The sequence below is a fragment of the Capricornis sumatraensis genome, chromosome 22 (genome assembly GCF_032405125.1).
Source record: "Capricornis sumatraensis isolate serow.1 chromosome 22, serow.2, whole genome shotgun sequence".
NCBI classification, from domain to species: Eukaryota; Metazoa; Chordata; class Mammalia; order Artiodactyla; family Bovidae; genus Capricornis; species Capricornis sumatraensis.
In genome coordinates, this window is record NC_091090.1 from 44,421,045 (window position 1) to 44,565,223 (window position 144,179).

The 144,179-nt window shown below is 43.2% G+C and overlaps 1 non-coding gene across 1 annotated transcript; it reads right to left on the reverse strand.

Moving 5' to 3' along the window:
- Positions 1 to 89,878: 89,878 nt before the first annotated feature.
- TRNAC-GCA (transfer RNA cysteine (anticodon GCA)) lies at positions 89,879 to 89,950 on the reverse strand. The gene has a single exon. It is a non-coding gene; the product is annotated as a tRNA-Cys (tRNA).
- Between the last annotated feature and the right edge of the window lie 54,229 nt (positions 89,951 to 144,179).

Here is a 144,179-nt window from a genome sequence, read left to right on the forward strand (position 1 = left end):
CATTTAGGCTGTGCTCGGGAAAACTGGTGAGCTGCAGTGCGACGGTGGAGCTGGAGAAATCACTTATTAGTGGAAGAGGGTAGAGTTGGTTAAAAATAGTTTTAGATGTCCAGGGAGCCAGAATTTGGGTGGGAGCTTGACAGTTGCCACATGTCAGCTCTTTAGAAGTTGCCTTCAAAGATGTGTTGCAGAACAGAGATTAACTTTCCTATGGCAAGTTAGCTCGAGGAGAAATTTCTAGACAGAACTGTGATTTGTATTAACCTGAAGACAACCCTTACTAACAATTAGATTCTGTTTTGTGGGAACCTCAGCCAGAATTAGAATCTGCCTGACACAATATACAGTTCATTATTTTAAAATAAAATATGATCTGAATTACTCAACATTGTATTTTGAAATAAGTGAAGTTTCTAAATGGATTAAAAGCCTAAATGTAAGACCGGATACTATAAAACTCTTAAAGGAAAACATATGCAGAACACTCTTTGACATAAACTGCAGTAATATCTTTTTGGACCCACCTCCTAAAGTAATGAAAATAAAAATAAACAAATGGGGCCTAATTAAACTTAAAGCTTTTGCACAAAAAAGGAAGCCATAAACAAAATGAAAAGAACTCACAGAATGGGAGAAAATATTCACAAACAATACAACTAACAAGGGATTAATCTTCAAAATATACAAACAACCCATGAAGTTCAATATCAAAGAAAACAAACAAGCAACCCAATCCAAAAAATGGGCAGATGATCTAAACAGATGTTTCTCCAAAGAAGGCAAACAGATAACCGAAAAGTTCGTGGAGAATGCTCAACACTGTTAACTATTATAGAACAGCAAATCAAAACTACAACGAGGTATCACCTCACACCAGTAAGAATGATTATCATCAAAAAGCCTATAAATAATAAATACTGGGGAGGGTGTGGAGAAAAGGGAACCTTCCGATGCTGTTGATGGGAATGTAAACTGGTGCAGCTACTATGGAGAACAGTATGGAGGTTTCCTTAAAATCTAAAAATAGAGCTACCATGTGATCCAGCAATCCCACTCCTGGGTACATATCTGGAAAAAACCATAATTCAAACAGGTACATGCACCCCAGTGTTCAGTGTAGCACTATTTACAAGACATGAAAGCAACCTAAATGTCCTCCAGCAAAGGAATGGATAAAGATGTGGTACATACATACAACGGAATATTACTCAACCATAAAAAAACAAAATAATGTTGTTTGCAACAACATGTGTGGACCTGCAGATTATCATACTACGTGAAGTCAGAGAAAAACAAATATCATATGGTATCACTTATATGTGGAATCTAAAAGAATGACACAAATGAACATATTTGCAAAACAGAAACAGACTCACAGACTTAGAAAACAAATTTAAGGCTGCCAAAGGGAAAAGGTTAGGGGGAGGGATAAATTAGGAGGTTGGGATTAAGATACACACCACTATAAATAAAACAGATAATTAACAAGGACTTGCTATACAGCACAGGGAACTCTACTCAATATTCTGTAATAATCTGTATGGGAAAAGGATACATGTAAATGTACATCTGAAACTAACCCAACATTGTAAATCAACTATGAATATTTGTGTTAGTTGCTTAGTCATGTCCGCCTCTTTGAGATTCCACGGACTACAGCCCACCAGGCTCTTCTGTCCATGGAATTCTCCAGGCAAGAATACTGTAGAGGGTTGCCATTGCCTTCTCCAGGAGAACTTCTCAGCCCAGGGATCGAACCTGGGTCTCCTGCATTGCAGGCAGATTGTTTACCCTCTGAGCTGCCAGGGAAGACCTATGCTACGGCTAAGCTGCTTCAGTCGTGTCCGATTCTGTGCGACCCCATAGATGGCAGCCCACCAGGCTCCCCCATCCCTGGGATTCTCCAGGCAAAAACACTGGAGTGGGTTGCCATTTCCTTCTCCAATGCGTGAAAGTGAAAAGTGAAAGTGAAGTTGCTCAGTCGTGTCCGACCCTCAGTGACCCCATGGACTGCAGCCTTCCAGGCTCCTCCATCCATGGGATTTTCTGGGCAAGAGTACTGGACCTATACTATAATATAAAATAAAAAATTTTTAAAAAATACATGAAGTTTAAGCCAGTAATATACACTAACACAGTTTTCAATTTTTACTGTAATTAGTACATTGAAGGCAAATAGTGCTGCTAAGGAGTGTTTTGCTGTCTTGATAAATTAAGTAGCCCATCTAAATCCTTATTCATATTTAATTTGGCTAAGCAATCTGTTTCCTCATAGATGGTACCAAGGTAAAGTTCAGCTCAGTTCTTGTGTGCCTTAGCAGGATTTAAATTACTGAGATTTTACTGTGGAGACTGAATCAGCATGCTGGGTTGAAATTTCTGTTGTGAACATCTAATTATCCCAGTTACAAGGATATTGCCTTTAGAATGTTAAATAACATTCACTTCATGGTTTCTTTGACTTTTGTTCAGCAAAAGATTCAAAATCGACTTCATTATATTGGGGATTTGAAGTTATATTTTAAACAATTCATGATTGACAATTTGCCCACGGGCACCTCTTTTATCTTAAAGTTAGACGTTTCCCTGAGGCCACACAAAAGGGTGAAGTGGTGTAAATAGTATTTCATCACTGTATGTGTCTCTTTTCTTTCTTTTTTTCTCTCCCTTTCCTTTCTCCCTCCCTCCTCCCCGCTTTTCTTTCTTTCTTGCCACTTGGCCTTCCAGAATAGGAATTGTAGCTTTTTTGGATACATTCTATAAATGCTGCTTTATAGAACATCTAGCCTAGATACCAGAATTGGGGTGGTAATTGCCAGTTTGGGTCATCTGGTTCAGATCTTAATTATACTTTGATCAGAGCAGATTTCCTAAATAAAGATTCTCTAAATAAAGTCACAGAAATTCTTGAATTGTTTATAATGCAAGACCCACCATATAGCACACAGGATAGACACAGAGCGGCCCTGGTCCTTATGAACCACCCTTCACCATCAACAAGGTGAAAGCCTTTCCCAGGCGTGGCTGAGAAGAACACCTCAGTCCAGGTTCCGATCTTGGTCCTCTCCCCTTGGGTACTCTTCCACAATCCATCCTGGCTCAATTAATTGTACTGTTTGATTCACAAGAAACTGTTCTCTTGGTTATCTGAATAATATCTGTAAGAATTTTTCTGTCTGTCTTTACGCCTCAAAGTGAAACTTTAAGAAAATGGGATATTTCGCTAACTGGGTGCTATCAGATAAATTCATGCAAATACTTGGGAATTGCAACCCCCAACCATGTAAAAACGTTTTAGCAATTGCAGATTGTATAGTATTTCCTCACTGCTGTGGAGGAGTACTGCTGGTAGATAGTTCTAGACTTCTCTTGTCTTTTACTGGGATGGACCTAACTTTAGCAGAGGCTCTGCCTTTAAGGCCAATACTTTGGCCACCTGGAGGGAAGAACCAATTCATTGGAAAAGACCCTGATGAAAGATTGAAGGCAGGAAGAGAAGGGGGCAACAGAGGATGAGATGGTTGGATGGCATCACTGACTCAAAGTGATGAGTTTGAGGACAGGGAAGCCTGGCAGACTACAGTCCATGGGGTCAGAACGAGTTGGACACAACTGAGCAACTGAACAACTGCCTTTAAGCATGCCCCTTCCCCTCATTAATTGGGAAACACCACCTAGAATATTTTCCCCTAGATATCCATTTAGGATATCTCTTTTAGCTCCTTCAAGTCTGTTCGAATCCTGTCTTTTCACTGGAACTTTCCACTTAATGCTGCAACCCTCCCTATCTCCCCTGGCCTGTTTATCCTGCTGGTTTTTCTTAGATCCATAGCTCTTCCCTCCTTCTAACCTACTCTGTGTGCACATGGGCTCACTCAGTTATGTCCAACTCTTTGAGACCCCATGGACTGTAGCCCCCTAGATGCCTCTGTCCCTGGGATTTTTCCTAGCAAGAATACTGGAGTTGGTGAAGTGAAGTGAAGTGAAGTCACTCAGTCATGTCTGACTCTTGGCAACCCCATGGACTGTAGCATACCAGGGTCCTCCGTCTATGGAATTTTCCAGGCAAGAGTACTGGAATGGGTTGCCATTTCCTTCTCCAGGAGATCTTTCCGACCCAGGGATCAAACCCAGGTCTCCCGCATTGCAGGCAGACACTTTACCGTCTGAGCCACTAGGAAGGGAACAACTGGAGTTGGTAGCTATTCCCTTCTCCAGGGGATCTTCCCCACACAGGTATCGAACCTATGTCTCTGGTGTCTCCTGCATTGGCAGGCGGGTTCTTTACCACTGAACCACCGGAAGCCTCTAACTTACTATAGCATCAGTTATATTCATTGTGCCCATTGTCAAACTATTCCCTTACCCTGAAAAACATAAGCTCTAGGAAGATGACTCTTTTTCTATTTTATTCTCAGGCATAGCTCAAGTGCCCAGGATAGTCTGGGACATAGTAGGTACTCAATAAATATTTTGTTGAATGAATTTAACAAATGAAACATAGCAAATCATAATTGCTAATATTTGTGTGTATTTCCTGGTATTTTGAGTGTTGCACTAAGTCTTTTTTAATGCATTACCTTATTGGATTCTTCCAACTGCTCTGTGATGTTGATATCACTTTTTGCTGTTGTTTAGTCACTCAGTTGTGTCCAACTCATTTGCGACCCCATGGACTGTGGCCAGTCAGGCTCCTCTGTCCATGGAACTTTCCAGTTAAGAATACTAGAGCAGTTTGCCATTTCCTCCTCCAGAGGATCTTTCTGACGGAGGAATCGAGCCTGCATTTCCTGCATTGGCAGGTGGATATATATTTTTTTTACCACTGAGTCACCTGGGAAGCCCTTGGTATCACTTTACCTGTGATAAAATTGAAGTTTAGAGATAGAATCATGTATGAAAAATTACTCAGCCAGTCAACAATAGACCAGGGATTGGGGCCAGACATGTTTATTCTGCATCTGGGTCCTTTATCACTCTTCTATAACAACCTATAGCAGGACCAGCTGTGTAATCTGTGGGGCTCAACGCAAAAGGAAAATTCAGGGTCCCTTGTTCAAAAACTGTTACGATTTCAAGACTGCAGCAGTGGAGCATTGAGCCAAATGTGAGGCCCGGTGTGGCTGCAGACGCTGTATGTTCCTGAAGCTGGCAGGGGTCTAACAGGTGTACACACCCTAGCAGCCAAGGAGGGAGGCACTGCTTTTTTAACCCCTCTGGTAGGTGCCATTCATTCTATTACTGACCCTTTCTAGCCGGGTCCCAGGTAGGGTCCTGTTGCCCAGTGTCATTTGTGCTAATAGAATGAGACCAGGTTTAGTTCAGAAGCAAAGATCTTTGATCTTTATTCTTCCATCAAAGATTGGAGACGTGTGAGCTCAGAGCAAATGCTCTTTCCATAGGCGGTGGGCGGGGCTGTTTTGTTGGGATCTCATTAGCGGGGAGGGGGCTGCAGCTGTGCTGCTCCTGCCCAGGTCAGGGTGCAGGGCGTCTCTGCACACACCCGCTGCCACCATCTTGTACTGAGGTGTCTGTGCAGCGTGTCTGCACACGGCCCGCTGCCACCATCTTGAGTCTCAGTGTCGTGCGCGGCTGTTGAGGTGAGGTTTCCGTTGCTGACAATCGGCACGAGGAACTCAGGTCCGCAGTGCCGGGTGTGGGACCTCTGCCCATGGCACCCTGTGAGCCAGTGAAACTCACTAAGCACAAGGGAAATGAGAAGAAAAAAAAATTTAGATTCTATTACCCAGGTTCTATTTTAATTTCCTAGGAATTGTTAATGGGCTTTGCCATGACAATTCCAGTTTCAAATTTAGAACCGGAAGGAACATCAGAGATTGGTTCACTGCTATTGTTTGACAGGCGAGGAAACTTGAGTCTCACAGAAGTGCTGTTTATAAAGGCAAAAACTTTCCTTATAGGAGACTTGAAAGGTAAAGCTAGTGCCGCAAGCAGCCCACATGGTATTTAAAGAGACCAGAGCAACTGAAAGGAGGCTTAAAGTTTTTTTTTTTACTGTAATCAACAGAGAGTCATTGGTAAGATTTCAATTACTGATATTTGTCAGTGACTTATTAAAAAAAAAACTAAAGAGAATTTGATGGTATCTTTATGATGATGTTGCTCTGGGTTTTCTGAAGGAAAAAAGTGAAGTGCCTCACATTTATAAATATTATTTGTCTGGTGTATTTGTGGGACAAAAAATTGAGCATACAGATTCAGATGGTTGTCCCAGGTTGAAATATCAGCCCCTCCCCCTTCCATATGCTTCCTTACCGGAGTCCTTCTCAGGTTTCAGGGTCTGCTTGAAATTAGACCTCCTCTATCAGACCTTCATTTCAACTCAATTTTCATTAAACTGTACTTTGCCCAAGGCACAATCAACAGATGTGATGCTTAAACTTTTTGGTCTCAGGACCTTAAAAATTATAGAGGAGCCTTAAAAGCCTTCATTGCGGCACCCAGCATCTTCAGCTGGGGCTTGCAGGATCTAGTTCCCTGACCGTTACCTATAGGAGTGTGGGGTCTGCCTGGTTGCTGCTCACAAGCCAATAAACAAGCCAGTTTGGTGGAAAAGAAAGTTTGCTTCATTTCAGATGCCAGCAACTGTCGGGGGAGGGTGCAGACATCTGTCCAAAGGCTGACTTCCCCCCACCAGCACCCTGCCCCTGACAGCCAGTGGGGCAAGAGTTTTTATAGCAGAAGGACAGGGCTACTTGCAGAAACAGCATAGTCAGTGCTGACAGTCATCTGCAAATTGGTCAATGGTGGTTTGACCAGAATCATCTTGGTGGCTTCAGGTACAGTTAATCTTCAGTTCCAGGGTCCATTTTTCCCCGTTTCTTTGAGGCCAGTTCTCGGAATTATAGCAGCTTATGTCATGGTACAGTCATCATGTAGTTAACGACTCCCACCCGAAGAAAGTGAATGTGTTTATTAGTCGCTCAGTTGTGTCTGACTCTTTGCAACCCCATGGACTGTAGCCTGCCAGGCTCCTATATCCATGGGATTCTTCAGGCAAGAATACTGGCGTGGTAGCCATTCCCTTCTCCAGGGGATTTTTCCTGATCCAGGGGTTGATTCTAGGTCTCCCACACTGCAGGCAGATTCACAGATTCTTTACCGTCTGAGCCATCAGGGAATCTTTAGTATCTATAAGACAGCTCACAGTATATGCCTCAGATTATTATCTATAGTTCTTGAGAAGAAACTAAAGAACTATGCTTAATGACTACATTATTATCATTTGGTCTCCTTTGTCTGTTTTCCTTTGTTTTTGTATGTTCTCATTTCTCTGATTAAACTTATTCTTTGACTCAATTTTCCACAAGCAAAGGCAGGCAGAGGACGCGTTGCTGGGGTTGGGGGTAGTGTCACGGACTTGTTTCATGACCAAGGGTTAAACCCAGTGCCCCGTCCCCATTGGAACAGCAGCCCCTGGACCACCAGGGAAGTCCCAAACTTACACATTTTTTCTTTTCTTTATAAAAAATCTCTTGGCTGTGCCGAATGTGGGGTCATAGTTCTTTGACCAGGGATCAATTCCCCCTGCAGTGGAAACACAGATTTAACCACCAGGGAAGTCCCTTATTGTGGTTTTGATTTGCATTTCCCTAGTGACAATGGTGTCGAACATCTTTTCATGTGGAAAGTAGTTTTGACCTTGCAGATTCCTACTGTAGATAGTGTCAGGTCTTAGGGTATCCCTGACCTTTCCCATCACTTCATGGGAAATAGATGGGGAAACAGTGGAAACAGTGTCAGACTTTATTTTTGGGGGCTCCAAAATCACTGCAGACGGTGACTGTAGCCATGAAATTAAAAGACACTTACTCCTTGGAAGAAAAGTTATGACCAACCTAGATAGCATATTCAAAAGCAGAGACATTACTTTGCCGACTAAGGTCTGTCTAGTTGAGGCTATGATTTTTCCAGTGGTCATATAAGTATGTGAGAGTTGGACTGTGAAGAAGGCTGAGCGCCGAAGAATTGATGCTTTTGAACTGTGGTGTTGGAGAAGACTCTTGAGAGTCCCTTGGACTGCAAGGAGATCCAACCAGTCCATTCTGAAGGAGATCAGCCCTGGGATTTCTTTGGAGGGCATGATGCTGAAGCTGAAGATCCAGTACTTTGGCTACCTCATGTGAAGAGTTGACTCATTGGAAAAGACTTTGATGCTGGGAGGGATTGGGGGCAGAAGAAGGGGACGACCGAGGATGAGATGGCTGGATGGCATCATGGACTCGATGGACATGAGTCTGAGTGAACTCTGGGAAATGGTGATGGACAGGGAGGCCTGGCGTGCTGCGATTCATGGGGTTTCAAAGAGTTGGACATGACTGAGCAACTGAACTGGACTGAACTGAACTGAACTGATCTGACCTGACCTTTCCCGAGCTTCCCACAGTGTTTATACAGTAAGTAATGTGATTGTCTTGACCTCTGTTTGGTGCAACACCTTGTATATTCTTGATTAATTACTTGCTTGCCCAAATTTATTCCTTCTTTTCTACAAAGAGAAATGTAAATTTATTTAGGAGGATGATGTACCTCGTTAAAAATCGTCACCTCTTTAGGGGTCTCTTCAGCTAAGAGTGACCATGCGACCCAGGCTTGGTGGTGTAATCAAAGTCTACAGGGAAGGACCTCCAGGAAAGTTTTGGTTTATCTGGTAAGAAGGGTAGTTTCAGTTGGGCTATGCCCTTTCCCTTCTTCTCTTCCATTTTCTTCCAGCTTGGGATGTAGATACATTTCTGTATGTGGAGTATGCATCTTGCAACCCTTGGGATGAGAATCCACGGTAAGGACAGAGGAACAAGAAACCAGAGGGTGCCTGGGCCCTTGATGACTTCCTCAAGTCTCTGCCCTAGTCTGCTGATACTTAGACTTTTGGTTCAGCTTATAAAGCCTGATTTGGTTAAGCCGATATAGTTGGCTTTCGTTACATATGACCCAGAGGGATACTGACATGTTGTAGAAGTGTTAAAAGCCCTGACAGATGAGATTCTAGAACCAAGTCAACTTAAGGAGAGAAAAGGAGACAGAGAAGAAAAGAAGCTGGGTGTGTCACAGACCCTACAGCATGGGGAAACATCTCTAGATAAACTCAGAGCAGAGGCTAAGCTGCCTTTCACACGTCTCGTTTACTGCCTGCTCAATGGGACCCCACTCCGGTACTCTTGCCTGGAAAATCCCATGGGTGGAGGAGCCTGGGAGGCTGCAGTCCATGGGGTCGTGAAGAGTTGGACATGACTGAGCGACTTCACTTTCACTTTTCACTTTCATGCATTGGAGAAGGAAATGGCAGCCCACTCCAGTGTTCTTGCCTGGAGAATCCCAGGGATGACGGAGCCTGGTGGGCTGCCGTCTATGGGGTTGCACAGAGTCAGACACAACTGAAATGGCTTAGCAGCAGTAGCAGCAGCCTGATCATGCAGCCTCCGCCTGTGCCAATGGGCAGCTCTTAGGTGCCCATTAACTATGAGGGACTTCCCTCGTTTGATTCCTGAGTTGGGAAGATCTGCTGGAGAAGGGAAAGGCTACCCACTCCAGTATTCTTGGGCTTCCCTTGTGGCTCAGCTGGTAAAGAATCTGCCTGCAATGCAGGAGACCTGGGTTCAATCCCTGAGTCTGGAAGATCACCTGGAGAAGGAAATGGCAACCCACTCCAGTACTCTTGCTTGGAAAATTCCATCAACAGAGGAGTATGGTGGGCTACAGTCCATGGGGTCGCAAAGAGTCAGACACGACTGAGTGACTTCAGTTCATTTCTTCTCTTAGAAGTTTGGGACATGGTGCTTGGATAGTCAGGCTTCCTTGGGTAATTGTTTTAAACATCATGAATTTGAAGCTAATTGACAAAACACAGTCCCCAAAGGACTAAGCATCTGTCCTGGCAGAATGTGGCTGCCCTAGCAGTGAGAAATGACCTTGACTGTCCTTAAAGGGTAAAGGCAGAATATTGGAAATAAAATCTTTTCAATACATTTTTGAATGATGAGGTTCTCAAAATATCTAACTTCTTTAAATTTCTTGATTTATTGTGTAATAAGACAAATAGGAAATAGAAGGAATATACTTTCATGAAAAACCTAATCATATAAATACTTAGGTCCATGTAGCAAACTTGGGCTGCTTTGTTCATTAATTCTGTGCTGTGGATGAATGTTGCCATGTATTTGGTTTCTTTTCAGGTCATTTAAGCTTATTGATTCTTCCTTCTTTAGTGTAGAACTCAGCTCTCTAAGGACTGGTTAGAAAAACATTTCCCACTCACACAGTGCCATTTAAAAATGATTATGCTCAGTGTCTTCAGCTTAAAGTTTCCCTTCTTGGCTTCCATATGCTAGCAGTTTGTACACCTCTCTTTTATGCTTAATTTTTTTCGGGCCCATTCCAAGATCTTCAGCCCTTTTGGTAACATTCCTTCTGCCTTCTCTTGGTGGCAAAACAGCAAGAGAGACAAGGGCTACACCAGATGAGCTGCAGAGAGGTTTTTTTCAGCAACTGAAAGTTTCTGGGGGACATATATTCAACTGTAAGTAATCATGTGTTGTCTTTTGGCTCAAAAGTAAAATGCTAAGTTACGCATTAGTTGTTGCATAAATTTGCATATTGATCTATACAATCCTGACAACTTTAATAGCATCACAGATTAGCAGAGACAGATGCTCACACACACACACATACAGGCTGACATTCAGAGACTCCCACCCAGAGACAAACCAAGCTTGGGAATGAGCTGGGGATGGTTCCATGAGATCAAGGAGGATTGGGAGGGCTCTAAAGGAAAAACAGAGGGCCTGGGAGGACAGAACTTGCACACTGGTTCTCCCTCCTTGGCCAGCAGATCACTATAAGTTACCAGTCCTAGTTTCCAACTCTCTTGACCTTTAGACTTGGCCCTGAGTGGAGTGTGGAGAGGGTAGGAGAGATGGTTTATAAAGGCTTGACGTGAATCAGAAGGCCCAGAAGTAGTCTGAGATCCCAAGGAGCATTTGAACTTGTAAGAGGTGGGCTCTTACAGATGTTTCTCAGTTTGCTTTTGTTTTTTTATCTAAGGCCTTGAGTGGGATATCCAAAGACAGGACCAAACCTTAGCTGCTTGGACATCTAGAGCCCTTTGCCACTTCACCAATGATCAGGCCTTGAATTAAGATTCCACACTGCATTAATTTGTAAACAGAAGCACTGACCTATTAATTTTCTATGGAAAATGTATGTCATGAAGATCTAGGTGTTTGCCACTGAACAGTCTATTCTCTCCTAGGAACCCAGACACCTGAAAAAACTCATTAAACATTAGGACAAAGGGCAAAGAATTCCTTAAGGAATATCTTCCATGTGCTTCAGGAGGCTGCATCGTGCTACCTCCACAATAATTATATACTTGCCAAGTGGCCTCTGTTCAGTGATGGAAATATATTTTCAAATTCTTAGTCTCAGCTTCTCATGGTTAGTTATTCCAATCATCTCTTTGTGTGTGTGTGTTTATATTGGTCATTGCAAAATCAACAACTTTCAATTGCAATGCACATCTTTTATTTCATAAATATTTAGTGAGCTCTCAATACAGGCTAGATGCTACCAAAGAGGTTAGGTACTGCGGTGGAGACAAAGTAAGACAAGGGCCAGGCCCTGAACAAGCTCACAATGACAAAAGGAGGATTACACATGACTGTGCCCCAGGAGGGAAGGGGGATTACTTTAGAGAAATATTCAGAAAGTGCTACAAGGATTCAAGGATGAGCCATTAAATCTGTTTGCTGAGATGGAGGGAGGCTAGTTCATTGATGAGGTGGCATTTAAGCTCGCACATGAAGATTGGGTATGATGTTCACAAGCAGACATTCAGATGGGGTGGGAGGGAGTAGGGGAGAGAGAAGAGGAAGGGCAGCTGAGATGCAGCCCAGGCGGAACACGGGAGGCGGTGCAGGGCACACCCAGCGTTTTGCTCAGATGAGCGCCTCATCCTTAGGCTTGCTGTACAGTGGGGAAATCTGCTGGGGGCCACAAGCTGCACAGCCTTAGGGCCTGGAGCTTCATTCTGTGGGCACAGGGCACACCCAGCTGTTTGCACAATAGAGGCCTGTGATCCATGGTTCTGACGGTTACTCTGGTCTCAGTGTACACAAAGGACCAGAGAGAAAGTTGAGGGTGAAGAGGTCAATGTGGAGGTTTACTGCAGGATTTCAGATCAGAAATAATGAGGTCCTGCCCCAACAGGAAAGCAGCAGTGGAAATAAAAAAGGTGGAGGCAATGCAAGAGGTATTGTGAAGATAAAACCTGTAAGTCTTGGTAATGACCTGGATGCAGTAGTTAGAAGGATGAATCCAAGATGACTAATAGGAGCTAACATTTATTGAAAGCTGTGATAAGCCCTTTACATGGGTTAACTTTTTGATCCTTCTAATAGTAGATACTATTAGTATCCCCATTTAACAGATAAGAAAATTGAGGCATTTCTGGAGATTACATGTCATCTCCAGAATTCTAACCCATGTCTCACCAGCAGTCATTCATCCTGCCTTCTGTGGTGCTCTGCTCCTTCCTACCCCACGTGTGTGTGTGCTATGTGGCTTCAGTCGTGTTCGACTCTGTACATTGGCAGGCAGGTTCTTTACCACTAGCACCACCTGGGAAGCCCCCCTACCCCACACCTTTCACCATGTATTTCCCAGCTGGATGGTTCTCCTCTGCCCATTCAATAAACACATGCCAATTGAACCCTCTTGTCCCGACTCCCAGAAGCAAAGGGAAAGTAACCACAGTCCCTGGAAACAAGTTTGTTTTTGTCACTGAAACAAAATAGGTAGTGGTTTTAAAAAGCAACACAAAACTCTGCCATTGTATTCAACTAAAAAAATTTCATAGCAGCAGTTGGTATCATGATTAAGGTTTCCATTTTATTTATGACTTTGTTATGGTAAAACAAAACAAAATAAGTCCTGCCTGAATTATCTTCCATGTGTCGGTAGAAAGGGATTTTTCATATCAGTATTCTTCCTGCAACGTGGATAGTTTTTTAATCAATCTGATCTTAATTCAGTGGCTTTGGTCTCTTGGACTTTGGGCTCAGTTCAAACTGTTCTATGATAATTAAAGATCATCTTCCTTTCTCTAGAATGGCTTATGGGCTCTCTCTAGCTCTATTCAGTTCTCAGGATTAGACTTTTGCTTCAACTGTTCTTTCTGTTTTCTTTTTCATGCTGAAACTACAGCACTGAAAATTCTTGATTAGAATTCAGGTACTCTGAGGGTAATCATAGTGTCACGTTCTTAAACACATGGTATGCCAGCAGCTTTCAGAGTGACAAAATGCAGGTTTATTGTGTAATTGTGTAATTTGTGTAGTTTGTCCTCTATAAGTAAGGAACTAATTTTGCCAAAAAACAAAATGCTGGCCTTGTTTTTGAAAATTAAAGAGTCTTTATGACTTGCAGGAAGCCTATTTCATTGCCCTAATAATTGCAATAGTCACTGTAGTTATCAGTTAACCACTTCTGTATATTACAAACAAGAGCAGAAATTGAAGAACCAGCTAAACCATGTGAGTGCATGTGTGCACACGTGTGTGAGCATGCTTATGCATATATCTAAGATATCATGTGTGTATGTGTATAAATCTGTATGTGCTATGCTTAGTTGCTCAGTCGTGTCTGACTCTTTGTGATCCCATGGATTATAGCCCACCAGGCTCCTCTGTCCATAGGATTCTCCAGGCGAGAATACTGGAGTGGGTTGCCATGCCCTCCTCTAGGGGATCTTCCCAACACAGGGATTAAACCCAGGTCTCCCTCATTGTGGACAGATTCTCTACCATCTGAGCCACCAGGGAAGCCCAAGAATACTGGAATAGGTAGCCTATTCCTTCTCCAGGGAATCTTCCCAACCCAGGAATCAAACCAGGGTCTCCTGCATTGCAGGTGGATTCCTAACCAGATGAGCTGCCAGGGAAGCCCATAAATCTGTGTAATTCTTTATAAATCTGAGCTCCAAGTACCTATATTGTGATAGTGGTAAATGCCTCCTGCTACTGTGTGGTGAGTTATTTGGAAGCTATTTTGCTGAGAAACAAAAGCCTTCATGATATTACGAGGTATCAGTGTGGAAAGGGCTCAGCTCTTCTAAAGGTGGTCTTTTTATTTTACCCCATATCACTGTAAACCAGAGTTCCTGTCATTTGCTTACCACCTGGAATTCTTTTTTAATAAGAAGCCAATCTGAAAGGGCTAATTATTTAAACAAAACAGGGTTTGTGTTGGATGTTTTCTTTCAACCCAAACATCTTGCTCTTTTTTCATCCAGAGGATAGTTTCAGTGTCGATTAGGTTCTTACTATTTTTTTTTTCCCACTTATTTGACATAGAAATAAAATGTTGATAGTTTTTGAGGATGAGACACCAAGGGCAGGGAACTAGTTGCATGCTCAGTTGCTCAGGCATATCTGACTCTTTGTGACCCCATGGACTGTGGCCGCCAGTTTCCTCTATCCATAGGATTCTCCAGGCAGGAGTACTGGAAAGGGCTGCCATTTCCTCCTCCAGGGGATCTTCCCCATGCAAGGATCAAACCCTCATCTCCTGTGTTAGCAGGCACATTCTTTGCTACTGTGCCATCTGGGAAGCCAGGGAACCAGTTATTTAGTTAGTGCCAATAATAAGCAGTATATATGGCTTCTTAATGGATTCATCTTGCCTAAATCCTGCCTAAATAGATTCATTTAGGCTCTAGTATATAATTTTCTTCTATAGCCAGTGGCTCTGGAGCTTCATGTTGATCATAATCGCCTGGAAATTAAAAGAAAAGTGTAATGCCCAGAGAGTCAGACTTAATGGGTGTGAGGGGGCCTAGTGCATCCATATTGCTTAAAAGCTCACCAGATAATTCTGATGATTGAAATATTGAAAACCACAATTCCAGACCCTAGATTACTGGTTTCAAAATCACATTAGATCACCTTGAGAAATTTTTAAAAAATGCTGATGCTGAGGCCCCATTTTGAGACCAAAAATATCAGACTATCTGGGATGGGGCTATAACATGTCGGGTATTTATTAGAAGTTCTTCAGGTGATTAGATTGTATTGGCAAGATTGAAAACTGTTCGTCTACACTGGATTATGCCTGTCTTCATGATGTAGATTTTACTAAAGCATCAGGAAGAAAGTGCTATAAAGCCTTCTGTTGCATGCTGTACAGTGTAGCTTCTAGAATGTTCCTTTATATTTAACCTCTTTGCTTTACTCCAAAGTTCTTTTGGCTAAAGATTCATCTCTCTCTTCTTTCTTTCTCCCTCTCCCGGAAGTACTTTTCCCTTAGTAGCATTTCAAGCCACTTTCTCCCATAGCCATGCCTTTTTTTTCCTCTACACTGCTTCTCAAATCAAACTAAAGAAAACATCTTTTATTCCTCACTCATACATCAGGAGCCTCAAGTTATCCTCCCCAAATTAGGATTAAATTATTTATGTATTACATTTCAGAAAGCTATAAGGCTAGAAGGAAAATGGAACCCTTACACCAGGAGAGATAACTTGTTGATAATGCTAAAAATACCGGGGATGGAAGAGGATCCCTCATCCATGAAAACCCATCAGGAAAAAGCACAGGAGGGCGGGACTGACTGTCTAAAAGATGCCTTTTGCATTCACTCTTTCCTTTCTGTTTTCACTGTCATCCTCAGATCAGGCCCTCTTAATGCTTCCTTCAACAATTCTTAGTATCTTTTTAGCTAGATTCCTATTCCTACATACCTTTGGGCCCTATTCCTGTCATTGTGTTCAGTTCGGTTCAGTTCATTTCAGTCACTCAGTCGTGTCCGACTCTTTGTGACCTCATGAATCGCAGCACGCCAGGCCTCCCTGTCCATCGCCAACTCCTGGAGTTCACCCAGACTCATGTCCATCGAGTCAGTGATGCCATCCAGCCATCTCATCCTCTGTCATCCCCTTCTCCTCCTGCCCCCAATCCCTCCCAGCATCAGAGTCTTTTCCAATGAGTCAACTCTTTGCATCAGGTGGCCAAAGTACTGGAGTTTCAGCTTTAGCATCATTCCTTCCAAAGAAATCCCAGGGCTGATCTCCTTCAGAATGGACTGGTTGGATCTCCTTGCAGTCCAAGGGACTCTCAAGAGTCTTCTCCAACACCACAGTTCAAAAGCATCAATTCTTTGGCGCTCAGCCTTCTTCACAGTCCAACTCTCACATCCATACATGACTACTGGAAAAACCATAGCCTTGACTAGATGAACCTTAGTCGGAAAAGTAATGTCTCTGCTTTTGAATATACTATCTAGGTTGGTCATAACTTTTCTTCCAAGGAGTAAGCATCTTTTAATTTCATGGCTGCAATCACCATCTGCAGTGATTTTGGAGCCCCCAAAAATAAAGTCTGACACTGTTTCCATTGTTTCCCCATCTATTTCCCATGAAGTGATGGGACTGGATGCCATGATCTTAGTTTTCTGAATGTTGAGCTTTAAGCCAACTTTTTCCCTCTCCTCTTTCACTCTCATCAAGAGGCTTTTTAGCTCCTCTTCACTTTCTGCCATAAGGGTGGTGTCATCTGCGTATCTGAGGTTATTGATATTTCTCCTGGCAATCTTGATTCCAACTTGTGTTTCTTCCAGTCCAGCGTTTCTCATGATGTACTCTGCATAGAAGTTAAATAAGCAGGGTGACAGTATACAGCCTTGTTGTACTCCTTTTCCTATTTGGAACCAGTCTGTTGTTCCATGTCCAGTTCTAACTGTTGCCTCCTGACCTGCATACAAGTTTCTCAAGAGGCAGGTCAGGTGGTCTGGTATTCCCATCTCTTGAAGAATTTTCCACAGTTTATTGTGATCCACACAGTCAAAGGCTTTGGCATAGTCAATAAAGCAGAAATAGATGTTTTTCTGGAACTCTCTTGCTGTTTTGATGATCCAGAGGATGTTGGCAATTTGATCTCTGGTTCCTCTGCCTTTTCTAAAACCAGCTTGAACATCAGGGAGTTCACGGTTCACGTATTGCTGAAGCCTGGCTTGGAGAATTCTGAGCATTACTTTACTAGCATGTGAGATGAGTGCAGTTGTGTGGTAGTTTGAGCATTCTTTGGCATTGCCTTTCTTTGAGATTGGAATGAAAACTGACCTTTTCCAGTCCTGTGGCCACTGCTGAGTTTTCCAAATTTGCGTTGAATAAGTACGAATCCAGTGGGTTTTCCAGGTGCAATTAAACTTTAATAGTAATTCTTAAATATTTGTGGTCATTAATCTCTTTGAGGATTTGAAAACTGCAATCTCTCTTCTCGAATGCATATTCATATAATTTTGCATAGACTTGCAGAGACTCTTGGAACCTCCAGTATCCCATGGCCCATTGATGGACCTGTGATCCATGGACTCCACACTAAGGATCTCTGCAATAAAGGTCAGTTAGGTTAACTGATTTGAAATGAACTTTGTGTTCAAAAACTTGTATGAAAAAATTCACAGAAAAGGAAAGGTGGGTGATATCAATATCACATTGTGATAAAAATGTGATATACTGTCTGTGACTGTCTATACTTTAGTTCATGTTGCTGCTGCTGCTGCTGCGTCGCTTCAGTCGTGTCCGACTCTGTGAGACCCCATGGATGGCAGCCCACCAGGCTCCCCCGTCCCTGGGATTCTCCAGGCAAGAACACTGGAGTGGGTTGCCATTTCCTTCTCCAATGCATGAAAGTGAAAAGTGAAAGTGAAGTCGCTCAGTCGTGTCTGACTCTTAGTGAACCCATGGACTGCAGCCCACCAGGCTCCTCCATCCATGGGATTTTCCAGGCAAGAGTACTGGAGTGGGGTGCCATTGCCTTCTCTGACTTTAGTTCATAAATGTCTGCAAATGTTAAAAACTCAAAGTGGTTGACATAGTTATTTGAGCTATCTATATTTGGATTGATAGATTTTCCACTTTCTTCTTGATTGTCATAATGATAATTTGACAATGTTATTGTCATATAATGAACAATAATGACTGATCTAAAATTTGACATTGCAATTCACTTACCAGTTTACAAAGCACACACACATACATATTCCATTTGATTTACATAAGAAAAATGAGCATCAAAGAAATTAAATGACTTTACTAGAGGTGACACAGTGAGGAGGTGGTTGAACAGGGGCTGGAACTCTGGAATCCTGGCACCTAGACCAGTGCTGATCATTCTCATCCTGTTGTTTAGTATGTTCTCGCTTCACAGTGTCTGAAGTTTATTCTTTATGATGCAGACTTTCACCACTATTATTCATTCATTTATCCATTCAATAACCTTTATATGAGTGACTTGCACAGGCCAAGGAGTGTACCTCATGGCAGATATCAGTGTAAGGAACTAAGTTAAAGTGTGATAATAAGATGCCACAGGGCTTTAAGGCAGGCCTGATCACATCCAGTAAAGAGTCTCAGGGAAAACTTTATGGAGGTGGTGACATTTGGTCTTAGATGCAAATAGTGGAGAGATATTGACAAATAAATCGAGGAGGAATGCAGCAGTCCAGACAATGGGGAAACCATGGGAAAGGCTCAGAGGCGGCAATCCCAGGGGAGGAGATCACATCTGTTGCGACAGAGGTGGTCTTTGGAAACCCTGGGCAATAAGGTAGGAGACTAGACTAGATCCTGCAGGTCATACTGAGCAGTGTGCCCTCACTTCAAGGGCACTGGGGGCTGCAGAGGATCAGAACAGAAAGAAATATTTCCTGCCTTTGCTGTAAGACTTGTTTGGTGATAGTCTAAAATATGGTTTAAGTTGAGGAAGATTCTTTTTTTATAGCCTTGTTTTATATTCATTCATTATCTCATTTACATTTTCATTCTTAAGGATGGAATCTGAATGTTAACATTTAGTCCAGAGTATAAAAAAACTGGAGCCTGAGCCCGTTTACAAAGTCCATTGACAGGCTTCAGGAGAAAGCCTTGAAGAATCTTCTAAAATCTTAATGAATTTAGATTTGAATAATGAATAATGAATCTTCTAAAATCATATGTAATATGTTGTATATTTGTGTATAGATTCCTCTTTTTTTTTCCGGACTGAGACGTTTCATATCTACCAGCTTCTCAAAAGGATCTGTGATCCCCAAAAGGACCACTTAATGGAAGTAGAAGAGCAATATTGAATTTGTCCAACATAAAAATAGCACAGAGGCCTGAAGGTGCATGAGTTATTCACTGAAACAGACTGTATTGCTAGTCCTACTGAAAAAAAATTTTTTTTTCATCAAAAGGATCAGAAAGCAAGGGAGAGATCTAAATATAGTAATTCCTTCATTTGACAGACATTAAAACCAGGGACCCTACTGGATAGCATGTTCCTCAGTACACCGAGATAGTCCTGGAGCTAAGGAAACCCCTTACAGAAATATTTAAGCCATATCTTTTCTTGTATTGACATCATCAATACATCATATCGGTAAAACTTTGTAATTGGTTCATTCCTTGTTAAAATGGCCATCACTCCACTAGCCTTATCTCTCTCTGCTCATAGCTAGATGATTGTTGAATGACTATTTAAAAGCTTATTTCCTTTAGAAATAAGCATGCCTATCCAGCCTGTTTCCAGGTGATACAAATCTCTGTTCTGTAATTGGCATATCCAGTTTTGGGACATGTAAAGTCTTACATTTTGTATTCAAAAACTGAAAACATAATTTCTTCAGGGCTACCTTCAATAGAAAGTGCTAATTATTGTCAAGCAGAGCCTGTTGCCTTGTCTAAGAGATTTAACAAGAAACCAACCTAATTTTACCAAGAAACATCTAGGGCACCAGGGGCTACTAAGTATTATCATAAAAATCCACTACCAGAACTCTCAGTGACATATGGGTGCTGATTCCAGTTTTTTAAAAATATATTTTAGGGTTAATGAGAAAAATATCTTCCCACTCCCTCCTTTTTCTCCCCACTACACTGGCCTTCCTTGTAATAAACAACATGCATTGGCAAGGTTGCAAGCAGGAGGGAGGAGAAAGAACTGCCACCTGGGACCAGCACAAAGCTAACTAGTACTCAGGAGGATTTAACCCCAGGCCAACCTCATTAACACCTGATTGTAACTGACAGCTGCCCTCGCAAGAGGAAAGGAGTAAAAAATACCATTGTGGTCAGACTGTGGCTAATAGTAAACCAATTTCACTGGAGCTAAGTAATGATATGGCACTGGGAGAGAAAAATCGTTGGTTTAAGAGGTGGTAGCAGAATTTTTTTCTTGAAGGAGAAACATCTCTGTATTTAAAATCCACTGATGGTCCGTTCTAGCTTGGATGGGGTGGGAGGCAGTGGCAGGGCTGGGAGAGTGTTGCCCTCCAAGTGTGGTTGGGATGAGTTTGGCTGAGATAAAGCAACAGCTCCAGTGCTTTTGCAGGAATGATGCCCATGAAGTGGAAGTCTCAGAGGGTGAACAGCGAGGAGAGGGAAGAAAGCTCAAACAAAGTCGGGTCCACATGGAGGGAGGTGGGGAGGGGGTTGACCAAAGGGTTTTTAGAATAAAGCTACTCAATATTTAGTTTTAAGAAATCAGTTGTATAATCACCTTGCTCACTGTTCTTACTCATGTCCCTCAGTTGATTACCTAATTGCTTTTTATACATAGTGTTTTGCGGAATTCACGTGGGCATAAACAATAAAAGTGTCAGTCAGTCACGTCCAGCTCTTCGTGACCTCATGTACTGTAGCCCAAAGGCTCCTCTGTCTTTGGAATTCTCCGGGCGAGAATACGGGAGTGAGTTGCCATTCTCTTCAACAGGGGATCTTCCTGACCCAGGGATGGAACCCAGGTCTCCTGCACTGCAGGCAGGTTCTTTACCGTCTGAGCCACCGTATTCATATATGAATAAATAGTCATATATTTATTCTCATATTTTCTCCTTCCCTACATTGAAGCAGATAGCAGCCTTTGCAGTGATTGGACTCAGAGATTTGGGGACAGCAGATGATTGTAAGGCCTCCCTGGTGGCTCAGACAGTAAAGAATCTTCCTGCAATGCAAAGTCAGTGGGTCTTCCTATCTTTAGGTGAGCTAAAGCCGTTAGAAATGAGTGAGAGAGAAGACCAGAGGCCAGCCGTGGACTCACAGTTATAGAGGACCTGGGCCCAGCTGGCAGCAGGACCACAGCGGGCATGTAGAAAAATACACAGTAGATTTGGGAGTGAGTAGATAAGAGCATGATGGTTTCAAGGTGACAGAATTTGTCCAGATTAATCAGGCAGGTGCTATTGCAGGCCTTAAACCCCGGAAAAAGATCTGGGCTGGAGACTGAGGCGCATGACCATATTCACTGTTTCTCAGTTGTGACCCAAGAGCCATCTGTGTACAATTGTACCTCCCTTCCCCAAGTCCTCTGGGATTGGGACCTCAAATCCCATTTTAACCCTGCTTCTCAAATAATTATCAAGAACACTGAAGTTTGATCATCACGGGGTGGTGGTTTAGTCACTCAGGCATGTTCTTCGCGACCCCATGGACTGTAGCCTGCCAGGCTCCGGTGACTATGGGATTTCCAAGGCAAGAATACCAGAGTGGGTTGCCATTTCCTTCTCCAGAGGATCTTCCCAACCCAGGAATCGAACCTGGGTTTCCTGCAATGCAGGTGGATTCTTTACCAACTGAGCTACGAAATGATCACATAGTAAGATGCTAATTGATGCAATCAGATAAGGCAGTAGAATTCCGAGAAGATGGCCAAAGGAAAGGGCTAAAAAGAAACCAAGTAGGAAAATGAATGAAGTTTTCCATTCAGTTGGCAATAAGCTTGTCTCTGAGGACCTGCGTAAATGCTGTTCAAGTAAGGTGAATATGGGAGCTATCAAGTTTATGTGGATTACTTACAGGCAGGCGTGTGTGTGTGTGTGTGTGTGTGTGTGTGTGTGTGTGTGTGCATGTGCGTGTATTAGCCAGGCCATCCTGCTGAGTTGAGATACCTGGTTTCTAAGTCCCAAGGGTCATGTAATCATCAGCAAGCTATTGCTTGTCTGCCCCTTTCTGACTCTTTAAACCAACCTACAATACTTCTTTAAGCCATCACTGAAGCCTCAGAAAAGCACCAGCTGATCTTTGCATTCTCTCCCTGCCTTCTGACCCCTCAAGGCGCCAGTATAGTTTTGACCCTTGGCTTTGCCCTCTCACAGTCCTTTGGGACACGTTTTCCTTTGGTACCTTTGACTTTATACCTTGAATAGTGATAAACTCCTGAGTGTGTCATGGGGACCTTCTCTTATCTGACCTTTGGTTGTAAGCAATCAGCCTCTCCTCTTTGCAGATCTCTTCATCCGGAAAATGATGGCTTTCAAGTAGATTTCCACAAAATTAAGCATCTTGCTGGAGAGTTTGTTTTCAAATGAAGCATGTTTCTCCTAGATATTAGGAGTTCATCTATGTTTTCATTTAAAAACATTGGAAGGATTTATTGCTGCAATCAAACATGAAATCAGGCTAAATGTCCAGAATTTAACTTTTACTTCCAGAATTCTGAGATCAAGCCCACACTAAGGATTTTGGAAACACATTTTTCTCCCCCAATCCTGGGCTTAGTTCTTAAAGTCCTCTTTTTTTATACTATGTTAGAAAACAAATTCTAGGGTTGTAGAATAATGACACTAGATTGTTTTAGACTTGTTTGGAACGTATTTAGACAAAACACATTCATTAGCTATTCCATTTTCTTGTATAATATTTTTATAAAGTAATGCTAACTTTTAAAATGACAGAATCCAATTTTGGAAAAATAAAAGAAAAAATATTGTCATTTGTAGTTCTAATTCACTTTTAGCAGTTTGATATGCTTCCTTTCAGTATATGAGTGTGTACACATATGTGTGCACGTGTGTGCATATACATACACACCCACCCACTAGTTGAAAATGCATATATGCTCTTGTATAACCCCCTTTTCACTCAGTGTAACAGTCAGCACATCCTCTCACCATTCAGTATTCTTTGCAAACACAATTTTTATTGACTACAAAGGTTTGTGTTTGGTGGTCTTTGTGGGATGATATGTGTCCTCTTACACTTACACATCAAGGCTGTATATTGTCACCCTGCTTATTTAACTCATATGCAGAGTACATCATGAGAAACGCTGGGCTGAAGGAAGCACAAGCTGGAATCAAGATTCCCGAGAGAAATGGCAATAACCTCAGATATGCAGATGACACCACCCTTATGGCAGAAAGTGAAGAGGAACTAAAAAGCTTCTTGATGAAAGTGAAAGAGGAGAGTGAAAAAGTTGGCTTAAAGCTCAACATTCAGAAAATGAAGATCATGGCATCTGGTCCCATCACTTCATGGGAATTAGTTGGGGAAACAGTGGATACAGTGTCAGACTTTATTTTTGGGGGCTCCAAAATCACTGCAGATGGTGATTGCAGCCATGAAATTAAAAGCCTCTTACTCCTTGGAAGAAAAGTTATGACCAACCTAGATAGCATATTAAAAACCAGAGACATTACTTGGCCAACAAAGGTCCGTCTAGTCAAGGCTATGGTTTTTCCAGTGGTCATGTATGGATGTGAGAGTTGGACTGTGAAGAAGGCTGAGTGCCGAAGAATTGATGCTTTTGAACTGTGGTGTTGGAGAAGACTCTTGAGAGTCCCTTGGACTGCAAGGAGATCCAACCAGTCCATTCTAAAGGAGATCAGTCCTGGGTGTTCCTTGGAAGGACTGATGCTAAAGCTGAAACTCCGGTACTTTGGCCACCTCATGCAAAGAGTTGACTCATTGGAAAAGACTCTGATGCTGGGAGGGATTGGGGGCAGGAGGAGAAGGGGACAACAGAGGATGAGATGGCTGCATGGCATCACCAACCTGATGGATGTGAGTCTGAGTGAACTCCGGGAGTTGGTGATGGACAGGGAGGCCTGGTGTGCTGCGATTCATGGGGTCACAAAGAGTCGGACATGACTGAGCGACTGAACTGAACTGAACACTTATTTTTGAGGAGATTGAAAGGCCATTTTTACAAAAGGACATGTTTCCTACACCTTCAGACTCAAAAGTTTCTTTGTATACTCCATGTACAATCCTAATCCATTCATTTATCTTATTCATGAGCATAAGCTCAGGTTTTTCTCCAGATTCACAGAAAACATTCTTTCCTCTCGTAAGCTTCTCACCTATTAGACTTGGCATCCATTCCAACCTCTTCTTGTTATCGCAGGACATAGAAAACTAAACATGACATTTCCCAGATTCGCTTGCGGCTAGTGTTCTAGATAGGAAACTGGCTCTGACAGTGAGCCTGGGGTGAAGGTGGGAGGTCCTGCTGTTGGAATGGGATTCCTGAATGTAGTGAGGTTGGCTAGATCCCAGAGCAACAGAGGCCAAGTTAACCACAAGAGCCTAGCTGGCTGTGGTCATAGGAAGCAGAGCCAGGGAGGTGATCAAAATGGTCTTCCCTTCAGAGATCTTTGGTAGTAGATAACAGGTCATTTATCTCTAGTATTGAAATATATGGGCAACTTTCTAAGGCCTGATTTGTATACTTGATGAAACTTTAGGTAGGCCTGGTGACTGTTCATCAGAGGATGCTCAAATCCCCAGCAAAGTTTTCCCTATCTGAGCCACTTCACATTCTCTAAACCCCTAACTGTAGGAAAGACTGCATTCCTTTAAAAAGGCTCCCACATGGGAATTCCCTGGTTATCCAGTGGTTGGGGCTCCACACTTCCATTGCCTGGGCCTGGGTTAGATCCCTGGTTGGGGAACTAAGATCCCACAGGCTGCACAGCATGACTGAAAATAAGAATTCTGCCATGACCTACCAAGGTGCTTGTGCAACAGGGAAAGTGGGATACCAGATTTGAAAGTAATTTTAGGTATTGTCTTTGAGTAGAGTCCCATGAGTGTGAGCTCATTACTTTTCTTCTTGCAGTAAGAGGAGTTTCTTGGCTGGAAGCAATGTTGTAGGGCACCACAAGCATCTCAGTGTACAGAGTTTCTTGGAGACCCTGGCAACAGGCCCACTACTGGTCAGACTGCGAGATGTGAGATTTTAGTGACATAAGAGAGTTTTCATTAGCCATCCTGAGTTTATTTTTCTAATTCCTGAATGCTTAATCTGGCAATTGAAAACAATTCCACATTTATTCTTTGACTTCTGGGATGAGGGCTACTAGGGAAAGAAGGGCTACGTGGGAGCCCCACTCCAAAGCAATACCACATCCTAGGAGTTACAGAATTAATGACCCTATCAAGGACCTGGAAAATAAGTGGAAATTGATTGCAATGATTTCCCTATTTAGCTTCCTCTACTATTTGGCCTGAGCAGATGTGCTGGAGGTCAAGGAGGAGAGCTGGATTTTAGGAAACTTAACTGGTAGTGGCTCTAACTGCAGTTGCTGTTACAGATGTGATCTGTTTTTATGGAGCAAATCTACTTAATCCCTGGAGCTTCATATGTAGATGTCAATCTGGCAAACACTTTTTTCCCAACCAATAAGCAGACACCACTCAACACAGTTTGCTTTAATCCAGCAGCTATATACCCTTATAACATCCTGTTGGCTGCCTTAATCTAATATGTAGAGATCTTGATAACTTCATCATCCCATAGGACACTCTGTTCCACTATACTGATTAGACCATGCTGATGGAGCCAAAAGAACCACATACCCCAAATATCTTGACAAAACACATATGTGCCAGAGAATGAGTGATAAATCTCATGAAAATTCAGAGACCTCAGTGAATATCAGTGAAGATTCTGGGGATTTGTGAGACATTCAAGATATCTCCTTCAAGGTGAAAAATAATCTACAGCATGTTACATTCTCTGACATTAAGAAAGAGGCACAATGTTCCAACCTCTTGCCAAGTAACCCTTCAAGTTTCTGGTCTTGAGTGTGACTCAAAGTCAGAGAGGTTCTGTAACTGGTACTGGTTCAAATTGAAATTCAAGCAGCTCTTCTACCTGGGCATCATGGCCTAATGGTCCAAAGGTGCTCTTGCTTCTGAACAGGGAACTCATTTTACTGCAGAAGATAGGCAATAAGCACATACATGTGGGGTTCACTGATTTTACTGTGAACCTTTTCACCCAGGAAAAGCTGACCTTAAAAATGGTAGGGTGGCCTTTAGAAGATCCAGTTATGGTGGAAGCTGCAAACCAACACTTTCACACTTTGGAGGGCTGTCTCCCAAGATGTTCCATATACTTTGAAAGAGCAATTAATATTTGGTGCTGTCCACTCATAACCAGACTTCATGAGTGCAGAACCAAGGCAAGGAAGTAGGAGAGTTCTCCCTCACTAAAGGATCTTTGGAGGATCTATGTTTAATTGAAGGATCATTGCTTTACAATATTGTGCTGGTTTCTGCCATACATCAACATGAATCAGCCATAGGTATACATATGTCCCCTCCCTCTTGAACCTCCCTCCCATCTCCCACCCCATCCCAGCCCTCTAGGTTGTTACAGAGCCATGGTTTGCGTTCCCTGAGTCATACAGCAAATTCCCACTGGCCATCTATTTTACATATGGTAGTGTATATGTTTCCATGCTGCTGCTGCTGCTAAGTTGCTTCAGTCGTGTCCGACTCTGTGCGACCCCAGAGACTGCAACCCACCAGGCTCCCCCGCCCCTGGGATTCTCCAGGCAAGAACACTGGAGTGGGTTGCCATTTCCTTCTCCAATGCATGAAAGTGAAAAGTGAAAGTGAAGTCGCTCAGTTGCGTCCGACTCTTAGTGACCCCATGGACTGTAGCCCACCAGGCTCCTCCATCCATGGGATTTTCCAGGCAAGAGTACTCTCTCCATTTATCCCACACTCCCCATCCTCCTGCCATACATAAAGATAAATTAAAAATGGATTAAAAACCTAAATGTAAGACCAGAATCTGTATAACTCCTAGAGGAAAACATAGGCAGAACGCTGTATGACATAAATCACAGCAAGATCCTCTATGACCCACCTCCTAGAATAAAGGAAATAAAAACACAGAGACAACATTTTCTTTTATTTCCCATAATTTTTCAGACACCATCAGTGCCCTCACATCCCCTTGGCCTGCTGTGGAGGTTGCTGGCAATAACCACAACCACAGTGCCGGAAATTAATGACCCAGGAGCTCTGAATAAATAACTTGGCCTCCTCACTCGTGAGTGGGATAATTCCGAGATATGTTCCACAGTTCCTCCACTGGCTTGCAGTGGGATTTGGGTTTTATGTCAAACCTGAGAAATCTTTTTTCACTTTGCATATATTTAAAACATACTCTTGTGTTTTGTTCACATGCTATTACTGTTTCATTTCACTTTTACATCTTTGATAGGTGTGAAATTTTTATAGCATAAGATGTTGGAGAAATATAATAAAATTTTCAGATGACTATCCAGTTATCACAGCACCATTTATTAAGTAATCCATCACTTCCTCACTGATCTGAATCACTACCTTTATCATAGTCTAAATTCCTGTGTGGATTCTGGCCTGTTTCTGTGCTTTCTGGTCTGTCTGATTTGTCTATCAATTCATGTGATAGTACTTTTAAAAATTATTGTAACTTTTAAATGTGTTGCAATGTCTGTAAAGACAAATGACTTTCCAGTTCTCTCACTTTTCAAAATGTTCTTGGCTATTGTTATTTATTAGTTTTCCATATTTTTTTTTTTTGAGTCATTTTGATTGGTTGCCTCCCAAAAATCTAGTAGGTGTTCTCTTTGGGTGTCAATTAACTCAGTAAGATTCTTTTTCTTTTCTTTTGTGTTCTATTTGGATATAACTTACATATACTAAGTCCATTCCTTTTGGAAAGGATTCATTCATGAGAATGAAATAAGACAACTAGGTTCTTTGGTTCCTAATTTTGCCAAATATCTCTCTGCCATAATTTTCATATTTTTGGTAAATAATAAAGGTCCAAGAAACTTAGAAATGTCTGGAGCCAGAAGATCACATATTAGAACAGAAGAAGTTAGTAGCTGTGTCAGTTTCCAGGTGGTTAGCCTTTCCCTCTTGTTGTTTAGTCATTTAGTCATGACCAACTCTTTGTGACCCCATGGACTGTAGCCCACCAAGCTTCTCTTTCCATGGGATTTTTCCAGGCAAGAATACTGGAGTGGGTTGCCATTTCCTTCTCCAGGGGATCTTCCCAACTCAGGGGTAAAACCTGTGTCTCCTGCATTATCAGGTGGGTTCTTTACCACTAAGCCATGCGGGAAGCCCCTCTTATCCTTAGTATTCCCATTTATTAAATGGGGATAATAGTAATAACTTCTTAGAGTTATTATAAAGTTAAATGAGATAAAGTCAATTAAATTAGCACAGGGCCTCTGGGGAAATAGCTTTCATGGCTCCAGTTCTTTATTTCTTCACATATTCAGATTCTTTCCTCTGAGTGCCCTCCCTCCTGCTCTGCACCTGGATCCAGCCACACAACTTACTTTGGCCAATAGGATATTAGCAGCATGATGAAAGCAGAGGCTTGTAAAGCACCTGGACATTGGGACTTGCTCCTGACACACAGGAGGTGCTTAAAAGTTGTTTACATAGTAGCCCTTTGGTTATCAAAGTTTATTTTTATTTAAATCACCAAGGTAGGTTTCCATCTATCTTCTCTTCCCTGGCTTTATAGCTTACCCTTTAAAGTGCCTGTCAAATGTAATGTGCTTATTTAGCAATTTAACATATTTCAAGTTGCTTCTATACTGTATCTTGTCCTTTTAATGGCATAGGATTTTAGTTATATTTAGTATACAGGTTGTTTGCATTTCATTTGGGCTTCTGGTGGGGGGTGTAGAAGAGAAACAAGGCACAGAGCCCTCCCCTCAATAACACAAATTCCAAGGATAAGAACAAATTTAATGATATGTGGTATATAGAGAGGTGTTGAGAGGAAACTGGGGATTCAAGGAGTTGGAGTCAAGTAGGTTAAGTCTGTGATATTTTAAGCATGCTGTTAAGACTTTCCTATGGAAAAAAATAGGATAGAAAAAATAAGTAATAATCTATTTGCTTCACTTCTAAAGTGGCCTCACAGATGGTGTTTGGGCTGTGAAATGAATATTGTACCTTGACCTCTGTATTTGCCTCTTGGGCAAACAGTTTCATGGTTTCTTACATTGTGATGCAGTGAGTGAAGTCAGAGATGAGTCACAGAGTTTTTGTCGTGTGTCTTGAAATAATGGGTTGGGTGGAGCAGTAGTGTAACATCTGCTCTCACTTTGCTCTCTCTGATCCATTTAGAACTCTCTCAGTTCAGTTCAGTCAGTTCAGTCGCTCAGTCGTGTCCAACTCCTTGCGACCCCATGAATCGCAGCACGCCAGGCCTCCCTGTCCATCACCAACTCCCAGAGTTTATGCAAACTCATGTCCATCGAGTCGGCGATGCCATCCAGCCATCTCATCCTCTGTCATCCCCTTCTCCTCCTGCCCCAAACCCTCCCAGCATCTAGAAGTTCTCAATTTTGTTTTTTCACCTGAGCCGAAGAAAAGGCCACCCAATTGTCAAAGTTTACCCAGCTTACAGAATGAATGGAGCTGACCCTGAATACAGGCCCGCAGTTTTGTTGGCATTGAGAGTGAAAATCAGGCCCTGACTCCTCCAGCAGCTGCTGATTAACAGCTGGTGCTGGTTTCTGGTTTGACTTTTAACTGGGAAGCCTGAATTACAACTCCCTGATGAATGCATTCTCAGGGCTCTCTGCCAACTATTATTTCTGAACAGAGCATGTTCATAAGCAAAAGCAAAACCGTCGTGCCAGGAGCAACACCAACTGACCTGGTGGCCGTTTGAAGAAACAGGGGAGGAAGAATCCCGCTTTCCGCCAGGCTTCCACGTTGCCCCTTGTTTCCTGACACACATGTGCTGGTCTTTCTCATTTACCTCCATCACAGCCTGTACAGTTCAACTTTATGTTCTGGAAAAAAATAAAGAAGGTCTGTGTTTCTGGCCTAATGTACAGAGAGAGAGGCAGCTCCAGGCTGAGATAATTTAAGGATTGACTAAAAGGTCTGGATTCTTGACCAGAGCCTGCATTTCATAGATTCAAGAAGTCTTAGTTCTGGAAGGAACCTTAAAAGAATCTCTTCTGGATATTTTCAAATGATTTTTTGCTCAGAAATCAGGCCAAATCTTAGGTGAATAAACAAATAATTAAAACAAAGAGAAACAGAATTGCTTTAGTTGAAAAGCAGAGTGGTGACCTGTAGATGAGTGCGGAGAAGACCCACGGAGCAGCGGCAAGCAGAGTTAGAAAACAACAAACGGGGCCCAGATTTTGTTTTCCAGAGAAAGACAGAGCTGAATGACTGGTCTGCAAAGAGATAACATATTTCCCCACCAGCTGAAGGTTGGGCACCCCCGTTAAACCTTTTAACCGAAACCGAAGTGGTGTAAAGTAAGGTTACCTTAGGACATGTCTTGCTAGCAGATGCCAAAAGTAAAAGGAGATAAAGCACAGATGCCCACACACACAGTTCAAAGCTCTTGTGGCTTGATGCTGAGATGCTGAGCCTGGAGAAGGAGCTTGGCGGGTGTTGTTCCTGCTTGGGAGGTGGAGGGTGGGGTGCATACTACCTCTGTAACAGCTGCTGCAAAACCAAAGCTGAAAGTATTTTCCCTTTTCACCTCTTTGCCTGAAAGTGAAAATCCTCTTTGGATTTCTTTCCTTTAGCAAAAACAGGTGCTAATGTAGGCCTTTTGTAAAAGTAAAGTGGTGTATAGTGAACTTTGAAAAGTGGAGGATACCTGTAGCGAGGAGGGCGTGATAGAACAGTAACAAGAACTTGAATATTCTGACTTTCAGTGCAGTGCTCTTTCAAGAATTCTAAAGAATCAGTGGGAAATTTGGTGCCCAGTGTTATCAAAACAAGCACTACCAATGGGAGCATGTAAAAAGATAATAATGTGAATTCTGGAATGTAACAGCACTATAGTGGGATCTGAGTCATTTGGCACACTATTTTATAAGAAAATTCTAGAACTTTCCTTTGGTGTATTAATAATATAAGTAAAATTTGAAATACAACTTAGAAATTAATTTTTTTAAAAAATCCCTTGCCCCAATCCCAAGTTCCTCACTGGGGATCACTGCCAACAGATGGATCACCCAGGCATTTTTTTTTTAGTGAACGCACAGCCACATTTATACCCACATATATGACTATGGTGTTTGTTGTTATTTACATAGAAATAGTGTATATATTGCTCTGGAACTTGAGAAAATAAAGCAGGTAACATCCTTCCAGGTGAGCACACTCTCAACTTGTTTTTCAGCTGCTTTGCATGTGCGGTGTGACGGTTGTTGTTTAGTTGCTCAGTCATGTCTCTTTGCTATCCATGAACTGTAACCCACCACCTCTTCTGTCCGTGGAATTTCCCAGGCAAGAATACTGGAGAGAGTCACCATTTCCTTCCCCAGGGGATCTTCCCGACCCGGGGATGGAACTCATGTCTCCGGCTTGGCAGGAAGGTTCTTTACCACTGAACCATTTGGGAAGCCCTGTGGTGTGGCTGTACCCTAATGCATTTATCCATGCTTCTGCTGGTGAACATTGAGATTGTTTCTAAGACTTCATCATTAGAAAGCTACAATTAAGATTTTTTTAATGTAACAGGCTTTCCACTTTTGTACATTTTTGTGCCAGACAGATCCTTGGGAGAACTGCTATGTCAAAAAGACACTTAAATTTTTGAAAAATGTTGCCAAATAACTCTACAGAGAACTGAGGCCAGTTGACTCTCCCAATTTATACTGACAACTGGCAGTACCCTTTGCCAGCAATAACACTAAATATTAATCTTATTAACCTTGCCAATCTGTTAAAGAGGACATCCGCACATCTCTGATTTGTGAGGTTAAGCTTCCTCTGTGCTTATTTGTCATTTGTGCTTTTCTCTGAGGGTTTTTTTTTCCCCCATACAAATTAGGTTGTTTGCTATTTGCTATTCAGTGCCAGGAGCTTCTCATGCAGTCTTAATACTGACCCTTTGATTATGTATGTTGCAAGTATTTTCTCCAGGTCTGCTGTTTGTCACATAATTGCGTTGAGGCAGTCTCTTGTCATATAGAGGTTTTAAAATATGAAGTCAAGGGTGCCAGTCTTTTCCTTTATAGGGAAGCTCACATTTCTAATAGTCTTCCAATATAAATGATTCGTCCCCTAGTCACTCCTAGAATAACTGCAGCAGTGATACACTTTTCATCGGAAATAAATCATTCTAAATTTAAAATGCAAATTTAAACTTGCTGCTGATGTCTTTGACTAACAAAATCAGTCTTTACAGGAGAAAATAAAATTCTTCTCTTAAATTATATACAGATCAGAGAAATCTCTAGAAGGCTCAGATAAATGGTGAGTATTTCAAATTGGAAACTGTGACATGATTGGAAATCTCATGTTAAAAAGCCCAAGCAGACAGTTAGAAAAATTTCTGCCTCTTAACAGGATGTTCATGTCTCTCAGTACCTATTGTTTTTGTCAGCTCAAGTCTTGCTCCTAGAATTCAAGATATTATAGGTGATTGCTGACATATAAATGATTGTTAAGACTTAATAAGCAATTAACACCTTTGGATGAGCTATCAGTCATTTGAGGAAGTAGGACTCAGGAAGATTAAATTTTGTTATATGTGATAAGGCTGGTACAGGTTTTATCTTTGCTGCTATGGAAAAATTGAAGTCTTCATGGGCTTTCCTATGCCCTGAAAGCCAGCATTGACTCTAAAGATTCAGGGCACACAAAGGAGATGTATGTTTGTATGGAGGAGGAAGGGGGTAGTAGGTGGTGGGGGAAAGAGAAGGGAATAGAGATGAAGACTGAGAAAAAGTCTTGAGAAATTATTTTGCACTTGTAGATGATGTTGCATGGTTACTTTTTTATTTCCCTGCTGCACCGTGAGGGTCAGTATCCCGTCTCTAGTGACACGTGATAAGTATTCAGAGATTATTTGCTGCTTATTTTCACATAAAATTTCCTTCTGTATTCCTTGTACTACCAGTAATAGTGGTGAACTTGGTTCTCTGTGGGTGGAACAATAATACTCACTAGGGTGATCAACATTAACAATTATCTTTGAATTTGAGCATTACTGTGCTCGGGTAGTATCCAAAGGTTTGGCCTAAAAATGGAATTGGAAGGAAGGTTTGCTATTTGTGCTTGGACCCCAGTGCCCTTTTGAAAACTTAATTCAGAGATTTTGAGAACAGTGAAGGCTTTCTCCCCGTGGAGCTTATCAGTTATGACAGGGATCAGCAGGGACTCTCTCTCCATCTTGTTGCCTCAAGATAGATGGAAATGAAGACTGTATCAGGACTAAAAGTGTTGTCTAAAATCAGGTGAAATAAAGAGGCAGACAAATAAGTAGCATGCTGTCACCTTTCCTTTGCAGTGTATCCTAGAAGGATGCAAGGATGCATACATAAAGATACAAATATATATAATTAGCACGCCGGGGCATTTAGAGTCTTTATGTAAAAAGGATCCAGAAAGCTGAAAAGGGATTCAGTAGGAAATAATAGCTCAATGCTAAGCTGAAATTGATGTGGCAACTCCAGCGAGGTCATAATATTTCAGAGTATTTACTCGGGAGCCAGACCCCCTCTTGCCAGCTTTGACTGTGGCCATGTGTTGGTATCACTTTTTGCTGTTATTTAGTCACTCAGTCGTGTCTGACTCATTGCAACCACGGACTGTAGTCTACCAGGCTCCTCCGTCCGTGAAATTTTCCAGGCAAGAATACTGGAGTGGATTGCCATTTCCTTCTGATTATAGGTGTGTGCTTTAGAGCCAAAAATGTCTTGAGTGTCAAAGAATCCCTTCTCTCCAGTAGAGCTCCCAGTGAAGAAACAGTCTTGGTCCCTAACTTGCAGCTCTGAAGTAGACACCTCAAAAGTCAGATGTCAGGGACTTCCCTGGCAGTCTAGTGGTTAAGACTCCAAGTTTCCAATTCAGTAGTTGTAGGTTTGATCCCTTGTCTGGGGAACTAAGATCCCACATGCCGCACAAGGCCAAAAACAAAGGTCAGGTGTCTACAGGACACAGGAGAAGACAAACTGATGACTGGTGCTCAGATGGTTTTGCTTTGAGCCCCCTCGTTGCACAGGGCACTGCTGTGGTGTGACTGTGCCCCATACTATTAGCTGTGCTGTGCTGTACTCAGTTGTGTCTGACTCTTTGCGACCCCGTGGATTGTAGCCTGTCAGGCTCCTCTGTCCATGGGATTTTCCGGGCAAGACTACTGGAGTGGTTGCCTCTTCCTACTCCAAGGGATCTTCCCAACCCAGGGATAGAACTCACATCTCTTGCCACATCAATCTCACACTGGCAGGCAAATTTTTTACCACTGCACCACCTGGGTTGCACCCTCTCCACACTATTAGCGCTAAGTATAAGAAAAACATTCCCTGATTTGCAGTCATTCAGGTCTGCCATCATGACTTAAATATCCCAGAGAAGCAAGAATAAGGGGCAATAACCACAATCCAAAATTTAACACCTTTTATCTAACAGTAATAAACTCCTTGGTATATACAACTTTCAGAAAAATCATAATTATAAAACAATTTAGAATGCAGAGAGACCTATAGAAGATTTTCTTGTATTACAAAAATACTCATTACAGAATTCCTTTAAGTAGCAAGTTATTCCAGCATATCAAAAAAGTATTAACTTACCCAAATTTATTATTATAGCTTTTGTTAATATTCTTGAGCTTATGTGAAACTTTTCTTCATTTTTATTACTAAAGAATAACTCAAATTTCAGATATTTTAATCTAGAATAAATAATGGCAATGTTCATATATAGTATATATTTACAGTGTTTTATAGCCTCCTTTCCATGCCTGTGGACCAATTTCCAAATAAATATGTGACATAAAGACAAGGCTTCTGGTTACCTCTGACCCAGCCCATTTGTGCTCTCTGCATGACTGACAGATTCATTGCCAAGTATCTGCAGCCCCTCGCAGACATGTCAGGAGAGGTGGCTGTGATCACCTAATTAGAGTAGGATCAAGGAGGGGAAGCCCATGCTGGTCACCCAGGAGTCCTGTGATCAGCTATTATCAAAGTCCCCAGGCTTTCTCTTCTGATGAAAATGTCAACCTCAGGAAGAAGTGTCTGCTATAGCTTCTCAAAACACAGAGGACAGAGAAATTTACAGGAAGGCTTTTAAAAAATTTAAACAAGGATGATCCATTGTGAGCATCACTAAGGATCTTGCATGGGTCTGTGAACTTTTATATCTGTTCCTCTTCACTTCTCTCACCTCTGTACTCCCAGAGGTCATCCCAATCGGTTCTACTACCACTCCCACCACCTCTCCCCTATCAAAAGTGTGAACAGACTTCAGAAAACAGTTGCATCGATTTCAGAGTATGCCTACCTTTTCTTTTCCTACTAGCCTTCCTCAATAGATACTATTAAACTCATTTCTATTCTTCCTTATCTAAACCATTCTCCATTGGTACATGCAGTCAGATAAACCTCATATTGGCAAATAAATGGCTCACATTATGTTGGAGGATGCATCACCAAACAGCAGCATCCTATTTTCCTGGGAAGGAAAGTGTTCCGGACATACCACAGCAGGTGAGAAGAGGCAGGAAGTCTGACTACTTGACAAACAATTTGATGAGAAAATTTGTCTTGAAGTGTCTCTTTGGAACTAAGTAAGAAAAGAGGTATCCAAGATTTGAAAGAAATTTATTAAATTTTATTGTATCTGATCATATATGTTCAATATTTTCCCAAGCAGAGCTCATCTGAGGCTTTATAGTTTACAGTATGAAAAGTAGACATCATACGTGTTGGATGGCCATTTCATTTTATTGTTTATTGCGTTCATGTCATTCACCTATTCATTCATTCAAAGAATGTTCTAGCCATGGATCAGGTTTGTTATAGCAACAATACAGAGCAAAAGCAGCAGGAGAAAGGTTTGCATCGTTGGTGTCTGGAAAGCTCAGGTACAAGCTTTTGTGTCATTTCCCTTCTGGGGCTACATTGGCATACTCCCTCATACATTGGCAGTGAAACACAGCGACACATGTGTGGTAGCCCAAGGTCAAGGTCAAGGCACTGGTCAATTAGGTGTCTGGTGAGAATTTCCTGGTTTCAGAAACAACCATCTTCTTTCTGTGTCCTCACATGGCAGAGGGGCAAGAGAGCTCTCTTGGGTCTCCTTTTTAAGGACACTAATCCAGATCATTAGGGCTCAACCACATGACCTAATCACCTCCCAAAGGCTCTACTCTTTATTACCATTCCATTAGTGGTTGGGATTTCAGCATATGGATTTGTGGTAGGTGACACAAACATTCAGCCCATAGCCCTGATTCAAGTGTCTGACCATTAGTATTAAAAAATTCTCTCCAAGTGACTATAACATGCAGTTAGAGCTAAGAACCATTGTACAGGGACGGAGGGGCCATTGGCAGTTTTTTTGCAGTGGAGAAACAGGTTAGAACTGATGCTCCAGGGAGCTGATGCCCAGGAGCCTGGGTGGCCTGGAAGGAGGAGTCTGTTGGGAGTCTCTCTCAATAGTACAGTCATGAGGATGTGATGAAGGTCTACACTGACATCTGTGTTCAATTTGACCCTAAACTGTGGTGAAGAACACAACTCTCTGCGTTTAGGGTATGTCCTGCACCCTGCTTCCTGAACAGTGACCTGCTCCCTAACCTAAATAGCACAGAAAACCAGGAGTGGGGAAACAACAAGCCTTGAAAATGATCCTTTCTCTACTTAGCAATGCTGATACTATTTTTAGCAACTACTAGTGCTCATTTGGGAAGAATAACTCCACCAATGCCCTGAACTTTTCCAGTACAGATCCAACCTAATCATTAGTTTCCTCCCTCGAAATTTACTCTCAGCCCGAGTGCACAAAAGAAAAATTCCAAGCATACAAGGTCCTTAAAAAAAACTGGCCCTCCAACTCCTGCATTCTCTCTGGCCTCATCTTGGCACACTGCCCTCACCTCCAATCCACACTCCCCTGAAATCCACACTCCAAGTGAAATAACTAATATTCTCCTTTGGGTTTATTTTTTGCCTGCCTGATTTCTATTCATTGTTTATGTCTCTGTTTAGCTATCATTTCTTTCGGGCAGTCTTCTCTGATTCCTTAAAATTTGATCAAGTAACCCTCCAATATTATCTTGTGCTTTTGTAACACTTGGCACATGAACTTTTCTGGGTTGACATGAGCTCGTGTCTCCTATGAGGGCAGGGTGTCTTTTCCATATTGTATCTTTGGTCCCTAGCCTAGTGCCTGGCTAATGGTGTGCTGTGCTTAGTTGCTCAGTCATGTCTGACTCTTTGCAACTCCATAGACTGTAGCCCACCAGGCTCTGTCCTTGGGGATTTTCCAGGCAAGAATACTGGTTGCCATGCCCTCCTCCAGGGGATCTTCCCAACCCAGGGATCAAAGCCAGGTCTCTCACATTGCAGGCAGATTCTTTACCATCTGAGCCACCAGAGAAGCCTGGCTACTGGTAGAAAATGATAAATATTTGTAGAATAAATCAATACAATATACTCTTACTAGTTTTGTTACAACATTCCTATGTACTCTGTAGGGATCACTATCTGAATTTAGGAAAATGATACCTAAGTGGCACTATACAAATTCATCTCAAAAGTGTTCTTCATTCCAGTGGAAATGGATTGTAGAAATGGTGAAATTGTTGCTTACCAGTGAAATTACTGTTCTCCAAAATAAATGGGTTGGCTCAATATTGGGGAGACGTTTTTCTCTTTCATGATTAAGGCCTGTGGTGGTCATCATGAGAGATGTAAGCACTATAGAGTTCCTCATTTAAAAATTCAAGAGCAAAAGAACATTAAGCAAAATTTCATTATTTTTGCGATAGCAATAGCCTAGAAATCTTGAGGGGGCAAAAAGTCACACACAGTAACATGAAAAGGCAATCTGCTGGGTTTTTTAAAGAAATGACAGAAAAATAATAGTGATGAAAAATGACCACACTATTTCAAATCCTTGGAGAATGACTTTTATCATTCATTATAACTGCTATGCGGCTTGTGCTCATACTTTTTAAACCTAACTAAAATATTTAGCTTTCCAAGGAGAAAGATTCTCTCATTTTCTTCCCTGTACTATACGTTTTCTTCCCTTACTATACCAGAAGGGTATGTGTCAACTGAAAACTGGATTAAAATGAAACATCAAACAGTGAGTTATACTTGCATATAACACTGTGGTCATTTACTAAACCATGGACATTATTTTGGAATTTAAAAATTCCTGTTATGAAATGTCATTCTTCCCATGCAGAGGGAGTACATTTTGATATGGAAAAATAAAATAATACCTTTTTTATTTATAGGAAAATGCAAAGATTTCTAATAAAATGAACTAAAAACTGATATGCAGTATTTAAGATGATTTATATAGACTTTCAGAGAAGGCAATGACACCCCACTCCAATACTCTTGCCTGGAAAATCCCATGGACGGAGGAGCCTGGTGGGCTGCAGTCCATGCAGTCGTAAAGAGTCAGACACGACTTCACTTTCACTTTTCACTTTCATGCATTGGAGAAGGAAATGGCAACCCACTCCAGTGTTCTTGCCAGGAGAATCCCAGGGACAGGGGAGCCTGGTGGGCTGCCGTCTATGGGGTCGCAGAGATTCGGACACGACTGAAGCGACTTAGCAGCAGCAGCCAGCAGCATATAGACTTTTATTATAGCGCACACATTTTCAGATAAAGTTATTGCTAATACTACATTTTCTTGACTCTTTCAGAATGTAAATAATATTAGACCATATACTTAATAATCACTAAATTATGCATTCAACTAATAGAAATGGGAATCAATTTCTAAAATGTTTCAACAATGTGACTTGATTGTGAGTCCTTTCCTTAAATAAAATATTTTTTTTTTTTGTAACTTCATGAGCTAATAGTTTTAAAGGACACCTAGTCAAGATCAAGATATCTGACCCATTAGACCAGAATACTTGCATCCCATGCAGGATTCATATGTCACGTGAGGACCCGCACATGAACCATCTCTGTGGTTGCATGGTTTCAGTTACACCGGACAGAACTTCTGCACCTCTCTTTGGTGGGTGGTGTAAACATTCCCATCTGATCATACTGTCCTCCAAGTCATCTATGTTTTCACACATGGCTGGATTTCCTTCTGTTCTTAAGGCTGAGCAGTATTCCATTGTATGTACATACCACATTTTCTTTATCCAGTCATAAAACTAGAATTTATTAATACATTTACCTATTCTTTTAAAGCTTTATATAAATGGAAACCTTCATTGTGCTTTATTTTGTGTCTGGCTTTTGGATTGTTTTGTTTCTTAATTTTATATTTGTTAATTATATATTTGTTTCTTAATAATATATTTTGGATGAGTTAGTTGTCAGTCATATGTATTTCAAATACTTTTCTCACTCTATAGCTTGGTTTTCACTCTGTTAATAGTCACTTTAGGAAAGCACACATTCTAATTTTAAAGTATTAAAATTTACTTGTATTGTTTTATGTCTCATTTTAAAAATTGGAGGAATGTTGATTTGACTTTGTAATACACAATTTAAAAAGAATTCCATGGACAGAGGAGCATGGCGGGCTACAGTCCATGGGGTCGCAAAGAGTCGGACACAACTGAGTGACTAACACACATGTACACACACGATATATATTTACAATAATTGTCTTTCAATCCTTCAACAAAATACACCCCTCTGCTTATCTATATCTTTAATATCTCCCAATAACATTTTATAGTTTTTGAGTAGAAGTCTTGCACATCTTTTGAGTCTAAGGCATCAGAATATGAGAGCATTTGACACCTGGATAGGCATCTATAACACTTTGGAAGCAGTTAACATAATTATCAGTAAAGATAATTTTCCTAATTTATTCTTAGTTTTAAAATAAACTAACAATTAAAAATAGTAAACTTAAATCTTAAAAATATTATTCAAACTCTATGAAATATTTCACGCATGAGGTAAAACTTTTCATCGCCAAACAAAATTACACATTGCAGTCTGCACTGTTTCATTGTTTTTTTAATTTTGAACACAGTTTAAAAACTCTGAAAGGTTACACGAAATAGCAGATTCAAAGCAACTCAAGTTCTATTTCTTTGTCTTTACTATCACGGGGCTCTCATATTCTTTATTTGGAATCTACTGTTTAAATCAAGAAGTGGGTGGTTTCCTAAGGGTAGGAAACACTATGCCCAAAGAGAGCTCAAAAGATTCTGAGAAGGAACGGACTTATTCCCAAAATGAAATACGTCTAGCTGAATATTCATGTAGAGTTCTTATCTTTTTCTCATTCAGTTGTAGAAATTCTGTTTATATGCTGAATATATCACAGATCTTCTACTTTTTCAGTTGCCTTTAACTCTTTTAATTGTATCTTTCAAAGGACATATGCTCCTATTTTTGATGAAGCCCAACTTAGTCCCCTTTTTACAGTTATACTATTGGCATTTAGTTTAAGAAATCTCTGTATCTAGCATCTTCTAAAATTTTTATTGTACTTTTACCTTCAGTTTCGTTCAGTTGCTCAGTCATGTCTGACTCTTTGTGACCCCATGGACTGCAGCATGCCAGGCCTCCCTGTCCATCACCAACTCCTGGAGCTTGCCCAAATCCATGTTCATCGAGTCAGTGATGCCATCCAACCATCATCCTCTGTCGTCCCCTTCTCCTCCTGCTTTCAATCTTTCCTAGCTTCAGGGTCTTTTCTAATGAGTCAGTTCTTTGCATCAGGTGGCCAAAGTGTTGGAGTTTCAGCTTCAGCTGAAAAAACAAAAAAACAAAACCACCTTTTACTTTAGTTAACAATCTATTTGGAATGGGTTTTTGTTTGCAACATGAGATAGAGGTCACATTTTTTTTCTGTGTGGACCTCAACTGACCCAGCATTATTTATTGAAAAGATCATCGTTTTTCCTCTCTTTTGTGGGGTCAGCATGGTAAAAAATCAAGTGACCATATACACATGAACTGTTCCAGGACTCTCTTCTGTTCCATTGGGTTGTCTACCATTGTAACAACTCCACACCGTCTCTCATCATTTTACATTAATTTTTTATGTCTGGTAGAGCCAGTTCTTCCACTTTGTACGTCTTTAGGCTTTCCTTGACTGTGGCCCTCAGCATTCATGAATGATAGTTGCTCTGTCATGCCTGACTCTTTGCAACCCCATAGACTGTAGCCTGCCAGGCTCCTCTGTCCATGGAATTTTCCAGGCAAGATTACTGGAGTGGGTTGCCATTTCCTTCTCCATCAACATTCATAAATAAACTTTAGAATCAGTGGGTTAGTTTTTTCTTTTTTAATAAAAACAAAAGGAAATGAAACAAGCCTTATAAGGCTTTTGATTGGAATTGTTTTGAATCTTTTTTCTTTTCATGAATTTTCTTTTATGAAGAGAACAAGTGAATTTTACCCCTGGGTTTGGGAAGAAAGACATTTATTTTATTTTTCTAAAATCCTGAGAGCTGTACAGCAATGATAAATAGTAATCCAGTGATCTCTTATTTTAAATATTTATTTTTTAAGCAAAACAGTTTATTCACACAGATAATATCTCAGGTTTAAAAGGTTTCTGGTAAACTTCTTAAGTGAATTGTTTTCCTAAAACAAATAAGAGGCTTTATTATCTAAGCAGCTGGGTATTTCCTATTGCTTTGAATGTGAAGGGAAACCAACCACTCAGGATCTGTTAGAACAAGTCTGATTCCTGGGCAGAGGAAAGAAGATTTGTGTAATAATATGTTTTTAAGTGTATATCCTTGATGAAGATTATAAGACAAATCATATAATTTTATAAGTATTAATTATATTTATTTAAATGTTTTAAAAATAATCTTTATATAATCAATTAAGTGATATAATGACAGTGCATAAGAATTACTAAATTGTCAAGAGAACTGGATGTGATTTTGAGGAGTCATGAAGCTCTACAGGCTTCGGTTTCTGACCTGTAAAATAGGACAGTTGAGATGATCTCTGAGGTTCCTTCTAGAACCAACACCCTATTTTTCTACCTATCTTAAATCTCCCTTCATAGTGCTAAAAACCACAGCCTCATTATTATATTATGGGTATAGTTTATAATTTGACTTCCAGGCTTTTATTATTTCAAGAAAATTTTAATGTTTTATATTTTAAAATGTCTTTAAGGGAATCATCAAAAAGATCTTCACCAGTATTGAAAAATTCATATGCTATTAAAAAATCACAAAAAATGTAGTATAGTACAAAAGTCCAGTTACAAGAATTCATAAGATCTCATGATCTAAAAGTACAGCACGATGACAATAATTAACAGTACTGTATTGTATATTTGAAATTTACTAAAAGAATGGGTCTTAAAACTTTTCGTCACACAAAAAGTTAACTTTCTGAGGTGATGAATGTGTTAACTAACCTAATTGTGCATATCACTGAAATTATATCTATATCTGTATCAAATCAAGTCATCACATTGTACACCTTAAACTTACACAATGGTATATGTTAATTATATCTCAATAAAGCTGGCAGAGGAATAAGGTAACATCCTGAACAGATAACCTTTCTGTAAGAAGACATACATATACATAGTCTTGGGGATCACTAGAGTAGAAGCAATGATGTGTGAAAATAAGAGGCATCCATGCTTAGACACTCATGGAATTAAGTACACATCAGTGAGATGGAAGTATCCCTAAAACCTTGACCTTCAACTCACTTTCCCAGCAGCTATTTTCTTCCGACTGGGAAACATCACATATATTTAATATGACCCAGTCCATCTCCCCAAATTATTTTTATTTCTATCCTTCTCTAGGTACCTGGACATGGATCCTGTATTCTTTTAGCTTCTCATGTCAAAGTCTGCTAATATATTAGTTATAAATATGACAAAAGGCTATATACACTCTCAACTAAATTAACCACCCCCCATTGTTTAGGTTTCTGAGTACAAGGTCAAGAGCAAGATCTAATTCAACTGACATGAAAATATTAGCTGAGTTACAGTTCTGCACTTGGCATAGAAAGATAGAATAAGGCCAATCAACCACCCCTAAATGTAGCGAAAACCAGGTTTTTATTACAACCAAAACATTCTGACTTCATGGAAATGTCAGCTTACTGATTAAAAGACCCACCCACCACCGACATTCCTCATGGTAGTGAGGCTCATCTCTTAACTGGCCAGGGACCTGGTGGGGGTTTGCTCTTAGGAAAACCATGAGGACTCCAACCAAAGAGGGAGCCACAAAGCATAGTTTTCTTCCCCCAAATTTTAAAACCAAATCAGCAATTCTCAGTTGAGATGTTTCCTCCAGAAGTCTAATTAAATATTTATAATTGACTTCTGGCTATAGGAGTTCAATATTTTTGGAACTGAGAAAAGAAATGTATGCCTTGTTTATCAGATTATAACGTAAAACCAGAGATGGCAGAAAGGGTGAACTTTATATCACTTTGATTTCACTTCCATGGGATACTCAAGAAGAAAAAATAAAAACAAAAGAAAATAGATGTTTGTGCTCACACTTAAACTTGGGAGAAAAAAACTACTTATGATTAAATAAAATTCAACTAATAATCTGATTATCAAAACCAAGACAAGAGGTGTGTTGACCTTTTTACACATTTATTCAGATTTCCTCTATTTTAATATAATCTGGTATTTGACATGATTAGAAAAGCTTTTAGAAGCAGGAATTACTTTTAATTGTACATTTTTTCTAGTTGCATTACTTAATTTTTTTTTTCTTTAAAGAAGGGTCTTATTACATATAAGAATTGAATGGGCCTAGCAGCATATCCCCAAATCTCTCATTTCAAGGCCATTTAGTTTTCAGTTTTGAACAGCAAAATTTTAGTTGAAACAAAATGCTGTGTTATTTATTTTTTGCCTTACAATGTGAACAATTATGAGACTGTGGATTTAGAGCCTTAAAAAAATCAGAGTGTGTAAAAAAGTGAGTCATATATTATATAAAACTCATTTCATATGTATTATAGTTATAATATTAAAACTAATTTATACAACTAATATGTATAAAAGTGAAAGTGTTAGTTGTTCAGTCCTTTCTGGCTCTTCGTGACTCCATGGACTGTAGCCCACGAGGCTCCTCTATCCATGGAATTCTCCAGGCAAGAGTACTGGAGTGGTAGCCATTCTCTTCTCCAGAGGCTCTTCCCCCATCAAGGGACTGAACCTGCATTGAAGGTGGATTCTTTACTGTCCGAGCCACCAGGGAAGCCCAATATTTATAAAACTAATTTAAAAAACTATATAGTGGCTTAGAGATGGCAAAAGACTTTCACATACATAATATACTATCTGTGTCAGGCAACATTCAAGAACTTCAAGGACTTTTATAAGTATTTCATTTTTTTCCTCTACAAAAACCCTGTCAGTAGGCATTTTTATCCTTCTCTGCTGGATGGGTACCTGAGGCTCAGAGAGATGAAGCAAAACCTCCAAGTCTCCCAGCTGGTGCATAGCAGATCTGGATCTCAAACCAAAGGGCATATCTCCAGGGGCATATCTTAAACTCTGCATTTTCTTCCTCATTTTTTTCCGCCTTTCTTTACGGGATATGATGGAAGAACTTGAAACAAATTTTCTACGGACAGATAATTGTTTTCTCTGCCCTAAGACAGAGCAAAATGGAAGGCAGGGTATAAGTGAAGAGAAACTTCTCTGGTGGTTCAGTGGTTAAGACTGTGCTTCCATTGCATGATGCAGGAACTTGATTCCTGATTGGGAATGAAGGTCCTGCATGCCACATGGCATGGCCAAAAAAAAAAAAGAGAGAGAGAGAGAGGAGGTGGAGAGATAGGGAGAGTAGAGCAGGAAACGCAGAAGGAAAGTACTCTGTGGTGTAATATTATTCTGGATGCACTCAGATCTTTTCTAGCTTCGAGCTAGTCTTTTTCAGTAAACACATTTTTTAAAATATTTGATCATGAGATTGGTTTTCTTTAAAGGTCTGATGTGAAATTTGGAAATTAGCATTTGAAACCAGGAGAAAATGACATTAATGTTATTCATGAGCTTTCTGAAACATTACGTTCAAATTTCTACTGATTAGCTGGTAAGAATAAAAGAGAGGTCAACTGCATTGATGGAAGGCAATTCTGCATGCGCACGTGTTCATGTGTGTGTCTTGTGTGTGTGAGTGTGATGCATGCATGTGTGTGATGTATGTGAGAACGTATGTGTAGTATGTACATAAGCATATCTGGTGTGTTGGGGTTACTTGGGTCAGAGGGAAGGAAGTGGTCAGTTAATGCCTGTAGGAAGTGGATAGTGGTGACACCAGATTGCAAAAGCTGGGCCATTCAGTTGAGGAGGACAAAAGACAGGCAGCGGAGAGAACCAGTAAGGTCAGGAGTGGGCAGCCTGGGTGCCTCCTCTTCCCAGGGAGGAATGGTCTCATACAGGCCTGAGAGGGAAGCCAGCTGCAGGAGCCCCACTGATCTGGTGATCACCGGGGGAGACAGAGGTCACAGCTTGTCCTCACAGCTTATGTCCACTAGCCTGTCAGAAGTATGATAGTTAGAGGGCCCTGGGGCTGCGTCTTAGAGTCTAGTCAACTACAAGCTATTTGTAGTAGAAAGCACGGCCACAGGAGCCATTCTGTGCCAGTCCTTCGGTTATCCACTCTGTGTATCCACTCTGCAAGGCAGGTTCACTATTCTTTATGATAAATGAGAAAGCAAGTCTCAAAGAAGCTGAATGACATGGCCACGGCCATGGAGCTGTTCTTAGCAGGGCAGGAGTGAGAGAGCCCCCAACTCATTTTCTTTCTCTCCCTGCTCACTCAGAACTCACTGCAGAAGTTTGCGAATGAGAATCCTATCCAAATCAGGCCTCCCCCAAAACACAGGTTGTGAGAGCACCTGTCAGTGTAAACAGAAGAGAGACTTAAATATCCCATTTCTAGAAAGGCATTTTGCTGGATCAGAGCTGAGTGCTCTACCTGGTTCTTCTATGACCTGGGTGAGACATCAGCAAGCAGGTGGGGAAAGGAATGGGGGAAAGTGGAGAGAGAGATCAAGTGAGGCCTCTTGCAGCCCCTCAAATTAAGTTGTGCTGGTGGTTGGTTCTGAAGGGAAGTACATCAAAAAGGATGCTGGCTCTCAGGAGGGCTCTGGGTACCCACAGGAGGGCAAGGCAGGGCTGCATATGCTGAGGACTCCGGCCTGGGGCAGCCCATCCAAGCTGGACTACAGGAGCCAATTTATAAGAGAAGCCACTGAGCCAGTGGCCCTCTTTAAGGCTCACACTGAAAATGTTGACCACAGCTCTATCTGACCTCCCACGTAAGTTTTTTACGGTATCTCTTCTCAACAATCACTGGGGTATAGTGGAGAATTATCCAGAGGAAAGAATGAGGAGCAGTAGCAGACCTTGAAGGTGCCAAATGCTCCTTTGAGACAAAGAGAACATCTGTAATTCTGACTCAGCTGTATCTCCAGGTGAGGTTCTATAAACCTTTTGCAGGCATGTCTTCCACGACCAGCACTGACCAAACTGTATTCTAGGCCGTCACTATTCAAAGTGTGGTCCTCAGACTAGCAGTTTCACCTTCACCTGGGAGCTTGTTAAAGTGCAGCATCTCAGCCCCATCCCAGAACCTTCATTTTAACTGAACCAGAATCTTCATTTTAACAAACTCCCCGGTCTCATGTCTACACCTTAAAGTTTGAGATGCCCTCTTGGTGTGATGGGTTCAGCTGTGTCCGACTCCGTGCGAGCCCACAGACTGTAGCCCTCCAGATTCCTGTGTCCATGGGATTGTCCCAGCAAGAGTATTAGAGTGGGTTGCCATTCCTGTCTCCAGGGATCTTCCCGACCCAGGGATCAAACCCTGGTCTTCTGCATTGCAGGCAGATTATTTACCATCTGAGCTACCAGGGAAGCCCCTAAAGTTTGAGAAGCATGGGTTTATTTGTCACTGATGTTAGTTAGGATTCAGGAAAGAAAAAAAAAATAGTTTTGGTGAATATATACACATACATATATACCTATGTTGTCTCAGAAAAGTATTCTCTCAAATTTTCTCTGACCCAGTGCTTTCCAAATGTATTTAACACAGAACTCTTGTTTTTAAATGAAAGAGGTATCAGCATCTCATAAGACACTACTGTTGGTTCTTTACAGAGATACCCAACTAGCTGCTGATGGGGTGGGAGCAGCTGGTGAAGAACCTGATTGAATACAACTCTGTTAAACAGAAGCAAGGGAAGTTTATTGGAGCTTCTAGATGCCATTTCAGAAATGAACTAAAAGATAGAATATAGAAAAGGATTATACGATGAAGGTGAAGAACATGACTGTGAATCTGCCCCTGAACAGCTGCGTGATGTTACCTAAGGGCTTTAATTTCTGTGAATGATAGTTTATCCTTTGTGAAATAGGGATAATCATAGAGCCTACTTCAACTGTGATGTTTGGAAAATGCTTATGAGAGATTAGCACACAGTAATTGCCCAATAAATTTCAGTTCTTTTTGATGTTAACTATTCTTAATATCCAGAGAGTAAAATGGAAAGAACATTGTAAGATTATATAGTTTAGAATTTCCCTATGTTTTTAGTTTCTGTTTTCCCAGGTCTGCTTCCTAAAGGGATTAGCAACAAAACAAAATGTACATGGTTTGTGTATTAGTCTTCAGGTACAGCAAGAACGTGGGCTATTTGTGGAAGCTGCTACCCTGTAGGCAGGCGGTCTTGGGAGAAACAGAACACAAAGGGACAGATAGGTTGCTTGTCACACCAGGAGGTGAGGAAAGCAGGCCAAGGCCCCGAATCCACTGCAGGGAGGAGAGAGGGGCCCTAAAGGGAAGGCTTGAATGTGAGAGGTCGTCCTGGTACAGTAGCACTGGAAAACTCTTTGAAATACCCTGATGCCTTAAAAAGAAAAAATACTGCATCTTAAAAATACTTCAGTAAAGAGAACTGAAGCATAATGAGGCATGAATTCTTCTCTAATATAGTTTATAGGTAGTGAGAGTCCCAGCTTCAACTTCAACTTTTTAGAATCTCTTAGATTAAGAAGTAGCTGAGTATTTAGGATGGATTGGTGGGGAGGCCCCATCAGAAGTCTATTAGCATGTAGGGATAAGGAAAGAACTCAATCCAGCTCAATAAATTTGATAGGGGAGGGCAAATTAAGGGTAGGGGGTTAACAGATACAAACCACTATACATAAAATAAATAAGCAACAAATACTTACTGTATACCCAATATCTTGTAATAAACTAATGGAATATAATCTGCAAAAACACAAAAAGCCACCCTGAGTCACTAGGCTGTACATATGAAACTAACAAAATATTGTAAATCAACTACACCTCAATAGAAAAAAAATCCCAGTATAAGAGGGATCTCCACAGGCCAGGTCCAATGGAGGTTTCAGAGAGATTTGGGGTAAAAACTGAAAATTCTGTCGTGTATCAGGGTGAGAGTTTTTGGTACCTCTCCAAGTGTGTACCCTCTTCACCTTGCTGCCCTCCCTTGAGGGCTTCAGCTCTCTAGCAATGGTGGTGGAAGGGTCCAGTCAGCATGGGCCACGGCCCTCCAAACCCAGCAGAACCCAACAGAAGTGGTACCCATGTTCAGCATCAGCAACTCTCCCTAGTAAATGTGGATCCACCCAGAAAAGGCCAGGGAGTCCTACAGATGCCACATGGCAACAGCTTGGGAGTGTTAGTTGCTCAGTTGTGTCCAACTCTTTGTGACCTCTTGGACCATAGCCGGCCAGGCTCCTCTGTCCATAGGATTCTCCAAGCAAGAACACTGGAGTGGGTTGCCATCTCCTCCTCCAGGGGATCTTCCTGACCCAGGGATCAAACCCGGGTCTTCTACATTGCAGGCAGATTTTTTTACCATCTGAGCCACCAGTCCAGTCCAACAGCTTGAGAGCATGTGTGCAATTCCTTAGGGAACGTCTCCCAAGTAGTTATGGGGAAAACGTCGTGGAGAGCTTTGGTTTCCCTGGTGGCTCAGACGGTAAAGAATCTGCCTGCAATGCAGGAGATATGAGTTTGATCCCTGGGTTGGGAAGATCCCCGGGAGAAGGGAATGGCAACCCACTCCAGTATTCTTGCCTGGAGAATTCCATGGACGGAAGAGCCTAGCGGACTACAGTCCAAGAGATCATAAAGAGTCGGACACGGCTGAGTGGCTAACACTACTACTATTATTACTTGGGGCAGCAGGGAGCAGTGAAAGCCAGCAACGTATGTGTTCTAACTAATATTTTTAAACAAAGTTACCCTTAGAAAAGGGCTTTCCTGGTAGCTCAGTGATAAAGAATCTGCCTGCCAATGCAGGAGACGCAGTTCAATCCCTGGGTCAGGAAGATCCCCTGGAGAAGGAAATGACAACCCACTCCAGTATTCTTGCCTGGGAAATCCCATGGACAGAGAAGCCTGGTGGGCTACAGTCCATGGGGTTGCAAAAGAATCGGATACAACTTAGCAACTAAACAATAACAACAACACACCCTTAGAAAACTTGAAAGATGTCTTCATGCCTTATAATAACATAAAATAGCACACACATAGGCAACACATTTCTACAAGAGGCTGATTACAAATAAAAAAGAGCCTAGAGGAATAGAACAAAACATCACTTACCCTGCTGAGTCACCTCCCAGTTCATTCGGAGTCCGCCTCAGTGTGCTCCTAGGAGGCCCTAACATCCTTCTCCCTTCATTTTCCCCTTTCTACGCCACTTTTCCCAGTGTCCTGGATCCATCCAACAGGGGACCCTTGTCATGAACATTGAGAAGACTGCATTCCTGGCTCTGTTCTGCTGGATGATGGTGGCTTCTTAGAGTCCCATAAGGTGCTTCAGATTCTTTAGGGTGGCTCATCCACAGCATTGAAACCACCTGGCTTCTTGTTAAAATACAGATTCTGATTCGGTAGGTCTGGGGTATAGGGCCCAAGATTCTGCATTTCTAACTAGTACTAGTAGTGTTGGTCTGTACTTCATACTTTGAGCAAAAATGATCAAAAAGAGAAGAAAATTTGTTTCTTGCTGACACTGATTATCATTCACAGCATAGCTTCAGATCATCATAGCTTCCTCATGAGTAGGTCAGTGATGGAACCTGTAACTAAAAGTGGTGGGAGAAAGGCTACCCTGGCTTTGGCCTGGGCCCCGGCTTCTGCTGTTCTTCTGGGGCTAGTTCATCTGAAGCTTGTCTCATTGTAGCTTCCATCAGCCTAATCAAGTTCGTTCTAGTCAATATGCAAGTTACAAAGATTTATCTTTCTGTGCTTGCAGTTTTTGAGATGGCAATCTTTGAAGTAAAGCCTTTGCCAACTGTATTTCCATTGATTTATTGTTTTTGTTCATAATTGTTAAGAGCTGCACAATTTATTCCATTGCTAAAGGTACAACTCCCCTTAGTGTAAAAACACTCACAAAAAGAGAAGAGAAAGCCTGATATAAAAGGACAGCAAACAAAACCCTTTGAATAACCAGATAAGCCCTCCTGTTTTCACGAATCCGGATAGTTTCTGGCCTTTCCTTAGAAGCCTTTTACTCTGTGGGTCTTTTCATGTCTCACCATAAAAATGTAGAGGTTTTCCTCGTGGCTCAGACAGTAAAGAATCTGCCTGCAGTACAGGAGACAGGGGTTCAATCCCTGGGTCAAGAAGATCCCTTGGAGGGGGGCATGGCAATCCACTGCAGTATTCTTGTCTGGAGAATTCCATGAACAGAGAAGCCTGACGGGTTACAGTCCATGGGTCCCAAAGAGTCGGGCATGACTGAGTAACAAAGCACGCGCGCTTGCAAAAAATGCTCCTCCCCAAAGTAACTAGTGTTTCAAACTCTACTTGCTGCCTTATTAGGCTACTGTCGTTTAACTACGCAATAATACACTTGTTTGATTTATTCACACATAAATTATTTCAACATGGAGCATGTGAAGTGATAGGAAGAACCTCAGATCCTAGGAAATAATATATAGGATTTTTGTCTTTTAACTTGTATATAATCTGTCAGTGAGCTGTGAGCTGAGGAACAGTTAATGGCATTTCACTGATAATAGGTGTTTAGAAGCTAACAGAGTGAAAAAAGAAAAGTGGCTTAACTCTGTTAAAGCGCTATTGATTATAGTTATTTAAGCTCAGTTTCTGTGCAGCTCAGTAGTCAATAGGCCTACACTTATATACATGTGAACATCTCATTAAACGTTAGTTTTTAGTGTGTATTTTATTTGATTCACACAATCAGCCATGTAATACAAGTGCAAGTTAAGAGTCTAAAATAGTGGGTTTCATGCCACAGACCTCATGAGACATATTTCATGTGTCTAATGTCCTAGTTCTTTTGGCATCTTTTCAATTATTGATGCCACTTGGATTAATGGTTATTGTCCTGTTGCCCTTAGGAATATGGCCTGAGTGCCCACATCAACATCTTATTTCACCATGTGATTCCACTACTGTTTTCTTTCTTCCTGTCTACAGCCAGTATTTCGGGGCCTTTGTTTGATGGTGGTTCTTTCCCTCTCCCTGGAATGTTCCTGTCCCTGATTCTGGTTCCCTGCTAAGTTATTCTTCAGGACTTTGCTTTAGAGGCCCTCCTCATCTCTCCCTTTCCTCCCTAAGACTAGATTTGATGCTCCCCTTTAGGTTCCTTACACTTGATCATTCCCCCATTAAGATTTTTTCACACTCTATAAACATTAATTGTTTATGTATTTGTGTTCCTTTCTAGACATGAGCTCCTTGGGAGGAAGGAATTAGTTTTAATCATTATTGTATCCTCTGTGCTTAGCACAGCTCAGGGCAGTTAATAAAAGTCAACAAAAATTTGTTGAATAAATAATTGAATGAACAAGCCCTTCTCTCCTGTTCAGCCCCCAGAACACTGTTTTCTTCCTGTTTCAGAGGAAAATGGCAGGCTGGTTGGAATAGATTATTTTCAAGACTATTTGTGATTAATGTCCAAAGCCATGTTAAAATTTGGCCCATCATTTTTTTTTTTCTTTATAAATCAACATCAGTCTGGCTGTATCCACAGCCTACATTTCATTGACATAATGCATCCTTCATTATTGTTTCATCGTGAGTTTTCTAGTATAAGAGCAAACTAAAATGCTTTGCTTTATTTTAAAATGCCCAGATATATTGGAATACTATGAAGACACATTAGAAATTAATTTTATAATTAAGGAACAGAGTTAGTTCAAAACTAACAGGTCCAGAGTTTCATTTTATTCCCCCAATGCCCTGGTAAGTCATCATCATAATATTCAGTCTATAGTAGGTTCCCTATAAATGTGAGATATTTTCTTTATAACCTCTTCGTTTATCTTCTTCTGCTATACACTCAGCTTCTCCTTTAAGCATTGACCTTCGGGAAAATAGACTTCAAACTCTAAAGAGGATAATAGAACACTGAAATTTAATTCATTTCTGAAAAAGGGTTAGATGCTCCTCCCCTCTTACATGCGCTAAGCCTCAGTCCTTCTTAAGCTTCAGCTCAATTCAACAAGTGGTTACTGTACATCTTCTATGTGCCCAGAACTATATTAGGCTAATCCAGTGCAGCTACTAGGGTGATTATACAAATCTATGATGCTGCCAGTTTTTAAGCAGCTTCAAAGTCCATCTGTAATTACTCCCTTAGGAACTGGTACAAGTATTTCCATAAGCTCATTCATACTACTGGTCTCTGTGCCTTTAAATCTGCTCTAACACCCCATCCCTGATCAGCTCATTCTTTGCATCCCGGACAGAAAGCACGTTCCATTGGGAATAGACATTCACACAGCCTATACAGTAATTTCTATAATGGAGTAAAAAAGATCCTACAAGGTATGTGTAATATATATGTGTGTGTGTGTGTGTGTTTATATATATGTATATATATATATATATAATACATATGTATAAACACTATTAATGACAATTTGCAAAGTGTAACCCAATCTTCCCTCGTGGCTCAGACAGTAAAGAATCTACCTGAAATGCAGAAGACCTGGGTTCTGTCCCTAGGTCAGGAAGATCCCCTGGAGAAGAGAATGGCAACCCACTCCAGTGTTCTTGCCTGGAGAATCCCATGGACAGAGGATCCTGGTGGGCTGCATGGGGTTGCAAATAGTTGGACACGACTGAGAGACTAACACTTTTACTATGAATCAATAAAAACCAGAGCAGACTCCAAGAAGCCTGAGATGGTGTGTCACACTTCAGTGGAACAGTTACACTCACTTTTATTCTTCTGAAGCCTATTTTGAAAATCAAATATATATTGAAAGTTAAGGCTTTCGCTTAAACTCACACAGCAAATAAATCATCAGGCAAGCCTGCAATTCATTTCTCTGAGTTCTCCTGCTGTGGTTAGCTATTGTGGAGGTGGCCAGATGGGAATTAACTTCACCAAATATTTTGCAATACTTTTGCACAGTGAGGTGAACTAAGGATACAGTTTTAATATGGATAAGAGATTCCTTTGTGGACTTTATAAGCCCTTTAAAGTTATGTAAATACCAGCATCCATTTCCATGGATACAAAATGGGATCAGCTGTAGAAGGGAAAAGAACTTTAGGTTTCTACTTGGAAGACTTGTCCAAGCATTTGCTGAATTTACACGTTTCAGTTCCTAGTTTAATATGTACTGAAGGAGGTGATGGGGAGTCGGGGGGGATGGTGTACATACAAATTGGCCATTTGTATGAGATGCTTGTACATCTGGAACTGCCTCTTTTGTGTTTGTAGACACATAGGTTATCTTTTGTATGTTGATGGAAATGTGAGCTTGATGGATGTTCCTTTCAAATAGATAGATGATGACTGGCGAAAACTGAGCAGCGGGGATTATGGGTCTCAGGACAGGAGTTGACTAATGGGGGAAGCAGGGAATGCAAACCTAAGAAAAGAAGGTGTAAGAGGAAATGATAAATTTAACTGAAAGCAAAACCATAGCGGTAAAACAATAAGAGATATTAAACTCATCTCTAGACCTGGATGGCATCACAGACTCGATGGACGTGAGTCTGAGTGAACTCTGGAAGATGGTGATGAACAGGGAGGCCTGGCGTGCTGCAGTTCATGGGGTTGCAAAGAGTCGGACACGACTGAGCAACTGAACTGAACTGAACTGAGACTGTTATTTGGTTAAAGATAAAGGAGAGAAGTGTCTTCTGGAACTTGACACTGGTAAGGAGAATGGAGATCAGTTCAGTTCAGTTCAGTTGCTCAGTTGCGTCCGACTCTTTGTGACCCCATGGACTGCAGCATGTCAGGCCTCTCTGCCCATCGCCGACTCCCGGAGTTTACTCAAACTCATGTCAGTGATGCCATCCAACCATCTCATCCTCTGTCATCCCCTTCTCCTCCTGCCTTCAATCTTTCCCAGCATCAGAGTCTTTTCAAATGAGGCATTTCTTCCCATCAGGTGGCCAGAGTATTGGAGTTTCAGCTTCTGCATCAGTCCTTCCAATGAATATTCAGGACTGATTTCCTTTAGGATGGACTGGTTGGATCTCCTTGCAGTCCAAGGGACTCTCAAGAGTCTTCTCCAACACCACGGTTCAGAAGCATCAATTCTTCAGTGCTCAGCTTTCTTTATAATCCAACTCTCACATCCATACATGACCACTGGAAAAACCATAGCTTTGACTAGACAGACCTTTGTTGGCAAAGTAATGTCTCTGCTTTTTAACATGCTGTCTAATGGAGATGCTATAACTAAAAATGCAGGAGAAAAGCAATAGCTCAGGTTTAAGGGGCAGGTGTGTGTGTGCTTATTAGATTTGGATAAATTCACTCAAAAAAGATGCTGTCAACAACTGGAACCAAGACTAGGTACCCAAGCAGCCTGGGGGTGGGATCATTTAGACCAGAATCAGCCAGACTTCTTTGGGATGCCTGACTGGACTGAGTGTGTCTCATCATGGTTCCCCACAAGATGGGCACATGGGAAGCTTGGGAAGACAGGAAATAAGTGTCTGTGCACCTTGCTACAGACACAATGAATTGTAGTTTCTTCACCATAATGGGCACAGAGAATGGAAGCCCATCACTCCAAAATCACTGCAGATGGTGACTGCAGCCATGAAATTAAAGGATACTTGCTCCTTGAAAGAAAATCTGTGACATACCTACACAGTGTATTAAAAAGCAGAGACATCGCTATGCTGACAAAGGTCCATAATAGTCAAAGCTATGTTTTTTCCAAGTCATTTGTGGATGTGAGAGTTAGACCATAAAGAAAGTTGAGCGCCAAAGAAATAATGCTTTTGAACTGTGGTTTTAGAGAAGAATCTTAAGAATCCCTTGGAGTGCAAGGAGATCAAACCAGTCAATCCTAAAGGATTGACTTCAGGATTCATTGGAAGGACTGATGCTGAAGCTGAATCTTCAGTACTTTGGCCACCTGATGTGAAGAACTGAGTCATTTGAAAAGACCCTGATGTTGGGAAAGATTGAAGGCAGAAGAAGGGGATGACAGAGGATGAGATGGCTGGATGGCATCACTGACTCAAAGGACGTGAGTTCAAGCAAGCTCTGGGAGATGATGAAGGACAGGGAAGCCTGGCGTGCTGCAGTCCACGGGGTCACAAAGAGCCGGAAACGACTAAGCAACTGAACAACAACATCCAACTCCTATATTTTCCAGTCACGTTCATATTTTGTGCTTTTCATTTGAATTTGTGGATTAAAAGCCTTGGGACATATGAAAAGGTTTTAACCACCTTCAGATAAGTAGGAAAGGCTGCAGGAAGTAAAAGAGAATCAGGTGAATGCTCCGTTGTGTCTGACAATTTTGCAACCCTGTGGACTGTAGCCCGCCAGACTTCTCTGTCTGTGGGATTTCCCAGGCAAGAATACTGGAGTGGGTTCCTTTTCCTACTCCAGGGGATCTTCCAGACCCAAGGATCGAACCCGTGTCTCTTGCATTGGCAGGAAGGTTCTTCACCACTGGTTCTACCTAGTATCAGTTAGGCCTTCATGATATCTCTAGACTCCTAATGTCAGTTGTCAGGTAACATTCCATCCACCTGCTTCCTTTTTGGCAGAGCTCAAAATTTGGTTTAGAATCTTTTTTTACCTCAAGTGATGCAGGGGAGGTTGATCCCAGCCCTAGCCCAGCTCCAGGGGCAAATCCTGACTCATTTAAGCTAACTTCAGTGCTCCTGCTTCTCTTGCCCATGGATCATTTAGGACTGAGCTGTGGTCCATTGTGACCAATAAGTTGAGAGAGAAGATGTTCTGGGGGGCTTCTGGGAAAGGTTTCCTCACTCTGAAAAGAGATATTTGGGAATATGCAGTCTCTTCTTCCTTTTGACCTGGTTGTGTCTGCCCAGAGAGGCAGCAGCCAGCTTAATCCATGGGGAGAGTGAGCCCAACTCACTGATGATACACCCATGACGATGATACACCCAGGGTGGCAGAATCGAATCAGCATCTTTGATGACCTTTTTTCAAACCGATGAATTTAGTGATCTTGGACATTTTCTTTCGTGGAACACTAAATTTCCTGGTAGTTTAAACCACTTCCAGTTGGTTTTGTTTCTCTTTCTTGCAAGCAAAAGCATTTTGATGGAGACACACACTACTGTCTAGAAATGCCTGCGAAGATTGTATTAGTAACATGGGCACCTGGCAAGGTTAAGTAGGAGGCATGGCTGTTTCCTCCTCTTTCCATTCTAGGTCATTCCGCCAGCCTCTGGAAGTAGTCAGAGGCTTATTTGTACAGCTCCTGACCCATGCCAGAGATTGTTGCCCAGGTTTTTGCTGATGAATCCTGGAAACAAGAATCAGCTTGTATGAGCTCTGTCTTTCCATTTGCCTATTTCTTGTGAAGACCAACCCTTCACCGTCCAACCATCTGGACTCTTAGATGCTAAAGCTCCAGGATCTCCTCAGTCAGTGATCCCTAATCGAGGATTAGTCCCAACATGATAACAAGGTAACATGGTGACAAGGTAACATGGTAACAAGGCAACATGGTAACAAGGTTGTGGTCCCCTCCCCAGTCAGAGGCCACCAGCAGCCAGAACACTCAGGAAAAGGAGATAAGCTTTAACATGCCATGGGAATGTGAGCTCCATGGAAAAGTGAACTCCATGGATGGGAGCATCTGGGAGAGACCTTGCAGGGTGAAAATGAGTGGAATTCAAAGTCAGGATGCAGGGATATATCCCACACTACATGGGATACAATTCAGGGCCCTCATCCTTGAACACAGTTGGTTGTGATGATTCAACCATATTAGGGTAAACAGCCAATATCTTCCTAGTTTTGGATCTTGCAGGACTAACAGTGTGAGGAGAGCAATACTATTATTTGGGTGTATTATGTAAAAGTAGTACAAATTATAGTAGTTCATATAATGAGCATATTATTTGTGCCTAATTACCATGCCCCCATAAAAACTCTGCACACACTAAGTACAGTGTAAGCTTTACCTGATAGCCTGTGTTCTCAGCTTTCCTAGAGTTACTCTACATCACTGCCATCAGCTAATGTAGTACTTAGTGCTAACTCACAACCTTATCAAGTGGGAGCGGCCACTGCCTATAATTTGCCTACATGCTTCCTAACATTCCTGTTCATCATGGGTTTTATTTTTGCATCAATTATTTATTTTTTGATCACATCTATGGCATGTGAGATCCTAGTTCCCCGACCAGGGACTGAATCCATGCCCCTTGTAGTGGAAGCACTGGACTCCCTGGGAAGTCCCCCAGGCACTTTTCTAAAGTGCTTTACAAATATTATTTCACGGTAATGTTTCATAAATATCATCTTTATCATAACCCCATGACATAGTGTAGAGAAGGGAATGGCTACCCACTCCAATATTCTTGCCTGGAGAATTCCATGGACAGAGGAGCCTGACAGGCTACAGTCCATGGGGGTCGCAAAGAGGCGGACACACCTGAAGCAGCTAACACTTTCACAACATAGTGTGGCAGAGACTCTTGCCCTGCTTCTAGGCCCCCATTCCAGTCTGCTTACTCCTGCAGTACCAGCAGACAGTCCGTGAGGATGGGCAGTGAGGACTACGTGTCAGATGTAAACATCCTGGTCGCCCCACCCTACCCAGAGCCTCCGAAGGTCCCAGCATGGCTATGCCCCACTGCCCTCAGGAATGACCCCCTCTTTGATGGCTCTTCATGACCTTCTCTCCGTTTCACTTGCCTTCCCCCTTCACTTGTGCCTCCTGGGATCTCATCTGAAATTATCACCTGCACCCTAGTTCTTTCCCCAGGGTCTGCTATAGGACCACCCAAGCTACAACACTGAGTTCTAGTATTGGGTTTACTAAATTGTGTCCGACTCTTTTGTGACCCCATGGACTGTAGCCTGCCAGGCTCCTCTGTCCGTGGAATTGTCCAGGCCAGAATAACTGGAGTGGGTTGCCATTTCCTTCTCCAGGGGCTCTTCCCAACCCAGGGCTCAAATCTGTGTCTTTTGCATCTCCTGCATTGCAGGCTGATTCTCTACCATTGTACCACCTGGGAAGCCCCGAGTTCTGTTATTATCCTTTTTATAGACAGATAAACTGAGGCACAGAGTAGTTTAGTAATTTGCTCAATCAAGGTCATCCAGCAAGGAAGTGCTGGAGCTGGCATCTAAATTCAGGCTTTAGAGTCCGTGTTCCTAATCACCATGCTAGTCTGCCTCTATAAATCATACTTTATAACTGGTGAACACGTCCACCTTTCACTCATCCATACTAAAATGTCTACTATCTGGTGGTTTATCCAAAAGATTGCCAACTCATATTATTTCTCCTTAAGCCATGATCTTGCCCAGCTGGAATCTATTTTGCAGCTATCACTGGGAGTCCCAAAACATGGCTTGACTTTGGGTTGGATAGTTTCGGGAAGTCCGAACGTCTGGTCAATAAGCATGTTTCTTGCCAGGATCTTCTGAATGAGCCCAGAGGTCAGTGACAGACTCAACTGCTGAGCCTGTGGCTTACTTTTCTCCCAGCTGCCAATCGAATGACTTGTGACTGTTTCTCCTTTTCCCAACCTTGTGTTTTTTAAGAGGTACATGATATTACTTTCCCATTAACCAGTACACAACATTGCCCATGCTTAAAGAAGTGGGTTAGGCCCAAAGAAACTTCTGCCAGAGATGTAACCATGCAGAAGGGAAGCATGACTAGTTCTGTGCAGACAAAAGAGATCTCCTCCTGTTTCAGATGAGTCAATGGGAACAGCGTGATTAGTTTGGTAGAGTTGTTACGCTAAATGTTTGTTTGGGAATATTTTGTGCGTATGGTAATTTCTGCTGAGCCTAGCATCACAATATTTGCTTTATGCGTTTGCACACAGGTGTCAAAAGCACGTTTACCCACATTCACATCAAAGGCACCCATTTGTTAAGCTAGGCAATCAAAAGGATATCTCATTATGCATCATTTATGCCACTCTGCCAATTTGGAACTTTTTCCCCCTTTCTTTAGGAAACCATAGTAACTCTGAATCACTGAAAGTGTTGATATCTGTTTAACCACACTTTGATAATAGTATCTGCCTTTCCAGTCAATGCTTTTAGAACTGTCTAGAATATACCTGTCTTTGTTCAGGCTGCTATAACAAAGTCAATAGACTGGTTGGTTTATAAACAACAAATAAATTTCTCACAGACCTGGAGCCTTGTAGTCTGTGATTAGGGTGCCAGACTGCTTGGTCTCTTCTGGAGTGCTGACTTGTTTCATCCTCACATGGCAGAGAGCAGAGAGAGGAAGCCAGTTCTCTCATGACCCTTCTAAGGATGCTAATCCCATTCATGACAGTTAACCTCAGGACTGACTCTAATCCTAATTGCCTCCCAAAGGCCCCACCTGCTAATTCCATCCCATTTGGGGGCAGGGTTTCAACATATGCATCTGTGAGGGATGTGAACATTTAAGTCCATAACAATACCACATTACAAAGCAGAGAAAGATGCCACTTGACACTGAATGAAAATACACCAAGAAAGTAGAAAAATCTTCCATGTAGACTTTTCCTTTTCAGCCAGATTCATGTAGGAACTGTTTACATATTCTAGACTTAGAGATAAGGGATAACTCTTTATATATTCTAGACTTGGGGACAAGGTCTTCTGCTAGCATAATGAGTGCTTCTTAATCTAAACTCTATCTTCTCAAGAAGGTTTTCTGCAGGTCACAGAGGTTGAAGTAGAGAACCACACACAACGCACATTAACTCTTGCAATGCCTGAGAACAAAGCTGATCCAAATACGCAGCTAATTGTCCTGCCCTAGCTTAACAATTTCATCAAGGTCATTTACAAAACTCAGTGACTTTCAGTTGTCCCGAAATACCTGGCAATTGCATGCATCGTCTCAGCTTTCAACCATAATTAATTGCTGATGAATCACCAATCCAGACAATGAATCTTACACTGGGAAACCCTCTCTTCATTGCACTTTGGCTAAGAGAGAAAGGATTATTCTGAAACCATAAAGCAAATAAATGACTACCATTTCATAAAAATACCTGGAATTTACGAAACTCTACAGCCTGAGCTTGCTGGGAATCCGTCAGAAGCAAATCTGCTCAGAGAATTTATTGTTTGTTGATCAAAGAAGAGTGACTAATGTTCCTCCCCTCGGGAGGTTTTGTTGGAACCATGACGGAGACTAAAAGTCGTTTCCCGAGTGACAATGACTTGAAGTCATTACCTGCCACCCTTACCAGCTTGGTCACGCAGGGAGCCACCTGGAAAGTGCAAACAAGGTGCGAATCACAAAGCTCCTGAATGTTTGGGGGCTTCCTTTTGGGGACAGTGATCCTCAGTGAAGGGACAGAGAAGAGAAGAGCAGGAGCACGAGGAGTATGTCAAATCACTCAGCTCTTCAAGCTGTCAAGGCCCCTGGCCTCTCTTCCTCCCCCAAGGATCCTGACACACTTCACCCGGCCTGCGCCTCCGAGCTGAGCAAAGGCTGAAGCTAGCGTCAGTGTGTTTCCACTGCTCTTTACAGCTCCCCTGCTTGTCAATCATCTGTAAGGGCTGAGCTCCCTCAGGTATCGAAGGTGCTTATGGCTCCGGAGTTTCAAAAGGCAGGACCCGCTCACTAGCTTTCCTCCTTCCATTGGTATTCAGACCCACGGAGCTTCCCCGAGCGACCTCTCCCTATTATCTCTTCTTGGCTTTGCTTCCTGCCCCAGTTCTTCCAGCTCTTCTCCTTGCTACGTTACTCATGGCTTTTATTTCTCACTTAGTAATTTATTCCAGATTTCATTCCTGCTTTTACACCCACTTAACCCAGGTTTTTATCTTGAAAAATGACTGCTCCGAATTGACCAGAAAACGAAAAAAGAGCAAATTATCAGTTTGTTGTTTTTTTAAGAGAGTTCCGAAATTATTGCATTTTTAATCTTAACAGCTGTCTCTGAATTTGCCATTAGATGGTGCTTCTCAACTTTGGCGACACATGGGCGCCATCTGGGATGCTTTAAAAAATACTGATGGCTGGACTCAGCCCCTGAGGTTCTGTTTTAAGTGGCCTGGGAGTAAGACTTGGGCACAGGGAGTTTTAAAAGCTCCCCTGGTGATCCTTCTGGGCAGTCAGTGTGAGTCTCCACCACGGGCAGCCCTGTCTTTGGATGTTTAAGATCCTTCTATCTCTTCTTTCAGTTTAATTCTCTTCCCTTAAGATTCCCTTGTATATCAGGAAAGCTCTACTCTAGGTTTTGTGCAACTACTGCGTAACTGGGCAAGTCCCTCCCTCAGCCTGAGCCTCAGTTCTTGTCAGTGAAAGCTCCAGGCTCCACCCCATGAGGCTGTGACATGGCACCGCCCGCACTGCAGACCAGGCTCCCGGGTTAGAACTCCTGGTCTGCACCGCAGTGCGCAGTCAGGGTTCAGGGGGAACCCAATGAAACCGAACCAACTAATGGTGCCTGTAGTCTTGAAGGGATTCCCTTGCCTGTCACCAATATGCCCCTGCTGTATGCACTGATAAGTCACCTCTTGGGACCCCAGATTGACTATTTCCAGCTCCTAGCTCTCAGAATTTCTGTGCCTCTCTCTGGGTACCAGTCAAGTGTCCAGGACTACCATGTACATTAGCCAAGTTTTGGACTCTATGGCACAGGCCTTGAGGCAGTCCAACAGAATTCTCCCCTCCCCGATCAATGCATGTAGCCGTGGAACTGGAGAGGATCCAGAAGGTGTGGAGGAAGCCAGCCAGGCAGGGGCAGAAATTTCCCTTCCTTCCCTCTTAAGAACATTCATTGGTGCCTCTTTTATTAGAAAGGGTGGAAGCATGTGAACACGTGACTGGAACACATGGATTCCAACCCTGATTGTGCCGATGAGAAAACAAAGGCAGGAAAAACACATGCAAAGGCAGGTTTACTAGCTAAACCCCAGTGGTTTTTTCCCAGATGTCACTGTCTCCTCACTGGTAGTAAGAGGATGCCCTGATTTATGCAGGTCTTTACTGAGAAGTGGGGCTTCCCTGGTGGCTCAGATGGTAAAGAATCTGCCTACAGTGCAGCAGACCCAGGTTTGATCCCTGGGTCAGGAAGATTCCCTGGAAAAGGGAATGGCTACCCACTCCAGTCTTCTTGCCTGGAGAATTCCATAGACAGAGGGGTTACTGTCTATGGGGGTCTCAAAGAGTCAGACATGACAGGTGACTAACACTTATGGAGAAGTAGAGTGTGTTTAAAAGAGAAGGAAAAGAAACCAAGGGGAGATGAGAGCAAAAATGTCACAACCCATGAACTTACATTCCATGACACTCAAAACTCAGTCTGTCCTGAGCCTTTGCCCTTGCTTTCCTCTCCTCTGGAATATTTTTCACCCATCAGTGCATGGTTCATCCTTTCTCCGTGAGTCATCTCCTCACTACCCCCATCACTTTTTACCCCATTGCTCTGCTATTTTTCCCATCACACTGATTGATTGACACAATTATATTATTTTTTTATCGGCTGCATGTTTACTAGACCATGAGCTCCTGAAGGGATGGATTTCGCTTGTCTTTTGTATAGCTCTGCTTCCGTGCCTAGAACAATATCTGGCAAAAAAAAAAAAAAAAGAAGCGTAGAGAATGAATAAAGGATGAATGAATGAATGAGTAAGTAAATCTTTGGAAAGGAGACATGTCTGTTGTTCCAGGGGCATGAGATACAGTGGTCCGCATGCCACTGGCTTTACTCGCTGCCTCAGGCCCTGGCCTTGCTCTGTTCTGCTCTGTAGTTCTTACCACCTTCTGACTTACTCTGTCATTTGTTTACTATCTATGTTTCCCACTAGAATGCAAACGTTATGGAGAAAGGGACTTTTGTTATTGTCTCTAACATCCCTTGCTTTCTCCCCAAAGCTAGGACAGTACCTGGCAACAGGTACCGTTGCCATACTGAATTCCATAGTAGGAATTCAGTAAGTATCAGTTGGTAAATACATGATCACCTCTCTCAGAAGATGTAAAATCCACAAATCTTTGGCAAAGGCAATATTTTTCAAGCGTGTCTCCTTTTTTCACTCAGCCTCTATTTTTTCACTCTTTTCCTTTCTGAAATCGCTCCCTCCCTCCACGGTGGGCAGTGGCCTGTAGACTTCTTCTTTTCCTTCCATCCAAACACAGCAGATCTCCACATCAACCTCTAGCCCTTAGGCTGATCAGCCCTTAGGCTGATTTCTTTCACTTCTTCCTCTGTATCTCTGCTCTTGCTGTTTTCGCCCGCCTTCCCCAATGCCTTTCTATCTACCAAAGGTCTGTGTGTGCCTCAGAGCCAGCTCTTTCCTGAAGCCTTTCTGGCCCACAAGCAGAAGTGCACTTTTCCTTCTCTGGAGTGCTGTGGTACTTGCTGCCCCTTTAGTGGTACTTAGGGCACATCAGAAGAGATGGCGACTCTTTAAAGATTATGTTGGTAAGATTTTAATCCAAAAATGTGTTCCCAAGACTTGGGGATGGGTCTCAGTGGCAGGGAGTCAGTTTCCCGCTTACTCTTAGGTTGACACAAGAACCTTTAAGCATCACCAACATCTTTCTTTCTACACAACTGAGGCCACTTTCAGCTCTGGGCCACAGAGCTCCTCCTATTCTTATACCCTGGAGAATTTCAATAGCTTTGCCGCAAATGAGGTTAGAAGCACAGATTCCAGAACGTTCCCATCTGCAGCTTTTATCTGTTCCCTCTAACCCCCTACCTGCACTCCAGCCTCTGAGTCTCTGCGGAGGGAGGGTCTCAGGACCAGAGGACTTTGTTTTTCCCTTTCAAACTCCTCCAGCCTTTTCTTCTTCCTCCAAAAGCTCATATTATCTCACAGCCTGTAGGCAACTCTGGTCTGCTCATAATAAATACCCTCCTTCCTCCCTCCAGCCATCAAATTAGCATTTTATGTGTTTACTTCATTTCCTAGTAGACAATGTTAACTATGTCAGCTAGTTAACTATGTCAGCTGTAGGTTTCTACAGATTCAAAAGCCTAAGGCAGGAATTTCTACCTTAAACAGACCATGGAATTAGGGGGTCTTAAAGGAGGCTTTTTAAGACCTCCCCAATGCACTTTCTCTCCTGCTTGTCCACCCCCAGTTTTCATGGGAAGCACGAAGCAATCAGGAATGTGGGTGGACTTTTCTATTTTCTCAGGAGAAGTTGTATCAGGAGTGGGAAACAGTGATGAATGACGAGATTTTGATAGATGGAATATTTTCAGATCTGCTTAGAGATTATTCAAGGCAAACAGACATTCCTTGTACTTCTTCAGAGGCAAATTTAATATCTCCATAGTGTTACTTTTTATGTCCTAAAAAGTACATTTTCATCCTTATACGTAATCTATCGATTAGTTACAAGCTGCATGCTCGGTGCAAGCATCTTTCGGAGAAAAAACAATATAAACGTAGGATGGCTTATGTGATGTCTCATAATTCCCCACCTTGTTAAAAATAGCTAAATTCAATGTTATTCATTTACTTACTGATTAATTTACTCATTCATTCATTCTTTCACTCACTCAATATACACTGGAGTCATGACTCTGTGGGCTTCCTGGTGGATCAGTGGTAGAGAATCTGCCAGCCAATGCAGGAGACGCGAGTTTGATGCCTGTGTCAGGAAGATCCTCTGGAGAAGGAAATGGCAACCCACTCCAGTGTTCTTGCCTGGAGAATCCTATGGACGGAGGAGCCTGGTGGGCTCCAGTCCATGGGGTCGCACAGAGTCGGACACGACTGAGTGACTAAAGAGAAACAAACAATGACTGTGCTGAGCACTGACGGGCGGTGAGGATACAGTCGTGACCGTGACCCAGGCCCTGTCGTCCTGGGTCTTATGTGGAGATGAAAGGAGTCAGATGGTAAACGAGTAAACATACAAGATAATTAAAGACTAGAATAAATGCCTTCACTTGGCCTTAGGTAAGTGAGTCAAGGAAAGCATCTTGATTTTTGAGCTGAGACCTAAAGAATGATAACAATCAGGCTTTAAAAGAGCTGGGGTACCTTCTTCTAGGTGGAAAGGGCAGCAGGTACAAAGGCCCTGGAGCATGAGAAGGCTCAGTGTATGATCCGAAGGAGGCTGGTAGGACTGGAGCCCAGTGAGCTGGCTGCCCCGGGAGGAGGAAAGGCAGAGCCAAGCAATTGCTTTCTGGTCTCTAGGCCTCTGAGAAGACTTCCTGTTTTCAACAAAACCCTTGAATTTGGAATATTCATTAACCTAGGAGCGCCTGTACTTCAGATGTTCCAGACATCTGAAACTTTCCTGGCAAACAGGAACCTTTACTGGAAAAAAAAAAAAAATCACAAAATTCTGCTTGGGATGTCTACAAATCTTTGCCTCAAGAAACCTCCTTGCAGCCAAAGTAACATTTTTCTCAATATGGGAGACCTGGACTCATTGCTGGTACATTATGGAATTCTGTAAAGTACAAAGAAGGAATTCAAATTTATAACAAACACAGCTTCTGTCCTTGGATCACATGAACTCTTTAAAATATACCTGGTCTTGAAGAAGTGACGATCATGTTCGCACAAGTAATCTTGAGCTTAAGATAATCACCAAGACGACAGAGCTGCCAAACATGTATTAAGAGATAGCCCAGTTTTCCTTCTCTTGTATCCCTTGAATTTTTTATCACGCAATAAAATGTTTGCAAGAAACACTAAAGCAATATAAAATGTAACTCACTGAAAAATGTCCTATATTTCAGATTAACAAGAGATAATTCTTATAAACTATTGGCATACTGCTACTGCTAAGTCACTTCAGTCGTGTCCGACTCTGTGCGACCCCATAGACGGTAGCCCACCAGGCTCCCCTGTCCCTGGGATTCTCCAGGCAAGAACACTGGAGTGGGTTGCCATTTCCTTCTCCAATGCATGAAAGTGAAGTTGCTCAGTCCTATCCGACTCTTAGCGACCCCGTGGACTGCAGCCTACCAGGCTCCTCCTCCATCTATGGGATTTTCCAGGCAAGATTACTGGAGTGGGGTGCCGTTGCCTTTTCTGAAACTATTGGCATAGTCCCCAACAAATTCTTAATTACCATTCAGTTCGGTTCAGTTCAGTTGCTCAGTCGTGTCCGACTCTTTGTGACCCCATGAATCGCAGCACACCAGGCCTCCCTGTCCATCACCAACTTCCAGAGTTCACTCAGACTCACATCCATTGAGTCAGTGATGCCATCCAGCCATCTCATCCTCTGTCGTTCCCTTCTCCTCCTGCCCCCAATCCCTCCCAGCATCAAGTCTTTTCCATTGAGTCAACACTGCATGAGGTGGCCAGAGTACTGTAGTTTCAGCTTCGGCATCATTCCTTCCAAAGAAATCCCAGGGCTGATCTCCTTCAGAATGGACTGGTTGGATCTCCTTGAAGTCCAAGGGACTCTCAAGAGTCTTCTCCAGCACCACATTTCAAAAGCATCAATTCTTCAGCACTCAGCCTTCTTCACAGTCCAACTCTCACATCCATACATGACCACTGGAAAAACCATAGCCTTGACTAGACGGACCTTTGTTGGCAAAGTAATGTCTCTGCTTTTCAATATGCTATCTAGGTTGGTCATAACTTTTCTTCCAAGGAGTAAGCGTCTTTTAATTTCATGGCTGCAATCACCGTCTGCAGTGATTTTGGAGCCCAGAAAAATAAAGTCTGACACTGTTTCCACTGTTTCCCCATCTATTAGTTGTCCTTATTATTGAACAGAAAGGATAAACCCCAGCCTCAATGAAAAGAGTTTAGGTATTCACAGGAACAAAGCCCTCAGGTTTTAACAGGACAAAATCTCAAATCATTTTGTTTAAGAAGGAAACTACAACCTTCAAACTGTACGTAAGCATACTTTTATTTTTGAACCTGAAAATATTCCTGGATTTGTAAAAGAAGGCACTGAGAATGCCATAATTGGAATGACTTTGTTTACTTATTTGGTTTCCTCCTATTCTTCTAGGTCAAAATTTATTATCCTCATGGTTGACTAAGATTATTTTTTTAAGTTCAGTTGGATCAAACTGTCTCACTCCAAATTGTTCTCAACAACAAAAAAATCTCAGCTTAATTCAGAATGCAATTTTCAGGCTTAACAAACTTTGTGATGGTGTTTGGCTGAGAGGAAAACTGTGGTACTGTGCCCTGCTTCCTCCCTGACTTCACGACTGCCACTGCGGTGTGGCAGGAACCAACCTTAAACCTGCTCTCATGCTCTGTGGTCTGACACATTGGATGCCCTGGGGGCCATCAGAGACTGGAAGTAGAGGCCTGCAGGTAGGATGGCTGGATTAGCAACTTCACGAACCCGTAATTCTTCAGTGGTGTAATAAGCAACTACGTGCTTGTCACGTGTTTAGTTGCTCAGTCGTGTCCAACTCTTTGCGACCCCATGGACTATAGCTGGCCAGGCTCCTCTGTCCATGGGCTTCTCCAGGCAAGAATACTGGAGTGGGTAGCCATTCCCTTCTCCAGGGAATCTTCCTGACCCAGGGATTGAAGCTGGGTCTCCTGCATTGCAGACAGACTCTAACCACCTGAACCACCAGGAAAGTCCCAATAAGCAGTTATACAACCCAGGAATTCAAACCTGCCATGGGGTGTTGTTGCTGTTACGTTCGTCTCCTGTTTGGGTTGGGAGATAAAGGAAGGACAGGTGACCCCTTATGAAGGCCAGAACTGTGGTAGGCTTTCCTCCATCATGTCGCCACACACCTGTCTCCCTCTCAGGTTCATCGGGGTAGGGGCCCTATGCCCCCACCTTTGTGTCTCCAGAGCTTATCACAGTGTCTGTAGTCAATAAATACACATTGAATGAATGAGCTTCATTTTAAACAATTCCCACATTTTCAGACTAGCTTGGTTGTCTCACAGAGGGCTGGGTCAGTGACTTAGTGACAGTGTCCTCTTGGATCCCCCAATTACATCGATGTCCCCATCACTGTGACAAGAACAAGCCATTGCCAGGAGGTAGCAGGTCGGGGAAAGCATGAGCCATCCATACCCGTGAACTCAGCCCCATGCAATCTAGCATAGCTACCTAACATCAGCCCTGCTTGAAACTTTTTTTTTTTCCCACACCAGGACACACAGAGAAAGGGATGATATTCGTATAGCGAACTGAGATAAACCCTGAGTCTGCTCGAGGCAAAAGAGGCTGGCCTGCAGGTCCCAGTGCCCCCGTTCCCACAGCCTGCAGAGGCCACAGAGCTCTGCCTGGCAGCACATCTCACCCATCCGGCAGGACCCGTAACCTTGACCGGGACAGCCTGGTGGCCGAGGTGCCCTGATGTACTTGTTGCACAAATAGTCATCAGCCAACTAGGGGCCCTAAGTATAAGATCCACTCCCGGCGCCATCTCTCTGTATTTGCTCAGTCACATCATAATAAGTTGACCACCGGTATACAGACAAGTATGATCAGTTCAGGGTCTTAAAGGACTGGGCATGGCTATGGGCCAGGTTGTACAAAAGACTCTAAAGATATCCACACTACCTTCTGTTTGTACAGAACTTTATAGTTTATAAAAAGTTTTAGTGTATCACACATCAACTAATAACCAGATATAGTTGAGGACCAGCAAACTATAAATGGACTTCCCTGATAGCTCAATTGGTAAAGAATCCGCCCTCAATGATAGCTCAATTGGTAAAGAATCTGCCCTCAATGCGGGAGACCTGGGTTCAATCCCTGGGTTGGGAAGAGTCCCCTGGAGAAGGGAAAGGCTACTCACTACAGTATTCTGGCCTGGAGAATTCCATGGACTGTATAGTCCATGGGGTCGCAAAGAGTCGGACATGACTGAGCGACTTTCACTTTCATAAAGTATAAATAAATAAATCTCTGAATAAAATCTATCCGTGTTTTTTTGTTTTGTTTTACTGGGTCTTTTTGCTGTGCAGGCTTTTTAGTTGCAGGGAGTGGGGACTACTGTCTAGCTGTGCTCAGGCTTCTCATTGCCGGGCTTCTCCTATTGCAGAATACAGGCTCTAGGTGCTGGGGCTCAGTAGGCATGGCACACGGGCTTCGTTCCTGCACAGCATGTGAAATCTTCCCAGACCAGGGACTGAACCCATGTCCCCTGCATTGGCAGGCAGATTCTTATCCACTGTACCACCAGGGAAGTCCCTACAATGTATCCATAAAGTTCAATCACTAAGGCTCATATCTTTTCCTCTCAAACCCTCAAAGGTTCATTCAGTATCAATTTACTCCTAGTTTACAAATAGCTTTAACAAACTTGAATTGGATTTACCAATCACTGAAAGCAATTATGAGGGAGGAAGTGTCATGTCCACTTAAGCTGGACATAGGACAGCAGTGAGAAGTGACAGCAGGTAGTGAGATAAAATATTGACAAACACAGAAATCTGGGAATAATACAGATATAAAGAGTCCCATGTGTCTAAGCCGATTTTGAGGGCATCATAGACTTCCCAGGTGGAGCTAGTGGTGAAGAACCTGCCTGCCAATGCAGGAGAGGTAAGAGACGTGGGTTTGATCCCAGGATCGGGAAGATCCCTTGGAGGAGGGCATGGCAACCCACTCCAGTATTCTTTCCTGGAGAATCCCATGGACAGAGGAGCCTGGTGGGCTACAGTCTATAGGGCCCCAGAGTTGGACACTACTGAAGCATTGTCTTAACACAGGACCAAATAATAGTTGATATTAAAAACACTTAGTTGAAATCCCAAGTCAGGAAGAACAATACATTCTTCACACTGCTTAAGAATGCATAAAACAGTGTGATCTATTTTAGAGAGATTTCCATTTAAAAGTCTTAAAAATTCATTGCTTGAAAATATAGATCCCAAGCTATATAGAAAAGTCAGCCATCAGCTGCTTTCTAAAGGGCTCCAGATAATCAAAATCTTACAGTATATGGTTTTATATTTTGCTCTATTTCTTGACTAGAGTTTTATGTGCAGTGTCTTTCATTTTAATAGCCAATATAGAAAGTGATTTCTGTTTTTTCTTTCTTTGTATAAGCCCACTACATTTAGTTGCTATTTATTGAAATAGACCTTGATTGATTTTGAGTGGCCTTCAGCTCAATTATTTTTTCAGTCTCCTCACCCCTGCTCCACATACTGAAGCTGCAGTATCCCAGCTATTTTTAGCATCCATTGGGAAGTTATAAGCAGCATTCTGATCTTTGTCTGACATAATTCAGTACTTATCACTGAAACAGTGGACTCTTGTATGTCAATTAACTTGGACACAGTTATCTGACAGACAAATCACTTTCCCCTTTGAGAAACATTAAGTCTTCCCAGTATTCCTACTAAAGAGAAGTCAAATATTCAGGTCACTTAAAAACAAAAATTGATGCTTGAATACACAGTTTTATGGATGGCTTCAAAATGGTTATAGCAGAACTTCAGCAAATTCTATCCAAAAATTCCAATAAGATTTGGGGGCAGAAGAAACTCTCAGTCATTCTTCTTCACTCTAGAAGAGATGTCAAGAATGGGAGGAAACTTAATGAACACCTACTATGTGCTGGGTATTGAGGTATATTCATTCCCATATTTCCATGTAGAATGTGTGTATATCCCAAGGAAAATCAAAGTTAAGAGAGGTGAGTAACAAGTCTGAATGTCGTAGTCCGTGGATAGAATTATCCCAGAGTAGGAGCCCACAGGCCCAGGAAGACCCTCCACTATGACATTTATGGGTAGTTTATTTTTCCCATGACAAGAAAGTGAAATGCAATGAGAGCGTGAGGTGCCGTAACACAAGTAAGCGAACCTCCAAGACTCCCCGTTGGGTACCATGCCCATGGTTATCCAGAGCCCTGGTGTCAGCTTTTCCTGAGGATACTGTGAAGAGGAGGCAGGATGAGACTGTGTGAGGCTGCAGGAGCCACTGAACAGCGTCACAGCCTGTCTTGGAGATTAACCAGTAAGATTTGGGGGATAATTGGAAGATTGTGAACATCCAGAGCAGGGTCTCCTTGATAAGCTGATTACAGAAGTTTTTGTTTTTGTTTTTTTTTAGGTTTCTATCCAATTGCTTATCCACAAATAGGAATAATGCCTGAATGGAGGGGGTCAGATGACCCCTCGGCTGACCTGGGTACCCACGGCATGTATCCTCCCAGTGCGCTACCCCCAAGGCCTCTGTCACGCATGTCTTTGCTCGAGGACCCTTGAGAAAACATGGCCGCTCCTGTGTGCCACAGGTCTCTGCGGCTTATCTGAAAGGACCTTAGGCCTGACTCCCCAGGTGTCCCACGCTGTCATCTCTCCTCTCCTCCGTCACAGTGAAACAGGAAACCACATGGATGCCTACCACCACTCAGAACCTCAAGGGCAATTCAGGTCACCAAATGCCCAAATTGATGCAGGGATCCAAGGCACCCTGCCTTCCAAACTGGGCCAAAGGCAGGAGGGAGCAGACCCAGCACCCACCCTTGCTTCTCTATTATTCTCCTCCCTGACGTTCTTTGTCTCCTTGTCCCCCAGACAGAATCAAAGCTAAAGAGCTGAGCACACTGATTCTTATGTCATAGGATCAAGCACTTTTTCCAAATCTGTTGCTTACGACAGAAACATTTCAATACCCAGGAGCCAAACACTGAGACACAGAAGTGCTTTTTGACAATGTATTACATCTGCTGGGAGTTTGAAACTCTATTTTGTATCTCAGAGGCTGAAAAGTCTTATTCTAAGTTGTTCTGTTGTAGCATTTCCTCCGTGAAGCTATCAACCCTGAAAACATAACCCTCTCTAATTCTGGAGAGAGGCGTGCGGGATTATCCCATAATCACCCAGCAAAAGATTCTATATCTGAGCCTCCAGCCTGAGCATGCTGCTGAGGCAAGAGGGGAACACAAACCACCTGGGGACACATCTACCCACAAATTCTAGTCCGGCTCCCAAACCCCCTTGCCTGGTAACTTCATTACATCTCTGCTTCTACACTAAGAGGTAAACCCTCCAACCAACATCATCACCTGAGGATCACTAGCCCATAATTATGTAAAGACCATTTTAGCTTTGGGCTTGTGGACCGGAGCTAGGAGCCAGTTTGCACTTTGTACATTGCCTAAAGGCCTTAGGCAATGCTTCAAAGGACCTAATTACGTGTTATGCCTCCCTTCTGTCCTTTTAAAAGAGCCTTTGCCTTTTAGATATCAGGAATCAAGTCTCTACCTCCAGTGCACCCAGCTCTAACCATATAATTAAGTGCTTTTCAACAAGACGTTAGGGCTTCTGTGGTGGCTCAACAGGTAAAGAATCTGCCTGCCGACTCCAGAGACACAGGTTCGATCCCTGGTTCGGGAAGATTCCCTGGAGAAGGAAATGGTAACCCATTCCAGTATTCTTGCCTGGGAAATCCCATGGACAGAGGAGCCAGGCAGTCTATTAATACAAAAGCTTTTCAGCAACTGCAGTAGAACCTTCTAGAAAGATAGCTGGCTCACATACATTGCATCATTCCTTCCTTCATCTGCCGACACAATGAAGTTTGACAGATTTTGCACCACGAGGAAGAGAGGCGCACCATCCTAGGAGTGGATGGTGGAGTGGTTTACTGGAGGGAGCCTTGTTACCATAAAGGCTTTGCTGAGTACCTGTGGATGCGTCAGGTTCCTTATCTCCAGACTTTTAAAGTGAAAGAGTGAAACATTGTGTGTTTAAGCCACTGCTCATTTGGATGGTCTGTCTTATGCAGCTAAACCAATTTCTGATAGATCTAAATTATAACTAGGTTGAATTCTGTTTGCGCTTGGGGTCAGGGTGGTGGAGGAGAGTGTCAGAGAGCCATCTGAAATTGTCAACTTACAAGGAGTAACAGTCATGAATGACTCTTGAACTCGGCAACAGCTTCAAGAATCAGGCTAGTGCAGAGAGGTTTTTATTCTGTAGCTGTGGAATGTGTGTTTGATGGTGTCTCCTTCCCTTCTAGCAATGAGAGGGATGGCTATAATATAAAGTGTCTGTCTATTGTGCTTCAAGATGTCAAGTGCCCTTTTCTGGTGACTTGTGGGAATTCACTGTGGTTGCCATAGAGACCAAGTGAATCCAAGTTCAACCAGGATAACTAGGCCTTTCAAAGAGACATATTCTGAAGAGGAAGCCAATATGTAAGATAGTAAGGTGACTCATCTTTCATTAGTGCAGCAAATCACGCTGAAGCCTTCCTTCAGGATCTTAATGGATGTTATCCCAAGAAGCCCGTATTTGTGAGTGAATCCTGAAATGATTAATTAAGTACATTTTCCCTACCCACCCAGCACCTGTCTTCAAGGAATTCTCTTCCTCTAGAATTTTAAGGAGGAAAATTAAGCCATCAACTTCTTCACCATATCAAATAAATACATATTTTCTAGCCTTCTTTTTTCTTTTTTCCTCTCTCTCTCTCTCCAGCATACCTGAGAATTATCCTCTGGACCAGCAAGTGGTGATGGAAATCATACTGGACTTGAGTTAAGAAACCCAAGCCTGTTCTTGGCTCTGCCCTTAATCAGCTCTATGGCTTTGGGTAGGACTACTCTGAGCCTCAGTTGCTAGACCTGATCTTGAGGAGTGAAGTGAGATGACGTTTAAGATTCCTTTCAAACCTAAGAACCAGAAATCCCTCCTGAACTTAATTCTCCTCTCATGGCAAATACCTTAATCAGATTTCTCTGCTTCTGCCTTCCCCAACCTGCATGCAAGCTGGTGTAATAAGTACTCAATACATATTTATTTGATGAGTAAAATGAGTGGATGAATTAATGATCAGTCTGCCTTCAAGACTGGTTTACCTAAGCATTATAGTTTTTGGTTTCTTTTTTTCTTCTCCTTAAATCAGCCAGACTCAGAAATTGATTGCCATTGCTGGAATCAGTATATACTGAAAGTGACTAGGCTTTGGAGCCAAGACCAGGGGCTCTTTGATTTCTGTTGGCCTCCCCAGCCATTCTTGGTCCTTCAGTGGCACAAGCCTTGACAGTCCCAGGAAGTGGAAGGTGCCTCTGTGTCTCTGCCTTTTCCTGAGGCCAAATTATATGAGTAAAAATATAATCCAAGGTCTAGTCCTTAGTAACATCCAAACTGAGTTCAAAGATTTTGAAATCTCCTTCAGGCACTTTTCAAAGTTCATTTCTTGCTCTGTAGCAGACTTTGAATCACTTTTCTTAGTCAAAGGTCAAAAGAGTACAGAGGACTCTAAATTCCTTCACAGCCATTTCTGGAGAATTCCAAAGAGGAAGGGAAACCACGCTGCAGCGGGAGAAGGAAGCAGACGTGATTGGGTTTAAATTCTAGGTCCCTGGACAAGTATCCTCAGTGCCCTGCCCTCCAGGAGATCTGTTTCCTGTGTTTGCAGAGTCTGGGAGACCAGCACCTAGTTGCTAGGTGTGCATAAAGCAAAGTTCACGTCTTCCTGATTTCCTCTCCTCCCTAGGCTACAGGCCTCCCGACCTCATGGTTATTGCTGAAATTCAGCCTCTGTTCACTGGTGCCTGGTTAAATTTCAGAGACAGAGTTTTGGGTGAAATATTGATAGAAATATTAATAACTTTATTGCTTTCCCAGGCAAAGGGGGCCCCAGTAGGCTAATGCCCTCAAAACTGTGCATCCCTTCCTGGAGAGGAGTAGTCAGGAGTCTTATAGTGTCCAAAGAGCAGGCTGTGATCAGCTCATGGACATTCTTTTAAGTGGTTGGTGGTGAGCTAAGTGGGAGTCAGCATCATCCACCTTCTGGTTACAACGGGTCTGGGTCTGCGTGCTTGTGGGCGGCATATAGTTCACTTCTTCCATCCCAGTGGGGGCTTCAGTATCTGCAAAACAGCTCAAAGGATTTGGTTCAGGTTATCTCTGGTCCTTGAGGGAGGTCTAAAGGTCCTTGACTTTGTTTACTGGCTGAAGTCTTATTTTGTCTTGTTTGACTGTTTTCCTTTCTTTCTGCTTTTCTTCACTTTTCTGATTAAATTTATTCTGTGGCTAAAGTTTTTCTACAGACAAAAGGCAGGCAAAGGACATGGGTGGGGGTGGTCCTGCTCAGTTACATGGTCACCTCTTGTCCCTGGCATTTGTAAACCTTCCACAATGAGTGGGGATGGGCTAGTTTTGTGTGAGCCAGGAGCAGTGTTGTGTAATATTTCTCTTAATCCGTATGGTGCCCGTGTGAAAGCTATTAATGAGCTCCTTTACAGGAGAAGAAACAGGCTCAGAGATTAAGATTCAAGGTACACTGTGCCGATTTGATAAATTTACATATTGCAACATATAGCAGTAGCACCCCCTTGCCCTTCTTTCATATCACATAATTATCATTTCTTCTCTGTGGTGGAACAATTAAGATCTTAGCAACCTAGCTGTTTGGAAGTTTAAATCATAGCATGTGCTAAGTCACTTCAGTTGTGTCCAGCTCTTTGCAACCCCATGGACTGTAGCCCTCCAGGCTCATCTGTCCATGGGATTTTCCAGGCAAGAATACTGGAGTGGGTTGCCATGCCCTTGGTGAGCTGTTGCTAAACTCCTTTCCATAGAGGTTGTACCATTTTGCACTCCCACCTACAATATGTGAAATGCCAGATGCTCTAAGCCCAGCTGACAAAATGTATTATTCAGCTCTTGGAGGTTTCATCAGTCTGATAGGTGAGAAATATCTCAGTATAATTTTAATATAAATTTCTCTTATTATAAGTCTATTTGAATGTCTTGTTTCATATTTTTAAAGATCATGTCCTGTTCTCATTGGATTATAGGTGCATTTTGCCCATTTTTCTATTAATTTTTCTTTTGTTGTTGATATTTTATTTAGAGAGTAACTTTAACTAATGAGATTTTAGTCCCTTAATGATGTAAGTTGCAAATATTTCTCCCAGTTTGTCATCTGTCTTTTGACTTTTGCCACACAAAAGATTGTATTAATGCTTGGACAAGTTTATTAACCTACTCCTTTATCTCTTCTGAATAGTGAGTCACAGTAGGCCTTTCCAATTGCAAGGTTGGAAATTTACCCGTGTTTCCTTAGGAAAATGAATGGGTTCACTTTTTCCGTTAAGATCTCTAATCCTTTTGGAGTTTTCCCTGATATTCTGTGTAGCGTATGGATGCAAATTCATATTTTTCCAAATGGCTTTTCAGTTTTTCAAAAAAATCCAACTTTCCCCATTTATTTGAGATACCACTGTTTTCATACCATAAATGTGTTCTCTTTCTGAAATTTTAATTTTGTTCTATTTGTCTTTGTATTCATTTTTATTACATGCTTAATGAGAGGACAATAGTTATCTACATTTTTGGGTAAAATGCTGCCCTTTGCTGATTTGTTTCTTTGTTGTTGCCTTTGTGTGCACAACCTGTTTTATTTTTATTGAAGTCAGGTTTTGAGTATTTGACAAGCAATGAGGACCTACCCCACCTCAAATATCAGTGGTTGGGGAGCAGGGGATGATGGGAGCAAAGACTCCTTGTCCAAGGTGGGGAAACTTACGTCTGTCTCAGGCTTGTTTCTGCATATTGATTGCAGGATCTTCTCCAAAGGCTGTGATTGTTCTGAAAGCTCTTATGATGTGTCTTCAGGGAGCTAAGGTCCTTTGTTCATCAGAGATTTTTAACCAGGACAGGACACATGTGCCACAGTTATTCAGGATAATTCTGCTAAGTCCTCTTTATGGACACCTTGACAATAAGGCATCTTTCCATTAGGACTAGTTTTTTAACTTGGCCTCTGGGTTCAGGTTGAGCTAATATCTAGTTATGTCATCAGATATGATAGCAGATATGGTGTGTTACTCCAAGTGACAGCTAACTTCTTTCAATTATTCTCTTGCTACACATTGAGTTGTATAGCCTTTCAGATTCTTCCTGTTTGGCTGGGCCATATCTCACGAGGATTGACGTGATGTTGGATTACAGTCTGCATGTTGCCTCCATCATGCTTTGTGGTCACAAAGACACACTAATGACACTCGTGAGTATTGCCAAACAAGTTCTCTCAGCCACAAGTACTCTTAGCCTCCTCCTCTCTTCCCTCCCCTCTCTCCTCCCAGCCTCTGTGCTTCACTTTCTGCTTCCAGCTCCAGAGATTTCTGAGGGAAGCTCTCTTAGTTTCACCTGAAATCATTTTCTTCAAGGAGCAAAACAGAGGTCCATGAGGGATGGTGGCTTCCAGAAGCCCAGTCTCTGAGGCAGATATTAACAGATCCTCAAAAATTGCCCCCTCCTCTTCGGCCAAATCCCTCCTCTCAAAGGTCCACAACTGTCTTGCTCATCTCTGTCACGTGTTGACTTGTGTCCCCCCAAAAGACATGTAGGAACCCTAATCCCATGGGCCCAAGAATGTGACCTTATTTGGAAACAGAGTCACTGCAGAGGTGGTTAGTTACAAGATGAGGTCATACTAGGGTCAAGGGTGGGGGGTTTTATTCCACTATGACTGTTGTCCTTCAAAGAAGGGAACAGAAACACCCAGGGGGAGGACAGTCATGTGAGAACAGAGGCAGAGATTACAGTGCTGCAGCTGGAAACCCCAGGAATGCCAAGGAAGGCTTGCAAACACCTCCAGACACTTGAAGAGGGAGGAAGCATTCTCCCCTACAGGTTTCCTTGGGAGCACGGCCCTGCCAGTACTCTGATTTCAGACTTCTGGCCTCCAGAACAGTGAGAGGACAAATTTCTGTTGTTTTAAGCCATCCCGTTATGGTACTTTGGGGTTTTTTTTGGCAGCTTTAGGAAATGAATACAATGCTCAAATTTTGTTGAGCCTGCCCTGAAAGGCAGACACAAAGAAAAAACGTTGTATGTGCAAGTACCCTTTACTCTATTTTTGTGAAACACAAGTGTTTATTTCTCCAGAGACTCAAGATCAGCTCACAGGAATGAGGTGCTGTTTCTGGGCCTCCATCCCCATAGTGAAATAGGGTCAGCAGAAAGCACCTTCACTCTTGCCAATAGGCAGTGGAACTGGCAGACACACACCCTCTTCTCCAGCTGGTTGGGCCTATTGGTTGTCTATTTCCCACCTGGGATTTTCCTCCCCTCCCCTCTCCTCTTGCTAAAGGCCCCACAGATCCTGGAGCCTCAGTTCAAGCTCATTTTTCTCCAGGAAACCTGTCTTGACTGGACCAGGCACTCCTCCTCTGCGTTCCTATCTCCTATCATAATCTCTGTCTCTGTGCCTAATGTGTGTGTTCCTGGTATCTCACATAGGTACGGCTCCCTCATTCCAACCTGACAGTGAGTGCCTCAAGGCCAGGGATTATGCTTATGGGCACTTGGTGCACTGCCCTGCCCATTAAGAGAGCCCAGAAAATTCAGTAAATTCAGTAAAGAATAGAATAGGTCTGAAAGTAGATCATTCACATACATAATCATCAACCCAGTGGCAATGAGCCTAAAAGTAAGTAGTGAGGGTTCCAATTGAAAAAGAAGCAATCAAGCAAACATACTTGGGAGGGACACATCAAAAATTTCTTCTCTCACTATAAGAAGTTTAGGAAGAGCAATGACTAGAGAAAGCTGGCCAACCAGTTAAAATTGATTTCTCTGTCTCCACTCAAATGTTCTATTTCATTTGTACTTACAGCTCCTTCTCTGACCGGGTTTTGGTTCAGAGTTTATTGTTTTGATCAATGTTTTGTATTCTGCTCTTTAAAGGTATCTTGAAATTATGAAATTTTATTGCTAGCAAAGAATTTTAGATTTCTTTGCTTATTTGGAGGTAGAAGAAAGAATTTGGAGCCGGTCATGAGTAAAAAGTCAAATCCTCTGCTTATTAGCTGTGGGATGTTGTGAAAGTTGCTCACCTCTCTGGACTTTGATTTTCTTAGTATAATAATGGGAGAGTAAATGTCTTCCAGGACTGGTTATTGGGAGGATTAACACTATTGTGGATACTGGGGTTCTCAAGGCAAGAATACTGAAGTGGCTTGCCATTCCCTTCTCCAGTGGACCACACTCTGTCAGACCTCTCCACCATGACCCACCTGTCTTGGATTGCCCTGAAGGCATGGCTGGGTTTCATTGAGTTAGACAAGGCTGTGGTCCTAGTGTGATTAGATTGACTAGTTTTCTGTGAGTATGGTTTCAGTGTGTCTGCCCACTGATGCCCTCTTACAACACCTACCATCTTACTTGGGTTTCTCTTACCTTGGGCGTGGGGTATCTCTTCACGGCTGCTCCAGCAAAGCACAGCCGCTGCTTCTTACCTTGGATGAGGGGTATCTCCTTGAGAACCCCATGAACAGTATGAACAGTATAGGATACCAAAAGAGGAACTCCCCAGGTCATTAGGTGCCCAATATGCTACTGGACATCAGTGGAGAAATAACTCCAGAAAGAATGAAGGGATGGGGCCAAAGCAAAAACAATACTCAGTTGTGGATGTGACTGGTGATAGAAGCAAGATCCGATGCTGTAAAGAACAATATTGCATAGGAACCTGGAATGTCAGGTCCATGAATCAAGGCAAATTGGAAGTGGTCAAACAAGAGATGGCAAGGGTGAACATCGACATTCTAGGAATCAGCGAACTAAAATGGACTGGAATGGGTGAATTTAACTCAGATGACCATTATATGTACTACTGCAGGCAAGAATCCCTCAGAAGAAATGGAGTAGCCATCATGGTCAACAAAAGAGTCCGAAATGCAGTACTTGGATGCAATCTCAAAAATGACAGAATGATCTCTGTTCATTTCCAAGGCAAACCATTCAATATCACAGTAATCCAAGCCTATGTCCCAACCAGTAATGCTGAAGAAGCTGAAGTTGAATGGTTTTATGAAGACCTACAAGACCTTTTAGAACTAACACCCCAAAAAGATGTCCTTTTCATTATAGGCGACTGGAATGCAAAAGGAAGTAAAGAAACACCTGGAGTAACAGGCAAATTTGGCCTTGGAATGCAGAATGAAGCAGGGCAAAGACTAATAGAGTTTTGCCAAGAAAATGCACTGGTCATAGCAAACACCCTCTTCCCACAACACAAGAGAAGACTCTACACATGGACATCACCAGATGGTCAATACCGAAATCAGATTGATTATATTCTCTGCAGCCAAAGATGGAGAAGCTCTATACAGTCAACAAAAACAAGACCAGGAGCTGACTGTGGCTCAGATCATGAACTCCTTATTGCCAAATTCAGACTGAAATTGAGGAAAGTAGGGAAAACCACTAGACCATTCAGGTATGGCCTAAATCAAATCCCTTATGATTATGCAGTAGAAGTGAGAAATAGATTTAAAGGACTAGATCTGATGATAGAGTGCCTGATGAACTATGGACGGAGGTTCGTGACATTGTACAGGAGACAGGGATCAAGACCATCCCATGGAAAAGAAATGCAAAAAAGCAAAATGGCTGTCTGGGGAGGCCTTACAAATAGCTGTGAAAAGAAGAGAGGTGAAAAGCAAAGGAGAAAAGGAAAGATAGAAGCATCTGAATGCAGAGTTCCAAAGAATAGCAAGAAGAGATAAGAAAGCCTTCTTCAGCGATCAATGCAAAGAAATAGAGGAAAAGAACAGAATGGGAAAGACTAGAGATCTCTTCAAGAAAATTAGAGATACCAAGGGAACATTTCATGCAAAGATGGGCTCGATAAAGGACAGAAATGGTATGGACCTAACAGAAGCAGAAGATATTAAGAAGAGGTGGCAAGAATACATGGAAGAACTGTACAAAAAAGATCTTCATGACCCAGATAATCATGATGATGTGATCACTAAGCTAGAGCCAGACATCCTGGAAAGTGAAGTCAAGTGGGCCTCAGAAAGCATCACTACGAACAAAGCTAGTGGAGGTGATGGAATTCCAGTTGAGCTGTTTCAAATTCTGAAAGATGATGCTGTGAAAGTGCTGCACTCAATATGCCAGCAAATTTGGAAAACTCAGCAGTGGCCACAGGACTGGAAAAGGTCAGTTTTCATTCCAATCTCAAAGAAAGGCAATGCCAAAGAATGCTCAAACTACCACACAATTGTTCTCATCTCACACGCCAGTAAAGTAATGCTCAAAATTCTCCAAGCCAGGCTTCAGCAATATGTGAACCATGAACTCCCTGATGTTCAAGCTGGTTTTAGAAAAGGCAGAGGAACCAGAGATCAAATTGCCAACATCCACTGGATCATGGAAAAAGCAAGAGAGTTCCAGAAAAACATCTATTTCTGCTTTATTGACTATGCCAAAGCCTTTGACTGTGTGGATCACAATAAACTGTGGGAAATTCTGAAAGATATGGGAATACCAGACCACCAGACCTGCCTCTTGAGAAATCTGTATGCAGGTCAGGAAACAACAGTTAGAAGTGGACATGGAATAACAGACTGGTTCCAAATAGGAAAAGGAGTACAACAAGGCTGTATATTGTCACCCTGCTTATTTAACTTCTATGCAGAGTACATCATGAGAAACGCTGGACTGGAAGAAACACAAGCTGGAATCAAGATTGCCAGGAGAAATCTCAATAACCTCAGATATGCAGATGACACCACCCTTATGGCAGAAAGTGAAGAGGAGCTAAAAAGCCTCTTGATAAAAATGAAAGAGGAGAGCGAAAAAGTTGGCTTAAAGCTCAACATTCAAAAAACAAAGATCATGGCATCCAGTCCCATCACTTCATGGGAAATAGATGGGGAAACAGTGGAAACAGTGTCAGACTTTATTTTGGGGGGCTCCAAAATCACTGCAGATGGTGATTGCAGCCATGAAATTAAAAGACGCTTACTCCTTGGAAGAAAAGTTATGACCAGCCTAGATAGCATATTCAAAAGCAGAGACATTACTTTGCCAACTAAGGTCCATCTAGTCAAGGCTATGGTTTTTCCTGTGGTCATGTATGGATGTGAGAGCTGGACTGTGAAGAAGGCTGAGCACCAAAGAATTGATGCTTTTGAACTGTGGTGTTGGAGAAGACTCTTGAGAGTCCCTTGGACTGCAAGGAGATCCAACCAGTCCATTCTGAAGGAGATCAACCCTGGGATTTCTTTGGAAGGAATGATGTTAAAGCTGAAACTGCAGTACTCTGGCCACCTCATGCGAAGAGTTGACTCATTGGAAAAGACTCTGATGCTGGGAGGGATTGGGGGCAGGAGGAGAAGGGAATGACAGAGGATGAGATGGCTGGATGGCATCACGGACTTGATGGACGTGAGTCTGAGTGAACTCCTGGAGATGGTGATGGACAGGGAGGCCTGGTGTGCTGCGATTCATGGGGTCACAAAGAGTCGGACATGACTGAGCGACTGAACTGAACTGAACTGTGGATACTGGGTGGGCATGACAAGGCTGCACTGAAAAACAGTTTTTTCATAGAAACTGGAAAGCTTGTCCTTGGAATAAGTGAGATCAGTGGTTTCCAAACTCTGTTTCTTAGAATTCTTAAAGTATGAAGATGAGATACTGCAGCCTCCATGCTGGCAGCAGCTAAAGATGAAGGGACTGCCCAGTGAATAGAACTCTAGCCCCCAAGCCCTCCTCAACCAGCAGAGCTCTACTCGGCTCTATTTTATTTGTTAGAGCTCTGTGTAGGACTAACTCATTAAAGAAAAAAAGAGTTCAAAAGTTTAAACTCTTAGAGTAGCACAATGCTTTTATTCTGTTTACCAAGTCATGCCTGTCTTAATTCTTAAAACTAAATATTACTATAATTTAGAACAAAGGCCCCAGTATCAAGAGAAATGTCAATGAGTCTTTTCAAAATCCCCTGTTATAGGAAAATTCTCTGCTACAACAGGCACCCAGAAAGTTAACTTGCTAAATATATATATATATATATATATATATGTATTTATAGGATAAATATCCAGTAAATACCTAAACTGCTGCTGCTGCTGCTAAGTCGCTTCAGTTGTGTCCAACTCTGTGCAGCCCCATAGACGGTAGCCCACCAGGCTCCCCTGTCCCTGGGATTCTCCAGGCAAGAACACTGGAGTGGGTTGCCATTTCCTTCTCCAATACATGAAAGTGAGAAGTGAAAGTGAAGTCACTCAGTCGTGTCCAACTCTTAGCGACCCCATGGACTGCAGCCCACCAGGTTCCTCCGTCCATTTTGAAAGAATAAATAAGATAAATGGTAGAAATTTTTGCTATAAAAACATGCTGTTCCATCATCTGTATTTAATTTTTATTCCCTTATCTTAGTCATGCTCCCTGCTATTGGGAGATTAAACCAGAGGTAGTGATTGAAGGTTAGCCAAACAAAACTCAAACTCACAAAGGTCTCACAACTCTGATTAATTAGAACAACAATGTCTAGGAGAAGATAGAATAACAGGGAGGATGACTCATGACTGGGATGATGGTGATATTACAGCAACTGCTGCTGCTGGTTACCACTAATAGATTACCACACTCCAGGCACTTTGCTGAATACTTAGATTGTCACAATGCCCACGAAAAGGTACGATTATTTCCATTTTACAGATAGGAAAACTGAGGTCCAGAGAGTTCAAGTAATTGCACATTGTTACCTAGCTAGTAAGTAGACTCTGCCCCAGGTTGTCTGATTCAAAGATCAGACTTTTAATAACTATGCTACTGTAATTGTTAGGAAGGTGATAATGGACAAGATAATTCTTCTGACTTTTTAAAAACATTGTCATTTTTAACATTTTTTTAATTTAATTAATTTTTTTTTTTTTTTTTTTGCTGTGTGGCTCTTAGTTTCCTGACCAGAGATTGAACTCATAGCCTGGGCAGTGAAAGCTTGAAATCATAACCTTTGGACTGCCAGGGAATTCCCTCTTCTGACTTTTTGGACCTGCAGTTTTTCCATTAGAAAATTTAATTATACCCTATCTTTTAGTTTTAGGGAAATGTATAAATGCTTTATTAACTGAATAAACTATTTTAGGTCCAGTCCAAAATGACAGATAGCGCATGTGTATTTTCCTACCCTTTCTCCCAATATCCTATTGAATAGTCAATAAAGACATAAAGAATAAATCAGTTAGAATGCTGAAAACAAATAGAACGCCATCAGCAGAAATTTCAATGACTTGGATAAATTTCTGGGAGTCAGAGTGCAGATGGGACCATATTGGTGTACAAAAGCAGAGTAATGCGCAAGCTGAAACACGTGAGTGCAGAGTCTTCAGCCAGGATCCTCATCCTAAGAGGCTGTGAGCTTGGAGCCCCTGGGTAGAGAGAAAAAGCAAGGGCCTGGGCAGTGATCAGGGGAGTTAACCACAGAACAGAGAACAAACAGACAAAACAGCTGGGCCACTCGGGCCCACCGGCCACACTCCACGTACAGAGAAGCTCTTTATCCTCAGCTAGACCACCAAAGACTGCATTCTGAAGAGAGTAAGACCTTCCCGAAGGGGCTGGGGGCTGGGATGGAGAGAGAAAGAAGTACTGTCTAGCCTCAGGGCACTAAAGCCTCCACAGTGGACATGAATCCAGCTCCACTCTGAAGTGGAATTCTACCCCTGGATAAAGCCATTCCCTGTTGTTCAGTTGTGATGGTCCTAAACTTGCTAATGAATTGCAAGCTTGACTGGCAAATCTATCCACTTAGACAGGCTGTAACCAGCTTTCCCTTTCAAAAAATGACCTTCTAAGTAAACACACCTATTAGTGAAATGCACTCAATCAACCTATATTTATCAATATAGTTCTTAGTATATATGAATCGTCAACAAAGTATCACCAGACATTTGAGGGAAATCAACAAGAGGCAAGATAAAGACTGAGGTGAAGATAGACTGGCTTCTGAGGAAACAGAGAAAAAATAATGGGAGATAACTTATAAAACATCTAATTATCTTAACAGAGATTCAAGAGGCATCCTTAAAAAAAAAAAAAGTACTGGCTACCATGGGGACAAAGTGGATCAGTTAGAGAACAAGAGAGTTATTGGAAATTTGAAATGATTATCAGAAGTTTTGAGAACTTAGTGAAAGAGCTAAATAGTGAAATGGAAATGGTTGAAGACCCAATTAGGGACATGAATTTTAAAGTGAAGGCATCTCCCAGAAAGCTAGATAAAATAAAAAATGACATGGATAATATGAGAAAAATTGTTAGTAAAAATAGATTTTTTTAAAGACTCAGTGTTCATTTAAAAGCAGGTCTAAAAACAATGAAAGGAAGGATGTAATCAAAGACATAATACAGAAAAGTGCTTTGATCTAGAAAGACTTGGGTCTGGAAAAAAAAAAAAAACTAGCTCAAGACTTTGAATAAAATAAGCCTCAGTTGTACATAGGCACATCTGAAGAAACTGTGGAACAGGTGGGCTAAAGAGAGAATCTGAAAGTTTTCTAGAGAAAAGTGGATACCTACCATATAGAACAAGTATGAGATGGACAGAACATCTCTAGCAACACAGAAAGCTAGAAAGCAATGCTGTAATGCCTGAAACACAGCAAAAGCAATTTGGAGCCTAGACAATCAAGTGTGAGGGCAAAATTGAGAAGACTACAGATAGACAGTGATGCAGAAGTTGTATGTTTCATGCATTCTTAAGGAACCCAAGAGAAAGGACAGCATGAGATTCAAAGCATAAGACAGAAATCCAGAGATTACTGAAATGAAATCCCAGTTCAATGATTGTGCAGCAAATCTAGGAAGCAGTGAGCCCCAAAACTCAGAGGACTCTGTGAAGAATGTCTTCAAGAAGAAAGTCAACTTCAATATGAAATATAAAGCAATCATCTTTTCTGCTAATAAGAAAAAAAAAATGCCCGATAAGGACTCTGAAAAAAATATTACATCTGTACAGAAAACCTTTTCTCAGATGTGAAGCAAACTAAAATATGCATCATTTCAAGTAGCTATAGAGAATAAGAAGAGAGCATTGATTTGATTTTAGTGTTTGGAATATTTTTTCTTTGAGTAAGACAATTTAATGAATTACAACTATCTTCATTTTTCCTATGGGTCCAGTCACCCTCACTGGTTTTACAATAAGTGATTATTCTGGTTCTTATTGCTGCATAACAATTCACCCCAGAATTTATGGCTTAAAACAGCAGCAGTCATGATCACTCATCATTTCTAGGGGAAAGGAATTTGAGGGTGGCTCAGCTAAGAGATTTGGCTCAAGGCATCTTGTGTGATTGCCGTCAGATGGTGGCCAGGCCCAAGGTCATCCTGAAGGCTCCATCACTCATAAGTCTGGTCCCTGAGCTGGAAAGACTAGAGGGCCGGACAGATGAGGACTGGGAAATCTTTGGCATCTCAATGTCCAGGTAGGCTGCCCGGGTGCTTTCTCCAGCATGGCAGCTTCATAGTGGCCAGACTCCTTTCAAGCTGGTTCAGGGTTCCAAAGGCATGTGTTCCAAGAAAGAACCAGGCAATCACTCTGTTGCCATTATGACCTGGACTAAGATTTGAGAAATGGTTGTATCCTTTAAAAAAGAACTGGCTGCTACAGAGCATCGCTTCCCCTGGACTTTATTAGGCAATGGAGTCAACAGAAGCCACTGAGGTTCCAGGGAACTGGAGATAGATATAAGAGCCCTGTATATGCGTCTGTATATATTTACACACACATATAAATGTGTATATATATATGGAGAGTGAGGGAGAAGTCAGTCAGCTATATATATAAAAAGAGATTTTACTATGAAGAATTGGCTCATGCCAAATTGGGGTTTGGTAAGTCCCAGGATCTGCAGGGTGAGTTAGCAGCCTGGAAACCTAGGAGAATTGATGCTATAATTCTAGTCCAAAGGCTGACAGGCTTGAGATACAGGAAGAGCTGGCATTTCAGTTTGAGTCTAAAGGCAGGAAACAGTTGATGTCCCAGTTTCAAGGGAGTCAAGCAGGAGGAATTCTCCCCTACTTAGGGAAGGGTCAGCCTTTTTGTTCTATTCAGGCCTTCAGCTGTTCGGATGGGGCCCACACACAATACGAAGGCAATCTACTTTACGCAATCTACAGATTTAAATGTTAATCTCATCCAAAAACACCCTTGCAGAAACACGCAGAATGTCTGATCGACTATCCGGGCATCCCCTGGTCTACTTAGTCTCTCAGTCCTGCCCGACTCTTTGCGACCCCACGGACTACAGCCCGCCAGGCTCATCTATCCATGGGATTCACCAGGCACGAATTTTGGAGTGGGTTGCCATTCCCTTCTCCAGTAAAATGACCTAATAAAATGACAAATAAAATTAACCATCCCAGCACCAAGCTAAAAGCCACCAAGCTCTGTAGGTAGTAGGAGAGTTTACTTGTGGTAGGATCACTCAAGGAAATGAAAGCAGTGATAGTGGATGTCGTCAGTTGCACACGATGGTACAAGTGCATCTTACAAACAGTATGCTGAGTGAAGAAGTCAGAAAGGAATTCATATAGTGTGATTCCATTTATATCAAGTACAACACAGAAAAAAATCATCTCTAGTGTTAGAAGTCAAGATACGGCTGTGTTTGAGCAGCAAAAGGGGTAGTGATTGGGAGAGGGCTCTTCTGAGGTCCTTGTAATGATTTTACCTTGATTTTCATGGTTGTTCATAGGGGTGTTTGTTATAAATCAATGAATTGTACATTTATGATTTGTAAATTTTTCTGTATGGTTTATACTTCAAAAAAAATTTTAACTTTAATAAAAGAGAGTGATTGGGGAGCTGTTTAAACCTTCTAAAAAACATGAGCAAATATTACTTTCCTAATTTAAAAAATAATTAGAAAAGCAAAATTTTCATCAAGTCAGTATCATGGCAATTTTGTAACATGCAGCTCAAAATAAGCAAAGCTATTCTTCAGTTGAATTTGTTTTCAGTAAAGTACTTATTTAAATAATTCATTATGATAAACAAAAGGCAACAAAAATTTTCAAGTGAATAATGAATCATTTACAAAAGTATTACTGCTTTGCATAAACTCATTAACAAGTGATAGTAAAAAGATTATAAGTATCTGTGAATTGTTGAAATATTTATTATAAAATAAAGTAGTATATATACAGGCTTCACTAAAATACTAGTTTTTCATTGTCGTTCTAGCTACAGCAAATGTTCTTTCTCCAAATTAAACCAAATTAGAAACAAAAGAAAAATTTTGGGAAAACAACATTTAACAGAATTAACTTTAGTCAGCAGATATATTGAGACTGCAAAAATATTGGAAAATGCATTCGAAATACTTAGGCAGATCACAACGAAAACCACAAAGTATGATGTGTTTATTTGAAATAAACATTGCATTATTGTGCTATCATATTTTGTTTTGGCCTTTAAACTTTTAAAGGTATTTAGTGCTGGAAACATGTTTTTAGTTTATCAAAACAGTTTATTTTTTTATTTTTTTTAATATCAAAACAGTTTTTAAAGACTGAAAGAAAAAAGAAAATGAGCCAAACAAGCCTGGCATGTATGTGGTTCTATTTTTTTTTAAGATTTTTTTTTGATGTGGACCATTTTTAAAGTCTTTATTGAATTTGTTCCAACATTGCTTCTGTTTTGTGTTTTTTATTTTGGCCGAGAGGCATGTGGGATATTAGCTTCCTGATGAGGGATAGAACCCCTGCATTGGAAGGCAAACTCCTAACCACTGGATCACCAAGTAATCCCTGTGATTCATTTTTTTAAAATTATTTAAAATCATGAGAGGAAAGGCACTATGTCTACAAAATTATTTATTGTAAATATTTTATAGCAAAATTAATGGACATTCTTAAGCATGTAGCAGAAAACTGAAAAAGAGGAATAGGGAATAGGGTTTTAGAAACTTCTTTCTAAAACAAAGACTATATTTTCTCCACTCATAACTTGTAAAAGTGGTAACATGGAATGAGTCTTGTGCCATTTCCTATAAATACTCTGAACAACAGACAGCAACAACTTAGTTTCTGATGGAATGGGTTTCACAATAGTGTCAGGAGACCCAAAAGGTTAAATCAACATTTGTTCCACAGGGCAAACCGAGAGCTGCCCCATGGACTCGTGGCCAGATGCAAGGTCAAAGATCAAAACAATTGACCAGCAATGGAGGACGATAAACCAACCTGGGCAGGTTTGTTCTTTGGCTCTCAGGATCCAGGTTAAAAAAAATGGAAAGACCTGGACTCTGGACCCCCTTTATTCTCATGTCATGCTGGAGACAGGAACAGACTAAATCTGTGGATTCAGCCTCGATTCTGTTACAGAGTAAAGGGGAGCCTGGACATGTTTCCCAGAAGCAACAACTTCCTGAAAGCATCAGAGGGGCACAGATTATAATCTAAGCGGATAAAACTTGGAGCAAATTAATTCAAGATGGAGTAACTCCCATCTCACTTTCTTCTCAAAGTTCTGGGGTCACACCTGTTCTTCCCCTCTGCTGAGGGGGCCAAACAGCTGCTAGAACCTCAGGTTTTGTCTCCCGGGGTCCTCAGTCATCCCATTACTCAAAACAAGCCAAGAATACGTAAGAATCACATCTGTTTCTTTTCTCTCCATAAGTGAGTTCGCTCAGTCGTGTCCGACTCTTTGAGACCCCATGGACTGTAGACCACCAGGCTCCGCTGTCTATGGGATTCTCCAGGCAAGAGTACTGGAGTGGGTTGCCATTTCCTTCTCCAGGGGATCTTCCCAACCCAGGGATCGAACCCAGGTCTCCTGCATTGCAGGCAGATGCTTTAACCACTGAGCCACCAGGGAAGCCCATAGCCTTTCCTTTAACTCTCTGGTTAAGTAGAGATGAGGGTGGAATAAAGAGAGATAATATTTGACCAATGAGTCCCTGATTGATTATTCGCCTCTACCAATGGTCTGATTGGTCAGTGCCCCTGCTTGCTTTTAAATATTTCTCCTGAGAATTGAAAACCTTTTACCTGCTTTCTGTTTTTGAGTAACTGTGAGACAAAACAGTTTACTAGGAAAAAAGAAGAAAAAGTTTATTAAAGTTTTTGAAATGCAAATTATCTAGTTTTTAAGGTAGGTGTTTAGTTGCTAAGTTGTGTCCGACTCCTTTGTGACCGTATAGACTGGGGTCTTCCAGGCTACTCTGTCCATGGGATTTCCCAGGCAAGAATACTGGAGTGAGTTCCCATGGCCTCCTCCAGGGGATCTTCCTGACCCAGGAATGAACCTGAGTGTCCTACATTGGCAGGTGGGTTCTTTACCACTGAGCCTCCAGGGAAGCGCTCCATCATCTCTTACAGATACAATAAAAAAGAAAAAGATAATTTTTTTCCCTGTGATGAAAACTCAGGATTTACTTTTTAAACAATTTTCACATAGAAAGGACAGCAGTAATTAACTGTAGCCATTATGTTGCAACTATATTCCTAGAACTTATTTATCTTCTAACTAGAAGTTTAGTATGGCACTTTTTAAATTTAGTTTCAAGAAAGGTTTTATTTTAGAAGATTAAAAAGTTTTATTTAGAAGTTTCACAGAAAAATTGTGAAAATAGAGTTTGCACATATCCTTTATTCAGTTTTGCATGAACCTCTTACATTAATATGATACATTTGTTGTCACTAATGAATCAATAGTGATACATTAATAGTAACTAAAGTCCATAATTCACTCACATTTCCTTAGTTTTTTACCTAATCCCTTTTATTCTGTTCCACGATCCCATTCAGGACACCACATTACACTTAATCATCTTCTTGCCTTCGGCTTCTCTTGGCTGTGAGTTTCTCAAGCTTTTCCTATTTTATATTGACTTTTGAGGAGTACTGGTCATGTATCCTGTGGCTTGTCCCCCAGTTGGGGTACTCTGATGCCTTTCTCGTTATTAGACTGTGGCTACATGTTTGGGGGAGAAAGATCACAGGGGTGAAGTTCCGTTTTCATCATGTCATGTCCTGGTGCTTAGGAGCGACATCCCTTAGCACTGTTGATATTGACGTGGATCACCTTGCTGGGGTGGTGCTTGTCAGGTTTCTCTGCTGAAAAGTTACTCTTTTTCTTCATTCCACACACCGCATGTTAGAAGAAAATCAGTATGTGCAGCTGACCCTTAAGAAACAAGAAGTTATACTCCTTTCCTTGAGGGTGAAGTAACTGCATCAGTTAAAAGATGGGGTATCTTTTTTAAAAAAAAAAAAAAAACATTTTAAGTTTTAATTTTGTATTGGGGTATAGCTGATTAAAAATGTGATCATTTCAGGTGAACAGTCAGTATATATATATATATATGTGTGTGTGCATGTATGTGTGTGTACACACACATGTATCCATTCTCCCCCCAAACCCCTCCCACCCAGGCTGCCACATAACGTTGAACAGAGTTCCCTGCGCTATCCAGTATGTCCTTGTTGGCTATTCATTTAAAACATAGCAGAGTGTACAGGCAACCATAAGCTTGTTCTTTAAGTCTCGTTTGTAAGTAAGTTCATTTGCATCATTTTCTTTTAGAGTCTACATACATATAAGGGGTGCCATATGATATTTTTCCTTATCTGTCTGACTTATTTCACTCAGAACAACAATATCTAGGTTGGATGGCGCATATTTTACATTGTTTGCGTCCCCCAATCAAATGCACGAAATCTGTTCCGAACCCAGCCAGACCTCAGGCCTCAGGGGCTTTTCAATATCCCACTCCTCTGCTAACTAGAACCTGACTTCCCCTGGCTCAGACCCCACAGCTACAGGTCACACTTTCTTTCCTGTGGCCCCTCTGCAGCCCCAGTGTTTCTAACACAGGGCATGTTGAAAATTCTGGAATCCCAGAATCAAAATAGAACCTCCAAGAAAATGATTGAGTTATCTCCCTTCCCAAATTCATATGCTGAAGTCCTAAGGCCCAGGACCTCAGAATTTGACCTTATTTGAAAATAAGGCCATTGAAGATATAATCAGTTAAGGTGAAGTTGTACTGGGGTAAGGGTAAGATAGAGCCTTATTTCAATGTCTGGTGTCCTTATAAATGGGAGATTTGGACATATCGGAGGAATACTACAGGCAGAGATTAGGATTATGTGTCTATAGGTCAAGGAATGCCAATGATTACCAGCAAAACAACCAGAACCTAGAGGAGAGGCATGGAACGTACCCTTTTGCAAGTCCTTCAAGAGGAATCAGGGCTCTGCTAACATCCGGATTTCAAACTTCTGCCCTGCAGAACTTTAAGACAATACATTTTCATTGTTTAAGCCACCCAGACTGTGTTCCTGTTACAACAGCCCTAGGGAGCTAATACACCCTCCAAAGATGACTCTTCTCATCACAAAGAGAGAAAAACTCTGTACAAGACCTATTTAGCTCATCCCAGGACCAAGCTGAATTCCATAAACACTCATCCGTTGCCTATTCCGTGAACAGTTACTAAGCGGTCGCACTGTGCTCAGAACTCATAAGCCCCTGGGGAGCAGTGGAACCTTCATGACCCAGCCTTTAGGCTGAGGACAGAGACAATGCCAAGACACGGTAGTGTTCTATTTTCCTGCTGATGGCTATACGCATTCCAGATTCCAAATCTATACCTGTGAGCGTGGTCAATATATTTCTCTTCTGTTTAAGCTAAAATATCTCAGAGCAGGTTCCCTGGAAAGCACACTGAGCTTTGTGTACCAGGCCTATTGGGTGGAGAGTGCTCTCAGGAACAAGACGTGTATGGGATGAGGGCAGCAGATTTGAACAGAAGGAGAAGGCAAACAGTGAGGCAGCTGTGCTGAAAGCCTCCACCAATGCTATGGGGAGCCCTGGAGCTGGGATGACCTACCTTCAGAGATGTGCTGACTGGAGGCGAGCCTTTGTACTCCTGCACAGACCACTCAGTAAATAACTGAGCAAGGCAGCCTGCTTCAGGCAGAGGCAGTCCCTGGAGAGGCGTTCTTCCAGCTGGAAGAAGACCTGCCTGAGTCCTGATGGGGACTGTGGAGAAGGCAGCCCTTCTCCAGAAGCATTCACTTCAAAGGATATCTGTTTCCAGATGAAAAAGAAAAACCTCTTAACCAACATTTATTGGGCACCTAGGAAAATTAGTAGACAAACGTTATCTAAGTTGGCTTCCTGAATCATGTTTCTGATAGGTCACAAACACAAAGATAGGTAGCGCTGGAGATGGAAAATCAGAATGGAGAACATAAGTTCTCCCTAAGATCAAATAGGCAAGGCTCAGGCACTGGGATGATTAACTCCGTGATTTTGCAAAAAGAAGAGCCGGCCTGCTCTGTCTCCTGTTAGGGAAATGGCCCTGGGCTCAGTTGTGCAATAGATGAAGTTGGGCCATCTCATCTTTCTTCAGGCACCTGTCCAAGCACCTGATCCTTTGTAAACTGCGTGGCTTTACTCAGGAATCTCAGGCTTCTCCTGAGCGTGATGTCCAGAGGCTTAGCAGAACTCTGTTGGCTTGCAGGAATGTCTCCCTGGAGGAATGAACCCCAGGACTGAAAATTTACGCACATAGAGCTGTTGGTGGTTCCTGCCTCTGATCCATAGGCATTAAGGAAGAGGGTGCCCTGTTTTCTGGTTCCATGGAAACTCACTTCCCGTACATCAAGGCAGGCCTCTCCTTCCTACCTGTACTTGTTTCCTAGGATTACCTTAAATAACTACAACCTGGTGGGTTCACACAACAGAAATTGATTCTTTCACAGTTCTGGAAGCCAGAAGTCCGAAAATAAAGTATTGGCAAGGCCATACACTCTCTGAAGGTCCTAGGGGAGGATCTGGTCCATGCCTGTCCCTCAGTTTCTGGTGCGGCTGGCAGCCCTTGACATGCCTTGGCTTACAGACACATCACTGTGGTCTCTGCCTCTGTCTTCACATGGTGCTGCTTCCTGGGTGTCTGTGTCTCCTCTCCTCTTCTTGCAAGGACACCAGTCATATTAGATTGGACTTCTGGTGGCTCAGTGGTAAAGAATCCATCTGCCAAGTAGGAGACTCAGATTTGATCCCTGGGTGGGGAAGATCCCCTGGAGAAGGAAATGGCAACCCACTCCAGTATTCTTGCCTGGGAAATCCCACGGACAGAGGAGCCTGCTGGGCTTTAGTCCATGGGGTCCCAAAAGAGTCGGACACAACTTAGTGACTAAACAAAAACAACATATTAGATTAGGACCCAAATACTCCCGTGTGACCTCATCTTATCTTAATTACATCCACAGTAACCCTATTCCCAAATAAGGTCATAGTCACAGGTACCAGGGATTACGACTTCAGCCTATTTTCCAGGAAGGAGGTGGGGGAGGGAAACACAGTTCAAATCATAACACTGTCTAAGGTTATGATGCCTGTTAGTACTTCTTCTAAATACTAATAGAAGAAACCTTGACAGTTTCTGCAAGACCTCTCAACATAACATGTGCATCTTTATATTTGGGAGAAAAAAGTGAAATCGTATGGCTGAAACTCTGAGATCTATCATAAAAAATAGGTAATTGGAATAACTTCAGCCCAGAGATGATGGGCAAGATGAGCCAAAGTGATATAAAAGGAAAGGTATTTTGAGGCCTCTGGGGCCTTAGTGGGGTCTGTTAAACAGTACGTACCAACTTCACCTACTCTTAACTAATTACCTCCACTGATGGAACAGATAGTATCACCGATGAGGCCAAAATTTGATCTTAATTCTGAACAACTTGATCCAACCTACAAGCCTAACCCTCAGCGACATTTTCACAGAGATAACAAGAACAATGGTCCAGGGAAGACCTGTCAGAGACGCCGGTGTGAAACCCATCCCACCCGCTGGATAAACCCAACCAAGAATCTTCCGGTGAATTGGGTCACAGAGGCCTCCATAGTGATAAAGGATCCCATCCTATTCTAATCTGTGTAACTTTAAGACAGCTGCACTTTCATTATGTGCTTAAATAGAAATAATGATGAGATACTATAGAACAGGGATCCCCAGTCTCTGGGATCTAATGCCCAGTGATCTGTGTCGGAGTTGATATAGTAATGAGAGAAATAAGGGGCTTCCCTCGGTGGCTCAGAGGGTAAAGAGTCTGCCTGCAAAGCAGGATACCAGAGTTCGATCCCTGGATCAGGAAGATCCCCTGGAGAAGGAAATGGCAACCCACTCCAGTATTCTTACCTGGAGAATCTCCATGGACAGAGGAGCCTGGCGGGCTACAGTCCATGGGGTCACAAAGAGTTGGACACGACTGAACAATTTCACTTTCTGAGTTGGAGTTGATATAATAATAATAGAAATAAAGTGCACAATAAATGTAATGCACTTGAATCATCCCCAAACCATCTCCACCCTCTACCCCGTTCCTTGGAAAATTTGTCTTCCATGAATCTGGTCCCTGGTGCCAGAAACGTTGGGGACTGCTTCTGTAGAATTCTAACCATCCACTTGTTAAGATGAATCACTGTGAAGTTGGCACCAAAGGTTAATGAGAAGGTGTGGTAAACTGCAAGAAAGGGAAAAGGACTGGCATTTATATTTTGCTGCTAAAAGAGAGAGGTGGAGGCAATTCCCTGGCTGTCCAGTGGTTAGGTCTCTGCCCTTCCACTATAGGGGGCCTGGGTTTGACTCCTAGTCAGGGGAATAAGATACTGCAAGTTGTGCCTTGCACTGCTAAGAAAATGTAAAAATAAAGAGAAAAATAAAAAATACAGCTTTAAAAAAAATTTAAGTCATCTGATTTCACATTAATTTCAGGCTCACTTAACTGCTTCCTAAAAAGATCTTTGAAGGAATAAAAGAAAAGTCTCTATCCTAGAGCCCAATAATGACTAGAAATTCCAGTAACCCACCCATCAGCCCTATCAGATCCCATAAACGGTGAGATACTTTTCAGCAATGATGAGGCTCATGACTGTCTTTGAGGGGAAAAAAAAAAAAGAGACAGTGGAAAGATGTATGGCAGCTGAGCAAGCTATAAGCTTCCTGTTTGGAAACCTCCCGCAGCTTAACTAGACTCAGAGTGTAATTCCTTCCCCCATAAAATGGAGATGACCAGACTTTTCCTGGGAGCAGTGGAATGTAATTCCCAGACCATAAATCCCAGTTCGAATACTGCAAAGATCTTGGGCAAAGAAACTACTGAATGTCTTAGAACCTCAGTTCCCTCATCTATAAAATGAAATTATAATAATGTCTATTCTCATAGGGTTGCTGTAAGATTCAAAAGAGATAGAATTTGTTTAATGTTTTCTCTTCATCTAGCACAGTAAACACAGGGGTGATGCCTCTGAGACTGTCAAGTAGGATCAGTTAAATCCACAAGTTGATGGGGCCTGAATCACCAGATTCACCATCCATAACCTGAATCATCCATCCTCAGGTTATGGATGAAAATGCAACCCAGCCACAGAGCAGTTCATTCCAGAAATCAGTGAAGTGCAGTGTGACAGGGCAGAAGCAATATAACTCAACACTGGTAAATGTAAACACAAACTCAATGAACAAACGAAGGAAGACGAGGTCATATCATTTGTTCCTGACTTCCCTCCAGTGCCTCAGTTCAAAATTGCTCTTGGAGGGCCGCCTGACTGCGGTGACTCAGGATAGGAGAGGGAACTCAGAGAGCTCCAAGGAGAAGTAGAATAGAAGTCTTATCCCTTGTGAGGCCCTGTCTACTGAAATAGTGTAAGTGCAGCTTGGCGCTTTTAGGGGATGTTGGAGCTTATGCCAGAAGAAAGCAGAAGAGGAGATTTTTGTGGATCAGGAGGCTGACACTGACATCTGGGGAGCCTTCTTGAAGGAACAGGGTTTGAAATTACCCAGCAGGGCTTCACTTCTCACTGAACTGAAAGGACACGTTCCACAGACTGGTTCTGAAGGTTCTTTAACCTTTCATCATAGAGGGGGGTGGGACCTCTGCAGCAGATCAAAACTTTTGAAGGAAATTAACTTGACCATTTCCTGTTCCTTTTGCCACTCCAGAGTGACAGCTTCTGTTCCTCTGCCCTTTCCTGCTGTTGCCAATCCCTTCACATACCCACACCCACATAGAGAGTGTTTTACTCTTTTCCCCTAGAGCAGAGGCTGATATTAACCCCTTTCTTGGACCTAAAATATTTACTTGAAACAGTGGTTCTTGATCTCAGAATGAATCTGTTGAGGAGCTTTAAAAAGTCCTGATGCCCAGGCCACACACCAGACCAATTAAATTGGCATCCTGGGTGGGTGAGGCTCAGACATGGCTAGTGTTTTAAAGCTCTCAGATTATACCCATGTGCAGCTAAGGTCGATATACACCAACTAATGAAACTGTGAATTGAAGTGTAGAAAAGTATAGCAGAGGGGGCAGCCAGCTTGTCTGGGTTTAGAGATTGTCCCTTGTGAGTTCCTAGAGCTTTCCTGGTGGCTCAGATGGTAAAAAATCCACCTGCAACTCAGGAATCCTGGGTTTGATCCCTGGGTTGGGAAGATCCCCTGGAGGAGGGCATGGCAACCAATTCCAGGATTCTTGCCTGGAGATTCCCCATGGACAGAGGAGCCTGGCGGGCTACAGTCCATGGGGTCGCAAAGAGTCAGACACGACTGAGCAACTAAGCACAGCAAGTCCTAGGGCAAAAGAGTATCTGGGTCTCCCGAACTCCTGAATGTCTGGAGCAGACACCATAGCAGCTGTATTCATCCACTCCAATCACTGTGACAACATGCCGCAGACTGAGGCGCTGAGACAACACACATTTATTTCCTCACAGCTCTAGAGGCAGAGAGTTCAAGGTCAGGGTGCTGACATGGTCAGTTTCTGGTGAGAGTGCTCTTACTCATTTGTGGATGGCTGCCTTCCTGTCGTGTTCTCATATGGCCTTTCCTGTGGGATTGAGTTAGTGGGTGCGGGGCAGGGGGGGACGTGGGAGGGAGAGAGAAGAGAAGAGAGAGAAAGAGAGAGGGCGAACACTAATCTCTTCCTATTGGATCAGGGCCCCTTATGATTCATTTCATCTTTTTTTAAATTTTCATTTTATATTGGAGTAGAGTTGATGTACAAGGTTGTGTTCATTTCAGGTATACAACAAAACGATCCAGTTATTCATTTCATCTTAGTTACTTTCCTAGTGGCCCCATCTGCAGCCACACCTGCAGTTAGACGTATTAATTTGGGGGGGGCACAAACATTTAGTCCATAATAGTGGCCATGGCTGAAAAAGGCAACGGCACTCCACTCCAGTGCTCTTGCCTGGAAAATCCATGGATGGAGGAGCCTGGTGGGCTGCAGTCCATGGGGTCACTAAGAGTCGGACACGACTGAGCGACTTCACTTTCACTTTTTACTTTCATGCATTGGAGAAGGAAATGGCAACCCACTCCAGTGTTCTTGCCTGGAGAATCCCAGGGACGGGGGAGCCTGGTGGGCTGCGGTCTATGGGGTCGCACATAGTCGGACACGCCTAAAGCGAGTTAGCAGCAGCAGCAGCAGCAGCAGCAGCCATGGCCCGACAGTGGCTCCAGCAGTTGTAGCTCACTCAGATATGATACACCCTTGCTATTCACCATGCGGTTCATGGACCAGCAGTGCCACATCCCCTGGGAGCTTGCTGGAAATGCAAAATGTTGGGTCTCAACCCAGCCAGAGGGACTGAACCAGAGTCTGCATTTTAACAAGATCCCAAGTGGTTAGTATACATGTGTATTAGTGCATGTGAAGTGCTGTAATAGACTTTCCTCAATTCTAACAACTCTTCTATTAGAAATTTTAGCAGATTAGTTTGCAAACAGCTAGCCACACCCACACACACACACCCCCACCCCCCCCACACACACACCCACCCCTGCCACACACACCCCATTCCTGATCTTAGAAGGGCCCAGACTTTCTCACCCTGTGGATGATGGGGAGGGAACCTCCTGGATGTTGAGTTGGAGGAGTGAAGATGAAAAAGTCCAGGGTAACTGTATCCCCACCGCCTCATCCCTCTTCTTCCTTTAGCGTGCTCACCCTCCTCCCCTTTGACTTTGCCTTTGCCTCCAAGGATTTTTCCTAAGAAAAACAATCAAGATCCATTTTGAGCCAGCAGCAATGAGCACACGTGGGAAATCTTACTTAACCATCCAGTCCAGTCCCACTGGTTGAACAAGAGTCTGGTGCTCATGGGTTCCCTCAGGGCCCAAGAGGATCTGAAAAGGATGGAGCTGAGAGGAGGGTGAAGCTGGTGCAATCACAGCTCTGCCAGCTCCAGGGACTGAACTCTGCTCCTGAGAGAGAGGGAGGCTTGTAAGGTCAGGGTGTGTGTGAGAAATAGAACCAGGCTAAAGAGATCTTTGCTAAGCCAGCATCCTTCTGGGATAGAAAAGGTCACAAGATGTATAGAAACACCATACAGTGTTGCCCTCAATAATGTTCACCTGTAAGAGTGAAGCTCTGGGCTATCTTTTTGTTTGTAGTTGAATGTAGACCTGTCAGCTGGGGGCACAGCTCTAGGCTCCAATTAATATCCTTCTGGACCAAGGAAGCAAACAAAGGACTTAGGGTTGGACAGACCTGGATTAGAATCTTGGCTCTATCATTTAATGACTAGGTTACTTGCTTAGGGTCTCTCTCAGTTTTCTAATTTGGAAAAATGGGCCAACGATATTCACCTAAGTGTTGTTTTGAGGTTAAAATACTTAATAGATGGCCTTCCCAGGTGGCGCTAGTGGTAAAGAACCTGCCTACCAACGCAGGAGAAATAAGAGACATAGGTTTGATCCCTGGGTCGGGAAGATCCCCTGGAGGAGGGTACAGCAACCCACTCCAGTATCCTTGCCTGGAGAATCCCATGGACAGAGGAGCCTGGCGGGCTATAGTCCATGGGCTCACAAAGAGTCGGACACCACTGAGTGACTAACACTTTCACTTTTTCCATACCTAATAGATAAAATTGTTGGGATAAGTGTCAATTCACCACCTAGTATTCTTCGATTTTTACTGCAAAGAGAAACATAACATTCTGGATATCCAAACTGTAGGAATTAATTAATGCTGTTTCTGTGATTTAGTTCTATAAATAAGAGGGGACGAAGTCAGGAGTAGGAGAAGGTCTTTGAACTTCCCCAATTCAAAATCACTCATTTGTGCCCCTCAGTAACTCTTGAGGCAGAAGGTCTCGGATTCTGAAATTTCAGTAATTATCAACATTGGAGAACAAGTCATCTTTGCTTTCATAACTCAACTCAAATCACTACTGATCGCCCCCTGCTCTCCTCCTTCCCTCGTCTCCCTCCTCTGGTGGCTGCCTCAACTGGACTCTCTCAGAGTGAATTAAGCTCTCTGCGCTGCACCACAAACACATCTTCCTACAATATCATAGATTTCCCTAGGGAACTCCAACCACATTTCTCTCTAATTAAACCTGTTTGGGGCATAATTTTTTTCTGGCTGCACCAAGCTTGATAGATAAACAATAAGTAAAGACTAGAAACCTGCTCCTTATAAACCAATACTAAAACAGATGCCTTAATTATAGGAGACCAAAGAATTTGTCTCCATGTGTAAGATTATTTTGCTTTGTTGGTTCCCAATTCAGAAATAACAGTCGGGCCTCAGGTGTATCTTTTGTGTTTTTTCATCTCAGATGAGCCAAGATGAGAATCATCAGAAAGAGGGAACTGGGTTTTGCTGCAGACGAGGAAATTAGAGGTAACAGTTAACAGCTTAAGTATCCCAGAGGATTTTGCAAAAATACTACCTTGCCATCTAAACTGGTTCTCAAACTGTACCATGCAGAGAATCACCTAGTTCAGTTCAGTTCAATCGTGTCTGATTCTTTGCAACCCCTTGGACTGCAGCACACCAGGACTCCCTGTCCATCACCAACTCCCAGAGTTTACTCAAACTCATATCCATCGAGTTGGTGATGCCATCCAACCATCTCAACCTCTGTCATCCCCTTCTCCTCCTGCCTTCAATCTTTCCCAGCATCAGGGTCTCTTCAAATGAGTCAGCTCTTCACATCAGGTGGCCAAAGTATTGGAGTTTCAGCTTTAGCACCAGTCCTTCCAATGAATATTCAGGACTGATTTCCTTGAGGAAGGACACCTAGAAGGCTCATTCAAACTGATTGCTGGGGCCCATCTCCACAGTTTCTGATTCAGTAGGTTCACGGTGGGGCCTGGGAATCTGCATTTCTAATTAAGTTCCCCAGTGATGCTGATGCAGATAGTTTGGGGCCCACATTTTGAGAATCAAAGCAGTGATTCTTACCTCTGGCTTCACATTACAATCACTTGAGGGGGCTTTCAGAAAGTACTGACTGCTTCCCAAGTCCCTGAGATTCTGACTTAAGTGGTCTGGGGATGGGCCTGGGCATCTGGATTTAAGGGGGTGACAGAGGATGAGATGGTTAGATGGCATCACTGACTCAATGGACACGAGTTTGGGCAAACTCAGGGAGATAGTGGTGGACAGGGAAGCCTGGCATGCTGCAGTTCATGAGATCGCAAAGAATAGGACACGACTGAAGTGACTTAGCACACGTGTGTACGTGTGTGTGTGTGTGTGTGTGTGTGTGTGTGTACCTACTGGGAGGTTTACAAAGTAGAGGAGAAGTGGACTTCTTCTCAGTACCTGTGATTTCAGGGTCATTTTCTCAGGACTGTTTAAACAATTATGACATTTCGAGTCTCCGATGAAGCTGTGTCTTTAGCAACCATGTCATGTATGATCATCTGAAAATGCTCAGCATTGGTGGATTATGGCACCAGGGGGTTACTGTGGCCTAACTTACTAGGCCCTGAAAAGCACTGAGGAGTGAGTGTGGCCTGCTGTTTCAGTGCTGTTTGCACGGACAGTGAAGGTCACCTTTGGCGATGCTGACAGTCTCTCAAAAGGCAAAGCCCTTTTCCACTTCTAGGCACGTTTTAAAACTGGTGAGAAGCTGCGACTGAAAACATACACACACACACAACAAAGACCAAATAGAGCTACAGAGAGGCAGGCAGGCAAGATGAAAGATGTAGCCCATAAGATGGTGAGTGATGCTCTTTCAGGGGTGATTTCAGGAATGTTCTACTTTTACAAGCCACTAATTCCATGTCCAGGGGTGCAAGCTAGGAGTTCTCAGGCTGAGCAACATTTCCACAGTGTAAGAACTGTGTCATGCTCTGCTGGCAAAGGGAAAACTTTCACCCCGTTGTATGTACTACACGTGTGATAGTGCGTCTCACTCTATTGTTCCAAATAAAAGGGGCCCTGCCCTTCCTGATGAATGATTCGGGTGATAAGGAGGGCACCCAGGTGAAGGCCTAGGAGCAGGTGCCTGACCTCACTTCTGGGTCCACCCACACCTCAAACCAGCTCCCTCAGGAAGCTCAAGCAGGTGGGGCTGTGGGCAGGCAGTGGAGTAGAGTGTGGAAAAGAGGGCTCTGCCCCCAGGAGTCAGGACACTCACATCCAAAGAACAGCTGGCCAACAGGCAGGGCAGGAGGGCCGAGCAAATTGCAGCTTCTTGTGGCTTCTTGCCTTCTAGATCAGAGAAATAAGCATTTCTTTGGAGGAAAGTGGAAAAAATAAAGTTTTAATTGGTGGCCATCCAACTTCTAAAAGCCTAATTTAAAACGAAAACAAAACCTCTTGCCCCCCGCCTCTTGCAGTATATTTTAATGTTCCGGTTTTTCTGAGACTTGTGACAACATGACTGAGCGAAAATAGCAGTGGACTTGGACACTGAAGACCGAGAAGTAGTTTCCTCAGGCAGTCAGTTGGCCTCTGCTAAGAGCAAATAAGTTTCGTCTTGGCTCAGCAAGCCATGTTCCTCCAGCTGAGGCCAAGCTTGACTGCAAGGAACGCACCAACCCATCAACCGTGCGGTCAGTGTGGGGACCAAGAGAGGGCGCTGCAGCCAGAGCACCCGGCATCACCGTCCCCGCCTGCCGCTCTCTGAGGGAACCGGGGCATGCCAGGTAACCTCCCGGTGCCTCAGTTGTCTAATCTGAAAACAAGGCTAGTCATTCTACCCGCCTCATGGGGTTCTTATGAGGATGAGATAAAAGGGTGCCTAGAAACTGCTTGGGAGAAGGCAATGGCACCCCACTCCAGTACTCTTGCCTGGAAAATCCCATGGATGGAGGAGCCTGGTAGGCTGCAGTCCATGGGGTCACTAAGAGTCAGACACAACTGGGCGACTTCACTTTCACTTTTCACTTTCATGCATTGGAGAAGGAAATGGCAACCCACTCCAGTGTTCTTGCCTGGAGAATCCCAGGGATGGGGGGCGGGGCCTGGTGGGCTGCCGCCTATGGGGTCACAGAGTTGGACACAACTGAAGTAACTTAGCAGCAGCAGAAACTGCTTACATCAGAGCCCAGCACAGAGATGTGTCCCATAAGTGTTATCTCTTTTTATTCATTAGAATGAGTTGACTCTTTCAGAATAATATAGAGAAGGACCTACATCATGGACCATCTTGAAAGCCATAGAAAGAATGATGAAGAATATTGAAAAAGGAAGAGGTTTCCAGAAAAACATCTATTTCTGCTTTATTAACTATGACAAAGCCTTGACTGTGTGGATCACAATAAACTGTGGGAAATTCTGAAAGAGATGGGAATACCAGACCACCTGACCTGCCTCTTGAGAAACCTGTATGTAGGTCAGGAAGCAACAGTTAGAACTGGACATGGAACAACAGACTGGTTCCAAATAAAAAAAGGAATACGTCAAGGCTGTATATTGTCATCCTGCTTATTTAACTTATATGCAGAGTACATCATGAGAAACGCTGGGCTGGAGGAAGCACAAGCTGGAATCAAGATCACCTGGAGAAATATCAATAACCTCAGATATGCAGATAACACCACCCTTATGGCAGAAAGTGAAGAGGAACTAAACAGCCTCTTGATGAAAGTGAAAGAGGAGAGTGAAAAAGTTGGCTTAAAGGTCAACATTCAGAAAATGAAGATCATGACATCTGGTCCCATCACTTCATGGGAAATAGATGGGGAAACAGTGGAAACAGTGTCAGACTTTATTTTTGGGGTTCCAAAATCACTGCAGATGGTGATTGCAGCCATGAAATTAAAAGACGCTTACTCCTTGGAAGGAAAGTTATGACCAACCTAGATAGTATATTGAAAAGCAGAGACATTACTTTGCCAACAAAGGTCCGTTTAGTCAAGGCTATGGTTTTTCCAGTGGTCATGTATGTATATGAAAGTTGGACTGTGAAGAAAGCTGAGCACCAAAGAATTGATGCTTTTGAACTGATGCTTTGAATTGATGCTTTTGAACTGATGCTTTGAATTGATGCTTTTTGAATTGATGTTTTTTGAACTGATGCTTTGAATTGATGCTTTTTGAATTGATGTTGGAGAAGACTCTTGAGAGTCCCTTGGACTGCATGGAGATCCAACCAGTCCATTCTGAAGATCAGCCCTGGGATTTCTTTGGAAGGAATGAGGCTAAAGCTGAAACTCCAGTACTTTAGCCACCTCATGCAAAGAGTTGACTCATTGGAAAAGACTCTGATGCTGGGAGGGATTGGGGGCAGGAGGAGAAGGGGACGACAGAGAATGAGATGGCTGGATGGCATCACCAACTCGATGGACATCAATTTGAGTGAACTCCGGGAGTTGGTGATGGACAGGGAGGCCTGGCGTGCTGCGATTCATGGGGTTGCAAAGAGTCTGACTCTACTGAGCGACTGAACTGAACTGAATTGATTGCCACTGACCATGCAGCTTGTAATGCATGTAGAACAGTGCCTGGTGCTTAGAAAGCTGTCCAGAAAAGTTAGCAGCTATTGTGGTGCTGGTGGTGGATAATATTAATACTATCCTTACTCTAGATAAGAAATAACACTCGACAGCAAAGAGGGGATTAGATGATAGGAGTGAAAAGTGCTTCACAAACTAGAAAGTATTTTACAGAACCAAGGTATTATTATCCCTGTGCCCCAGTGAAAGTATTTAATTACACAAACATTTGTGAAGTGCGAACCACAGGCTCTGTTTTGTGCAGAAGCAACTGATGGTGTTACCTTATCTGAACTTTGATGCTAACAAGACTCTCCTGCCGGCTAGTGAAGAATGGCTGGCAGCAGCCTTCCTCACAGCTGAGAGAGTGTAACCTGCATGGGGTTCCCAACAACAATTGAAGTCTCAACAATTAGCCATTGTAATGTTCACTGAATCAGGCAGCTGACACGGCCCCGTGCTTTACAGCCTGTTTCAATATTTGGAAAAGAGAACAAGGAAGCCTGAGCAGCGTAAGGATCTGCTTGCTCCCCATCAGTGCAGCCTGGTGCAGGGATGCCCTAGCAGGCAGGTCTCTGCAAGTTCCCAGCCCATGCCCTACCCCCAGGGCTGGGCCCCTTCCAGCTCAGCTCTGTGCCGAGCCGACACTTGACACCATGTCAGATGCTCTCTAGGCAGCTCCTTAAGCTGAGTAATGAGACTTGGTTTATTAGAAGCCTTTAATTACCAGCCTAATGTACAAACACATTTCTCTCCAGAGATGTTCATGCAAGCTCAGCTTTTGTTCACTAGGAAAAGCAAGCAGCTTTCTCCTCCTGGCAGACAAGATGTGACTCCAGGGTGAGATTTCACTCCGGTGAAATCCATCCTGCTCCAGCCATGATCCACCCACATTCCTGCTCCCCTACCCAACAACCCATTTAGCAGAGTGTCTGACCCTGTCTGCTGGGTGACTCTCCCCTTGCTTCCTCCTGATTCTGTCTGTATCATGGACAGAAGGGCTGTATTTAGAACCATCTCGCTTGGATGGATTGATTCATCAGTTCCTTGTTATTAAATCCAAGCAGGCTCCTGACAGTGACAGAAAGCTAGTGAGCTTGCTCTTTCATTCTACAGATGACCGTTAAGGCCTTATTCACTCTCTAGAAATCTCCAGTCCTTAGCACCCCATAAATCCCCCCAAAGAGAACGTTGTCTATTATTGCACAAAGAGTAAATACCATCAACGCGAGTCCTGTGCTTCCTGCTCACAACAGCTAATTCCTGATGCACCTCCTCCCTCTGTCCCTTCTTTCCTCTGTCTGAAGCCCTCCCCCCATCTGCACCCCTTTCTCCGCTTAAAACCATCCCAGAACGCATGCATGTGTGCTAAATCACTATGTTATGTCCAACTCTGTGCAACCCTTTGGGATTGTCCCCCTCTGTCCATGGGATTCTCCAGGCAAGATGAAGATGCCCTCCTCTAGGGGATCTTCCTGACCCAGGGATTGAACCCGCACCCCCTATGTCTCCTGCATTGGCAGTCAGGTTCTTTGCCACTAGTGCCTCCTGGGAAGCCCACCCACTCCTATATCTGCACAGCTATTAAAGTACATATGTATTTTCTCTTCTTTGTGTGTGGTCATGCGTGCCAAGTTGCATTCAGTTGTGTCCGACTCTTGGCAGCTCTATGGACTGTAGCCTGCCAGGCTCTTCTGTCCACAGGGATTATCCAGGCAAGAATACTGGAGTGAGTTGCCAAGCCCTTCTCCAGCCCAGGGATCGAACCTGAGCCTCTTACGTCTCCTGCGTTGGCAGGCGGGTTCTTTATCACTAGGGCCACCTGGGAAGCCTCTCCTCTGCTTTTGCTGTTGTTGGTCAGTCACCCAGTCATGTCTGACTCTGCAACCCCATGGACTACAGCACGCCAGGCCTCCCTGTCCCTCACCATCTCCTGGAGTTTGCCCAAGTTCATGTCCATTGCACTGGTGATGTCATCCAGCTATCTCATCCTCTGATGCCCTCTTCTCCTTCTGCCCTCAATCTTTCGTGGCTTCAGGGACTTTTCCAGTGAGTCATCTGTTCACATCAGATGACCAAAATACTGGAGCTTCAATTTCAGCATCGGTCCTTCCAATGAGTATTCAGGGTTGATCTCCCTTAAGATTGACTGGTTTGGTTTCCTTGCTGCCCAAGGGACTTTCAGGAGTCTTCTCCAGCACCACAGTTTGAAGGCATTCTCTTCTTTATCCCTCACTAATTCTCTCCTAACTTCATCTCATTACCATCAAACATGTGCTTCTTTCTTCAACATAAAAGACCCATTGTTTAGATGAAATATGTATCTCAATTTCACATACCTCACTGATGCTTCATCATGGAAAGGTGACTTAGTTTGACTAAGGATATTAAAACAAAAAACACAAACTCCCTCCCTTGATTCCATATCACCCCCTAGGGAAAGTCAGCCCTCTTTTAAAAGACTGCCTATTCCCACAGTATCAATTTCCTCTCTCCCACATCCCCAAGTCCTTTTAATTTGAACCCTATTCCCAACACTGTAATCAAAATCTTGCCAAGATTACCGAAGACCAGATTCAATAGACATCCCAGCCCTCACCTTGCCTGACCTCCTCCAGCATCTGTCACTCTGTAGACACACTTTCCACCCCTGGCTTCTGTGATACTAACACCTCCTGATCTTCCTACCTTTTGGACATCTCCCTCTGATGACCAACTTACATTTCTAACCTTCTTTTTAAAACTGGTATTTCCAAAGTTTCTGTCCTAGGCCCTCCTTTCTTCTCATCTTTCAAATCCTTTCTTGGCAATACTTCTCCAGGTGGTCTCACCCATTACAATCTGTAGGCCAACAAGACACAATTACGAGACCGATTTTCTCCTGAACTCCAGGCCCATGTGCACACGTGCACGCTTAGTTGCTCAGTGATGTCCAGCTTTTTGTGACCCCATGGACTGTAGGCCTCCAGGCTTCTCTGTCCATGGAATTCTCCAGGCAAGAATACTGGAGTGGGTAGTCATTCTCTACTCCAGGGAATCTTCCCAGCCCAGGGACTGAACCCATGTCTCCTGCATTGCAGGCAGGTTCTTTACCGTCTGAGCCACCAGACCCATATACCTGCGTGCTATCCATGCATTTACACCTACGTAACTTGCAGGTTCTGCATGCTCACTGCATCTGTATCTGTGAAATTTTAGTTGCTGCTAGCAGAAGCATTCCACACATTTTAAGCAGAAAGGGGTTTCTACAGGAAATTGCATGCTTTAAAACTTTTGGAAAGACTAGCAAAGTTCTCCAGGAGAGCCTCCAGGAGAGGTGTCCAGGAATGACACCAGAATAATACTACAGATTTAACCCTCTAGGAGAAGTGCTATCTTTGCTGCAGCAAGAAGCTGAGGAGTTAGAAGCCTGCTGTTCCAAATATGAGCTTATTTCTGCTGCATCTGTCAGGCAGCTGTGGCCGAAATCACGTCATTCAGAGGCTCTTACAGCTGCTGGGTTTGCATTAGCCAGACAGACGCTTTGGGCTCTGCAGCCTCTGCTCTGAATTCAAGACTCACGAGTGGATCTAACGAACTGATGGACCTGAACCATGGAGCTTTTGGCTGTCTAAACTGTGGAGTACAGGCTGGGCCACTACAAGCAGTATAGAATAGAGGTCAAGTGATTCAGTCTACTGTGTCCCTCACAAGAGTTCATTGTTTCCCAACAGACTGCTGCTCTCCTGAGGTCCCATATTTCTGTAAATTTACTCCCTCTACCCAGTAGGTCAAGTCTGAAACTGGCAGTAATACCCCTGCCCCACTGTCCTCTGATCCATACCCAATTTATGCCATTCTACCCCAAATATCTTTTAGCTCCACTTACTACTCTCTCTCCCAGGCCTCCATCATCTATCACCTGACCTACTGTAACAGCCTCCTAACCCCCTAACCAGTCTCTCTGCATCCAGCTCTGCCTTTTTCTAATGCATTCTCCACAACATAGCCAGAGAAATCTTAGTAAAATATATGTATGAACAAGATACCTTGCTCTTTAAAAACCTCAGCGGCTCATTTAACATGTGTCATCTGCTCCAGCTGGTAATCACCATGAAGGCAAGTGCTGAGTCTCACCCATGGCCCTCTGCACCCCCAGAACTTTGCACAGTGCCCAGAACACAGGGCATATTATTTTCTCTATGGCAAAAGTTGTTGCCCTTCATCCAGGCACACAACCTCATCCTCATGGAGTAATTAGCAAGGTTTCTTTCTTCCTGATCATAAGCAATAACTGAACAAGAGAAAGCACAGTGTTGAACGATACAGTTAGCGTTAGTCAGTTAGCTGTGTCAGCAACCTGAGTCTCCTGGCTGTGTGAACTCAGTCTCTCAAGAAACAGTTGCCTCTTAAAGATGCATATACTGTGATTAAAAAAAAAAAGTTTGAGGAAGGTGGAGGGTCAAATATTCCTTCTCGCCACTCTATTTTCTCATGCCCTAGCACTCACTCTCTTCTATCCTTCTCTTCTTACTCTTTTTGTTTGGATGTTGTCACTCCACTTGGCCTCTCTTCTCTCTCCCATCCCTCTCTTCTCATTTAACATCCACTTTCTTGCAGCCTACATTTAATGGAAACCTACAGGGCCTTCCTATGGGCCCTGATCCCCTATAAACACAGACTTCCAGGTCAAAACTTGCACTGTATGTCCTGGAATCTTTGTCTCGCGACCCAAGATTTCACTTCGAGCCAGGATTCTACCGGTCCCATACGGCTGTGTGCTATTGTGGCAGTTCCTCTCTGCCAGTATTTTTTGGGAAGTCTTTTATTAACTTTCCGAAGTTATTCTTGGAATTAGGCTCAGAATGTCCCTGGAGGAATGAACAGGCTGCAAACAGACTTCAGAAGAAAACAGCAACTTTATTCAAGGTGGCCTTACTTTTACGTACATCAAAACAATACCAACACAGCGCCAAGACAGGAAGCACACACACATGCAGACCCCACAGGACGCTGGAGGGGCAGCAGCATGAGGGGGGCGCTTCAGTCTCCTGGTGGGATCACTGCCCGTGATTCTCAATGTTGCATCTCGGGCTTTGGGTTGGATGTTACTCCAGGAAGAGGTGAGAGCAGAAACAGAAGCTGAGGAATGCCTCATGCGGGAGCTGAGCTGTTTCCCTGAACGGCTGGAACAAGATCTCCAGCCTTATCTTTCAGGCTCCCTCCTGCAGGTCCCTGTCCTTCCCTTTGTCTTCACCCTCCTCAGGCCTTGAGTCATCAATGGGCGTCTAAGCAGTGTCAGGCCAGACTCTTAAATGCTGCTGAGTTTTACCCACATTCATCCGGAGGAAGAGAATTTACATCTGTGTCTGATAGCGACCTTGTTTTCTCCATTTCTCTGGACTGTTTTGCTAGAGAATGATAGCCCACATCTACTGGGGCTTCCTAGGAGTCTCAGTGTCTAATCTGCCCACAGTGCTTTCTAGTGCCTTATATGAATTAATTTGTGTAAGCCTCCCACCTGTGAGGGAGGGGGCTCTGGTCTGTCCTGTTTTACAGATGAGAGAACTGAGTAGGAAGAAAAACTCAGCTGCTCACAGCTGCACAGCCGGAAAGGTCAGAGCTCAGATCCGAACGTGGGTGGTCTTGTGCCAGAGCCCCACCAGCATTCCCTACCCCCAACACCCTCCACCCTGCTTCTTCCCCTGCTTATCAATTCACTCCTCCCTTTTCCTCTGGCAGGGGCCCTGGGAAACCACCTCTTGTCTAAAAAGAGGCTTTCTCTCTCCAACCAGACTACAGACCCATTTCCCATGCGTTCTGTTGGGGCTTTTAAGTGGATTAGTCACTGACACCCCTCTCTTCGGTACCCCAATTCAGAATCAGTTGAGAACTACATAGCATCAGATGCATGGAGACCAAAATGTGAGCTTGCTCCTGCTGAATTCCCAGCTGGAGTTTGTGGCTATGTCCAGTGACCGACGGCTCACTGAACGCTCTCAGTCATGCCAGCACCTATCCTACACCCCCGTCTAGACCATGGGACAGCCCACATGAAAGAAAAGGTTGGTCTGCAGAGCAGACACAATTACCCAGAATTGCTGCCTCACTCCGGACAGGGGCAGAGAGAGAAGAAATCAAGACAATAAATAACCAGGACTAGCCTCTAACTCCAGCAGGATCCAAGCTGCTGAATCAGCCAGGAACCATTTCAAGCCTGCTACTTGGCATTGCACCATTGATAGTTAGTAAATAGACAAGGTCTCCAGTCTGTGGACAGCCAGCAGGCAAAGACAGACAGTATTGACCTGCACATGCGAAGTGAGGACAGGGCACCAGCTGTCATGCGTGAACAAAGGCAGTGACATCCATGCACAGGTTCAGTGAAACCAGCATGAAGCAGGTTGCTGGAAGGCTCATATGGAGCGAGCTTCTTTCTGGAGTTGAGACTGAAGGCAGGGGTGGAATCGATTGTGACTTCTGCCCCAACACTCAGTATCCTTTCTTTCACACCTTCTTTTAAAACAGCCTCTACAAGACAGTTGGGAACTCTCCAGTTCTTGAAGAGTGGAGTAAACTATTTTTGAGCATCTGTCTTGAGCAAAGCTCTGTGCAAGCTAGAAGGTTCCTGGGTCCATGTCCTTGGGGCCGGGGGCTCATCCACTTACCGTGCAGCTGACACCAGAGACAAGCCAGGCACCCCAGCCTCAGGCACACAGCTTAGTATTTTATCTCTGTTGTCTCCAATGAATTAGGTGGCATCACCCCCAACTTAAAAGATGAGACTGAAATTCAGAATGATCAGCATGAACCACAAACACTTCTCGAGCATTTACATGCTAAGCAGCTTAGGCTCATCAGGACAGGGAGCTGTGTGGTAATGAAGCAGTTGTGGGAACAGGCCCAGGGAGCCCGACTGCCCGGTTCAAATCCCAGCTGTGCCCCTTGGCAAGGTGTGATGGTGGGCGAATTACCTACTCTCTGTGCTTCAGTTGCACCACTGATAAATGGGTAAATCAGCACCTGGTCCTTTGGGCTGTTCTAGGAGGAAAGGAGGGGAATACGTGTGACACACTCGGCACGGTGCTTATCTCGTGGCGGCCACTCCATGAAGGCTGGTGAGCTCAGGAAGCAGTTGTTTTACAGACAAGGCAACGGAGGCTTCACCAAGGTCACGATTGCCCAAAGTCAAAGGCAACGGAGGAGGAGCCAGGACACAAACCCAGGTAGTCTGGCTTTAGGAACTGGACAAGGGCCCAGTACACCAGCTGCCTCTCCCACAGCCGACACACAGAGAGGCGAGGGTCACCCTGCAGTTCCACCACGCCGCCTAGAAATGCCTCTCCAGGGCCCCTCGGATTGTCAGTCCCAGAACCAGGATTAGGACCAAGACCGGCTCCACGTTTCACTCCCCACAGCCCCCTCTTCCATCTCGCCTCCCTTTTGCAGCTGGCGTCCTTCCGCAAATGAGACTTTGCTAAGCACAGGGAGCCCATGAGGCCCTGCCTTCCAGAGTCCTTGGGGGCCTGGTCTAACTTTCCACGGCTCAGCTTTGATGTTTTTAAACTGCCAACCATTTTGAGTATTATCATATGCAAAACATGGTCTTAAATATTTTCTAATAGAAAGAGAAATGAGAAGTATGAGTTCCCAGAGGAGTTTGTTAGCTAGTGGAGGAGACAGGCAGGTACGCAAAGAGCACAGAGGCATGATCGAGGTTAGGACGACAGGAAGGGCCAGTGCTGTGGCAGGAGCCCACCCCTCCACTGGGTCTCTTGTGCTGCAGAGCCTCCCAGGTGGGGGATGGGGGTGGCGCCCACGGGCAGCTCTTCAGTCCATCCCCGTGTACTGAGGAGCCCCAGCATTCTGGGATCAAAGGGGCCCTCCCTCTAAGGCCGCTGAGCCACTTCAAGGACACCAGGGTCACAGAACAATGCCATTTGGCAGATGGCAGAAGCTGCCTGGGGGAAGGAGAAAGTCTGGCTCTGCTGCCAAGCCAGAGACGGAAAACGTTTCCTCTGAGTTAGAGAAAGGGAGGAGTGTCCTTTTCTGTTTAGAAGCAGCAGATGGACCCAATATTCCAGTACTTCCTGATCATTTTGTAGGTCATACACCCTCTCGAGCACAGCGTGAGCTCTGTGGACCCATGCCTCAGAAAAAATGAAACTGAGCTCATGCAATACGTTGCATAGCTTCTGTGGTTTCTCGGACTCTTTGGAATTCCCACTGGGTCCCTGAATCCTAGATTAAAAATCGTTCCCAGTAGGTTTTAAAAATGGCTTCAAGTTCCTTGCAGCTCCTCTCATCTGGAGGTGACCTCTCAGTCCTCTTAAATCTGGGAAAGCTTTAACTGCATCTTCCAATAAAGTATGGCTTCCAAAGTCAGTTCATGAAAGGCTATGCACCTTCTACCTCGCTCACCTAGAATGCTCCGTTTGGGGCTGCTCCTTCTCAGAACACAGCTCCAGGCCATGTGGTCAGGCCAGGTGTAGGTGCTGTGAACAGTTCCAGCTAAGCTCAGCTATAATGGGTTGAACTGCATACTTCAAAGGCTGTTTCAATCCTAACAATACTAGTAAGTGTGACCTTGCTTGGAAATAGTCTTTGTGGATGATTCAGTTAAGATGAGATCAGTAGGGTGGAGCCTAATCCAGTTCGCCCCACGTTCATATTAACAGTGGGAATTTGGATGCAAAGACGGGTGTGTGAGAGAATGCTGTGTAAATGTGAAAGCAGAGATCACTGTGATGCACCCAGGGGTGCCACAGGTGCCCAGGGAACTACCAGAAATGAGGAGAGAGGCAGGAAACAGATTCTGCCTTATGACTTCGGAAGGAACCAGCCCTGCTGACACCCTGACCTTGGACTTCCAGCCTCCAGGACTGTGAGACAATACGTTTCTATTGTCAAACCATTCTATTTGTGGAACTTTAAACAGCAGTCTCAGAAAACTAACACAGCATCCTTGGAGTCATTCCTCCCTCTGGTCCAGGTGGGAAGTAAAGGGGCCACCTCAGATGTGGGATCCTCCAGCCCCCAGACATTCAAGTCACCTGCAGCCACTCTGGTCTTTCCAGCTGAGGCCACAGACTGCAGACATCAGATGGAAGAGACATGCCGCTGCTACTGTGTCCTGATTGAGTTTCTGACCCACAGGATACGTGAGCGTAATAAGCAGCCATTGTTTTAGGCCACTAAGTGTGGGGCTGTTTGTAATGAAGCAGTGATTAACTGGAACACTGTTGAAACCTCTCCTGACCTCGAACCACTCTAAATTATGTCCTCTTCCTTCTTTGTCTGCAAAGAGAACTTGCTTGATGAACTAATTTGAGCTAAATGTCCATGGTAATGGTATCACAGAACCTGAGAATTGGAAGAAAGCTTGAATCTCACATGTAGGGAAAAACAAATTACTCATAGTCCCAACTTCATACAAATCAAACATCCGTCATTTTCCCTTTCAATCCTTGTGCATACATAATTTGCAGATAGCTTATTCAAGATTCATTCAACACAGTTATAATCAGACATAATTTTCCAGTCTGCCTTATTCAACTTGCGATTTATCATAGCATTTTCCATGTTGCTACATAGTCTTTATTCGTTTAATTGGCTGCAAAGAATTTCATAAGTGATTGTACTATAATTTACTCAGTCATTGTCCTTTTGACCAACATAAAAACCTTGATGTGAATCTTCTTTAATTGCAATGTTTTAATTGTTCTAAATCAAGGTCAACAAACTGTGGCCTAAGAGCCAGATCCACCCACCCCGCTTTTGTACTGCCTGAAGGCTAATGATAGCCTTTAGGGTTTAAATGGCTGGAAAATTTTTTTAAAAAGGATAGTATTTTATGACACTTCAAAATTACATCAAGTTCAAAATTCAGTGTCCATAAATAAAGTTCATTAGAACAAACAACACCCATTCATTGACACATTGCCTGTGGCTGCTTTTATATTAAATACAATGGCAGTGCTGAATAATTGAGACAGCCTGTATGACCCACAAAGGCTGAAATATTTATTATTTGAGCCTTTACAGGAATCATCTGGGGAAATCTGTTTCAAATATACATCATCATCTCTCTCACCTCCCTCAGCAGTCATACCTATGGTCATTTTTTTTACTGTCAAGAATCTCTTTTGCTATCTTTCTAGCTATCATTATTCATTTATTCAACAATAATTTGTTAAAAATCTTCTGTTTGCTAAGTACCTATTCTTGCCAGATGTTGTGGCAAAATATAAATGAGGCAAAATCCTTGCTTTCAAGGAGTTTATAGTCTAAGGAGACATTTAAGACAGAGACACACATCAGAGTATTTCAGATTTGAAAAGTCCTGTGAGGCACAAAGAAATGCTATAGGGTCCAGATGTGGGATAATTCCTAACAGCTGGGAATGTGACATTTGAGCTTCAGGGAAGCAAAGGGAATGGCAACCTGGGTAGAAAAACAACTACAGCCTGGGAGACTATTAGCACACGTGTGTGTGTGTGTGTGTGTGTGTGTGTGTGTGTGTGTGTGTGTGTGTGTAAAACAATGTGACTGCAGTAGAGATGCTTTAAAAAGCCACAGTGGAGAATCAGATGGAAGGAGGGAGATTTTAGAGGAGGGGGAGAGGAGGAGGGGAGATGAGGGAAGAAGCCAGAGTCAAGCTAAGACAGGATACAATCTAAGAAAGAAGAAAACCTATCTAAACCTTCAAGTTTGGAATCACTAATGCTTTTATTTCCCTTTGGCCAAAGGCAGATAAAACAGATAAAAATTTTAAGTTCTCCCAGGCTCTATAAAACTTTGGGAGTTAGAGATGCCAATTAGTTACCCAGGAGAGGCGCCTCTTATGCAGGTCTTTGAGATGAACTGTTACATCCCAGAAGAAAGAAAACTAAATGTGAGAAGTCTGGATGTTTCCAAGAGGGCTTACTGTACACATCGAAGCAAGAATACTTTGGAGGTTACCAAATGCAGAGCAGGATGGTTACAAATATACATTTTTTCACAAGGGTCTACATTCAGAAGAGCAAGTAGGGTTTCATTTGTGTACTTTAAACCTTCACATGTAGCTAATTACTTATTCCAAATGACCTTACTCTTTGGAATTCCATCTTCCTTCTGTGTGAATATCCCCTCCCGCCTTCATCCCAACTTCCTTTTACTAATCAGAAGGGCTTTTGATATCAAGGCTACAGAGAAGATTCCTTATATGAAGCCCAAAGAAATCAAACAGCAATAAATTTAGTGAACTTCTATGAATCTTATCCACTCTTTAAGGCTCGGCTCATGAATCAACTCTTCCAGAACCATGCTTCTGAAACTTTAAGGTAGACTGAAGATCTTGTTAACATGTCCCCCACATCTGGTGGATTAGGTTTGGAATAGTGCCCGAGACTCTGCATTTTTAACAATTTCTGGTCATACTGATAATGTTGGTTCATGGATACTAGCAAGGGTCTGGATTATTCCAGCCCTCAGTCCATCACCATCTTCTGAATTCCAGTGGAACTTACACTCTGTTCTCTAGCATTTCAGTCTTGTCTTGTTTCCATTTCATGAAGGTTAGTTTTAACTTCCCAGATTGTGAACTCCTAGAGGAAAAGAATCGTATCTGACGTACATCTGTCCCCTCAACATGCTGCACCTGTTGCTTCTCAGAACAGGCGCTCTGGAGCATTTTGAGAGTTGGTGAACAAGTCATTTGAGACAGCTCAGAGCAATCTCCCGTAAGAGAACCAGAGCCTCGCGCAAAAGTGCCAATTCAAGGCGTCATCCTTATCCCCACCCCGTTTGTGGTACCTGTGAGAAGCAGTCATTGTTTCAGTACACAGAACAGGTACAAATTGTCGAGCCTTATACTTGGGTGAGCAAGAAATGGAGCCTGGTTTTCATTCCCATAACTGAATTTAATCACGTGCAAGCATGCGCGTGTGCTTAGTCACTTCAGGAGTGTCCGACTCTTTGCAACCCTGTGGACTGTAGCCCACCAGGTTCCTCTGTCCATGAGATTTTCCAGGCAGGAATACTGGAGTGGGTTGCCATGCCCTTTTCCAGGGGATCTTCCCGACCCAAGCATTGAACCTGCGTCTCTTACATCTCCTGCATTGGCAGGCAGTTTCTTTACTGTTAGCGCCACCTGAATTTAATTATAATGTCAATCTTTGCCTTCTGCCTGATTGCATAAAATATTATCTTGACCAAATTTAGGTAAACCCAATTACTTCCGGGTTTCTTTGACACTGTAGGATTTTCCCTCTGCCTCTGTCTCCCCTTGTCAACCTTCCTCATTGGTGTTCATCGCCTCTGTCACCACTGCCATTCGTCGCCTTCATCCCTCCTTTGGACCCCCACTATGCCCAGGGGTCCTTTTGTGATTTCATAGCCTCCTTGTAAGGCTCAAGTACTTTCAAGGTCTGAAAGCCTGCACCAAGGTCCGGTTTCAAGCACGGAAGTCTGGGGGTGATTAGAACAAAATATTAGCCATGAATCTGGAACATAGCACAGGAGGCGGTCTTCTCCTTGCTTTACAGGAGCTTCTTGTTAAAAGAAAAACAGATCATGTGAGCCTAGGTGAGTGAACATGTTTAGCAGTTGACATGGTATTTAAAGGCAGACTGAACAGAATAAATAAGAAACGCAAGCTTTAGAGCTTCTCCATTGCACCAGCTCCCTTTCAATCGGGGGTCCCACTGTTCACCCCTGGCAAATTCAATACACACAAATGTTGGTAGCAAAAGAAAGGTGCCTTTAATCAAAATGCTGGCAATCTGGGGAGATGGTGGACTCGGTGTCTCACAAAAACCACCTCTGAAGATTCTGCTCGGCCATGGAAGCTTTAAAGGGAGACAGGGAAGTCATCTCAGTTAATCAGTAAGATGGAGGGGGGTCAGAGTCGTCGCCACCCCCAGCTGTGTGAAGGCTTGTCGACTCCTCATGATCATCCTCCAGCTGTTACCTTGTCCACAGTTTGGTCACACAGTTTGTTCAGGAGATTATGAAGGGGAACCTAGGGCAGATATCTGGTTATCTATTAATTACTTATTCTTCATTTATTTGATCTGCGGGAGGAACTGACAAGTTAGGCAAGGTACTGTGTGATTAAAAGATTTGAAAGGTGTGCTTGGGCCAGAGATGAGTAAAGTGTAGGGATGCCTGGTTAAACAGTCAGTTACAACATAGCTTTGCTAAAGTGACAAGAAATGGGGTTTCCTGCTGAGGGGGGTTTCCTGCAAGGAACTGCAGACAGGTTCTTTGTCTCAAAAAGGGCCCCTCAGGTTATATAAGCTTTAATTTGCACAGATATGCCCCTGGTGTGTTATGGAAGAACTGAGTGTGGTGGTTGCTAGTGATGATATTGGTGAAGAAAGAGGCTCAGTGTGACATGCCAGGTGGACATGGGTCAGAATGCACTGCGCTCCCCTCTGAACCGGATATTTCTCTTCTCCATCATGCAGGTCTGTGACCAGCCCCATTATTCACTCAGTATTGGCCTCAGTCCCCACTCCCCGGCCCCCAGTCACACTGGCTCCTCCCTTAGTCTCCACCAGTGGAATACATGCCATCTCAGGCGTGTGTTCAGCTCAAGTCCTCTTTCCAGTCCCACCTCCATCCTCAGAGCTCAGGCTGTGTCACGCCTAATTCCAAACCAGAGACTGCCAACGGGCTCCCTCCAGCCCCGCCCCTGATCTCCTCCTGGTTGTTTCTCTGAAGAACCCTGACCAAAGCAGCATCTAATACACGTCTGTAAGATGAATAAAGCTGCAGTGAAAAAGAGCGATCCTGTACATTCAGGAATGTTGCTGGGCCTCTGACATGCCACACCTACAGCAAAGTGCATGGCCTTGGAGACTGATTCGGTGAGCAATTCTCAGTTTATAAGATAGGCAAATCCACTCAATCCAGGCAGAATGAAGGGGACTTGTGGGAAGGATACAGAGGCCCTCCCTGAATCCAAGGGCAGGAAGCAGATCAGAGCCTCCAGAAAACAGACATCCCAGGGCAGTGTTTATCTTTCATCTCCCTGGTGCGGAGAGACCAGGCACCCACTCTTCCTGCCTGTCTTTTCTGCTCTCCCGTGGACGGCCGACTTGCTCTGCAAACTGCATCTCCAAATACAGGCATGCTTGAAGGCACTGGGGGTTAAAGCTTCAACATATGACTTGGGGGGAACACAGGTCAGTGCATAACATACCCCTTCCGACAGGGAATCCAAGTGATCTGCTTAATCTGATGTTCCTCTTCAAGAAAATGGGACAATATTGCCTCATAGGATTCATGTGGAGACTGAACGAGAGGATGGACATGGACCACGAATGACAGCTGTTCTCCCTCCTGTCTTCCCTTAAATGGGCAGGCAGGGCACCCACGTTCAGAGCTGTCCTTGTTTCCCACCAGATGGCTTTGCTCCTGCCCTCCTCTTCTATCTTGGGTTAATCACGGTCACTGCATATTCTCACCTTACATGGAATAAGTAGGGTTATTTTAAACATCAATTTTATTATCCAGTTATGTTAATGGTGCGTGAAATAACATGTGAAGAGCCCATTAAACATTGTGAAAGAGTTTCCATTTCTTAAAAATGAGGGGATAATAAGAGAGGCCCACATAATTCACTGCTGAGGGGGAGAGAGAGGTTGACTTTAATCTTCAAATGTCCTTCTGGGAGGCACAACTTTCAGAACTCGAAACTCAGCATTTCAAAAGAATTTGGGGAACAGCTGGCCCTCTTAGGTACAATCCCAGAAGCATGTTTCAACCAAGAAATAATTAACAGTGTGGATAAAAGAGCACAGGAATAAAAATTAGTACCTTGTATCAGAGATGAATTTTGATCCAAAATGAAAATTTTTTTTCTTTCATCAAATTCTGTTCTGCTGCCTGACTCATACATACCTCACTGTAAGAGCACAGTCTGTCAGCCCCAGGTATCAATATAACCTGTTTAGAAAAGGCCGAAGGATAAACCCATCAACAACTTCTACCCAGATCCTCGTCCGCACCCACTGCAGACCAATACCGGTACAGCCCTGGGCTCTCAGGAACTCCAGGGAATAATGGATTCTAATTGCCTGTGCATGAACCTATGGTGGCCATTTACTCATTTCTTCAGAAAGTTTTATGTCCTAAAATTATAGATTCCTACTTTGTGCTCCTGGCTGCTAAGAGGACTCCACACTCCCCTGAATTTTCTTCTATCACATGGGTCACCACTGCTCTGGACCTTTGCTGGCTTCTCATCTTCCTGACCCTTTATCATCAGATACCCTAGGACCTGGAATTCAGCTTCTTTCCTTCTCTGTTCACAGTCATTCCCTTGGTGCTTCCATCCAGTCTCACGGTCATAAATATCAGCTATAAACTGACAACTTCAAGATTTAGTGCTGTCTCTCCAGGACTCCAGACTCATATGTCAAGCTGCTTACTGGGATGCCCAACAGGCATCTGAAATGTAACTTTCCCAAAATCAGACTACTGCTGATCTTCTCCCACAAACTTGCCCCATCCACAGTATTCCCCAACGCACTCAATGTCAGCTAAATCCTTCCTGTTGCTCAGGCCAAGGCCAAGAACTTGTGATCCATTCTATTTTTTAAAATCTTTTATTTATTTTTGGCTGCTCTGGGTCTTTGTTGCTGCGTGTAGGCTTTCTCTAGTTGAGGCTAGTGGGAGCCACTCTTCATTGTGGTGCGTGAGCGTCTCCCTGCTGTGGCTTCTCTTGTTGCGGAGCTCAGGATCCAGAGTTCAGGCTTCAGTAGCTGCAGCACGTGGGCTCAGTAGTTGTAGCTCAAGGTGGGTGGGCTTCTAAGCACATGGGCTTAGTTGCTCCGTGGCACGTGGAATCTTCCCAGACCAGGGATCAAACCGGTGTCCCCTGCATTGGCAGGCAGATTCCTATCCTCTGTACCAGCAGGGAAATCTTTAATCCATTGTTGACTCATTTCTTTGTTTTACACTCAACTCCCAATCCAACAGCAAATCCCGTCAACTCCACCTTTAGAATATAACCCTGGGACTTATCCCTTCTCACCACAGCCCCGTCCCTGACCCAAGCCACCATGCCTCATCTTGACTTTTGCTCTGTCTTTGCTCCCCTATAGACTGCTCTCCACACAGTGGCCAGAGAGATTCTTTTAGAACATCAGCCAGACCACAGCACTCCTCTGCTCTGCCCATCAGTGGCTGCCATTTCCCTGAGAACAAAGGCTGGCATCTGTAGAATGACCTCAAGGCACTAGGTCTGGGCCCCCCACCATCACTTACTTCCCCAACTTCCTCTGCCCCTCTCCCCTTCCGTCACTGTGCTCCAGTGACACTAACCTTCTCTCTCTCCTTTAGCCCCTGCCAGGGGTGCTCCTTACACAACATCTTCCCGTTCTTTACCTGCAGGAGGGCTAGAATCTGCCTGGAACATGAATACATGGCTGGATTCCCGTCAGTCTCTTATGGACTTGATGCAGTGTCCTCTTCTCTGTGAGGTCTTCACTATTCAATATAATGGTCACTTCCCAACCTGTACTAGACTTTCCCCCATTCCAGCTGTGTTTTCTCCTCTGCCTTTGTCACCATTGGACATACTAGATGTTTCCTTACATGTTGTATTTACCTGCTGTCTGTTACACCGAAATGTAACCTCCATGGGGTCAGGGCTTTGTTTCTTTTGTTCACTTTTGTCCACCCAGATAAACCTATTGTTTGGATCTATGAATAATTGTTGCTGCTGGAAAATTCTCTAGAGAATATCTAATCCAGCTACCTCTATGATAGCTGAGAAAGCTGAAACAAATCCAATATCAACTTGCTCAATATTACATAATTTGTTAATGGTAGAGCTGAGATTACAACAGGTTTCCTGACTCCGAGTCCAGCCCTTCATCAAGTATCATCTATTTTCTGTCCAAATGGACTATAATGTTTGGGGACAGATTATGGCCTCAAATTTCTCTCTAGTCATGGAAACCAACACAGTTGAAAATAATGATAGACTTCAGAAGTAAACTCAAATCAGTAAGAGTATTAGAAGAGACATTCTCCCATGAGCTTTAGAGTACACATGGCTGATTTATTAGTCAGTTTCTAACAGAGAGATGATAATAATACCAATAAGAGTCACCACTACCCAGTGCCCAACAAATAGCAGGTCTATATACATTGCCTCATTTAATTTTTGCAACAACATCTAAGGAAAATATTATTTCATTTCCATTTTACAGATGAGTAAATTGAGGCACAAGGAGGTTAAGCAATTTGTCCAACTCCATACAATTAATAAGCAGAGTTGGGGTTCAAGGTCAAATCTGGCCCTCCATCGGTTTTTAAATAAAGTTTTATTGAAACGTAGCCCTGTCCCTTTGTTTACATATCCTCTGTGGCTGCTTTTGCACAATACAAACAGAGCTGAGTAGTTGCAATAAAGACCCTGTGACCCAAAAAGCTTAAAACATTTATTATGTGCTCCTTTACAGAAAAGGTTTGCCAACATCCAGGCTAGCACAATGTGGTGCTCAGAAAAACAGCTGTAAAAGTGAAAGGAAAATTCTGAGGAAGTAACACAGCATAGAAATTATCCAAGGCCTGGAGACCAGTGTAAAAGGTTATGAGAAGTTCACCAGGTTTGGGCTATCTCCTCAAGCAGGCTGAACAAACTCCTAAAAGGCCAGACATGGGGAACAAGTATCCCAAGATAGCAAAACCCTGTGTTCTCTCTGTCTCTCCAGAGACAGGTCAACAGTCTACCTTCCCCCAAGACAAGATCAGCAACAAAACCTTTTCACTCATGGGATTTAGTGTCTAATAAAACAAATCACCTCATGGGGAAAGAGTAACCTGGCCCTTTTGTCTTGGTTTCTTCCTTGAAATTTTAACTCCCAAGTGCTCTAGGGGAGTAGTTCCCAATCACTGGCGCTTGTCTCTGAAGAGCTTTCTCCAGTCTCTCATGAAACAAGGAAAATAAAGCAGGTATTTCACAGCATTCACAATGCATCCTTTATCCTAGACTCCGTGCTCCCACTTTGGGGTTTGAAGATGTCCCCATCCTGTATGAACTGATAGAGAAAGTGGTTGGTAGCTGGCTTATTTACTTATTCTCTCATGCCCTCATTTGACCAAAGAAAAAGTTGGCAGCCCAACTTGCTTTTTAAAAATTTTCCTGAAAATTTACAAGCCCTTAAGAGTAACCATCCGCGCTGCGTTACTCTGAGAAGCGCTTGTGATAGCTCAGCTTTCCTGCACGAGGCACCTGCCATCAAGAGTCACTGCTCCCAGGTGATTTACCTCCAGCTAATGCTGGACGGCATCCCTGGCACTGCGCTCCAGGATGGCCACTTGGCTCCCTTCCCTGTGGTCACACTGTCTGCTCATAGCCACAGAAACCAGACTGGAGTTAGCCTAAGCCAAAGAAGGAAAGCATTGGCTCAAAAATTCTAGCTTTTGAAGGGACAGGAAGGGGTTGGCCCCAGGGCTCATATGAGCAAGGGTCTCCAGCCCTGTGGGATTACCTTCTCCATTTCTTGTCTCGTTTTCTCTGTACTTGATCATTATTTCCTCATGAATTTGAGGGATTTTAGCAACTCCAGGCTTCCCTCTCTACAGCTTTGGAAGTACAGCAAAAATGCTAGGTTTTGGTCAGTTCTGGTTGAAGAGCCCCAGAGGGACACTGTGCTCAGCTGTGGAGTACATGCCCGCCCCAATAAAAGGATGCTTGAGTGAGTGCCAGATAGCCTCAGGGCTCCCTCTATGCCTCCCTAAGGTCTCTAAGGTCTTAACTCAAAAGCTCCTTTGTTAGTGAGGCCATCCCTGGCTACTCCACCTAAAATTGTGCTCCTCATCACCTGGTTCAGTTCTGTTCAGTTGCTCCGTCATGTCCGACTTTTTGCAATCCTGTGGATGGCAGAATGCCAGGCTTCCCTGTCCATCACGAACTCCCAAAGCTTGCTCAAACTCATGTCTGTCGAGTCGGTAATGCCATCCAACCATCTCATCCTCTGTCATCCCCTTCTCCTCCCACCTTCAATCTTTCCCAGCATCAGGGTCTTTTCCAATGAGCCAGTTCTTCACCTCAGGTGGCCAAAGTATTGGAGCTTCAGCTTCAGCATCACCCCTTCCAATGAATATTCAGGACTGATTTCCTTTAGGATTGACTGGTTGGATATCCTTGCTGTCCAAGCGACTCTCAAGAGTCTTCTCCAACACCACAGTTCAAAAGCATCAATTCTGTGGTGCTCAGCCTTCTTTCTGGTCCAACTCTCACAACCACACATGACTACTGGAAAGACCATACCTTTGACTACACAGAGCTTTGCTGGCAAAGTAATGTCTCTGTTATTTAATATGCTATCTAGGTTGGTTATAGCTTTTCTTCCAAGGAGCAAGCATCTTTTAATTTCATGGCTGCAGTCACCATCTGCAGTGGTTTTGGAGCCCAAGAAAATTTCCCCATCTATTTACCATAAAGTGTTGGGACCAGACACCATTATCTTAGTTTTCTGAATGTTGACTTTTAAGCCAGCTTTTTCACTCTCTTCTTTCTCTATCTACTTGCAATGAAGTGATGGGACTCGATGCCATGATCTTCGTTCCTTGAATGCTGAGTTTTAAGCCGGCTCTTTCATTCTCCTTTTTCAGTTTCATCAAGAAGCTCTCTAGTTCCTCTTTGCTTTCTGCCATAAGGTGGTGTCATCTGCATATCTGAGGTTATTGATATTTCTGCCTGCAATCTTGATTCCAGTTTGTGCTTCATCTAGTCTGGCATTTTGCATGATATACTCTTCATATGAGTTAAATAAGCAGGGTGACGATATACATCCTTGACGTACTCCTTTCCCAATTTGGAACCAATCCGTTGTTCCATGCCCAGTTCTAACTGTTGCTTCCTGACTGGCATACAGATTTCTCAGGAGGCAGGTAAAGTGGTCTGGTATTCGCATCTCTTTAAGAATTTTCCAGTTTGTAGTGATCCACACAGTCAAAGGCTTTAGCGTAGTCAATGAAACAGAAGTAAATGTTTTTCTGGAATTCTCTTGCTTTTTCTATGATCCAACAGATATTGGCGATTTGATCTCTGGTTCCTCTGCCTTTTCTAAACCCAGCTTGAACATCTGGTCACCCACACTTCCCGAAATTTCTCTTTTTCCCTTATCCTGCTCTATAATTTTCATTAGTGTGTATCATCTCCTAATATATAATTTACTAATTATTTTATTGTCTGGCTCCTCCCACTATAATGCAAGTTCCATGAAACAAGGATCATTGTCTGTTTTGTTTATTACTATGTCCCATTGTCTACAATAGTGCCTGGCACACAAGGACTCAATGAATGTTTGCTTTTGTTTGCTGATTGTTAATCTTCCTTTTATTGTTGTTATTTAATTGCTAAGTCATGTCCAACTCTTTTGCCACCCTATGGACTGTAGCCCGCCAGGCTCCTCTGTGTGTGGGATTTCCCAGGCAAGAATACTGGAGTGGGTTGCTGTGCCCTCCTCCAGGGGATCTTACTGACCCAGGGGTTGAACCTGTGTCTCCTACATTGAAGTTAGATTTGTTTACCTCTGTGCCACATGGGAAGCCCAATCTCCCCTTACTAGACTATAATCTTCTCATAGGGTGGGAATCTTGAAATCTGTTTTGTTTTAATCGACAAGTCCCAGTGCCTAGAATAGTGCCTGATACCTAGAGGACCCTCCCTGAATATTTGTTGACTTGAATCAGAGAATCATTGTGTCTGTGCAGATAGCCAATCATAACTTTCTGTCTCCACTGGCTACCCAGCTTCACTGATTCACTTCTGAGAAGTGGAGTTCCATTGTGCTCAATAAATATCCACTGTGCTTTCCTAACTTGGAGTGAGGTGAACTTGAATTGACACTCTAATGCTGCAGAAGGTTATAGCTGTGTACAAAGCAATAAAATATGGCTGTCCATATGAATCATAGTACAATGAGGATGGATACAATTGAGCCAGAGTTGACAAGTGAACTTGACATAAAACACCAGGCTTTAAAGCAGTTCTTCGATCTTTTAGGCACTTCCTATAACTTCCTGCTTCCTGGCATTTCCTGCCAGGATTCTTCTGCACTTGTCTCAACCTTGTATTTCAAGCAAAGTGCAGGTTTCAATTGATAAGCACTATTAGAGCCATGCTAATACTACTCTGGATATGTGTTAGCTGTCATCCTTTATGTTTTAGAAATTACAATTTTGTTCAATTCTTTAATATCTCCATATGCAAACCTTCTATTAAACCAAACCTTTGATCTCCCCCTACTCTGAATGTCTTCCTATGACCTGTTACCATGGAGATGATCACATATGCCTTATATAATTATAATTCATTTTTCCCTTTTCTGCTGGTAAGTTTTCATCTTAGCTTAGGTGAATTTAGAACACTGTGCTTAAGGACTCAGGTGTTTTAAGTCAACAACAAAATTAAATTTCTCTTGATGAATTAGCTAGACTCCTCCTAATTCAATATTCAGTTAATTTGAAAGTAGAAGAGACCATCTTTAACAAGCTGGAACCCAAAGTCACAAAGAGATCAGAGTTTCTATTTCAGTTCAATTATCTGAAACTTAAAACTGCCTTATTAGAGTTAAGATGACAAAAAATACATATTTTAAAAATAACAGTTATTCCCTGGAAATAGAATCTGGTGAACATTAGATGGCTGCTATAATAGCTCTTATGTATGTATATATGTATGTTAGTCACTCAGTCATGTCCGACTCTTTGTGACCCCATGGACTATAGCTCACAGGGTTCCCTGTCCACAGAATTCTCCAGGAAAGAATACTGGGGCAGGTTGCCATTCCCTTCTCCAGGGGATCTTCCCGGCCCAGGGATCCAACTTGGATCTCCTGCCTTGCATGCAGATTCTTCACCATTTGAGCCACCAGGAAAGCCTCTTAAACATAGCCAAACAACTCAAAATATCTATCTTTCTTACTCTTTATGAGCAGAGTTTCCAGATAAAATACAATCTTTAGAACATACTCTTACTTAAAAATTAATTGTAGTTTATCTGAAATTCAAATTTAACTGAGCATTCTGTATCTTTATTTGCTAAATATGGCAACTCTGTTTATGAGACACAGTTGGCCATCAAATACTCCAGACGCCATCCAAATTTTTCCTAGTTACCAAGAAAAACTAAAGAATCCCTGTTTTCTATTAGTAAAAGAGGGAGAGATGTCACTCAGGAATCTATGGGTCTGTGGGGGCATCAAATACCCTGCTCAGATCATGGGTGTTTGTTCAACACAAGACAGAACTGCTAACGCTTGGTGTAGCAACTAAAGACACTCTATCCAGTTTCATGCAGAATGGGAGTGAGGAAAATAGTTATAATTAAGGTCTAATGGACAAGTGGTCCTTTCATGATATGGGGGTATTTTCTAATGCACATTGTAACTCTTTCAATGTTGGTAAAGGAAATGCTACAACATTCTCTTGGGTTTGTGCTTCTGGAGTAGAGTCCAGAGAACAGAGTTCTAGCCCCTACACTCTAACTCGCTGGGTAGACTTGGAAACATTACTGGCATTTTGTGGCTCTCTTTGAGCCTCTTTTACAGTTTTTCCTACGAAATGGGAAAGATACTGGCCCAGTCAAGCTTGTGTTGCTGTTGTTCTCAAATAAGATTATCAGATGATAGTATAATTTATATGACAATTACAAACAGAGTACAAGCATCACACAAGGTCTTACCATTATTATTGCCCCTTTATGAGGCTTCTCCGGTGGCTCAGCAGTAAAGAATCCACCTGCAATGCTGGAAACCTGGGTTCAATCCCCGGGTCAGGAAGATCCCCTGGAGGAGAGCATGGCAACTCACTCCAGCAATTTTGTCTGGAAAATCCCATAGACTGAGGAGCCTGGTGGGCTACAGTCCACCAGGGGTCGCAAAGAGCTGGACGTGACTGAGTGACTGGGCATGCACTTATGCCCCTTTGTGATTCCCAAGGCTGTTGAGTCCTGCGTGTAACAGGAAAGACCAGTTAGGATGGGAGTGGGGGTGGGCCACCTGTTGGAACTGAAAGGCCCCATTGATTTAACATTCAACTCTTCCCAGTGGGAGCTGGGACACACTGGTCTTGAGCAAGACATACATATTATATTTGTAGCAAAACAATTATAATGTCACAAGAACAACAGCCCAGCCTGCTCTGGGACAGCACTCCAGGGTGGCCATGGGACTGACAGGTGCCATCCTCCCCAGAAAAGCCCATTTGGGAAGTCACCGAATTGCACCTCGGCAGGGCCTGTGGAGGTAATTACAGTCCGTGCTGTGAAACCAGATCCCTTTTCACGGATGAAGTCGCTGATTCTCTTCTGAAGCCAGGAAACAATAGGTTATTGCCCTTCATATAACCAACAGCCTAACCAGTACCCTGGCTCAGAGGTCCCCAACCTCCAGGATTTAATGCCTGATGATCTGAGGTGGAGTTGATGTAATAATAATAGAAATAAAGTGCACAATAGATGTACTGTGCTTGAATCACCCCAAAACCATCACCCCCTCAGTCTATGGAAAAGTCGTCTTCCACGAAACCAGTCCCTGGTGCCAAAAACATTGGAGACCACTGCCCTGGCTGATAGCTCCTGAAACAGGGGGTGGGGCAGGGGAGAGAAATGGTCTGTTTCAAGGTTTTATAAGGTAATTGCTCTGTGTGCACAAAGGACCTGAAAGGAGGCCAAGAAAGGGAAGGCGTCCCAGCTGAAACTTGGGAGTCTTTGGGGCCTTTGTCATCTGGGGCCGGGGTACTGGCTAGGATCCTCGTAAAACTCTGAATGTTGGTAGGAGACAAGAAAAACAGCTCAGCCAGCCCCTCAGAACCCACTGCTTCCATGCCATCTGCCTGCAATAGTGTTCCTGCTTTCCTTCCTAATTTCTCTTTCTTTATCCACCTTTAGTCACAATGGGGAGCTAGAAAAATATATAATCACATGTTATCACACTTTGTGTGAAATCTTGTTCCTTCACTTATAAGATACAACATTTACTAGCTCTCCTTTGAAAAAAAAAAAAAAACCTCTACCTAAGAGAATTAGCTTGTTTTTATTTCTGCATGGTCTTTATCTATTTTAATTTTCCCCTATGGGTCTGTAGCTCTCAAGAAAATGATTCCCTACCTTCGCCCTAAATAGTGTATTTTATAATTCAAATTCAAAATAAGTACATTTCCCTCTCAATTATAATTATTTTTAAAATTCCACTTTGATAGTTACTAGCAATCTATAAAATAGCCTTTTCTATAAAATGCTGCTATAAATATGGGTGTACAAATATCTGATTGACACTATATTTTCAGTTCTTTTGGGTATATATTCAAAAGTAGAATTGCTGAATTATATGGCAATTCTACTCTTAAAATTTTGAGAAAATGCCATACTGTTTTCCACAGGAGCTGCATCATTTTATAGCCCCACTAACAGAGCACAAGGGGGCCAATTTCTCCACATCCTCACCAACACCTGCTATTTCTTGTGATTTGTGGCCATCCTAATGGATATGAGCTGGTATCTTATTTTGGCTTTGATTTGAATCTCCTTTATGATCACAGATACTGAGCATCTTTTTAGGAATTTGTTAGCTATTTGTATATCTTCTTTGAAGAAATGTCAGTCAAGTCCTTGGAGAAGGCAACGGCAGCCCACTCCAGTACTCTTGCCTGGAAAATCCCATGGATGGAGGAGCCTGGTGGGCTGCTGTCTATGGGGTCGCACAGAGTCGGACACGACTGAAGCGACTTAGCAGCAGCAGCAGCAGCAATCAAGTCCTTTGCCATTTGTTATGTCCGGTGTTTTGTTGTTGCTGTTGAAATATAGTTCTTTTTATATTCTGGCTATTAGCTCCTTATCAGAAACATAATTTACATTTACTCCCATTTTAAAGATTGCCTTTTCGCTCTGTTGATTGTGTCTTTCATGTACAGAAGTTATCAATTTTGATGTATGTGCATCTGACATAAGAAACTTCAGGTTTAGTCCTTCTAAGATATTTCTGAAATATCTTTTAACCATAAATGATCAATTCCTAGGACTATATTCCCCATAGGATGTATAATCAATATATATGCTTTCAAAGAGGAAATTCTTGGAAACTGGGAAAAGCCCAACTATTTTTCCAAAGTTCTTTCCATATACACAGTTGGCAGCTACACCCTTAAGCTCAAGACATTATTCCCAGTTAATATGAAAACTAACCCCAAAGGTATAATACTTTAACGTTGTTATCAGTCAGCATAAATAAGGCACTGTAGTGTGTGTTTTATTCACAAGGAAGAAGGAAGGAAGCATTGCATGAACAACCAAGAAGCTGAGGAAGAAATAAAATATAAGACCATCAGGATGGAAACTGATAGTAAGAGCTCCCACTTACACAGTGCTTACAACATGCCAGGCACTGTTCTAGGTGCTTTGCAAGCTTTAACTTGAGATGTGTGCACGTGTTTCTCTTTTATAAATGGGAAAAAGGAGACATGAGTTTCGGGAGCTTGCCTAATGTAATATGTGACTGAGCCAGGGAACACGACCCTCTGGATGCAGCCCTTGGGCCCACCTCTGCTGCTGCTCACTGGAGACCACTCTGGTGTCTCTAAGGCTGAGATTACTTCTCTCTTGGAAATGATCTTCTACACGCAAATGGAAGACATCCAAACCAAGAGAGGCAGGCCCTCGTGTAAGTAACAGTTAATTCACGTCCTGTCTTCTCTTCCTAGGGCCAGGTTTCCTCTGTCTCACTCTGCTTCTATCTGATTCTCTCAGAGAGGTCAGCACACCATGGCTCTGATGGAAGTGCTTAGAGAAAGCTGACTATACTGAGAGCCCACCAGGCAACAAGCACGTGCATTCTTACTCATGTCATTCTCCCCACCTCCCTGCAAGGCCTGCCTTCACCTTCACAGCAGAGAGAAGTGAGGCTCAGAAATGTGCGACGACTTGCCCCAAATCTCACAGTCAGTGGATGGAGGGAGCAGGATTTGAACTCAGAACTTTGATCACCTGCCTCCTGCCTCCTCCTGGGGGCTTTGAGGCTCTCTGTCTTCCTGAGGGTCCCTGTCTGCTGAAGGGCAGCCCAGCGTGCTCTTCCAAAGGCCAGACACCTCTGTCTTACCCCCTCTCACTCAGCTCTTTATTCATCTTCAGAGCTCACATTACGGACTTCTTCCCTGCAGGTGCTCAGGGCTCTCGCTGTCAGAGATGAAAAGTAATCTTCTCTACCATGGATGTGTGTCTCACATGAAAGCTGGCATCACAGCACAGTTTGCTGCCCTGTGGTCCAGCCCTGCTGGCAACCTCCACCCTTGCTTCTCCTCACTCCCTAACTCCACAGGCGAGTCTGCTGGTAGACGTCCCCCACTGCTGTGCACACACCCACACATACATGCACACACACACACACACACACACCACATGCACATGCAAACACACACTTCTCACACGGTACACATACACACACAACGCATTTACAGCTTTACACCTCAGAAATACACAGACCTCATATACTACACACATATCCCTCATCACACACACACATCTGATACCACACATACTTCATAACTGCACACAAACCACAAACACACATCCAAGTATACTTAATACACACAACCCACATACAGACCTTAAAACACACATATAAGCAGATACATATATACCTCACTTACTGTATACACACACACACACACTCACACCCCCCGCATACAGCCACCCCGCATAAATGTAGGAAAGGAAAATTTTTTTTCTATATACTCATAGGTTCTGGGGCTGACATCTATGAATTAAACTGACAAAAGACAAGTTAGCAAGAAAAAATGGTTTATTACATATGTATACAGAGGCCTTCATAGAAAAATAGTGAAGCAGTGAGACCCAAGGGCTTTATATATCACTTTAACAAAGAGCAATAAATTTGTGTAGAGGTGACAAGACAAAGAGAGAGGGGTTTAGACTTTAGGGGCAGTAAATTGCAGCAAGGTAAATACTAAGGGAAAATTAATGGAAGATGAGGGTTAGTCAGCAAGGTTCTCTTTATGAGACTCATCTCAACGCTGCCTCCTAATAAGATTCACTCTCGCCTTCCTGGGGTGGGAGAGGGGCGGGGAGCCACCTTCATAAAGGGAATTTTATGCTCTGCTTTCTGGCAGAGAGGTTTTCTTGTGGCTCCTGGTCTTGATTGCCTTTAGCTCAAAATAATCCTTATGCCACAATGGCATATTTTGGGGGTAATATAGGCTGCTCCCCTTTATACATCTCAAAGACATACACATAAACACACACACCTCACATATTGCAACACATACAGTAGTTCTCCATATCTCTAGGTTCCACGTGCATGGATTCAACCAGCCACAGATCAAAAATATTTGAGGAAAAAAAAAAAAAGAATTCTAGAAAGTTCCAAAATGGAAAACTTAAATTTGTTGCACACTAGCAATTATTTACATGGTATTTACATTGTATTTACAACTATTTAAATACCATCTACTTTGTGTTAGGTATTATAAGTAATCTGGAGATGATTTAAGGTATATGGGAGGATGTATATAGGTTATATGCAAATACTATGACATCTTATATAAGAGAAATGAACTTCATCAGATTTGGGTACCCATGGTGAAAGTGTCCTAGAATGAATCCCCTGATGATACCAAGGAATAACTGTACATACCTACCTCATACACTGACATGCTACACACCTCACACCACACTCAAGCACACCCCCCCACACACATGTTATACACATATCCACATACATACCTCAGTGAAAAAGTGAATGTGTTAGTCACTCAGTCGTGTTTGACTCTTTGCAACCTATGGACTGTAGTCTACCAGGCTCCTCTGTCCATGGAATTCTCCAGGAAAGAACACTGGAGTGGGTTACCATTCCTTTCTCCAGGGGAATCTTCCTGACCCAGGGATCAAACCTGGGTCTCTTACATTGCTGGCGGGTTCTTTACTGTCTGAGCCACCAGGGAAAACTCTCACACCTCAGAGACACACACATAAAACCATATGCCGCACATAATAAACACACGCACACATACCTCACACAGCTCATACACACGTATACCGCCCTTGCTGCACACACACACCACACACACCATGTGCGTGCTCTGCCCACAGACTCCCCCTTCATCCTTTGAGATCCACTTCCCTTGGAAGCCTGTCCAGTTCCACCAGCACGAGGCTGGATCCAGAGACCCTCTGGGGGTCCCCTGCCTGACCCGTCATCTCTCCATTGTCTCTGTCTGTCTTCTCCAGCAGAAGATGGATTTCTGAAGGCTCGACAAGTGTTAATTCACATTTCTACCCTCTTCCCCCACCCAGGCACCAGCACAGCTCTCAGAATCTTGGCAGATACTTCTGGAACGAAAATTTGCTCTTCCTCTGATAAGAGGCCAGTGGATTAGTAAGCCAGCATTGCCTACTAATTCCAGACTGTCTGTCTGGGTCCAAATATTAATCACTATAAGCTGATGCTTAACCTCGGGACAGTTTGCTAACCAGTGACGTGGAGATGTCAACAGCAGCTAGCTCCCACTTACCGGGAAGACTCAGGGAGGTTTTAGAATGAGGAGACGTAGATAGTACGGCATATATTAGCTCTAAACAAATAACATTATCAATCAATACACCGGGGATGGAAAGCCACACAGCTCTGCTAGAAAGAGCCAACCCCGATATCTGGTCTGACCAGGCAAGATGCTGATTCTGCCACCTTCCTGGGCCCCTTCTCTTATCTCAAGCAGACAGGTGTTCCCAGGCACAGTGGATTCAAGAAAAGCGGCTCTCAATCCAGTCTAACCAGGCTGGGCATCTCTGCTCCCAGGTGCGTTAATAAACAGACCTGCTATCTAGCTCAGATCCCCCAGAACACGTGTGCTCCTGTTTGTAACTATAGTCTTTGTTCTAAACCCACGCCATTGCCTGCTTAATGTTTCTGACAGGTTGGTTCTTTCTATTAGGTGACTTTCTGAATAAATGAAAAACATTTCCCTGTGGCCTGCCTGTCACAGTTTTCTTTTTTTTCTGTCCTTTAATTGGGAACACTTTCCGACCTCACCAAGGCCTGTCTGCCTCCTAGTGAGGTAAAGATTTGATTTCTTCCCTATTAAAATTTCCTTCTGAGTCAACATGGGTATATTGGGGTAAAAAAAAAAAATCTAGCTAAGGGGAGGGGTGAGAGCAGAAAAACATACAATTCTGTGAGTTAAAAGAAGGCAAGTGGTTCAGGGCCATTAGGATGCTGGCAGGCGCCGGGCTGGGTAGGAGATGCTGACGGGCTTCCCGATGGGTCTGCACGGGCTCCTCAGAGCCCAGTGTTCAAGATCCCCGCGTGGCAATTTCATCCCCTGCAAATGCTGCACGTTACAGTGCATTAGAGAAACGAACTGTCATAATTTTCTTGCTGAAAGACTTAGGTGGGAAAGGGGGTGGGGTGGCCTGCATGAGTGCAGTTCCACTTGAACTTGCTAGAAATAGATTTCACACCTGCTTCCTGCTCCTGAACGTGCTGCTTTCTGCATTTCAGGCCACCATGGGCACAACCCATCATCCCCGATTCAATGACATTGCTCGCTAGTTCATAGAACCTGAAAGATTGGGGTTGGGCAGGATCATTTCTGGGGGCCACTCACATTCCATCGAGGGTTACAAAGCTACCAGGGGAAGGTGCCTGGGGCTCAGGGCCCCCTGGTTAATGCTTCCAGAGGTGCTCTGTGCACATCAAACACTTGGATTGCTGTGCTTTGTGAAATGCACACAAGCAACAAGGTATGCTGGGCACCACGGCTGACACAAGTGTCACTCTACTGGCTTCTCATATCAGCTGACATCGTCCAGATCTTTCTGATGGGGGAGCTGAGTTGTGGGCTGGTTCAGGTCACTGCTCTCAGGTCAGTTAGTTAACCATGGATTTATAAGACTCCTGTGTGACCTAGGCAGTCTGCAAGGGCCGCTGTAACAAGCTGCCACAAACTAGGTGGCTTGAAACAACAGACATTTATTCTCTTGGAGTCCCAGGAACCAGAGGTCTGAAATCAAGCCGTGAGCTGGGTCGATTCCTACCAAGGGCTCTGAGCAAAGATCTGGCCAGCTCTCTGTCTTCTGTGAAATGAAAAATGTTGCTGCTGTATCAAAACACAAAGGCTGTGGTGGCCATCAGTCACTACCATCACCCTGGATGGTGAGCCCTGAGGGGAAGCAGGATGGAGAAAAGCAGGATACTGACCCTAGATAGTTACAATGCACTTGCAAGGAATGATTTTGAAGAGCCCAAAATCCTGCATCTTCCCATTCATATTAAAGTGCTTAAATTCATTAACTTGAGATATCTGGTTTTCTTCAATTAACCGTAATATTTTGAAGTTTCACTACCTGGTCTTTGTTGCAAAAACTATGCTGGCCCCTCCCTTACCTCTTCAGAGCAGTCTCTTACAGCTATCTGAGAGGCTGTGTTCTGCATTTCTGTCCTCAGTTTTGTCCAACAAATAAAAAATAATTCTCAGCTTTTAGGTTGTGCATTTTTTTCCGTTCGGCACTTCCTGTGGTTGTCAGTAGTCCCTGGCATTGCTCAGCTTTGGCAGCAGAGTTCCAGTCTCTTTCCATTTTCACATGGCGTGTCTTCCCTGAGTGTATCCCCTGGGCGTGTGCAAATTTCCCTCCTTTTGTGAAGACAACAACCACTGCATTTAAGGCTCACCTTAAAATTTTTCTTGGTTACCCTCCTATAACCAGCCTCCTCCACAACTATCCTTGGTCAAAGGTGGTGCTGCCTGCATGCTAAGTTGCTTCAGTCATGTACGACTCTGTGCAGCCCCATGGGTCAGGTTCCTTTGTCCGTGGGATCCTCCAGGCAAGAATACTGGTGTGAGTTGCCATGCCCTCCTCCAGAGGATCTTCCTGACCCTATTTATTTAACGCCAAATTCTAAGCCACCTCTGAGAGTTAATCTCTTTTCTGTGGGTGTCTCCCATGTATACAGCAGGTATGCGTGATAATAAGCTTCTGTTGATTGATTCTTTTGTGAGTCTGTCTTTGATTACAGGAGCCCTAGCTGAGAACTTAGGAGGGTCAACGGAAAGCCATGTTTTCCTCCCCTACAATCTCATTGCAACTGAATTAATGGATTCTTCAAAGACCTTATTTCCAAATAAGGTCTTATTCACAGATTCCAGATGGGCATGAATTTTGGAGGACATTATGCAACCCAGTACAGTAACCTTAACCCCGTTTATCCTTTTCCAGCCTCAGTTTCTTCATCTGTACCTCAATGGGTTCCTGGAAGAATGAAATGAGGAGACCCATGTAAAGGGCTTTGCCCTGGCTTCGGCAGTCCATGGATGTTGGTTACCCTTGCTGCTAGCACGTCTTCATCAACACTATTGTTACTGAACCAGGATTACTTGTGGCCTGGTGTGCAGCAAGCAAAAACCCTGAGACACTGAGGTTTGAGCCAAAGAGAAAGTCTGTGCAAAGCATTCAGCAAAGAGAGGTGAGAACAAACCTCAAATCCACCTCCCCAAAGGCACGGGGCGAGGGGCCTTTATGGGATAAAGAATGAAAAAGCATGACGGTCCCAACAGAGGCCTGGGGACAGGAGGAGCGTGGGGAAGGGGATTGAAGAAAGGTACAGCGATTGTTCTGCACAGGTTTAATAAGCTACAGGGCTCCCCATGTTCAAAAGATCTCTGAGTGGACACTCGCACATGCCCAGTTGAAGGGGCACGGTCCTCTCCAGTCTTAACCAGCTTGGCTCAAACTAGACACAACTGACTCTCAAGTTCCTGGCAAACACCTTGGAAGCCCACCTCACTGTTAAAGCTACATGCTGCTCGGAGGACATGCAAGCCTTCAGTGGCAATAATTAAAGCAATCTTCATTAGTGAAGGCAAGTTACAGGTGAAATGGATTTAACTAATGATTACCCACGGTTTCACCATCCTCAGCATCATCACCTTCATCTTGTTCAGCCACTGGGGTTACAGGAGCTGTGAGAGACACAAAGAGGAACAGCACACAGCCTCTGCTCTCAAGGGGTCTAGGGTTCTAGCTACAGGTGTTGCCCTGATGTAACTTACCTACTAAAGTGCTAACATGATGGTGTCTAACACGACGGCCAAGGAAGGAGACCAGAGTGGAAGGGGTCTGAATAGACACGTGCCCAGTTGACACCCATGAGAGTGAGCTTTTCAAAGAGTCTTGGGGCAGCTGGGCCACACCCTCTCCTCACCCCGAGCCTCAGTCCACTGCCCAGAGGGGCACCTCTTCATTCCTGCACCATGGAAACAGGTCAAGGGCACACAGTCACATGGTGGTCACCCACATGCTTTATTACTGATGGAGTATGGACTGACTCAGGAGAAGGCAATGGCACCCCACTCCAGTACTCTTGCCTGGAAAATCCCATGGATGGAGGAGCCTGGTAGGCTGCAGTCCACGGGGTCGCTAAGAGTCGGACACGACTGAGCGACTTCACTTTCACCTTTCACTTTCATGCATTGGAGAAGGAAATGGCAACCCACTCCAGTGTTCTTGCCTGGAGAATCCCAGGGACGGGGGAGCCTGGCGGGCTGCCGTCTATGGGGTCGCACAGAGTCAGACACGACTGAAGTGACTTAGCAGCAGCAGCAGCATGGACTGACCCTGAGAGGCACTAACTTCTCCCTTGGAAAAGTGCATCTCTGACTGCATTTTGGTGAGAAGTCTGAGATCTGGGACTCAAGGGGGCTCTCAAGGCACCTCCTTTACTTACCTTACAGGTTCAAAGAACATCAGTCCCACCGTGAGTGGGCCCCATCTCTCTGTTGACTGAAAAGTACGCACAACCTAAAAATTGAGAATTACCTTTTATTCAGTGGCCTTTCTGAGGACTTGAGCCCAGGTGGTAGCCTCTCAGATAGCTCCAAGGGACTGCTTCAAAGAGGTAAGGGAGAAGTCAGGATACTTGGAGTTTTGCAGCAAAAACCAGGTAGTCAGAACAGCAGAAGATTACTGTTAAAGAAATCAGATATCTCAAGAGGATATGGAGGAAGATAGCCTGGGCACATGGAAGTGATTCCTTCGTTAGGCACCTTCACTGTTTAGGGCCAGTTTCCTGGTTTTTTTCCATTCTGAATCCTCAGGGTACATAGTTGGGGGCTGCAGTGGCTGGTGGCTTGATGGCCACAGGTTCCTTTGATAATTGGTACGGCAGGAGGCATATTTGGTCCAGACCTTCTGAATTCACAGTACCTGTGCTACACTGGCTGTGATGGGAAGCCTGTAAAGCTTGTTATCAGAATGCTTCTCCCACCCCTGGAAACACGAGCTGTTGATGCAGATCTCAGCAATGCAAAAGTCCAAGGGTCGAGAATGTGTATGGCTAAAACCACACTGTGGAGCACTCAGCGGTTCTTGAATTAACAGTGCAATTGACCCTCCTCTGCTCCAGCACTTCCATCCGGAGAGACCTTGGAAAACCAGCCCCATTGTCAGCTCATGAGAGTGTGCTTCTGAAGTGTTCTGCTGAGGCAACTGGCTTTCTTTCATCTGCTGGGGGCCTTGCCTTTCATGTGAGTATTATAAATAAGATGAATCTTGCTCATCAATGAGCAAGGGCAAGAAGGCAAAATTATTCCTCTAATAATAGATTCCCTGGGCTGAAATAATCTGATTGGCTTTCTTTGATAGGAAAGATAAAATTGATTCATGTAAATGTATTTCCCTTTGAAGAGTACTCCAATGCGCTGACTTGGGGCAAAACATGATATATTTGGTGGTTGGGTAGCAGCTGTTATATCCTTAAATCTCAAATGTGATTTGGGTGCTGGGACTTTATAGTACAAAAGAGAGCCACATTCATAGAGCAGGCCACCAAAGCTTTCATACGTCCAATATATCTTTACTGAACCTAATAATCTTAGCTCCAATTCTTGGCCCTCTAAGAAGAGGTCAAATGTATAATAGTAATAATATAGCCAGAATTTTCTAGAAGGGTTTGGGTATTAACTCCTTGCCACTGAATGGAAGATCATAGATCCTGATGTTTATGTTAAAAACATGACGATAATCTTCTGTGTTGATGAGTTGGTTGGAGATGCAGAAGAGGGAGAGTGTGTCTTTAAAATTCCAAGGTACAGAGGAAGCCCGTGACAATTCTTTAGAAAGATAAAGGACTTCTTCCTACCTTACCTTATCTTCTGCGCCTTTTGCCTACTTCCTGGTGAAACTAATCATTGCAACAATCATTGTGGTGATAGCATCGGGGATAATAACATCGAGGGTGACAGTTAACATTTACAGAGAGTTCTGTATATGTTAGAAACAGTGCTAACGGCTTTACAGATATCTTGTCATTGAACCCTGCCAACGATGTGATGATGTCATACAGCTCTGCTAGTGACCCCATTTTACAGATGAAGAACTGAGGCCCAAGGTCACACAACTGGAATTCAACCTCAGCAGTCAGTTCAGGGGCTCACCACCTCCCCCCACCTCTGCTTCAGAAGTATCCCTGCCTTTTGCATTCTTCTTATGCTGGTGAATCTCTTAAAACATCTGGACAGAAGAGGGTTAAATGCAGTCTATGGGAGAAACTGGACGAGGCTGGGAGAGTGAGGACTCGCAGGAGAGGGGTTGCTCCTGCAGGTAGAGGTGGACGTTATGCTACAGAAGCTGGTGACAGGCAAGAGGTCACCTTCTGGGCGGGCAGGTGATGTCAGAGTACAGAGTCAGAAAAGTGGACTAACCAGAACAAGCTCTTTAAGACATTCAGAAAGGCAGGGAGCCACAGAGACCTCTGCTGACGGGAAAGGTCAGCCTCTGGACAAAGGATTCAGACAGTCCCTGATCTTTGTGAGTGCAAAGTCTTCTGGAAACCTAGATGCTCGCAGTGGGCTACAGTCTAAGTCAGACCACAGAATTTAGGCATCTCTGCTGAGTCTCCTGGTTATTGGACCAGAAGTTCTTGAATCGTCCCTGAATTTGGGCTACCCAGGGCTTTTCTGCCAAACTTCTCCCCTGCGTTCTTGGTGAATTCACGGATTCCCAAGGCCTACCTCAAGCAAGTGCAGCTTGGGAATCTGTGTTTTTATAAGCATCCTGGTGATCCTTGTGACCAAGAAAATCTAGAGAACAATGAAGGAGGCTATTTAGAGCCTGGGGGCCACACCTGCAAGTCGAGGTGAGGAAGGCTTAGCTGTGGGGAGGGGAGAGCGTGGGATCACACGGCTAGGCAGGAAATCATCTTTTAGGGTCACCAGTGTGTCCCAGTTTGCCCAGGACTGAGAGGGTTGCTGCGACACGGGACTTTCAGTTTTAAAACTGGGACAGTACCAGGAAAACCCTGTTTTTATCGTAAAGCCACACTCCCTGCTTGGCATAAGCCTCACATGACCCCAGAATTCCAAAACTGTCTATTCTCCTTTCCCAGTAGAATCTGGCTTCCCTGGGCTTTAGAAGGAAAGCCTTGCTGAATCAAGTATTGCACACTGAATTATGTATGACTGATAGCTCCACTGGCCTCCCAGAGGTATTTGCATTTTTTAAAAAGGGGGACTATATTTTATTTTGCCTTCTGCATTTCTGTTGCAGTTGAAATTACCGAGCATTTTCAAAAATCAACAGTAAAACTTGTAGTTGCATTTCAGAAAAATGATACAATTTCTTTTAAGTTTCCTAGAGAACAGATAAATTTACACCTCTCTCTCAAAAGCAGTGTGCATTCCACTCATCAAAGTTAGATATGAATTCTTACTGTCTTGTCAAAGCAATTTTTCATCTCTTTCCTTTCCCTAAATTCAGTATTATGACTTTAAGGAAAAAAATCTTTCCGTACATGTCTGAAGTCATTTGCTTGGAGCTGACTAAGAGCAATTAGAAAAGCAAGGTGAATAACTAAACCAAATATTGTACGGCGAATTAATGCAAATACCAGAGCAGAAAAAGATTTACTTTACAGAAAAATAATTATAATATTAATAAAATACAAACGGGACCCAAACCTCTGAGTTGACACTTGCTGGGTGCGTGCCTCTGAGGCCACCAAGGAAGGCGTCTCAGACATGACATTTCCCCAGAGCCACAAGTCTCCAGAACAGGAAGCATAAGTTGACTTGGAAGGGAAGACCTTGAACCCTGAGTCCAGATAGAAGAGAGAGAATAAGAGTCTTTCTCTTTCTATCACTGTTGCTGAAGCTTAGTTCCAGGTGAAAAGAGAACAGTAGCCCCAGAAGGAAGGCAGGGATAGCACAGTAGTCTCATGCATAGATGCCACGCCACATTCACGCTGCCACATTCAAATTCCAGCCGTGCCACATGTCAGCTGTGTGACCTTGGGCAAGCTACTTACCCTCTCGTAGTCTGAGGTGCATAGGTGATTGTGAGAATTCGTAAACTAATATACATAAAGAACTGCCACTGATCAGTGCTCTGTTAAGAGTCTTCTTATATTAGGAAGGATAATGATAACAAGTACTAAATAAGCCATAGAGATCTAACTCATAGGGTAATGAATAGAGACAACAGTAGCGTACTATCATTATGTAATGTGACAAATATCAAGATGCTGGCAATCATATTACAACATATAAGTGTATTAAAGTAACAGCCTGTATACCTTACTCTTATACTATGTTACATGTCAAACTTATTCGATTAAAACAGACAAAAAGGATAACGGTAGAAAAATCCACATCTGTTATCTTGAACACATTGGTTAATTTTAAAAATTGCTCTGAGCACAAGCTGTGTGACATTGCCAGATGCAGTCTGCCAAGTGGTTCCACTGGGTACCCAGGGTGGTGGTTGTCTGAATGAACTGCCACATTTTAAAAAATCGGAAACTCTCACCTAAAAATACACGTTTTCAGCTGTTTTGAAAAAGCAGAAGGATCTGGCCATGCTGCGCGCACATCTGTGTGACCACCCTCAGCCACGGCTGAGTGGAAAATGTGCCTACTAACTTGTCGGGGACCCCACAACCGGATTTAGTGTAGGCAATGGAATTTGCAAGGCTTATTCTAAGACGGGGATCAGCAAACCATCGGCCAAGCCCAGCCCACCAACTGGTTATGCAAATAAAGTTTTACTAGGGGACTTCCCTGGTGGTCCAGGTTCAATCCCTGATCAGGAAACTAGATCCTACATGCCGCAACTAACATCCTGCAGAGCCAAATAAATAATAAGGAAATAAATATCTTTAAAATAAAGTTTTATTGAAATATAGCTACAATCATTCATTTACATATTGCCTATTGCTGCTTTCACATTATAATGGCAGAGTTGAGTCGTTGGAACAGAAAGTATATGTCTCACGAAGTCTAAAAATATTACTCTCTAGCCCCTTATGGAAAAATGTTTGCTAAACCCCATTTCTCAGGTATTGTCTTTCTGTAGAGAGTTTGCTTAAAGATGGCTTATTTTTACATTTTTGAAAATAGTGTATTCAGAATTTTTAAACATATTATTGTTGTTTAGCTGCTGCTGCTGCTAAGTTGCTTCAGTCGTGTCCGATTCTGTGCGACCCCATAGACGGCAGCCCATCAGGCTCTGCCGTCCCTGGGATTCTCCAGGCAAGAACACTGGAGTGGGTTGCCATTTCCTTCTCGAATGCATGAAAGTGAAAAGTGAAAGTGAAGTCACTCAGTTGTGTTCAACTCTTCGTAACCCCATGGACTGCAGCCTACCAGGCTCCTCCGTCCTTGGGATTTTCCAGGCAAGAGTACTGGAGTGGGTTGCCATTGCCTTCTCCGTTGTTGTTTAGAGGGAAAGTGAGTTCATCAAAGCCGTTACCTTGAATCACAGACAAGCTGAAACACCTGGAAGTTTGATCCAAGTGACTGTAGTTCCCTTGCTTCCCCTGTGCCGCTTCCCCCACTGTGCCTAAACTGCAGGAACAGTTCTTAAACTACATGATAAAGATGAGGCAATATAGCTTATATGACACCATGTTTAAAAGCAGCACTTAGATTTTGTTATCAGTTATAGAAATCTTTTCCTAGGTCAAGTGAAATGTCCATTTCCTCTGGCTTCACCTGAATCACTGGAATCAAAAGCAGGCCCCAAATACTGAACTCCCCTCCTGTTACAGTTCTATTTGTGTAGTTTCTTTTTAAGAAACAAAATGAGTCCCACTAATGGTCTCTAAAACCTCTTCCAACTCTTAACATTCTATGATTCGACCATCTGAAAATCAGGAGCTACCCCCACTAGGTGTTTGCCGTGTGCCAGCTCTGGTGCCGAGCAGCTGGGAAGCATCAACTCTTTCAGTCTCCCCAGGTCCCTCATCAGGAAAAGGGCATAGTCACAGTACCTCCCTAGTAAGCGAGGATTAAATGGAGAGACACCTTATGCATGTACAGTACAAACTGACCTGTAGGAAAGTCTGTCTACTATTATTTTAATTTTGTTCCTGACCACTCAAAACGCACTATATGACCTCACTAAAGTCTACCGTTTCTTGAGAGTTCTATGCTCTAAAACTTTCTTGACCCTTCATCCCTTCCTAAGTGTTTCCTCTTTCCTCACTGGAATGATCAAAAAACCCCTGAATTTTAGCTCTCAACCACTATTAGAGTGCATTCATGATCTATGTATTTAGGCAAGTAGTTTTTGAAGGGAGGTATTTCCCACAGAGCATTCAGTATTCTGAATTCAATAGTGGGTTCAGAAGCCAATTGTGTTGCACAACCCCCAAATCTCATTTTCCAAGCCTACTCTTCAGTGTCTTTCCTTACAACCTGTATTTGAACTATCCATCTTGAACTAAATTGCCATATGATGTGATAATTAAAACTTCACATCTGCAGCTTTCTGCAATATAAAATAAACCACACATATTTGTGTATAATTAAACCAATCAGGCATATTAGGAACACATGTTTACTGATTCAAACTGCAGCATGATAAACCAAGACTGTAGCACTTGTCTTATTCTTTCCGGGAGGGGAGACATTTCATAAACTCACGGACAGTTTTCAAGTGGCCCGTGTAAGTGCCCAGGAGCTCTTGTCAGCCCCATATCTAACAAGATATTTAGGATAATCATTTCTTCCTCTGGTTCTCAACTTTGTACACTGAAATCACCCGGAACACTTTGTAGATACTAATGCCTTGGTTACACCCCTACAGCTTTTGACTTAATGGGTCTGGGTAGAGCCTCACCAGCTTCTCTGGTGGCTCAGCAGTAAAGAATCCGCCTGCCAATGCAGGAGGCGCAGTTTGATCCCTGTGTTGGGAAGATCCCCTGGAGAAGGAAATGGCAACCCACTCCAGTATTTTTGCCTGGGAAATCCCATGGACAGATGAGCCTGGTGGGCTACAGTCCATGGGGTTGCAAAGAGTCAGACACGACTGAGCTACTAAACAACAACAGCCTGGTCATCAGAACTTTTAAGGTTCCTCTG